At 38.2% G+C, this 136,954-nt stretch overlaps 6 protein-coding genes and 1 long non-coding RNA gene across 9 annotated transcripts; 4 read left to right on the top strand and 3 right to left on the bottom strand.

Annotated features, from left to right (window-relative positions):
- Positions 1-1,048: 1,048 nt before the first annotated feature.
- On the top strand, positions 1,049-11,408 carry LOC117296509 (akirin-2-like). The gene is made up of 4 exons (XM_033779476.1): positions 1,049-1,485; positions 3,318-3,668; positions 8,818-8,889; positions 10,665-11,408. The coding sequence occupies exons 1-4, from the start codon at positions 1,305-1,307 to the stop codon at positions 10,673-10,675; spliced, it is 615 nt and encodes a 204-aa protein (XP_033635367.1). The 5' UTR covers positions 1,049-1,304; the 3' UTR covers positions 10,676-11,408.
- Positions 11,409-16,490: 5,082 nt separating this feature from the next.
- LOC117296401 (calcium and integrin-binding family member 3-like) lies at positions 16,491-21,131 on the bottom strand. Its single transcript, XM_033779303.1, has 5 exons — positions 21,039-21,131; positions 20,330-20,390; positions 19,264-19,506; positions 17,643-17,827; positions 16,491-17,266 (listed from the first exon to the last, which is right to left on the bottom strand). Exons 1-5 carry the CDS (start codon positions 21,039-21,041, stop codon positions 17,207-17,209), a joined length of 552 nt encoding a protein of 183 aa, XP_033635194.1. The 5' UTR covers positions 21,042-21,131; the 3' UTR covers positions 16,491-17,206.
- Positions 21,132-21,337: 206 nt separating this feature from the next.
- On the top strand, positions 21,338-34,629 carry LOC117296399 (coiled-coil domain-containing protein 81-like). The gene is made up of 12 exons (XM_033779301.1): positions 21,338-21,562; positions 22,276-22,337; positions 22,734-22,890; positions 25,318-25,574; positions 25,914-25,993; positions 26,450-26,610; positions 27,289-27,743; positions 28,166-28,273; positions 28,961-29,130; positions 29,844-29,922; positions 31,687-31,913; positions 32,624-34,629. Exons 1-12 carry the CDS (start codon positions 21,484-21,486, stop codon positions 32,886-32,888), a joined length of 2,100 nt encoding a protein of 699 aa, XP_033635192.1. The 5' UTR covers positions 21,338-21,483; the 3' UTR covers positions 32,889-34,629.
- Positions 34,630-36,538: 1,909 nt separating this feature from the next.
- Positions 36,539-45,969, bottom strand: LOC117296400 (tRNA wybutosine-synthesizing protein 5-like). The gene is made up of 11 exons (XM_033779302.1): positions 45,867-45,969; positions 44,048-44,518; positions 43,456-43,519; positions 43,140-43,265; positions 41,529-41,671; positions 40,505-40,711; positions 39,859-39,937; positions 38,845-38,904; positions 38,345-38,419; positions 37,351-37,437; positions 36,539-36,681 (listed from the first exon to the last, which is right to left on the bottom strand). The coding sequence occupies exons 2-11, from the start codon at positions 44,473-44,475 to the stop codon at positions 36,550-36,552; spliced, it is 1,401 nt and encodes a 466-aa protein (XP_033635193.1). The 5' UTR covers positions 44,476-44,518; positions 45,867-45,969; the 3' UTR covers positions 36,539-36,549.
- A 475-nt stretch (positions 45,970-46,444) lies between these two features.
- On the top strand, positions 46,445-55,056 carry LOC117296336 (heterogeneous nuclear ribonucleoprotein Q-like). Its single transcript, XM_033779205.1, has 10 exons — positions 46,445-46,580; positions 47,988-48,199; positions 48,693-48,937; positions 49,420-49,527; positions 49,805-49,981; positions 50,431-50,566; positions 51,505-51,707; positions 52,630-52,779; positions 53,309-53,442; positions 53,556-55,056. Exons 2-10 carry the CDS (start codon positions 48,001-48,003, stop codon positions 54,157-54,159), a joined length of 1,956 nt encoding a protein of 651 aa, XP_033635096.1. The 5' UTR covers positions 46,445-46,580; positions 47,988-48,000; the 3' UTR covers positions 54,160-55,056.
- Positions 55,057-62,335: 7,279 nt separating this feature from the next.
- LOC117296335 (serine/arginine repetitive matrix protein 1-like) lies at positions 62,336-81,172 on the bottom strand. Of its 3 annotated transcripts, none has more exons than XM_033779201.1 (13): positions 81,141-81,172; positions 79,594-79,683; positions 78,646-78,768; positions 72,965-73,135; positions 72,305-72,516; positions 71,442-71,636; positions 71,098-71,271; positions 70,400-70,756; positions 69,699-69,984; positions 68,754-68,989; positions 67,087-68,326; positions 66,481-66,600; positions 62,336-64,646 (listed from the first exon to the last, which is right to left on the bottom strand). In XM_033779201.1, the coding sequence occupies exons 1-13, from the start codon at positions 81,162-81,164 to the stop codon at positions 64,554-64,556; spliced, it is 3,321 nt and encodes a 1,106-aa protein (XP_033635092.1). In that variant the 5' UTR covers positions 81,165-81,172; the 3' UTR covers positions 62,336-64,553. The 3 variants fall into 3 exon arrangements, with proteins under 3 accessions (XP_033635092.1, XP_033635094.1, XP_033635095.1); XM_033779203.1 differs by having other exon boundaries at positions 68,754-68,986; XM_033779204.1 differs by lacking the exons at positions 79,594-79,683; positions 81,141-81,172 and adding an exon at positions 74,339-74,457 and having other exon boundaries at positions 78,646-78,731.
- A 20,250-nt stretch (positions 81,173-101,422) lies between these two features.
- On the top strand, positions 101,423-112,763 carry LOC117296908. The gene is made up of 4 exons (XR_004519819.1): positions 101,423-101,722; positions 102,139-102,234; positions 103,431-103,503; positions 110,949-112,763. It is a non-coding gene; the product is annotated as an uncharacterized LOC117296908 (long non-coding RNA).
- Positions 112,764-136,954: the final 24,191 nt, after the last annotated feature.

Genomic DNA, 136,954 nt, shown 5'->3' with positions numbered 1-136,954 from the left:
TTGCTTAGAGTTGGTTGTTTAACAAAACTAAGACGTGGGATGGTGGGATGGTGTTTTGGGCTGGCAACCTTTTTCTGTAAAGTACAATAATATTTCGTTATGGCTGGATCCTCTTTATGCCCAATATACGCCTGCTTCTTCTATTACACAGATGATATAAACTGGCTTTTAGGGTTGTGGACTTTCTCCAACACACTAGCCTGTGTATTGAAAACTCATCTTATGACCTCCTTGTGAAATTATTTGAGCCATCTAATGCGTCAACATAGCAGGGTACACTGGTATAGGAATAATTCGGGGCTTCTTGGCGGCTTTGTGTGCTGAGCATCTAGCCTATTCTGCAATTTGGGTCCGTGATGAGCAAACAATAATAATTATGATGATTTTCACCACAATGAGATTGTCAAACGAGCTCATTAGATTTTGACTTGAAACGCTTTTGGTTTGATGAACGGGAATAATTTTATGTAGAAACTTGGTTATTAATTAATCATCTTGCCTGCCTCCCCATCGGCCAGATGGACGCTAGTTCAAGCATGCGCTTAGCTCGCAAATGAAATGAGTGGAGCATCACAACAATGTAAACCTAATGTAATTTTGGCTGGTAACCTGTTTCTGTTCAGCAATACTATACTCCGTGCTTAGCACGTTTTACTGACTTTGTGAAATTGGGCCCGTTCCATATACGCCTGTATAACGCCTCATAGTGGAACCAAACTCTGTCACTACTGGAGCTTCTTATCCGCATGCATCGTTCCGCTCCCCTAACCTGAAATGCACTCACTAGTGTCAACATTATCTCCATCAGAGAATCCCAATCTATGCTTGTCTTCTTTATTTTGATGTGAAATTAATAACCTACCGTGTATGTAAACCGTGAAAAGTTGGGACATTACAGAACTCTTTAAACAGCGCCCGCTCTTGATAAAAATCAGTAAGTTTTGTTTTCATTAGTGTTTTGAAATCGAGGCTCTATAATTAAAACGTACATAATCGAATCTGTGTACATTACTCCTGTACGTCGTACGATCGTCGTGTGTGTGCGCAGTATGTGTATGTAGTGTTCGTAGGTGATAGTTCGACGTCGCCCATTTTTGAGGACGAGATCAAAATTCTGGAGAAGAATTTCATCTGGAATCATCTACTTTCACAAACAGCATATCTGTTGAGCTTTTACATCACAGCAACAGAGGAAAACCACTAAAAAGGCTTTCCCGGCTTCCAGATAATTTCGTTTTTGAATAATCTGGTAAAAGCCGGCGAAAGTGACTACAATCGTTCAGATAAACGACCGGTTTTTAAAAATGGCTTGCGCAACATTGAAACGGACTCTAGATTTCGATCCACTTCACAGCCCCGGTGCTTCACCGAAAAGACGAAGATGTACACCCCTTTTGTCCCCATCCACACCGACATCATCGACAATGTCGTCGTCGTGTCGTCAACCGTCGGCGTTTTCTCCAGTAGCCCCGAGAATGTCTCCAGGTAAGTTTAAAAATTCTTCGTCGACAGCCATTTTCTTCGTCAGGCAGAGAAGTCGTTTGCCTTTGTGGACATAATCAGCTGTTCAGACCGTCCTTACTCTATGTTCAGACAGAAAAAGTAATCAGCTCTCATCATTCTTCACTATATTGTTTGGAATTGTGTATTACTATTATATTTTCTCACAGTCACACTTACATGTTTACTCCATTTCACATATCTGATTACAAAAAGGCAAGCATTTTGATCTTTTTACGGGAACGTAGGAGAAAGAAACCAACTGTCTCTGGTGGTTCACCCCCCCCCCCGGTTGAACAATGAATGCATTTTTGTTAAGATGATGAACTCAAAAAAATATTGAATGTGAATTTTTAATTGCACCCAACTTATTTTTTTAGTAATTTTGTTTCTTCTTAAAAGAAAGCAGATTCACACCTTTTTTCCTTTTGTGATAACCCAAAAAAGTAAGCAAGTTTTCCACATAAAAAATCCTTTCAATACTAATGTAATGTTGTTAATACAATGTTAGAGTTAGACATCACATATTTTGTATTTGATGCAATACATTTTAAATGTTGCTAGTACTAGCACTAGCAGGGGCATGAGTTTAGCCCTGGTGGTAGGACATCAGTGGTCCTTGCTCGATGGTCAGTGGACAGTGCCATTGTTTGTAAACAGCGGTTATGAACAATAATGATCATAATGAAATAAGGGAATAAAAGGGTAGCAACGAGTTCTTACACGGCCGTTAAAAGCGAGCAGGGTCGAATTGCCATGTGGTATAGGCCCGAGCCGACTAGCGCACGGCAACGACCCTGCAAGGTTTTAAACGTTTAAGAACGAGTCACTACTCTTTTATTCCCATTCATAAATGCCCTTTTGTTAAAATCGTTAACAAAATACAATTACAGACACTTTGAAAGTAGAAAATTCGAGGTTTGAAATATTTTTTTTTAAAACTTTGTGAAGAGTCTGTTGCGCGTGGGTTGTGTGCGATCGGTGGTGTGTACCCACGTGCGCTTAGAATTACGCGCGCGCTTAATAAGAAGAAGAAGAAATGCTTATATAGCGCATTTCAGTACTGCAAGTACTCACAATGCGCTTAGAAGTAGATTACGCGCTGTTACTAAAAGCTATGAATCTTGCGCGCCTGACATGCCAAAGCCAGCCGGTTATAAACACTGGTCATTATCAACCATTTAAACACCCCCACGTGACGCGCTCTCCACCAATAGGAGTAGAGAAACTGTCTGGGGTATTTATGAACAAAAATTTCTGCTGACATTGACAATGGCAGGGTGAAAAAAAAAGTTTGGCCCAAGTTCATTGGCACTATTCTTAAGCTTAGATAGATTTTTGCAATCGTGAAAATTTAAAGTGGAAGTTGTACTGTGCATTCTTTCCTGTCGTTAAATATACTTTGCTGAGTGATAGTGATATAATTTTGCAATGGTTGTTTTAAATTGTAATTAATCATATTGCTTCCTTCCAATACCTGGTTGTACATTTGTATTTTTTGTGTTTGTATAACTGTTTTTCTAACACAATTTATTGGTGATGCTTATATTATTTTCATGTGTTGCACTTTTTTGTAATTTAATGTTCAACTAGGCCTAAACTGTATTAAAATATTGTAAAATATATTTCTAAATATTGATTTGCAATTATAACACATGTTAACTTGTTTGTTTTATCAGGCAGTAGTGTAGAATATGTTTTTGAATTATCCCCCCTGAAAAAAATAACATACTAAAAATATAAATAGTTTAATTAACTGAATTCAAACTTAAAGTCAAAATTGATATAATTAAATGTTTTTATTGTTTAAATTTTAGGACAACTCGCAGCCAACATATGTTTAGAATGGAAAAGAATGAAGAGAAGACGGCATCTCGAGGACTCCTTCACAGAATCAGCCGGCGGTAGCGACATTAACGATTCGGACTCTCAAGTATCCGACATGATCCACCAAACCTCGTTCCCATCAGGTCAGCATTTCCAGGGCTGCGGGACACCCAGTACGTCAGCAGCAGCAGGGGGCAGCGCCATGGGCATGATCCACGGCAGCAGGGAGCAGCCCATGTTCACACTGAAACAGGTTATAATAATCTGTGAGAGGATGCTGAAGGAGCAGGAGGCTCGGATACGAGAAGAGTACGACAAAGTCTTGTCCAGTAAACTAGCAGGTAAGAACCAACCAGCAGTCCTCCATAGACCTTATCTCAAATGCTTGGCACGCCCGCGTTGGGTGTGGAGTGAGATGCATGCTGGTCTTAAGAGCTGGGCCCAATTTCATAGTGCTGCCTAGCGGGAAGCAAATTTCCGTACTTACTGTAGCAGAAAAATTTGCTACTGGTGCAAGCGTACTTCACAGATTAGCAGAAGAATTGGGCGGCCATATTGCGCATTTACCATACTACTTTGTCCTGCAGTGCTGGCCAGTCACTGAAAAAGTTGCAGACAAGCCCTGCCAGGTTTTTAAATTTATTTGCACATAAACATGAAAACATGCACATTTTATATTTAAATCAAGAAAGATTCTTGTGCAATTGATCTCTATGCCTCCGTTAAGGTTTACAATCTTTTGAGTCATATTTTGATAATTACAATCTTTTGAGTCATATTTTGATAAATGGACAAAATGTAAATGCATGTAGCCATCTTTATGTAGATAACTTGAGTCGTCTGTCGACCCCTGCTTGTTACCCCCTCTGTCGTGGGTAATCCACATAAGGATTGGAGGAACCACAAGATCAGGCAGCACCTCAGGTGCACTAATTTCCCGCTGAATACACCTGTTGGGGGGGGGGGGTGGGTGGGGTTATTAACAAGCTGGTTTCTGAGTACCCCATGAAGCTAAGCTGTAGTGCAAGGCTGAATCACAGTGTAATGTCCTAAGAGTCGTTTTCCTTTATCTCCGACTGCTAGACCATTACCTGGGCAGCCCTGATACTTCGGCTTTTAAGGGGCACGGCAGTTTTGCCTTGACTTTTTGTAAAAATTTAGGGCACCAAGGCAATTTTCAAAATTTTGGAAGGGCATCACGGCAATCATAAAAAGTTGCGAAGGGCACGACGGCAGTTTGAAAAAAAACCTCCGAGTTGCCTATAAAAAATAGTTCTTCAAATTTTTCCATTTTCTAACTGTTACCCAATGAAAAAAGAAAGCATTCATCTAATTCAACAAAATAAAGAACAACTACTTACAATACACAATTCCTAAATAATTTTTGTTCATATGTAATCCTACTATTGGTCATGCACGTTGTGTAGTTTTTCGTAGAGACGCTAAAATTCCCACGTAACTGCTCCATTTTGACACGATGTTGACAGAATAAATGCATGCGGTGCGCGACGGCTATGCTGTACATGATGGTACATCACATGTACCAAGCATGGGGAAAACCACTATCCCAGCATGCAAAGGCACGTCGAGTCTTTTTCTCAAGGCGTTTAGCGTTGGTTCGCGTAATTTTACCACTAGAGGGCGTTTACTCTCACGCTATCGCTCTGTTCCGAAACGCCCTCTAGCGTTCGATGTTTCGAGTATTTTTTTGTCGCACGCAAAGAACAACGACTAACGGGCCTGAAATCTGCTGTTGGGCCTTACGTGCGTAAAATTGGGGTATATTTCGTTGCGTGAAATTTACACAGACATCGGGACTTTTTGGCTTATTTTCGAACTTTGACAACGTTGAATATAATTTGTTTTTGGGAGGAAGGGCACAGCGGCAATGATGAGAAAAGGGCACGGCAATCATTGCCGTGAAAAATTGGTTTTTTGAAGGGCATTGCGGCAATCGGTAGGGGCAACGACGGCAACCGTCGTTGCCGTCGTGAAGTATCAGGGCTGCCTGGGCCCAATTTCATAAAGCGTGTAAGCAGAAAAACTTGCTTAGTACAATAAAGAATATTCAAAAGGGTAATGAATGTGGAGACAACAACTTGAGACTGCTGAACTCATTTGAATCATTGCACATGAAACTCTAGACTTGCCTCAGGAATACACGCAAGCCACAGAGGACTTGGCCTTTGTTGCCCCTGGTCTTGGCCTTGGTGCCCCTTCGAAAGTTCCTAGTAGACTTCTAACATTATGCAATGGAAGTGCCATTTGCATTTGTAATGAAAATGGCCTCACCCTTTCAAAAATTCCAGGCCTGCTGCCTTGAAAGATAAGTACAGTCTGTGACCAAGTTTTTGACAAATTCTTCCTCTCTTGGACCTTGTTTTAGTTTCGATTGTAAAACCTAACCTAACCTAATAACCCCACTGCTGTGTTGTACCCACCTCCAAGTTCAATCAATTGAGTTTTCCTTCCTCGAATTGATCTTGTCATTCCTTAGGATATCCACAGGATAATTTCCCTGGGTGCATTGTAATTGTTGGTTGTTAAACACCTGTTAGAGGGCTTCCGCGGTAAAACAAAAAAATCATAGTTTAAATGAATCCTTTTATTTTTTCATTTTTTTTTTATTATTTTTATTTTTGTAGAATAGAATAATGTTTTATTGTCACTTGTAAAAAAAAATAATATTTGTACAGTGAAATTCGTTTTGGCTGTGCGTGTCTAAAAATATGTTATATAAAAATAAAGATGTTACCATTTTACACTAAAAAGTTACCATTATACAAAAATACATCGAAATATAATATAACGTCTCTTAAAAGTATACAATAATATACAGGTGAAATGGTGTACTTCATTCTTGTAAGGTGTTTCTTCCTTTGTAAAGTTCTTTGTTAGTGGCATTTCGAGGTCAGTCTCTGGTGTTATTGATCAGCAGAGTGTGGGTCGAGTCCTTCTTGACACTACATGTAAATACACATAAAAGAACCCAGTACATTATCGTGTACCCTATTAGGAAATTGTTAATTTCTACTGGAGCATTTCTTGGGCACCGAGGCAATGACCAGGGGGCACGGAGGTCGACGGAGGTAATCGCCTTTATTTACTCTGTGAAGTACATAGTATTAGGCCTTGAAGTATTCATGTAACCTCATTGTACATGTATGTGAGCATCACCAGTCTTTTAGAAGTTGTTTGAACTGGTTCATCATAAATGGGTGCATCTTTAAACACGGCATGACTGGTCCCCATGTGTCATTGAGATCCTATTGAGTGAAATTTCCTTTGGATATTATTAACTAGCCATGGGTCAGCAAAAATAACTGACATTTCGTTCGAGTGTTTACACTCTGATGGATTGCAGGCTGTACTGTATTGCTTTGTACTAAAAGGTTTTTAACTTTGCCCAAATTTAACAAAGCTGCACAAAGGAACTCGACACTATTGGTATTTCCCAAAAACTATTGTTAGCAGAAAAACTTACTTGGTAACAAGCAATGGAGAGCTGTTGAAAGTATAAAACATTCTGAAGGGATATAGTTTTTGAAAAAGAGGTAATTTCTCACTCAAAATTGAGTCCAAATTTCACAGAATTGTTATTGTATGCATATTTAATAAATTTAATGGGATACACCATCAAAGAATACTGGTCTTTAACAAAAAATTACCATTTACTGGTAAGCATTTATGGCTAATGCAGGACTGTTCCTGTATGCTTCATTTTTGAAAGGGCAAGGGCACAAAGGCATTTTCTTCTTAGTAAAGAGCACCATGAGTAAATTGTAAATTTCTACTGGAGAGCATTTCAAGGGCACCAAGGCATCCGACCAGGGGCACTGGAGGCAATCGCCTTCGTTGCCTCCGTGAAGTATCTGGCCTGCTAATGCTATAAGGTTATAATCACCACCCCTCTCCCCCACTCTAGTCTGGCTTTTCAATCAGTGAAACTGCGTAGAAGGAAATCCTGTCATCTCTACAGCTAAGAGCACAGGATGGACTTGCAGACACGCAGGCCGAGAAGATTCATTCTAAATCAATACGGGATTGACGTGCCGGTTATGGTTACGTTGATTTGGATGGGGGGGGGGGGGGAGAGTTCCGTTTTTGGGGGTATTTTTTTTTTTTTTTTTTGCCAAACTATTGCCAGGCGGTGCAAGATCAACCTTTCTTTATACTACAATGTACATTTACAGTGTATTCTAGAGTCCATAGTCCACACCATGGTGCAAGATAGAGGGGATAGTCAAGGGCCAGTCACACTGCAGCAATAACAAATCGACAATGATAACGACGCAAAGAGAACTCAATATATTGGTTGAATTGCTCCGCACAGAATATGCGCACGCTTATTCCACCAACCGATGTCGTGCTTTGTTAACGTCTCGCTTTCATTCTCGTTATCGAGGCCTGGGTGACCGGGCCTTAGTGTCTTTGAACCACTTTTCATTTTATTTTATTGAGGCTCCCCCCCCCCAAAAAAAAAACGTTTTTTTTCTTTCTGTCACTTGCTGTGTTATGTTGAAATTGAGGCCATGTTATTATTTAATGGTCTCCACTTATGCAGGCAGTGGTTGTTACAGACTAACTTGCACACTGTGTAAGTGTTTAAACTAGCCAGCCCGACCACTTCTAAACCACTAAATTTCATGATGAGCCGTCATGACAGTGAGAAACACATACCATGAAATTGTATGCATGATTAATTTAATGGCCTCGGTCAAATCTATTGGTCAATAAATTTGACCACTTTCAATGCAGTGAAGAAGTTGCATACAGGCAGTGTTCTCCCCTTACATGTACATGTAAATGCACAAGCTAGCGTATCTGGTCGATACGTGTGAATTGAGCCTATGTATAGACGATGTGACCTCTGACGTCACACGAAAACCATAACATGATTCGCGCGCATACCGCCGGGCAAAACCTTTGTGTTTTGGCAGCCAGCTAGAAAGTGTACGCAATCTTACTATGACTACGCAACTCAGTGCCCGGCGAAACATGACGTATATAGTGTTTTGTCAACAGAGGGTGGTTTGAATGTAAAAATAGGTCACAACGTCTATTATGTACGTTGTAATATCACGCAAAAAACATCATGACAAAACCGTTTACAATGCTCCAGAGTACACATTTATGTAGGACATATAAAACCAGAATCAGAACACATTCTGAATACCTTGTTTCAATTCATAGTCCTTCGTGGCCAAACTTCAAAAACAGTTTTGAAAAATCCTCTGGAGAACCCAGTTAACATGCATCACAAGAATTCAGTCGCTCAACTCTGTGCAAAACTGTACACAGTCTGTAAATGACCCACTGTGTAAACCTTTGCAAGGTTTCAATACAAATTTACATTTCCCGCGTAGAAGTACCCCTTACCAGAGACAAATTGTTGTGCCCCTTTAAGAGCGATGTGCTAGGCCTGCAAAGCAGCAAAGTGAATGTAAAATGTATCTAACTTTTTGAATTTGTTTATCACTATCATTTCAGAACAATATGATGCCTTTGTTAAGTTCAACCAAGACCAGATTCATCGACGTTTCAGAGACTCGACGGCAAGCTGTAAGTTTATTAATTTATTATTATTGGGTTTTTTTTGGGGGGGGGGGGTCTTAAACTTAGCTGATTTTTTGCTCGCCAACCTCTCATAAAAATGGGATTAATGAATTTTGGGGTGGTTTAAGAAAATGACTAAGCATCCTCGACTACCTTCCTATGATCCCACGGCTCCCCATAACGAAAATTATACGATCCGTCCCACGCTCCCTGGAGGTGAACTACCACTCTCTATTCACAGCCTTCTAAATGTTCCAGGCTGTCTGCGCAACTTGCAGCATCCGCTCTTAAAGGAGTGGTTGAGCTGTGTTTGTTTCATGTCGCAAGGGATATTATACCGTTTGTCGTTATGACTAAAGCATCCCATTAAAGGTTCTTCACCTCAGTTGCTGAGCTTGTCTTGATGAAAACAACATAGTCCAAAGGTTGAGACATTTTTGTCAACCAGGACCGAGTTTCATAAAGCCTGTAAGCCCCGAAACTTGCTTAGCACAAATAAACTTTTGCTTAGCAAAAATAAGTTACCACCCAGGATAACATTTGAGGTTTGGTTAACATTGCTGCGACTAGTAACCCGGTCAATTTTATACGTATAGCAAAGAAATGTGTTAAGCGTAATTCTCTGCTTTTAAAACAGCTTTACAAAACTCAGCGCAGGACCTATGTTCATAGAACTGCTTGAGCCGAATATAATGTTCATATATGTACATTATGTATGTGGTGCTAAAGCAATGATGATGACATGCATGCTCTATCTGGTCACAGATGATGTAGTACATTGTGACACGGTACTTTATTATTCATGGTTTATTAAAACACTGCAATACAGCGGCTAAAAACCGAAATGAATAGTCCACAAAAATAGTCATTAAAAATATTACATATATTACCAAAACAAATATAAACACCCAGGCAACAAATTTGTGGTAGAAAAAAACATTAAAATAGATCACAAAAACAATTATGATTAAATTAAAATTCAACCATTGCTCATGATCCAAAGAGCCTCACCACACTGATAACGGTATTGAAGTGGGAAACAAAATAGCATCATTTAGTAAATCAAATATTGCTATTGACATTACAGCAATTACAATGTATGGCTAGTACTTTGGCTAGTAACCTGACTTGTTACAGTGTACCTGAAAAAAGAAGGCCTATAAAGTGTCAATTATCGGAGATATAAAGACAAAAGATGGTCATTGACACTACATGATGACACCTTTTGGGAAGTACAATGTACATGTACATCCTGTTGGTGGTCAGGAACATTCGCTGGACCACAGGCCCAAGGCCACTGATCAAAGCATCGGCCCAGTAGGCTCATGAACAAGTCAGGGCCAAAATTCATGGCTCTGCTTACTGTAAGCACAGAATCGGTGCGTACGGAAGCAGAGAATTCTGTGCTTACATCAAGCGTGTTTCACGGGCTTGCAGCGAATTTTGGCTTCTGCGCCTGCGTACTCCACTTAATATTAGGCATCCTACGCTTACAAGGCTAGCGCAGAAATCGGCGCTTGCACGTAAGCGGGGAATCGTGATCGTAAGCGCGAAATTCGGCGGTAAGCAGAGCCATGAAATTGGGCCCTGATGATCGAGTTGGTTTTTTGATACCTAGTTGTGTGATACAATATTAAAAACTCATTTGCTTTTATGCTAAGCAAAGTTTATGTAATTTGTGTTTATTCGGAGATACTATGTGTGTCCAGCGCTTTGTAAATATTATTTATTATTACTTATGATTATTATTGTCTAATCTCATGATTTGATTCCACCCACAGACGTTTCTTAAGCTCCTGAATTTGAAGCAGCGTGTAGCCTCCGCAAAAGGTATCAACACCTGCATCAGCTGTGGAGCCGAAGACTAAATGTACATCCATCGTACCCTTAGGTTACCGCATCCCTTCAAAATCAACCCAGCATTCTCTTCCTTATAAAAAAAATAATAAAAAAAATGGATAAAAACATTACAAGTCTGTTCTTATTACAGATGGAGGCAGTTGCGTTCATATAAATATATAATGAAAATAACAAAAACAATGATTACTTCTCTAAATTACTTAATAGCGTCAACCAAAACTTTGGTGGGTCAACTGGATGTAAACGTCGGCGGTTTAAGATCTAAAACTTGTTATTTATGTAAGATTTATATTTCCTTCTTATTTCCCTTGATTATCAAGGGATGAGCAACAAAACCAAAATTTCTAAATATATAAAAAAATCCTCTGCGTAGAGTTGCTGGTACTACAATGCACTAAAACATGCCATTACCTCAAGGAGTTTAAAAGCTAATAGATGTGTACCGACAAGCTTAATATAAAAATCCTCTACTCGTATATTGTAGGGTTATCTGCTGTATCATTTAGGGTGATGGTCATTTATGATGCAGGGGTCATTGATGGCAGGGGTCATTGATGGCAGGGGTCATTGGTGACAGGGGTCATTGGTGACCAGGGGTCATTGGTGACGGGGGTCATTGGTGACGGGGGTCATTGGTGACGGGGGTCATTGGTGACGGGGGTCATTGGTGACGGGGGTCATTGGTGACGGGGGTCATTGGTGACGGGGGTCATTGGTGACGGGGGTCATTGGTGACAGGGGTCATTGGTGACAGGGGTCATTGGTGAGGAGTCATTGGTGACAGGGGTCAAAGGACAAAGTCTTTAATTTGTGTACACATTGTTGATATTGTTGACAATGTGTACACATTGTTGATTGTTGATAATTGTTGCTTTAGAACCCTTTTGGAAACCACGGCTTGGTCTTTTGGGCTCCATGAAATGTTAAGAAAATGTGTGCTTTCTTTTTGAGGTGTCAAACGGAGCGTAATTTCATAGAGCTGCTTAGAACAGAATTATTCTTAGCAATATTCTGCTAAGCAAAACCACGCAGGGTACAACACACATTATTGTACATGCGCCATGGTATTTAAGCTGGTAACCTAATATTCTGGTAAGTGTACTTGTGTTGTCCTTAGCTACTTTGTGTGCTTTTAAGCAGCTCTAATAAGAAGTTGGGCCCAGGTTGACGAAGCTGGAGCCCAAGTAAATAACGGCGTAAAATGGCCTAAAGTTTTGCTAATATTTTTGAGATGCATTCTATTTCTACTGTCTGTGTTGACACACCAGGCGCTTTTTCCCCCCCCATCTTTTCCCCTTCGTCTTTGTTTGTTTTGGGGATGTTTTTTTTTTTTTTTTTTTTTTTTTTTCTTCTCTTCCAAGGAAGAACACTTAATGGATTATCTAATAATAACGTTTTGACATTATTGGAGCAAAGTTATTTTTGTTGTTGTTTGTATAATAGTAAATTCACGTTTAATTTGCTAAAAAAACCATGATATTTTAATCATCTATTAATCATATTTATTTGAACCTCACTTATGTTACACCAAAATGTTATAATTAATCTTCTTCTTTTTTATGTTAGAGAAAATGTTTGAATTGGGATTTTTATTCCATTAATGTCTGAGAAATTAAAAAACAACAACAACATCAAGAACAAAACCAAACAGAATCAAGAAGAAATGAAAACTATATGCCTGCTATTTTTGGCATATTTATCATTTGTTGTAATGATTAAATGTGACTGAATTGACATAGACCTTTATTTTCCAAAGGTTTATAAAATATGATTACAATTTTTAAGCTTTTAAAAGTTGGTTCAAATTTCAGGGGCCATTTTGAAATTTTCGCCTAATAGTAAAATTCAACCTCATTTGATTGACACGACCATGAAAATACAAAATCACATCTTAGCCGTTCTTGATAAATTTTCCCAAATAAAAATTTTGTTAAGGGAGGGTCGGGAGACAAATCAGTGGTTATTTGATATTATTCTCTTTCTTTCAGTTATCTTAAATCTAAGTTAACATGTTTAAAACATTGTAGATATTGTACAGCAATTTCTTTCTATTCTGTCGTTAATTTTAATTTTTAGTTTTCTGTCGTTTTACTTCAGATTATTATTTTACCTTTCTTTTGTTGTTTTTAAACGATTTCTCACTCCATGTGATTAGCTAGATTCGTGCCGTCCTAGGTAGAAGAACTGAACAGTGATTGATTGGTTACGTTTTAATTATGATTTTGAATGTTGTAGCACAAAGTCATTCCATGTTGGTGCAGGGAGCTCTTATGTTGGGAAGGTACAATGTAAAACAACTAATTCACATAACAATGTCAAAGTGTATTATGCAGTTAAATTACCGTGTACAAATTTACATTCATAATTGTGAATAAGTAAGTGCATGGCACAATGGCACCAGGGTTTGCCCATCTGCAGGTTTTTTTTCTTCAAAAGCTTGCCCGAAAACAGCAATTGTCTCTGAGGAGTTCAAACTGAAAGTGTTAACTTGTGACTAAGCAAGTCATTGTTCCAGACAGTATAAAAATCCGACTCGTGAATGGCTAATTTGAAGTGCTGCATCATGTTTTTTGAGGGCAGACGTTCTACCCTGTTTGATAGACACTTTCCTGACGTGGATCCGTCTATTATTAGTTTCCTCAAAATCAATTGTACTTACATGGGAGATGTTTATCAGGAGTACTGTTAAAGTCTAGTTACATTGTAACATTGTATTGACATTACTCTAGTAAACTTTGGCCAAGTCACGTCAGTGATGGTACAAATTTCAGATTCAATCAGCCTTTAATCAACTTGGATGTAGTAATCTTCTTATCTTGGCTCGTATAATGTGAATGAATAGGGCACCACAGGCCCTCAATTGAACTGTACACAACTTGGCATTATATCATACAGCTGCTGTAATCATAATATCATAAGTATGAAAATCATAAGTATGAAAATCTGCCTAGCAAGTTTTGCTGGACAGAAACAGGTCACCAAACAAAATGTAAAGCAAAGTGTATTTTGTTGTGACTGGTCTTCTGCCAGATCTGTTTAGACTCATATGCTGCTAAGTATGGAAGTGGGGTTTTGTGGTCTGGAAGCCCTCTTTGCAGTTTTGATGGTGGGCCATTTTGAAATGACTTTGTGTTTCCTTATTTTTGGTGCTATTAATACATGTAGGTAAATGTCGTGAGAGTAGAGTGTCTGGTAGTTTACTTTTGTCCCTGGTCACTTTGAAATCACTCCTTACTTTGTATATAATTCATGTATTACTAAAGACTGTTACAAATAAAGACAATTCAGAATGTTATACCAAGTAAAATGGGTTTTATTATTTTTATGGTACTGGTCTTTGAGCTAGACTTGCGGATAAGTCGTTAATAATGTCGCGGTGACATTGCCGAGTCGTGGTGGTGGCTTAATGATTCAGGTTTCTGTATGTGAATACTGCTTTTCGCGAGATCACTGCTCACGTGCGAAGCTGCTGGTTGCCGACTTTTGTAAAATGAGACTGCACAGGGCCAGAGCAGTAGTCTTGCGGGGGGCCAGCAGTCACAAGAGAATATCACCAGTGTCGCGGAGAGAGTCGGAACACTATCACAGCGACAGACATTTAACGACTTGTCCACAAGTCTGTCTTTGAGCAAGATACTTGATCATAATTGCTTCGTCCATCAGATGGGATATTATGCTGTATCACCTTTGAAGGTGCTACAATGTACCATACAAGGCACGATATTCTTTCCACTTTACATGTAATACAGGCCTAATTTCATGGTTCTGCTTTCCGTAAGCAAAGAATCAGCGCATACAGAAGCATGGAATTCTGCACTCACTTCGAGTGTATTTCATGTGTTTTGGCTCATATTATGCACAAGGCAACAGAAGTAAACAGAAAGAAGTACACTAGTACATTTTTCAGTAATTGTTTAATCAACCGTTGGCCACATCCTTTTTAAATCTTATTCTGGTTTTTGTGTTTCAATTGCAATCAAAAGGCCATTTTGAGATAGGGTGAACACATTCAGATCACAGCCAAAACCCAAGTCGGGTTGCCAAGATGGCATCAACCATGAACTATCTATGGAAAAAATAGACAAGTTGGTCTGCCAAAAATTGACATGGTTGCTCTTTGTGGCCAACTTATGATTCCCCAATATCCTCTGAAGTTTGTTTTACCCCAATATATTTAATGTACATGTACTTGAACCATCAACCCCACTAGCTTTCACATGCAACCCTCTATGCACCATACACGTACATGACTAAGCAAGCAAAGCTCAAACTCAAATTTCCTGCCCCAAATGACTACCACATTCCTTCCATCATTTCCTCTTGATACGTGGGCGGGATCCTAGCCCTGGAGGGCCATCTAGATAAAGAGGATGGGCTAATGTTTGAGGAAATTCCCCCTCCCCTATCCACTAAAGCAGGGGTTCTGACAGTCTTGGCCTTCGGAGGTTTTACTAATGCTGAGCACCAATTTGAGGTTAGGACAAAACGTCAACCAATGATGCAGTAGCTGTATGACTTCTTTGTGTAACTCAAGGTCCATATCAAAACAGATTGCAGTCATACGGTACATGGCTGTACATACTGTACAATTTTGCAAATTTAGGGCAGTTTATTAAAGACGGATGACAACATTGCTTTAAAACAGAATGACAATCCTATATAATCAAATATATTTACACAATCAAGGGTAGTCTACATGGTCTAAAGAAGATAAATATTATACAATAAACATTATTACATGTAATGTATAAAAAAGAAAATAAGTATATAATTTCACTAAAGAGGGGCTCCACAGTCAAATTCGGTTTTCTGATGCACTTATTTTTTCGAATAGATTAAGTCACTTGTAATTGTTTGTAATTTATGAGGGCTCTATCTATTGTAAAATTAGTACATCAAAAACTGAATTTGACAATTAAAGCCATTGGACCCTTTCGGTAAACAGTATGGTTCCAAAGCCCACACTTCGTGTATCACAACTTCTATATCAAATAACAAACCTGTGGAAATTTAGGCTCAATCGGTCATCGGTGTCGGGAGAAAATAACGGGTAAACCCACCCTTGTATCCGCCTGTTTCGCCGTGTCATGACATGTTTTTACAATAAATCTGTAATTCTCGATATCGAGAATTGATATTGTTTTACTGTTTTCTCAAAAAGTAAAGCATTTCATGGAATAATATTTCAAGAGAAGTCTTTCACCACTACCTTCTGTAAACCCTGTAAGTTATTTTTAAATCTGTGAATTTATTTTTGTTGTACCGAAAGGGTCCAATGGCTTTAAAGAGCCCTTAATAGCTTTTTTCTTTACATTTTTTGTTTTTCACTTCAGTACATAATATACATGTACACTTCCTCATTTTCAGAGCAAAATTATTGCACAAGAATACTCAGTAGTGGTAACTTTTAAGTTTATAGATTTGATTTAATTTTCTTCGAATAGCTAAAAGCACTTTAATTTAGTGTCTGTTTACAGCGCCCTCTCTTGGCATGATCTGTCAACAGCATCTAAAAAAACTTCTTTCATTTCCAAATTTTGTTTCTTATTTCACATTAGGACCGAGTTGTGTTAAAAAACACATATTGACTGGCATAATTCTGTAACTAGGGGTGTACGTCTATTCCCCATCGGGCCTGTGAGTGACCAGAAGGGGACCCATTTCCCCTCTGCCAAACGGGGGAATAGGCATACACTATTTACCTCATTGCCAGTCAATATGAAGATAATATCATTCTACAATGAACACAAGTTTTAAAAATTTAATCATTTAGTCATTCATGAATAATTCACCATTCTACAATGTACATGTACATATGTATGTACAAAAGTTCCCTTGAATCCTGGGGCTTTCTGAAACCTCGGCTTTGGCTTAGGCTTAGACTCTGCATGCTGCATACGCATTGGAAACACAGCTTGGCCTTTAACCTGCATTGTTGGAGCACTGATTGCACGCGGCATGGTGGTTCAAAACATCAGCAGATGGAGCCTGGAGCCTGGAGCCCAAGCCGAGGTTTGAGGAAGGCCCATCGAATCATGAATAATTCATGTCTTTATGAATCATTCATCTAATGTCACTCTACAATAAACCAAAGTTTCCAAAGTTTAATCATGAATAATCTATCAGTTGTAATAGTGTCAATAATTAACATGATAAAAATATGATGTCTGAATAAACACTCAGATGGAATGACTCCCTCAGAAGTCATCAGATTTCTGATATGCATAATTCATGGTCCTTCTTTTATGCATATAACTCATCTGACAATCATGCATAATTCATCAGATGGTCCCTTTAATTTTTTGGACTTGAAAAATTTAAAAGATGACATGCATAATTCATCAAATGATCTTTTTTTCATGCATAGTTCATCAGACGGTCCTTTTGTATGCATAATTCATCAGATGGTCCGTCCGACTTGCATGATTTATCAGATGGTCCTCCTCCTGACATGCATAATTCATCAGACATCAAGTTGCAGGTCAACAGTCATCTTCTCTTTTATCTCTTCCGATGAAATCAGCTGTTGGGGTGGAGGGGAGGGGGAAAGAAAGTCACAAGTCAATGTAGATCATGGGGTGTGTCATAGAAAATTCGGTATTTGAAGTTTCAGTATGAATATTCATTTTTCTTCTTTACATGTATTGCATAATTAATTTCCTTTTTATCTATTGTAAATGTACCCAACCTTGTTCTAGTGCCAAAACCCAGTGGCCACGATTGTATTGTGCGACACTAGAAGAGGACTAGGTTTGTACTGACAGGGTGAAACAAACCATAAGATAAATATATAGGACCGGTACGAGAAATCAACTAAAATGATTATGCAAATTTGATGCATATTTGATATACCAATAACTCATGAATATGTACGAGGTGACAATCATAGTCAAATGTACCTTCTGGAAATCTTGATATGATACCCTGTGCTGCTCCTGGAGTTCTGATCGTTGAAGAATGCGGACGACTAGATCGATGATGTAATCGTCATCAAACGTCGGGCTCAGGACAGATTTGTAAAATCGGAACAGCTCATCAAAGCCCAGGGTACCATCATGACTGCAGTCTAGGGAGTCAAAGAGAGCTGGTAACCGAGAGAAAAAAGCATACAGATGTTTATTTGTCATTGTTCCCATGCCAAGTCACAAGTTGCAATAGGAGACTTTTGAGACGCTGGCGGCAGCAGACATAACCATATTTCTTTGCAACGTTGGCTCTTAATTAAGAATATCCCAGACTTTGGCAGAAACAGTTGCTATGTCACATGATTAGGGGCAGGCTTTTGCATATTTGCAGAAGAGATGGTGAACACCCATACACAATTCTGAATGAATGTGTATGACACAATGGTACCAGGGTTTGCTCATCTGGAGGTTGCTATACAAAAGCTTGCCCGAACCATTTAGCATAGTGTTACAGATGGGCTTTCTCTCCCCCTTATCCTGTTCCTTTTGTTATGACATATTTGTTGGTCTTTAAGAACATCTGTGTTATTTGGCAAAACAGGTCAGTCTGTTTCACAATGTGTATTGTTAGATGATATGCAACGGTCATAATGTAACATTGTGTCCTTAATGTGTTGACACTCCAAACTTATTGTTAATGTGCAGTGGACACAATGTTTAGTATAATTGCCCACTGCATTGTGTGATGTTTCTAGCCTATAAAATACTGGGTATGCCTCTTGCTGGGTTACACTCATCACTCCGCCACCACTGAGTCAGCCAGGGGCTCTGCCCAACCCATACATTGATGGGTGTCACCACTCCAACCGTCGGCCACACCATTGTCCAGTGTTGGTGTTTCAGCCATATTCCAGTTATAGAGGCAGTCAGTCACAACTGTGCTCTTTCTCCTTCAAGTTGATGGTTGAACCAACCGGTTCTTGCACAGAGACAGTCAGTCAAAACTGTGCTCTTTCTCCTTCAAGTTGATGGCTTGAACCACCCGGTTCTTGCGCTCCGATGGCCTAAAACCCACGCCCGGTTTTGAGGCTCTTCCTAGATGGCCTAAAACCCACGCCCGGTTTTGAGGCTCTTCCTAGATGGCCTAAACCCATGCCAGGTTTGAGGCTCTCCCCAGATGTACGAATCTAGTGCCAGACGTCAATTTAGAAGAGACACCGTGTAACCAGCACATCAAACCCAGTCATCAAACTTCCGGTAGCTATAATCTTTTAGAGTCTCTCATTTGAATTGTATTAAATCTGCCATGTACATTATTAATTGTTCTATTGCTTTAAATATTGTTGTTTGAGTAAAATAAATTATCATCGTGAATATAATCGCTGGTTAGGTTTCACTCTTCCTTGTCAAATGTCTCTGTCGTGCTTTAGTTCCTTTTTGACATTGTAATGGACTAGGCGCACGTAACAATAGCAACTGTTTCTATAGTCTGAGGAATTCAAATGTAAGCGGAACGCGGAAGTGACTATAAGCAAGTGATTGTACCAGATATTATTCAAACCTAACTCGCAATGGCTTATTGCAAGCTCAGTGGGACTAGTTACTCAATACTCACCCTTGCTTTTCTCCTCCACCGACGCTCCAGAGCTGAGGAGAGAAAACATCTTGAGAAATGCTTCCGCCTTGAGCCTCATCGTTGGCCGATCTATGTAAGCGTATGCGATCCTCTCGTAGAACGCGCAGCCGCAAAGTTCTGGAATCTCAGAAAGTTTCTCCAGTGGAATCCCATCCTCACCATTTGTGGACTGGTCAAGCTGTGCGTAGTGCGATACGATGCGCTTGATCTCCTTGGCGTTATCTGACAAGTTTTGAATTTAATAGTGGATAAACAAAAAGATCATGTATTAATTTTGGTTTTACCCTTACACTGGTGTGTGTTAGCACCCAGTACTTTCCCAAGTTCTGTGAAAAAAAAAAATCACAGGCATATTACTGGGATTCGAACCCACATCTTTTGCAATTCTAGAGCAGTGTCTTAACAAAACTAGACCACTGATCAAAAAATCAATAACATCTATCAACAGATGTTGTTTGTCATTAATAAACAATAGCAGAATGAAAATTGAAAACATTTTATGTCAAGGTTGCAATATTGGATTAAAAAAATCGAAACCCCCCCCCGGAGTAGGCTCTCTAAATATTAGAGAAATATTAAATATTAGAACATTCAGGGCTTGAATTTTATCATTGACAGGGGAAGGCCATGTTTATTTTGCAAAGGGCACTTCCATTATTAGAAAACCTTAGTTTAAGTCCATGAAGATTTTTTGAAGGGGCACCAAGGCCAAGCAGGGGCAACATAGACCAAACCTCGGTGGACTCTGTGTAATTCCAAGCCTGTTTTAATACACATGGGATGTAAGTAGGCCCCTATCATCATCAGAAAAAGAAACAAAAGTTTCACAATTTTGATGAAGTCTTATTTCTTTTTATAACATCAGAGCTTAATTTAATCAATAGTGAAAATTGGTCAAGCACTCACTTTACGGATGTAACAACCTTTCACCATTGAAAATCACACTCACAGACATAAGAACTGCGGTGGAGTGTCACAAACCGAGTGACCATGATGATTTCAAAATGTCACGAAATATTTCATTTTTGTTTCTCTTATTACGTACAATGTGTGGATTTCTCAAGCTCTGCAATCTTCTCTGGTGAGAGAACGGAATCTGCATTTCCCTGGAGAAATAATAAATAAAGTTAACAGAAGTCAATTAGAAGTGCCATAACAAGCGTTTTCTGTGAGCATGACCAGTTATGTAGCCACGGTGGGGGTGCTGGGGGGCCCCTGTCTAGGACTCGCAATTTTTGTCCAGCCAGCACTCTGAGCTGAGCAAAATACATTGTGCTGCCCAGCAAATATTTAAAATATTGTCCACTCTGCATTGATCTATTAACTGAAATTACTTGTGTCTTCTTTCTTCTCGTTCAGCAGCTCTCATTTAATTCTATATAGTATAGTCTTAGATAGAGGAGAGCGTTAATTATTAAATTAAAATACTAAAAATAGGCCTCATCCAGATCAAGATTTATATTTTGCTATAATATTAATAACTAGCCTAGCGAGTAGCGGGGCCATCAAAAGCCCAAAGCAAAGCAAAATGGAGTGGATTGAACACTGAAGTGGACCCAAATGGGGCTAGGACTATCTGTACTCTACCACTATATGAATTAATAATAATATGCGCTCCTACACTACTCTAGAACTATGCAGTTTCGTTTCGCACTGTCTCCCGCCCGTGGAGACGATAGCGAAACGAAACCGCAGAGATAGTTCAAGGAGTAGGACTAGAGTAGACATGTCAAATTGACACGCAAAATACTTACCATTGTGATCCAGCGACCAGTTTTTATGGTAAAATTGCTTTCTTTTATTTTTAAATTACAGCAACATTTTTTACTAGAAAGAAGCACTTATTGTCTGTCACTGTGTCAGGCGAGTGCAAAATCAAAACAAGAAAGTATTTAGGGAAGTGCGCCCTCTCGCTAGGTCTGAGGCTGTTATGTTACGCTACGTTGTCGAAGTACAAAGGTCATAAACCATGGTAACCATTGTATACACGAGACAGTCGCGCGGTGTGTTTATGTATGTCATGTACATGTACATCATGTATGTGAAGCTTGATCACACTGGGCAAGGCAGGGAGAGAAGTTGAAACAGTAAAAACTTAAAAGAAGTTATTAAAAAAATCAAGAAAAACAGGACAACTTCCCTAAAGCTTGTTCGTCGACCGAGTTCCTGCTTGGCCAGGAATAACACCTTTACATCAAGATGACGGAAGTGATGCAAGAACTTGTTTCAGATGCGAGAAAACATCGGTTTTCGACGATCCCAAATGTTACAGACGATGGTAAGTCAATCAAAAGTGAAGCTTTCTCATTCAGTTCTTTGTAAAAGTAAAACTAAAGTTAACTTGTTTGCATCTTTCTTTTCTTGAACTTTATAAAATGGAAGCATAACTTGATATGACTTGAAGAAATAATTGTTTATACCCTACTGATCAGTCATAACAAAAATTACAATGTATGAATGTTTATTATTGTTCATATTAAATTTTCAAAAAGAGAAATATTGATTATTATCATTATTATGTGATGTCAAATATTTGTTTAGATTTAATTATTGTTTTTAAATTTTAGTCTGTAGTGGAAGTGTTATTTGATTTTTTTAATTTCATGTTTTTCTTATGTTGACTTGTTTTTTATTATCAATACAACGGGATCATGATTAGGTTCAAGGATTAATCATTTATGACTCAGATAAGATGTTTGTAGGCCTATTTGGAAAATAAACAATCAATGCCTCTATAAGTATAATCCTATTTTATTTATTATATAAAAAAAAATATTAATAAAATACAGAGAAATTTCACAAAATCTGGTAAGACTACAGAGATTCTTTATTAAGTTTTGATTTCTATAATTCCAGTGATTAATGACAAACAGTTTATGTTTTTTTTAGTGATTAAATTTTTCTTCTTAATAAGTTCATAATTTCAATCAATAATTCATGCAATTAAAAAATTGATTCATATAAAGTTAAACTAACTTGTTTTGTTTTCAGATGTTGTCAGTGTTTGGGAAAATGTTGCCGCATTTGTTGAACGCCACATGAGCTTACAAAAGGTAAAAAGTGTTTTCTTATGTATTTACCACAAGGATTTGTTGCTAAGCCTCAATCTAAAGATGGGAAGTTCTTGACATTCTATCAAACAAAGTCATAGTCCAGCTTTGTAAATTAATAATAATAGATAGAGGAATTCAGAGACTCTCCAATATCTTTTTGAAAAAAAAGCTGTTTTCATTTTAAGTCCTTTTTTGTTTTATCACCAGATTTGTTTTCTTTTTAAACTTAATTGAAAAGTTTCTGTATCCTGACACCACTTTTTCATTCGTTGTGAAACAAAATAGTATCTAATTTACCTAAATGAGATATTTCTTCTTGTAAAAAACCATAACCATAGTTATTAATTTTAAAAATTGAATAATACACAGTTTTATTATTATTTTTTATAATAAAAGGGAGTGAATATACCAGGTCTTGGCGTCTTCACCTTCACCCAGAAGAAACTTGATATTGGCAACAACAAATTCATCTTGATTCAGCGACCAGTCTTCGTCCTGTCTGAGAAGTTTGCGCAAACACACAGACTCAACTATGCAAAACACTTCACATCAGGTTGGTTCAAAATGTTGTACAATTTTCAAAGTTCAAAGTTCAAAGGATCGAAGCTTACCTAGATGGACAGACCTGGGGTTGATTTCACAAAGAGTTTGGGGACTAGTACTAGGAGATATTAAAAACTTAAGGCTAGTCTAAAGATAGGACTCGTCCTAGCTCAAGAAAAGACTAGTCTGAACTCTTTGTGAAATCCACCCCTGGGCTCATTTTCATAAAAAACATTGAAGCATAAAAACTTGCTAAGCACAGAGAAATCTTTACATTGTTGCAAGTGGTGCCCCACTCATTTCTTGCTTAGCAAAGACATTTACTAAGCAGTGTTTTCTGCTTAACAGCTTTATGAAACTGGGCCTAGCTGGGTCCGATTTCACAAATCGCTAAGATAAATCTTAAATGTGGAACAATCTTAATTGCTTAGCAAAGTGTGATGTCACAACTTATAAATCGATTTGGTACTACAGTCGACCCCCGTTATTACGAGCTCGCATGTTACGAGGTTCCGGTTATTACAAGGTTTTTTGCCGTTTTTTGCCCTGTGCGTGTTTCAATGCATTAAAATATGGATTATACGAGCACGGAAGTAGCGAGAACACGGTTATAACGAGGTATTTTGCGGTCCCTTGGAGACAAAATGTATTGTTTTCAGACGTTTGTAGCGAGGGCCTGGAATAAGTGTGTAAAAAAAGCTTACCTTCGTCAAGGTTGAGAAATTACATAAAGCCCTTAAACCCCATGATCAAATACAATATGGGTGATAATTGCATGGTGCTCGTAGAGTGGCACCAGTCTATTAAACGGACTGGTTTACCCAAGCAGACAATAGAGGGCTTAAATCACGCGCGTGGCTCAAAACCACCAACGGTTTAGTCACTGACAATCCTTCTCAATTTCAAAAACATGCCGCTTACTTAATAAATTCATGTCGGTGAACGCACTCGGCAGTATTTGGGGGTTCTAATGATTAATCCTTGCTCGTATCATCCATGCAAAACTTCAAAAACGTCACCGCTGTCCAAGTTTTTTTTTAGTAGAGCGGCCCTTTTCAGTTAAAAATATTATTATTAATTCAATAATAACAATTAAATGAATGAAGATTCCCCCGTTTCCAAGTAAGTTTTTTTTTTAGAAAAGAAAGTAAAAAACAAAGGTTGCCCGTCCGGAATATTTAATTCAATCACATGAAAAGATAGAGATGATAATAAAAGACACAGATACGCAAAGATTTTATTAAATCAATAATATCAATCAAAAAGAAAATTATTTTAAAAGACACAGATACACAAAGATTTAATGAATTAAATACTGTAATAAGAATTAAAAGGAGAAATTGAAAAATGAAACAATACAATAATTATTAAAAAAGGAAACGGCAAAGTAACTGAAACAAGCTCCTTTATACAATCATCACTCCCTTCAGTCCATGTGCAACGGAACTCCAGAAACATCTCGCTGGTGTCCCACGCTTGACATGCTGTTATCATGATACTCCATGTCGATCACCAACGAAAATGAACGTTCAGTGCATGCATCATGTTCAGTGCATGCATCATGTTCATACCATGCGCTACGCGGCAGAATCCACTCGCTCTGAACGGCAAGTTGACATCTCTTTGCTATATTGTTATCATAAATTGTACAAAATATTACATTTCCCTGATTAATCACTCAATAAAAGACATTTAGCAATGATATTCTTGTGTAAAAGATGCTCGTAATAGCTGTCCTGATAAGCAAACAGCTCCGTGCAGGCTAACACACGTGTATATGCACGTACACGTGTTGTGTACAAGTGTATATGCCCGTACACGTGTTGTGTGCATGCACAATGATGACGTGTGTATCTATATTTAGCGCGCTGCGTTTAAGACGAGGTTCGGATAATACGAGGAAATTGGGCCAGTCCGCTGGACCTCGTATTAACGGGAGTCGACTGTAATTACATGTAGTTTCAACCCATCTTAAGATGAATCTTAGCAAAGCCATTTTTTTTCATTTTTGAAAAGGCCAAGACCAGGGCAACAGAAGCCATACCCTCCACTGCTGCCTGTAATATCAGGCCTGAACATACCTGTCACTTCATAAAAACACATTATTTGTGTTTTGTGGCTGTGGGTTCGAATCCCACCTGAGTGATAATAATTTTATAAGACTTTCCTTTTTTTTCACAGGACTCTGGAAAGTACTGAGTATACAGTGCTTAGCAAACATCTGTATTATTAGCACTTAGTACTCGGTACTGGTAAAAACATAAATAATATTCCTATCCCCGATGCAAATTTAACAACTTTTAAATTAAAAATCACATTTTGATTGTAATTTTATTTTCTATTTTAATGGTGTCAACCTTTTGGTCGTTTTTTAATTCAAACGAATAAACCCCAATAACGATTATAATAATAATTTTCGTTATTAATTTTTTTCAAGGACAAATACCAATTATACAACTCAACTTCTCTGTGCTGTCGGCCGAGAGTCCCTTCGATCGCGACACCGTGGAAAGATGCGTCAAAGAAGTACTGTTGTCCCTGTCCCGCTCCGTCCAATCAAAACGCAATGTTGAATTCAGCTTCACCGGGATTGGACGACTAGCCATACGCGATAGCAAGGTCAAGATGAAATTCTACAAAGACTTCTTGAACATGATGGATGGGTCAGGGACCCTCGCTGAGGCTTTGAAAAATGTGAGTTTTTGGTTTTGTTTGTTTGGTTTAGTTTGGGGATTTGACCCTTTGGGAAACTTTGTTTAGCATAAGTTTGTTTTGATTAATAGCTTAAGTGCTTAAGCAGCTCTATGAAATTGAGCACAAGGCTTAACTTCACCATCCCCACTCATGTTTCTGATTACAGATCTTTTTATTTGTTGTTGTCTAAGAAAACTAATCCTGATTGGCCTTGTCGCAGATCGCAATCTTGTTTCTATTTTTTTTACAACTTTGCAAACAATAGATCTGTTGTAAAACAAGCAGCAAAACATAAACACACATGTAACTGGAGTTGTTTGTTGTTGTTTGTACCCATAGCGACCAGACACGGCAGATTCTGTGTTGTCAAGGGCGTCCACATACCGGCCATTGACGGGAAACACGCTTGTGTTGCCAAGGTAACTATCATGAAAATGCTTAGATTGCAAATTTGTTGCATTTAATTTGTTTATTTTTTTAACTTACTTTATTTGTAAAGATAGTTTGCAAGGCTGACAGAATCTTTATAAAGTTTAATTTTCATATTTTACAAAGAACTCAATACTAGGCCACATATTAAAACTGAATCTTTGGAAATGAAGAACTAATTTTTGAAAGATAATAAAGGAAGATGAGATTAACGGACCCCTGGTTTTTTTTTCAAATTTAAATGCTAAATTTAGGTAATGTTAATTACAAAATTTGAAATAAAAATATTGTCAGTTAAAAAAAAAATAAGTCAACTAAAAAAGTAAGAGTATCAATTTTAGATGTTTGTCATGAAGAATTTAGGAAACTTAAAATGTTTATCTGTAACGTTGTGTTTTTGATTTGAACAATAGTAACATTTTTATTTAAATTCTTCTACTTTGAAGAATTTCTCAAGGGTCTGGCAAAGATGGACTTCTCCTGGAGAATGAAGAGCCAGCATCTAAGAGAATGATGCCAACAATTGATGAAGATCGTGAGGCCGTACTTCAGGATTTAGAGGTGCAAGAGGAAGAGAAGTTGGATGCTGAGGACGATCAAGAAGAAGGTGCGTTTAAAAAATCTAAAGAACAATTTCGTGGCTCGTGCTTACCAAAAGCAAAGAATAGGTGCTTTCAGAAATAAATACCAAAATAAAAAGTTTTTATATATCGCAAAATTACAGTGAAGTCTCAAAACGCTTTTGGAAAATCAAGAGAAAATAAACAGGACTGTTGTATTCAGAAATTACAGAGAAAAAACAGAAGGAACTACAAATTGCATACAATGGAAAATAAAAGTTATTTCACAAAAGATGTCTTTAAAGTAGACTTTTCTGTTCTAAAAGAGGAGCTTTCTTTTAAACTATATTGGGGAGTGAATTCCAGAGTTGAGGAGATTGAGTGAGGAATTTCCTGGGTTAGCAAGGAATGTAGGTATCGATGGAAAAACAAAGGAATGTTTATGATTAAACTCTTATAAAAAAGTTGAACAAGTACAATCGTGGTCTATAACTTTGAGATTTTGTATCCTAAAAAGTTATTTTGTGTAGTATTTTGAAGTACAATGAATGCACTTGCCCGTAGTCTACATATTGTATTTTTTGTACTTTAATGCTAGTCTTTTTACTGTGTTTTATACCTTAGCCTACTGTATCTTTAGTTTTTTACCCATTTGCCAGTGGAAATTGATTTTCCATATTTTCCAATCTGTCTAATCTAATTTATATTTCCTTTTATTGTGACAGCACCTGAACCAATCGTCAAGAGACAAGCCCCGCCGTCACGTAGCTCGTCTCGCCAGGTAGCCCCAACTGCCAAAGCAACCGGTATCAGTCTGATGATAGACGACTTGGTACCGGCCAGCCCCCCTCGTGGGATCAAAGGCAGCGGTGTTACCCCGTCACCACCCAACAGCAAGACCCAGTCGCCCAGTGGGGCTCTCCCACCGCCCCGGTCGCCCAGATTTATCGAGAAACAGACCACCTTCGCTGCCGAGGCGCAGAGGAGGGAATACACGCCTCCGGGGACGGGATGCGGGCACAGCGCGGGTCAAGAGCTGTGTTATTTATGTCACCAGCGTACCGTTCGGAACGTCCCCGTCTCGTTTGAGGCGGAGAGGAAGAGGAAAGATCAAGAACAAGATCGACTTCTACAGCAGTATCAACACTTGAAAGATACAGAAGCTATCATCACCGAACAGGTGCGAGATTATCAAAGGAAATTGATACCTTTTATATAAGTGTTTTGGCTATGACATGCATCCCTACTCACCGTGAATGAAGATGTATGTAATATAATTAACCTTCAGGAGTTACAGCTTCATTCACTCATCAAGTTTTTGAGAGGAAAAAAAAGAAAATCACAGAGCTTTGTTTTCAGGAGAGTCACATAATACATTTTCTATGCTAAAATAATTTTTGTCTCCTGAAATGTAAACTATTTTACTAATATTACTCAAAAACTACATGCCAGCACCTCAGTAAATAATATTATAAGGGAAGCTTTCCACCATTATTACCTTCAAACAAATTAAGTTTAATGTAAATATAGTTATGTTTTAGTCTGATTTTTTTTCTTCATATTTCATATATGTAACTTTTAATTTCTCTTTCTTGTTGACAGGCCGAGAGTTTTTCAAATAGACACCACTCCCAAAAGATAGCCGCTTTTAATCTTGGCGTCAGCGAGGCAATCAAGAACAAAAAGAAAGAACGACCGACTGAATTCCATGTAAGTATACTATAGGCTCTCTGTGCAACTTCTAAGATTCATCTGAAAATGGGTTTAATATCAGCATAATTATTTGAACTTGACACAGACTCGCCAAGTGACAAGCTAAAATTCAACGTGTGCAAAACAGTGCTGCTTGCCTCGTTTCTTGCTTGCTTTTGTTCAAACCATATTACACCAGTACTATTGAAATTGCATTGGCTACCAGTTAAGCTTTGTACAATTTATAAACTTCTTTTGCTAACTTTCAAAGCTCAAACATGTCAATCTCCTGCTTATTAATCTGAACTTGTTCACCATTATTCCCCTACTTGGACTTAACGATCATCTTAATAGTCATCGCTTACCACAATTCTACAGAGCTTCTTCCATTTTATATGGTCAAAGATCACTTTCTTACACTTCTCCATTCTTTTGAAAAGTCTCTTCCTTTGCATCATAATCGCCAGGCTAGTTATTCACCATGTTTAAAGTCTCTGTTAAAAACTCATTTGTTTGAAGCTGCTTGTATGTAATTTGCTTACTTGAAATGTGTCTTTCACCCATTGTATATTTTGTGGGCCCAATATGTTAAGAGGCTTTTGCATAAGGCACTTTACAAATGTCTTAATTATTAGTATTGTTATTATATATCTGTTAATTACATCTGGTTAATCCTTTGTTTTATTATTTTTGTCCTCTTTGCAGAGATCCTATGTTTTCCAGCGACGCTGCCTCACCCCACCGCGCCACATCCAACAGGAGATGTACGCAGATGACTTGGCAGATCAAGTTGAGGCCAAGATGGCCACCAGAGTCAACAGGAAACATGACCAGGAATTCCTGGAGAGACTAGAACAAGTCCAGCTGGCTGAAGAGTGAGTGGATTTTCATTCTTTTGACTGGCACCACATCTTTTTTCCTGCAAATGCGAAGCAAATTTTGACGTCACATCTGTTTTCGCAGCTAATATTTTGCAGGAGTTACGCACAACTTGGCTGTTGCAAGCTGTTTGTTGCATTCGCAGGAAATAAGTATGAACCAGGCTTTAGGATTGTCAAACTGAACCAAGGTTTGAGGCGAGCGTCCAGGGTCCAATTTCATAAAGCTGTTTGGCAGAAAATTCTGCTCAGCAACTTCCTTTGCTAATCAAGAAAATAGTGGGATACCAATCACAGCAACTGTAAATGACCGGTATTTCATCTTCCATATATATATGGCTCAAAAATGTGGAAAAAGCCCGTACAAATAAGAAATGCCAGCTCACTAACATAATTTAAAACTTTTCCTCACCTGTTCCAGCAGGCTTAACTGTGCCTTAGCGCCTTGGAGCAAACTTTTGATTTTGGCGCTAAAATAAATGACTTTTGATTGATTGATTGATTGATTCACAAAATAGACCTTACAAGGGTTTTTCATTGTAAGTGATTTAGGAAAACATTATAAATTTCACAGAGCACGGCAAAGTACCGAGTTTACAGTTCTAACACACATTGGTGTATGGGTGAAACTGAAATTATTATTCTTTATCCCCGCTGCAAATTTCCATCTGTTTGTTATTAATTTCATTGCCTGTATTCTTTACCCTCAGACTTGCAGCACAGAGAGAGCAATACTTGAGGGATAAAGCAAATCAGACAGACATGTATCAACGAGCTCTATCGGCTCAGGTAAGCTAACCCCCCCCCCCCCCCCCCAAAAAAAAAAGAAAAAAAGAAATGCCTCAAAAATCCACAAACATTCTGAACATGATGAGTCATCTAGATACACTGTTGTTTCTTTGTTTCCTTATTCCATTTGTACTACTCAGTTTCCTTTCTTATATATGCAGTCCTGACTTGTTCCTTATCTGTGGAGTTATTTAATATTCATGTCTTCCCTCCCCAAAACTCTTTCTTGTCATTTTTGTTATTAATTCATATTCATTTCAGTTTGTTTGTATTCAACGTACTCCTCTTTGAGATTAATTGTTAATTTTGTTATTGTTTGTTGCTTTTGGTTTGCTTGTCAGTTGGCCTTTTTTGACCGTCTTTGACTTTAATTATTGTACTAAGTTTTTACTATTCTCCTTTTTTCACCAATATGAAAACAACCGATTTTTCGATTTCTTCACACTTAGTAAAAAATTAGACAAGTTGTGATTCAATAGCCTGAAATGTCTGTTAAATCCTACCATATGTGTACATGAAGGTCAGCCCTTCTACTCAACAAAGTGTTCCTAGTTGTTTTCCAAGAACCAAACATATCATACCTGCTAACCTTTGACCTCATCTGCTAACCTTTAACCTCATCCATCACCACCTCTTTCTCTATGCACTCTTCGTCTTCCATTTCCTCTTCCTAGATCCATATACGAGACAGGCTAGCTAAGGCTGCCGAGCTGGCCGCTCTAGATCAGCTTAGTTACATAGAAGGGTCCAGGGGTTCCCCTAGTCAGGGAGGCTTCATTAGTCCTCATCTCTTAGGTCCGCTGAGTCTCCCGGTACCCAAGATCATCCTTCCGTTCTCCAAGACGGAACCTCTTAGGCTAAAGCTACCGGATCAGAGAACGGTATAGAGTAGTTTCTAGTCTAGGCGCAGTAGGCTTTGCTTTAGTTTTAGGCTTTGTTTAGTTGTAGACTTCAGAATTATACTGCAGCGCTGCCAACTCTAGTACTGATTTCGCAGAAAGTTCCGTGAAAATAAACCAATCTTTCCGTGTTCAGATGAACAAGTTTGAAAATCTCTCTGATTATGAACACTTTTTTCCTATATGTTGAATATAATTCTATTTATCTCCCTGATTGTCATCCAAAATCTTGCAAGATAAACAGTAAAGGTCAGAAGCTCTGAAACTGAGAAGGTCGTAAGATGAATATTTATTTGTTTGGGATAACTAGTTAGGCTTCCAGTTTCTTTCAATGAAGGCATTTGGCCTCCAGTAACAACAGTGCACGGAACCATAGATAGCAACTTCTTCTAATAGCAACTCACGACGAATAGCAACAGGTGTTGGTAAAAACTATTTTGTTGAGGGATTTACAACTTTATAAAGTGCTTAATACAGGGTTTCTAGGCGCATAAAATAATTAAATACATTATAAAAGTGTAAAAAAAAAAAAAACAGATTTTAAGAGGGATGAAATAGCTTAGATGGATCTAAATAAGTGGGTCTTTAGAGCAGCCTAGTTGATCAAATCCTCTCATTATTCCAAACAATGGGGGACTTTTTGGACACTACATGTAGGTAGCACCAGACTAACCGGGTTTATCCATTGTTTTCAGTGATTTGCGCATGCTCAAAGTAAACAAAGGAAATTCACCTGGTGGTAAGTCTGCTGCCACCCTAGCGCTCCAAAGTCTCCCATTGGAAGTTCATACTTTTTCTTGATTTCAACCCTGCAAATTCTATTCTAACTTATTTATTTATCTATTTTTTTTTTTTACAAATAAAGGTTCGATTCAAGCCCCTCCCACTCCCAGCAGCCGTGCCCGATTCCAAAGAGCCGATTTTCGGTAAGAATGACGCAACCAACGAGCAGCTCGCTGACAAGCGTCGGCGCGCCATCGAAGTGTACAAGGAGCAGCTAGGAGCAGTCGAGCATTCACGAAGATCAAAACTTTTGAGTCATCTACGCACACAGAGAGAAGAGATGGACACTCTGGACAAAACACGCAGAGAGTGAGTTTAGAACATGAACTAATCATATAAGATCAGCGTCCAATTTCATAGAGCCGCTTAAGCACAAAATATTGCTTAACAATTCTCTGCTAAGTAGAAATGAGCAGCCGGATACCAACCAGAACTTGAAATGAAAGTTTGACTGGTAACATAATTCTGGTGAGCATAATTTTGTTACGCATAGCTACTTCTTGTGCTTAGCAGCTCTATGAAACTGAGCCCAGAATTTATCATACAAGACCAGGGCCCAATTTCATAGAGCTGCTAAGCACGGAAATTTGCTTAGCATGGAATTTCTATCTTGGTAAAAACCGGATTACCAACTGGTATTCAGCTGTTGTTTGCTTATCCTGAAAAACTTGTGGAAATTTGGTTGGTTATCCTGTTTTTATCAAGGCAAAAATTTCATGCTAAGCAAATTTTGGTGCTTAGCAGCTCTATGAAATTGGGGCCAGATATGCTTATTACATACATTTATCTTTAGTTTTAAAAGCCCTACTCTGCAATCTTAGGTGTTCTATATGGTTTTTATCTTCATGTTTTTATGAATTTGATTATTATTATTATTATTATTTTTTTTTTTTTTGCTGGGGATAAAAAAAAAACAGATTTCTGGATAAAAGCGGAGAAATCACATCCCCGATTGATATTTGGAAACAAACCAACTGAGCAAATTTATAACCCTTTCATTTTCCCCTCTCCCCCCTCAGGCTCATCGCTGACCGTGCGGCTCGCTACGACAACGCCGTTATAAATCGAAAATCCCTGGAGGAGACCTGGAGCAATGCAGCCAGCCTAAAACGCAGCCGGGAGGAGGAACTCAAGCTACGAGCGCAGAGCCCCGGCGTTCTCGTCCACGAACAGTGCGATAAATACCACCGGTGCGACCAATGCCAACGACGCCTCGGAAATTGCGGAGAGTCAAACATTTGGAGCGAGTCGAGATACATACCAGGGTCTCGGTTAATGGTATAACGTAGCAGAATTTAAATACTTCAGAGCATCAACCGGCCATCACAAAATAATTTTAAGGGAGACAATTTTAAGGGGAGATCTGTAGCATATTTTGTAGCATAGTATGAGGTGCATAGTATGAGGTGCATGCTGGTCTAGCTTGCGATCAAGTTTGACTGCTAGCTAGACCAGCATGCACCTCATTTAACAGTTGCACTTGCGCAATGGGTATTTGCGAAAAGGTCTATGGTGCTGCAAGTACAGAATTTTTCGAAAAGCAGTGCCGACGTCCACACACAATCTTATAGGGTCAATTAGCACTAAAGCTGATGATGTAATAGTACATGTATACATGTTACAGGTACGTTTTTATTTATGTTAATTTCATGAAAGTTTTTCATCGCACCAGTACAAAAACATTGTATCATGATTAAGCCCTGTACTTGTATTTTGTGTGTGCCTGGGCTAGTTCAAGCAAGATACCTTTATGACAATTGTATACTAGTTCGAGACACAACTGCCATTAAAAGATATACAAAGTTTTTTTCACTGATAACAATTTCATGTCGCTGGCTCTGATGAGATGGTTTGAACTTATTTTGTGGTGGCCGGTCGCATATCTTCCTCTCACACCAAGTTTATTTATTGCTATTTTTCTCTGATCTTATCTGGTCATAATTATGACGGTAAGAATAAGTTCACCACTAAGTATAAAATAATGACACGTTTTCCGTTAAATCTCTTTTTTTATCATCCCTTTTTACAATTTGTTTTTAATTCGCTCAAGAGTCCTTCACACAAGCACATACATAACAGTTTAACTGCAATTTTATACCAATTTTTTTTTAACTGTGCATAAGAAAATAATCACTTTAAGTATTTCATACTTATACAACTTTTTTTCAATTTTACACCAATTAGAAATTCTGATCTACAATTTATAATTATGATTTTTGTACCAATGTAAGTCCGTTTTCTATCTTGCATTTTAACAATATTTTTGTATGGTTGTATAAAAAAGGTTGCTGTAAATACTCATTGAAAATAATTGTATAAATTAATGTTAAGCATGATTGATACCTAGTAAGTGCTTGTTTTCAACAGTTTAAATCAACTTTACTTAGTAATTTTTTCATAGTATGTATTTCAGTTATGACTTTGAAATTACTTTTTAGGTTTTAAATCATGACAAAGTGGGGCATTTGTTTTAAGATGCCATTTGTGGCTAGTAATACAGAAAAGAATTCTCGTTCCAACTGCCACACCATTAGGGTGTATTAAACATCAGGTTACACCAACTGCAATTGTAACTACATCGCAGACAAATTCTTGCTACCCCTTATGAATTGTCAAATTTGAAACTAACGCTGAAAATGGGAGAAACATAGCTAAGTTAGTATCACAACTTGCTAACTGTCATACAATATTGGTTGCCTTGCTGGAAAGTTACTGAAACATATTACACTTTCAGTCAGGCCTAGTTCTTTTTTGATACCCCTTGTGAAATGGGTTTAATTGAAATGGACAAATTTTAAGGACAGAATTACGCATCCATTATCAACTCGAAAAGGGATAAATAAACCTTGGTCTTTGAAGTATTCCTACATTAAATTTCCGGATTTTATTTTGCTGATCTTCTTTCTTTCTTTGGTATGAAAACAGAAGGGTCAGTGAGTCAGTGTGAAATTTGAGTTCTTATGTTGTGCAAGTAAAAAACAACATGTAAATGGTAATTAAAAATGATACCACCGTGAAAATTGTATTTATTTATCTTCCTCTTGTCTTATTTCAGCAAGTTTGTTTTTTCAATTTGTTATGTGTTTGATAGGAACACATTGATTGTGTGACAACAAAGATCTTTGCTCGAGGTTAAAGTTAACAGTTCATGAAGTTTGAAGTTGTCACTATAAGTGGTGAAACCAGAAAGGTAGCCCCTCCCCCCCCCCCTGTTAAGTAAGACATTTACCATAATTGCTTGGTCTTTCAAATGGGACATAAAGCTGTTGGTCCCGTGTGTTGTGTATAACGTAGAACCCAATGCACTTGTCGGAAAAGAGGACAAAGTTAGGAGTAGTCCTAACTTAGGACTTTTCCTAGGAGATACTAAAAACGTACGGCTAGTCCCAAGTTAGGACGAGTAACTTGTCCTAATGCAAGATTATAGATAAGACTGGTCTGAACTCTGTGAAATCCACACTTGGTTTGATTGGCAGCATGTTGCGTCATAGCGACTTTTAAACCATGGTGCTATGTACAAAAATGTTACAACCTTGCTACAATTTAGCAAGGGCCCCTTGCTAAATTGCTCTCGTGTGAAAGGGGCTATAATTCAGAAGTAGCCCCACATACCTACAGGTAATAAACTGAACGTTGAAGCGCCTTGAGGGTCACTGAGTGATGTATGAGGGCTTTAAAAGAAGCCACTATTATTATTTAAAAACTTTAATAATAATAACAGCTTTGTATTGCACCGTTTCCATTATAATGATCAACTGCGCGTTCCATCATAAATACATGCATTTGAAAAATAATAACAAGCAACGCTGACACCTAACTGTATGAAAGACGGCATTTAAAAAAAATATATCTGCATTTCAATTCCAGACTTGTTTCATTGGTACTGGCAATGCAATTCCTAAAAGAAAAGTTAGTAAAATACTTATAAAAATAGACTAGTATTTCAATATGTGTTATATATATAATTCCATGTTAGCTACATGTACATGTACATACGTCTACAAAGTACCATTCTAAGTTACAGCTTGCTAGCTTGCATGAAACAGAGTTGCAATAATTAGTGTTTTGTTTTAGTGCATAGCCGACATCACTTTTCACACAAAGTACAATGCAAAAGCGGATATCACTGAATTTTTTTTAAATGTTACAAAGTTGACTTCATGTGAAGGTTCTGATGTTGGTCACCGTCCTACATCCCATGCTACATTATGATTTACAGCAGGCTTTTATTCACCTGGTTGATGGACCGATTGAGGTGGTAACATTTCAAAGTTTTGAATCATCCCAAAAACTTATTCAATCAAGCAAACTGATAAAAGATAATGAACATAATTTGTTTTTTACCCTAATACACCAATGGGTCAGATGTTGGTCGCCGGCATACATCCCATGCTAAATTATTACCTACGTCAGTTTTTTTAAAACCTGGTTGATGGACCGATTGAGGTGGTAACATCTCAAAGTTTTGATCGATCCAAAAACCTAATCATCAGTCAAGCAAACTGATAAGAAGAAAAAAAAATTGTTTTTACCCCTACACACCATTGTGTATTTACCTTTTCATGCACCCTTTATTTAAGTGATAAATTGATCATATTATGTAAATTTTGTAACTTACTCCAAAACTCCTCCAAACACAGAACAAAGTAATAGCACCTACAGAGTCCTGAAGCCGATACAGGAAACGGTTTTCATGTAACTCTTTAAAACTATTTTTCTGAAGGGATTTGATCCGAACGCTTGCGACTGGATGGTGGGGGAAAATTGTTCAGTACTTTGGTTGTGGTACTTGCTACTTCCACATGCAAAGTTTGTGGGTTCGAATCCCACCCAAGTGATTTGCCTGTGGATTTTTTTACAAATCTCGAAAAAGTACGGAGTATACAGTAAATATAATTCTTTTTGTTATTATTGTTGTTATATGCCTATATATTAAAAAATAATGTTACAACTCATCATTATGAATGGCGCCCTCTTGGTTGCTATCTGGTGAGGTTTCCTGCTCCTCCAATGATGGTGGTGATTTTGCCACACTCTTTCCAGTTTCTGAGGCTTCAAGAAGTCTCTGCTGAATGGTCTGTGTACAGAATAACAATTCAACGTTCAAATGGGGGTGTTGTGGCCGAGCGGATAAGAGGACCAAACTCAAGCTCTGGTGTGTCTGTTCAGACCCAGGGGTGAATGGGTACATGTGAGGGCAGAGTTGGTTAGCTTAGTGCGCTACATACAAGTAGTTGATGGCACAGGCTGTATACTCCCCAGGGAGCTGAGATGGTTTAAGGAATGATTAAAGGCACAGTGACCAGGGGTAATAATGTTGAAGCGCCATGAGCGTCACTGCGCGCAGACCTGAACACTGTATAAGAAGTCACTACATGTATTATTATTCATTATTTTTAGAAATTCAGCTCTGCAGTATTGAAGTTAACAACGATCCACTTCAAGCTTAAGTAGTAGTCCCGGCCGATTTCCTACCTTCCGCCTATATATTAATTATAAAGCAGGACAATTCTTTTCAGAACTGACTCGAATTCTGAAAAATCTATTCCGCGACGGTAGAATATGATGCAAGACAGTTCTCTAAACTGGCAAGTAGGTACACACATGGTGTTACCACAAAGCAATTATATGTACACTACTGAGCACAAAGAATATACATAACTACTTTTGAAATATTTTCTAAGCTTAGCGAATGTCTGTGCAATCGCCACAATATTAAATAAACATTTTAGTTTTTTAAACATACCGCTTTTCGTTTTGCTAGGACTTCATCTACAACATCAATCAGCATTATGAACCTATGTCCCATCTCGATATAAAAGCTACCATCTTCCTAAAAACCACAGACAATCGACAAAACATGTGTCATTTACAGAAGAATGTTGTTAACCATTCATATAGCACATTATAGTAGCTAAGGAAACACATTTTTGCTAAGGTTACCACTGATCACATTACTTGAATTTGACTGGTCCCCTGCTTAATTTTGCAAAAATCTGCTTATAAAGGTACTGGACGCACTTGGTAAATTGTCAAATGCCAGTATCCTCACTTGGTGTATCCCAACATATGCATAAAATAACAAATCTGTGAAAATTGGGGCTCAATAAATGGTCAATGATGCTCATTACAAAGTAAGTAAGTGTTCTAAAATTACACATTTTAAGTACTAACCAAACATATCCATGCCTTTAAAGACAGTGGACACTATTGGTAATTGTCAAAGACCAGTCTTCTCACTTGGTGTATCTCAACATATGCATAAAATAACAAACCTGTGAAAATTTGAGCTCGATTGGTCATTGGAGTTGCGAGATAACTATAAAAAAAAAAAAAAACACCCTTGTCACACGAAGTTGTGTGTGTTTAGATGCTTGATTTCGAGACCTCAAATTCTAAACTTGACTCGAAATCAAATTCGTGGAAAATTACTTTTCTCGAAAACTACGTCACTTGAGAGGGAGCTATTTCTCACAATGTTTTATATTATCAACCTCTCCCCATTACTCGTAATTTAGAAAGGTTTTATGATGATAATTGTTTTTAGTAGATACAAATAGTGTCCACTGCCTTTAAGTACTAACCAAACATATCCATGCCTTTAAAGCAATGCTATGAATTCGGCCCAGAACTACTGAAGCAGGTTTCAGATTTAAGAAAACCAACAAAAAAGATTGAAAAATTTGGTTAAATTCCATTGGAGTCATAAATAGGAGGATAGACCAGACTCAGACCCTTACCTGCTGTTGCATTAATATTTCTACATCTTCTTGTGTGAGGAGTCCATCATTATCATTGTCAACCAGTTCAAACATCTACATTAAAGGAACGTTACAGAATTGGTAAGAAGAAAAAAAATTGTGAAGATGACAGATTTACATAAAACCTACACGGTCTAATGATGATGATAAGAGAAAACATCCCTTGAAATATTTCTGTCTGAAATGTCAAAAGCAGCTTTACTTCTTACATGTCTTACCACGTAAGTTTTTATTGCCATTAATTTTCATTACCGTCGTTTTTCGCGACGTAAAAGGAAAACCGTGCAATTTTGAGACCTGTTTGTGTGGATCATTATATTCTACTTTTGAATTATCTGTCTAACCATTTGCATTTCATAACAAACGATTTCAAATGCTTTTCAATGACCAACTCGACCGATCCAAGGCAACCTGTTCCTTAAAACAGCGTGCAAATCTGTTAAAAAAAAAAAAAAAAATCATTTTGTTGTGATATTTACCTCATGGCCAATATCTAAAGCTTCTCTTGTCCAGGCTCCGCCTTTCAGTGTGAACATCTTCTGCTCATAACAAAATGAATATATGCATATATTAACAAAAACATTCATCATCCAATGAAACCAAAAAGGCCATGTCAGTTTACAGGAAAGAAAATTATGTAAAAATTGAACTGTGAATCTGTTTTGATTTTTTTTTTTTTTATGTTTGGGGGGGGGGGGTGGTGGCCCCACAGTAAGCCACACTTTATAAAAAAGTCTCTCTAGCTACCAAATTGTCCCTTTTTTATTTAGTGCAGTTGGTTGCCTATAAAAACTACTGTGACAAAGACACAATAATCCTGTAAGCACAGAAATGGCTTAGCACAAAAAGTTAGATCGTTCTGGCTGGTACCATTGGCTCAGGCTAAATACAGTAGGCTTGTGTGTTAAGTTTTGTATCAAAAACAAAAATTGCAGAATGGGAACAAAACTTTTTGTAGAGTTGAGGATACTTTGAGCAGTAAAATAAAAAAAGTGCATCAAATATATAATAACAATAATAGTGGCTTCTTATATAGTGCGCATATCCGTCACTCAGTGACGCTCAAGGCGCTTTAACAAACAGTATTTTCCTGCAAGGTATGTGGGACTCTGTCTGAATTATGAGACCTATACTCCTTATACATTGAACCAGTGCTGTGGGGCAATATGCAGCCAATCAAACCAGGAACACAGTATCGAACACATTCTCTTTTTGATATAAGTGCACTGGTTTCTTTTACGTGCGTTACACAACACAGGGGCCAAAGGATTTACATCCCATCTGAAGGAATGGTTTAAAGTGTCTTGCTTAATTAAAGACACATGTGTCACAACTGGGACTCAAGCCCACACTCTGCTGATCAGAACCACCAGAGGTTATAAGGCTGGTGCTCTAAACCGCTTGGCCATGTTACATGTACGCCACATATTCCCAAGTGAACACCAATAGGAGTGTTGGTGTTTTAAAAACGATAGTGAGCTATTTTTTTTTACCGTTGAAAGTAGTTCAAAGAACTGTTCTTCTGTGTAGGACTCTGCCTCCCCATTGGTGAAAAAAACTTTTAAACTTTCTCTGTAAGGTAACAAGATTGTACAAAGAAAACAAAGTGCTATTGCAAAGACAATAATAATCAATATATTTATTTGTAAATGGTGTTTGAAGCTTTGCATGGTGTGGAGAATAAGAGAAAGAATAAGAGCTCTGAAACTTAGGATTGGTTCAATGAGTCTCAACATCTATGGAGATATGACACTTAAGGACCCCAATGGAAATAAGTCTAAGTTTTTTGGGCTATCCTTAGATAATTTTCTGCAGTATTTCTATCTTGTTTTTTTTGTCTTTTCTCCTGTTGTTAAGTACATGTTTGTATTTTGAGTATGTTCTTGCTGTATTTTTATCCGAATAAATTCAATCAATCAATCAATCAACTGGCCTAAGATTAATCCTAAGTTTGGAAGACTGGTGAAATAGCAGCAATCCCTTTGCAAAGCCAAAAATCTTTGTCAGTTTGTGTAACTCACATCGGATGAAACCTATCTCGAGTAACTCGTCCTAACTTAGGATGGGTTCAATGCGTCCTAACGTCTATGGATATGACACTTAACTTAAGGCAAAAAACTTTGTGTAACATCAACTCACATAGGGTCCTCAAAAAATTGCAGCTCCTCTTTGAAATCTTTGTGGGCCTCGGTTTTGTCTTCCTGCTGAGCGGAGAAGCTGACGTCAGCGAGAGAGAGACTCGGGTTTGGGCTGCCGCAAGTCTCTGGTGTTGGGATGATGTTGGCTAAGTGATTCCACCAAACATTAACAGCGATATTGCTGTTGTGAGAATTCACCTGATGAAACCTAGAGCAGTTACAGGGAAAATCAATCAATCAGAAGACATTAAAGGGAAGGTACACGTTTGGTAATATCTCCAAACAAATATATTAACTTAAAAACTGACTTGGTAGTGAACATTGGAGAGCTGTTGATAATATTAAACATTGACAGAAACGGCTCCCTCTGAAGTAGCATAAGTTTTGAAATAGAGGTAATCTCTCACTAAAATAATAAAAGACTTCTAGCTAGAAGTCTTTTATTCCTATCTGAAAGCACACAAATTTGTCCAACAAGGGTGTTTTTTTCCCATCATTTTCTCCCAACTCCGATGACCAATTGAGCGCAAATTTTCACAGGGTTGTTATTTTATGCATATGTTGAGATGCACCAAGTGAGAACACTGGTCTTTGACAATTACCAATAGTGTACCTTCCCTTTAAAGGGTTTGGATATCTTTTTGTAGATCAAGTTTTTTTGGCCATGACATGAATCCCTACTCACTGTGAATGAAGATGTATGTTGTATATTTTAGCTGTAAAGTTTCATCTTCATTAGTCGTCAAGTTTTTGAGAAAAAAAAAGTGAAAATCAAAGAGCTATGTTTTCAAGGAGAGTCTCGAACAAAAAAATTGTCGTCTCCCTAGACGAACAATGTTTTACTCATTTCTCAAAACCTACAGCACCCAAGCAAGTAAATTTTAAGGGAAGCTTTCTACCATCATTATCTTCAAACTGTGTAAGGTTAATGTAAATCTGTGGACATTGTGTTTTTTTGTCCTTCAAAAAGTACCCAGACCCAGTACAATCCTCCTGACAAAGCAACATTTGAAATAAATACGCACCATTTGTATGGGATGTAAATACAATCACCGGCCTCCATTTTAGCTTCAAAGAATTCCACATCTTTGAACTCTGGGTATTTTTCGAAGTCAACCTTTTCGACGTCCACACCCGAATAACTGCCCTCTGGATGATCAAATACAATCTGCAAAATAAAATGTCAGACTTTAAATGATGATACGTTAATGAAGATACTTATAAATACACCAAGTTTAATAATAACCAGTTTTTATAGACACTTTTCAGACCAAAAGGGCGTCTCAGAAGAGCTTCCAACATTAAATTACCCCTGGTCAATGGGCCATTTAATTCATTCCTTAAATGGTCTATGTACTTTTTGTAGGACAAAACCCACAATGTCCACAGACTTACATTAAACTTTCACAGTTTGAAGATAATAATAGTAGAAAGCTTCCATGAAAATATTACTTGCTGAGGTGCTGTAGTTTTTGAGAAATGAGTAAAACAATGTCATGAAATCAATTTTCGTCTCAGTGACCATGAGTCGAAATTATTTTAGCATGTAAAAACGTATTTTCAAGACATTGTTTTGCTCGTTTCTCAAAAACTACTGCACCTCAGCAACTGATATTTTAAGTTTCGCTTTATACTATCATGCAAAGTTTAATATAAATCTGTGGACATTGTGTTTTGTGTTACAAAATGTACCCAAATCCTTTAAACCATCTCAGCTCCCTGGGGAGTATACAGCCTTGTGCAACAAATATATACACTACTAAGCTTATTCAATCACAAGAACCATCTCTGCTCTCACATGTACCCATTTACTCCTGGGTGGAGAGGAACAATTATAGTCAAGTGTCTTGCTCAGGGACACAAGTGTCTCGACCGGGACTCGAACCCACACTCAGCCAAACAGAAACACCGGAGCTTGAGTTCGGTGCTCTTCACGCTTGGCCTTGACACCCTGTTCTATCAGTGCTTCTAAAGTTCTACAGTGTTTATTCTGCAAGGTATGCAGAACTACGTTTTGAAGTATGAGACCTATTCCTTTACTTTTTCGCACCATGTAATGGTTTTACAAGGAGCTGTGGCGCCATATGCAGCCAATCAAAGCACGTAAAAGAACCCAGTGCACTTATCGAAAAGGGAAGGGGTTCGCCCTGGTTTTCCTTGTTTAATTGGCAGCATATTGCCCCAAAGCATCTTGTAAAACATTACAGGGTGTTATGTAAAAGGAGTAGGTTTCATAAATTAAACGTAGTCCCACATACCGTGTAGGAAAACACTGCATCTTGAAGTGCCTTTAGCTTCACTTAGTGACAGATATGAGGGCTATATTATAGGAAGCCACTACTTTATTATATTATTCTAAAGTTTATTGTTTCCACAGTAACGTTGTAAAACAGGCAATTAATGTATACACGTTCCAAATAATACAGTTAAGCCAGGAGGAAATAAATACACTTTAATGATACTGCAGGGGAGCTCACTAAGAAGCAAAGCTTTTAAAAGTGTAAGTCCTAAACAGGTACATGTACACCCGTTGAGCCCAAACCAAACACCCATGTATACATTAATAACATAGGTTGGGTTTAACAGTAGAAACAACACAAGAATGGCCTCAAGGGGTGTGCCTGTATTAAACTTACCTGGTGCCTGTATTTTGTGTAGTTGGCAAACAGCAACTCTTTCTGGCCTCTGAATAAACAGTTAATGTTGTCCACGTCATCATTGTGTAACACTGACTTTGTACCACCGCTGCTAAACCAAATGACCTGAGACGAAAGGAGGAAGGTACATTTCTTACTTCAAAATTTGAATCTGAAAAGCACTAGTGCGGTAAAAATTCTCATAATGTGTTGTCCTATTGGGGACTATTCTTCCTGCCTGGACATAACCAATATAAATTTTTAGCAATTTCGAATAAACGCTACCACCTTACTTTGTCTAGTGTATCTTACTTACAGCGTCAACCATAGTAGCTGTGATGTTATCACAATTTAACGGTGGCGGAATGAGAACATCATTTCTACAGAGTGGGAAACAAAATAAATATGAACTTAAGAATGAGTCAAATTAATAGTATCTCAGGCCTGATGTTTTGTTCTTGAAAGGCTAAGGGCACCAGAGCGTTTTCTCCTTTGTAAAGGGCACCTCCACTCTTGTGTACATAAACAATTGCCCAAAACAAAAGTATTAGGCCTACAATGGAAGGGTGGTAACACTGAAGAGATGCCCTTTACAAAGGAGAAATTGCATCAATGGTGCCCTTGCCCTTGTAGGAATCAAGCATCAGGCCTCCGTGCACCCTTGTTCGGGGCAATTGTTTACATACACAAACAGGTCTGTATGCTTCATTTGTGAAAGGGCAACAAGGCATTTTCTCCTTGGTAAAGGGCACCCTAAAAGGAAAGTGTACATTTCTACTGGAGCATTTCAAAGGCACCCAGCAAGGCAATGACCAGGGTGCACAGAGGCAATTGCCCTTGTTACCTCAGTGAAGTATCAGGCCTGCACAAAAATACAATGGAAGGGTGGCAACAGTCTCATGTCTTACTTTAAAAATTCTGGAACGCCCGTTACGAGGTACTCATCGTAAACTTCATATCTATCAAGGAATTCAGCAAACGTCATGCTTGTGGGTGGCATTGTTCTGTTCTCGACCTTCCGTATTTCTACGGTGATCTGCTCCTGAGCCTTGGGTAAGCTCTTAAGATATTCATCATTCCATTTCTCAAACGCCGCTGAAAGCTTGGCTCCATGTCTAAAGACGACCGGGACCGACGGATAAACGTAGTTTTTGAAGAATTCCATTGGGGAGGGGAAAGTCTCTAGAGTTCTGACGGGGAGCCGGGTGGACGCGGCACCAAGAGGCATCATGTGACCTCTCCACGACGAAGGTTGACTATCGTCAGCGAGGGCGCTCCATAGAATTGCAGAGACAAGGACGAGCAAGCTCCCCTGCAGCAACCACGAAGCTGCCATCCTACTTTATGCAGTCTCTTGAATGTATTCACTGGTTGCTCATCTAAAAAAATGAGTGTGAAAGAAACATTCAATTACAAAAAGGAATTATTTTCAAGTACTCAATTTGTACATGCCTCGAAAATAAACCCACAGCAATTGCCATGGTGCCCTGTGCTATATTGCTGTGGTGCCCTTTTACTAAGTTGGAGTTCCAATACAAATTTACATTTTCCCAAAGGAAAATTGCTGCCTGTGTCCTTTCAATCAAGAGCGAAGTTCAACAAGGCCTGTATGAATGACCAACGAACAAGATTCAGGCCTGGAATTTTTAAGTTCTAGCAAAATCCACCGAGCTTGAAAACAAAGGGGAAATTGTTATCACAATTTTGTATCTGAATAGTTAGATTAGGTGTTTTTTAAAATGCAAGATGACACATGGGTGTGTGTGATATAGATTTATTTTTGTTTAGTCATGACAGAAGAACAATCTCAGTTACTCGCGGAACGAACCTCATAGTTCTTTGAGTAAATCTCCATAACGGGAGACGATAGCAGAACAAACCTCATAGTTCATAGAACCTCATATCTGTACTGTAGTTCTAGGAGTAAATCTCCGTTATCATACAAATACATTATTTTCCCAACAACAACTACAACACTGTTGACAGGGATTTCCATGGTGCTTCCATTTGTGCTTGTGGTAACTGTATGCTATTAATTAACTTATTAATATTACCATACACTGCCCAACCTACATTCAAACTTTTGGGTAGTTTAATAACCATGTTTAATATTAAACCAAGCTGGCAAGAGATTGAGAATGATGAGAGCACTTGCACTCTCACTGTGCATGGATAAATTAAATGGAGGAGGAAGCAACTCCAGACCATCACCATACCATGCTGCATGCTAGTTAAAACTAAAGTGACGGCTACACACAAATTACAGTACAAAGTAAGTCCGAATTGAACTAGCAGTGCATTAAAGGAACACGTTGCCTTGGATCAGTCGAGTTGGTTTTTGAAAAGCGTTTTTGTAAGCGTTTGATATAAATTGCATAGGGGGCCTATGATGGGTAGAAAGGTGTTTTAAAAGTAGAATACAATGATCCACACAAACATGCCTCGAAAATGCACGGTTTTCCTTCTACCTCGTCGACTAAACACGGTCAGCCATTTATGGGAGTCAATCAAATTTTTGACTCCCATAAATGGCCGATCGTGTTAGTTCGCAGAGTAAAAGGAAAACCACGAAATTTCGAGGCAAATTTGTGTGGATCATTGTATGTATTCTACTTTTAAAACATCTTTCTAACCATATGCATTTTATATCAAACGGTTTCAAACGCTTTTTATAGACCAAATCGACCGATCCAAGGCATTGTGTTCCTTTAACCTCAATAAACTTACATTGTTTACCCACTTTACGTAAAGTTTTACTCAATCTGATGATCTGATGATCGCCTCTTTGTATGCACTTCAAACAATAACAAACAGCTACCACGATTTGCGATTTGTGGATGTGGATGATAAGCGCCCTCTCTTGGGAAAAATTGTGACAAATCAACAAGAGATTGAAGGCCTTCCACCAAGACTACACTGTGACGGACAGAACAGAGAAGTTTCACCAGTTCCCAAGACCTGAATTGAGCGCCCTCTGTTGGTGAAAAATTGAGCGAGACTGGGAAAACAAATTAAAATTAATTTCAAGTTGTACAAAATAGTTATAACTTTCTTTCAAGTTGAGAGGTTTGGGCTAAAACTGGCAACTTGCTTTATGCTGCATTCAGTACCCTCTCAGTACCCTCTCAACTACGTCGATGACTGACGTCTTGGGACCAAGACTAGAAACGCCTAAGCTCAATCAATTTGCCCCATACACATTCCCGGGAAACCCGTCACATGGGCTTTGTTATTACAATAAAAGCACTGGTATTATGCTTCACGTACCTTGATATCAGCGTTACAGCCTATCGGGTACCAGCGTCGTTTTGACGCCATCTATTTGATGCATTATGCATTTTCAATGAGCAAAGCATGCGCGTCGGTCTTTTTCTATCAAGGGGTTAAAAATCCATGTGACAATCCCAACAAACCACAGTATTTTATCCATTTTTACAGCTGGTAAGTTGAATGTACTAAATGTATGTTGTCTGTATATATCTATTTTTATTTAAGGTCTTGCTTTGATATATTTGAATGTGTAATGTGTTGTGGTTTTTGTGATATTTTGTGCATTTTAACGTTCAAATGTTCAATCATTTTTAAAACTGGAAAGCACCCGCGTAAGTCAATAGGTCATCAGTGGCCGTCACACATTTTCTTTTACTTGTTATTTCTTATCATGAATTTTCGTCATATCGTATTTCAAAATCAATTATTGTTCTCTGCTACGCAGGTACTAACAGTTCGTCGTACTTCAAACTACGTTTCTTGATTTTCTAACCATGAATATTAATTGTGTGGAAATGTACGGTTTATTTTTTAAATGCCGGAGCTTTCTTTTGTGAACAAAGAAACCTGAATGCTTGACACAGGACAGGAGCAGTCGTGTGTGTGGTGTGGTACACGGCAGGCAGGCTGTTGTGCTTTGTTTGTTGGCAATGAGTCAAATGTTGTTTATGTTATTGGGAAAAGTTTCCGTATGGCGCCACCACTTTTTCATTCGATATGAAATAATGTATCTTACTTACCTCAATTAGATAACCCTGAAAAAGTGGTGGCGCCATACGGAAAGTTATCCTGTTATTGTTATTGTTGTATCATTTATGACAATTGTCAGAACTGACTTTCCTTCCCTCATCGATCATGTCAGAAATTTTTTTTTTATTTTGAATCCTGCCACAACTTTTTCACTCAATTTTACGAAAAGGAAAACTAGTGCCTATCTTCTTTTTTATTTAGTTAAGATTAAGGTACTACATAAGCATGATAAGTTTTAATTGCAATTACCCCTGACTGATTTTGCTGAATGGCCCAACATGCCTTCCTTTCGGCAGTTCAGAAAAATCAGTCAGGCGGTAATTGCAATAAACCCTATTTATGAGATGACATGAGTATTCTATTTCAGAAGCATGATTTTAAATTTTACAAAATTACAATTACATGAACATGAAAGGTAATTGTATAATAATTAATAATTTGAATTATGAATAAATTACACAGCTTTGCTAAGCTTTATTAACCAACCTATTCAAATTTTTTATTTTCAGATGTACGTAAATTTGAATTTTCTTTCCCTTCTTTGTCAATATCTGTCAAGAATTGTATATTTTCTATAAAAAAAATAGGCCTATGCCTTATCTATTTCAGACTTAAATTCAAATCTTGTGCGAGTTTTATATTCATTAAGACCAGCATAATCTTGTTCATTAATTGACAATACAACAACTGCAGCTCTTGTTAATAAAACCACGTCCATCGGAGTGAAGCTATGTAATAATGTAGTATGGAAAAAGAATGTTCTCAAGAACAGAGCTGTGGTTTTGAATAAAGCCTTTGCATTTAAAATTCATACCTTTTCATTTTCAGCATTTGATTAACCATGGCGGAATCCAACGGAGACCAACTTCCTGAGGACCAGCAAATGGATGAGGAGGTGCAGGGAGAGACCCCTGCTGGGGACGAGCCCATGGAGACAGAAACATACATAAGGACAGACAACTTCGACAAATATCTCGGCATGGGCTTCACAGAAAAGGTTGCTGAGAAGCTTGACCAAATCATCACAGAGTTATCAGGGCGTAAGTAGCCAAAAAAAGGGGCTCTGTAAGCCCCCTTTCCCTTTCCACAGTACCTTTTGGCAAAATCAGTTGGGCGAGAATCGCGATAAAGTCTATGGAGCAGACAAGATATTGTAATGATGATGTCCTTGGGTTTTTACTGCACCTTTTCCTTTGATGCCTTTTGAAGTTTTTTTTAAATGTAACGTTTATATAGAATTGAATTTGAACGCGTGTGTTTTCATCTTTAATCTCTGTTTACAACTGACACATTATTTTAATTTTAATTTTTAGCGTATTTTTGTAAATAAAACCTTTTTAAATTGTTAAGTGCATGGACGGATCTGTGATCAACAATGCGCTATATGAATGCCCCCTTCAGTACAAATAAATACACCCATTTATAGGAAAAAGAGGGGGAAGGGATTAAGGGAAGGATCCAGAAAAAAAGCTGGGAAAACTTAATTGCAGCCAATCAAAGTTATCAATATTAATATTTTTATTGTCTTCACAGAGGGCTTACTGGAGGATGATAAGCTAGACGGCAGGGCGCTGGAAGCTCTGAAGGAGCTCGGGGATGATAGTTCTCTCGCTGTCCTCAAGAAGTTCAGCTCAAGCAACCTCACACATGTCAACAACAAGAGTGCATTCATCTGTGGCGTCATCAAAACATTCAGACAGAAGGGCAGGCGGACTGGCGGTGCTGGCGGCGCTGCAGCAGCTGCTGAAAACTCGGGGCCAGATGAGGCCAAAATAAAGGTATAATAAAAGAACAAGTCGCATTCCCTAAATTCTGGTTCAGGCCTGATTTTCTATCAATGTGAAATACAATACCATTCATTCCTTTTTTAATTTTAAAAATCGGTCATTGTTTTTCTGTTTATTGATTAATTTAAGTACTTTGAATAGCCAGGTTCAACCTTTTGCCTATTCCTATTATTGAATTACTCTATTATTTAAATTAATTCTTCTTTTTTTCAGTGTTTTTATTTGCATTGTCAACTCTTCTTATATTCCTCCTTGGAACTCCCATGAGTTTTTCAGAGGTTCATGAAGTTCATGTTTTGTTTATTAATCGGCATGTCTTATATCTGTAAAGTCTGAGCATCATTTTAGGGGGCTTTTGACCTAATGTAAATACTGTTATGATTGCAGATCAGCAAGTTTTATGATTGAACCTTGGAAGGTTTGCAGTCCTTGCTGTTGATTTAAATTAAGTTTGTGCTTTTTATTCTGAATAGGAAATGCTTGAGAAGACGGGCTACTCCCTTGATGTCACAACAGGACAGAGGAAGTATGGAGGACCACCCCCAGACTGGGAAGGAGAAACCCCAGGCACTGGATGTGAGGTAAGCTTGCGAGTAATTGTACCATTTCAAAGTTGATTCAATTAATCTATTGGACTTTTCTGTATCTTGTCGCCGCTTTTTCTTTGCCAAGATCCCCAAAGACACACTTGAGGATGTTTTTAATTTTTTTTAATTATTAAAAAAAAAATATACTTCTGGTTGTAGATTGCTTTCCTTTTTCGGTGCATTTGAGAAATCTTATTAAATTTATTAAATCATAAACTAGGATTACTAAATAATATTTGAAACAACTTTCTTCCAAATTCCTCTTCACCAGGTATTCATCGGCAAGATCCCCAAAGACACATTTGAGGATGTCTTGGTCCCCCTCATTGAGAAGTGCGGCAGGATCTACGACTTGAGGCTCATGATGGACCCCATGTCTGGTTTGAACAGAGGCTATGCCTTCACTACGTTCTGTGACAAGGAAGGCGCAAATGAATGCGTAAAACAGGTCAGTAAAATCTGTAGGAAATATCTGTTCTACTAGAGATTGCTTGACTGTTTTGGCTGTTAAATTTCATACTCAATTAGAAAGTTGCGTGTCTGTTTATAACAATAATGTTGTTATAATAGGCAGCAAATCAAAGAAACGCTGAGTACAAATGAGATTTGGGACTTCAGAATGTACTCTGCATAAGTAGAGCCTCTTCTTTACAGTGCTCTTTATAACGAGAGCCGACTGTACACGTTTCACTGATCATGCATGATTCTGACACTTATCCATGGATAAAGCTGTTGTATGTGTACATGTAAGGGCAAGTGAGAGGAATGAGTTTTTAAATGGTATGGAATATACAATCAATACTTCTGCATTTCGTTATCTTCTTAACTCAACATTGTAATTTTATTTGTAGATATTCGAAACAGTATTTAATTGTCTCAAAATGTTTTTCTTTATAGCTGAATGGTCACAAGATCAAAGAAGGCTGGCAGATCAACTGCAACATCTCAATCCCAAAGAGCCGCCTTTTTGTGGGATCAGTACCGAAGAACAAGTCCAAGAAGGAGATCCAAGAAGAGTTTGCCAATGCAACGCGTAAGTACTCAGTTAAAAAGCACAAACTACAATCCTGGCAAAAACTGCTTGGGCCACCCATTCGCAATGTTACAATTAACTTTCCTTGTCCATGTCCCCCGTGACAAAAGACAATCTCTACCCCGTCCCCCTGCTCAATGTTGATGGGAGCTCAGAAGACCACACAATTAGAGCCAACATTGAAAGGGGTCTGCGTAACGTCCGTCGATATATCAAAAATACTCAAAAACTCGATATTTTTTTGACATCGAAATTGCCGATGTCACTATTTTAATCATATCGAAAATTTCGATTAATAAACAATTTTCTCTAATATCGAAAATTTTGATGTCACAAAAACCTACCTCAATGCAAAATACAGGCATGCAATTATTCTTTTCAGCTTGAAAAAAAAACCACAGAAAATAATGCCCCTTGATCACGTAAACTGAAGATTGCCGTCGAGTATGTTGTCCCTTTTTCATCTGGTTCCAGCCCCGCACACCCTTATACAACTAGCAATAAAACACAACGGAGCCAGACTATATAGTTTAGAATGTATTCTGTACGAGAAGAATTTAGTAAAAACACAAAGAGACAGACTGTGCATTAACAGGTAGAACGTATGCTGTTCAAAGAGAATTGTGAAGTTGGTGTTCTTGCCGCATATTGATACCTTTGTGTAAACAAACTGCACCGGAAATTGAAACCAGAGCATGCCTCATGGTGTCAATCATGCGGTGTGAGCGGTTGTTCTCTGCTCTACTCTTCGCCTAGCGAGGAAGCGGCAACAAAATCACGTCTTTTCTTCGTTGTGGTAGAATGATATGGCCGAAATTGTAGGAGGCTATTAATATATGGATCTTTTGTTAATCAAGATCGTCAGTTGTTTTTGAGGATTTGTTTTTCTTCTTGACCAGAGACAATTTCTCAAGTTCCGTATTATTTGTTTTCCTCAGCTGGTCTTACCGATGTCATCATCTACCACGGAGAAGATAAGTCTAAGAATCGAGGCTTTGCTTTCCTGGAATACGACAGCCATCGATCGGCCAATGCTGCCCGTCGTTCTTTGATGAGCGGCAAGGTTAGGGTTTGGAGCGCCATGGTCACAGTAGACTGGGCTGATCCCATCTCAGAACCAGATGAGGAGACTATGGCAAAGGTATGTGCAAGAAACACTACATGGAGGTAATTGCCTCTGTTGCCCCCTGGTCCTGCCATGCCATCTCTTTGGAATAGCGTCCCACTTCAGCTCGACAAGCCATACTTGTTTCCCAATTAAAAAAAATCACCTCAAAATATATTCTTTTCGGAAACCATAGCCTTAGATTTGTTGGTTGTCTTGGGTATTGTTTTTCGTGCCAGTAGTGTCATTGACAGACATGACACGCTGGAAATGTTCAACATTATTATTTGTAACCTTGGTGCCCCTTGATATGTTCCACTTACAATTTCCTCATAGAGTTGGTGCCCTTTATGGTGCCCTTTATTACCAAGGAGAAGTTGCCTTGGTGCCCTTTACCAAGGAGAAAATGCCTTGGTGCCTTGCCCTTTCAAAAACGAAGCATAAGCCAGAAGATATCTTCTATTTCGTCCTGATCCAAACTAATTCAGGGTTGAATAGTTTTCCTTGCATTTTATTATTACAGTTGCAGAACTTTCATCACAACTGCTAATTGAAATGTGTCACGTTTTAATAGGTTCTTGACTTGTAAGGGTTTATATTTTGGTTCTCTCTAATGTATTAACCCAAGCAGAACCTGTTTATATGTATTGTGTTACCTAGCCTTTGAGAAAAGCTTGAAACATCAAGCTATTAACTATTGTTTGCAATGTTCAGGTTTTTTTAAAATTTATGTATTCACTTAATATTAAGTTATTTCTAAACATTTTTTTTTAGGCCTACTTATGTATCTGTTTGTTTAATATTGTATAGTTAATACTGTAAATATATGTATTTGTTTACTTCTTTATTACTCTTGTAGTACTAGCTCCTGTGTAATTTTGCTTTGTTTGTCTTAGTTAAACAAATAATCATAATGGTGTTCGTTAGACTGATCGCTTGGTGGGTTTGTTTATTTCAGGTGAAGGTTGTTTACATCCGTAACCTTTCCCCAGAGGCCACTGAGGAGAACATCAAGGAGCACTTTGAGGCGTACGGTGCAGTAGAGAAGGTGAAGAAGATGAAAGACTACTGCTTCATTCACTACACGGAGAGGGAAAGCGCTGTCAAGGTAAGAGAGAAATGCCTTGAAAACTTTTACTAATCTCGCTTGCGGGGAACGGAAGCCTGCATGGTAGAAACTGAAGCCTGCACGGAGGCGATTACCACCATCTCCCTGTTCATTGCCTTCATGCCATTGAAACACTCAAGTAGAAATTTTTAAATTTCCTTATATATAGGATGCCCTTTACCAAGGAGAAAATGCCCTGGTGCCCTTGCCCTTTAAAAAAAAACCATACAGGCGTGGGAACAGTTTAATTCAAGAATGATTACGCGGACATATTTTATTTCTTGAGATTGTTGCACCATTTGATATATTTGTCAGTGAGATAGTGAAGAAGATATGTTGAATTCTTGTGAAGAAGTTTGTGTTTAGCCTAACAATTCTTTGCTTGTACTACTTGGTGCATCTTGAATTACCTTTTGGCAAATGAGAAGTGTTCTTTGTTTAATTGGCTCCATATGTACAGACTCCAGATCATGTCAACTTGCAAAAAAATGGGCACAATTACATGGTTTATGTTTGATTTAACGTACAGGCTATCGAAGAAATGAATGGTAAATCATTCCAAGGAACGGACATTGAGGCTTCACTTGCCAAACCACCTCAGGAAAACAAGAAGAAGAAGGAGAGACAGATGAAGCAGAGCTACCAAGGAGGTGGAGGAGGAAGGTAAGGTTCAAGAGCTTTTTTGTGCATCGGTCTTGAGGATTCCAGAGTGAGGCCTCCCGTCTCTGTAAGAGATGTCAGTCCGTCAGTTCAAAACATATTTTGTTTGGTTCTAGGTACTATGATGATTACTATGGCGGACAAATGCGTGGAGGTCGTGGAGCAAGGGGACCTCGTGGTGGACGGGGATTTGACCGTGGAGATCGTGGCTACCGGGATTTCGGTTATGGTGGTGGTTATGATGATGGTTACTATGGCGGTTACCCTGGTGGCTATGACGACCCCTACGACTACGGCTACTTTGATCGTGGGTACGAGGGTGGCTTTGGGTATGGTGGCCGTGGACAGGGTGTAGGACCCCGTGGACGTGGCGGGCAACGAGGTGGACGTGGCGGCATGGGTAGTCCACGTGGTGGACCAGGAGGCCGAGGTGGACCCAGGGGGCGTGGTGGCAACCGTGGTGGTCAGCAGCAGCAACGTGGTGGACGTGGTGGTGGTCCCCGAGGGGGTCGTGGTGGAAACCGAGGCGGGAACGTCGGAGGCAAGAGGAAATTCGAGGGGCAGCAGTCTGCTGATACCAAGCGACGTAACACCCAGGGAGGCTGGGGTGTCCAACCCATTGCCCAGCAGCCTCTGGGTGACTTCTCATCAGGGTATGACTACAACCAGAGTTATGGAGAGCAATCGTGGTCACAGGATAACTACGGGTCAGGCTTCTAGACATCCTTGACCTGACCCGACCCGACCCGACCTGACCATCGATCTGTCTGTGGAAGGCGTTGCCATTCTAATACCTTTTCAACCAAGCCTATGCCAAGGTGAATAAAACAAAAATCACTTCAAAAACTGGCTTCCCCCCTGTACCATAAAGTCCAACGGCTGTTTCCAACCAAAATGAATATCAAAGAAAAAAACACTTGTAAATATCCGAACTGGTTTGACATCCTATCTGGCCGCCACCTGAGTCACCACTGTGAAAAAGAGAACTCAAACTAATGAATAAAAGTGAACTCATAAACATTTCTGTCGAATTGACATTATTATTAGCAGAAGAGAAACAAAAAAATGGGTCAAACAAATATTTTTACATGGTGAAAATGTCAAGAAGAGAAAAAAAAGTGTAGTTATCGTTTCTGTCAACAGTGATGTTCAATGTGAGTATATATCCAAATTATTAAAACGCACTTGTACCTTTAAAATCACAGTTATGAGTTATGGGGAAAATGCGCAAAAAGGTTTACAGCCAATGTATTGGAACTTCAAAGTCTGGAGCACGATTTAAAGATAGTTTTCCTCGACTTTGAACAATTTAATTGTGAAAGGATTTTAATCATAGTAAAAAAAAAAATGTTTTTTAGCTTAGATCTAAATTTCTCGTGCTCTTTTTATATCTTAAATTTTTGTCATGTGGCTCAGCTCAATTTTTTTCTAGAAATGTTAATGTGTTTTTCTTAGATGTCGTACCGGAACCATGTATGTTTATTTTTTATTATTATGAACATTATTCTTTTTTCATTTTTTGAAAAAGACTAAGCTTCAAGTGGAAAAACAAAATAAAAGGACTTGGCTAATTAGTTCAGAATTTCTTGTGCAGAAAATTAAAAAATTTCGAAATTGTCTCTGTTCATTTAATTACTTTTGAATTTGAACCACCAGCCAGTTGGTGAAGCTAAACACAATAAAGAAAATTCCGCAATGTACAAAAAAGGAAACAATTGCCACTAAGCCCCATTTACTATATTTCTTTTCTGAGTTTGTCTGTGGTAAGTATTTGAGAAGAAATGTGTTTGGTTTTATGGTGAGTGGTAAGTATTCTAGAATATCTAACGCAGCATTTTGTTTTCCCAGAAAGATCCCTTTTCCACCATTGTGGACCAAGCTTAACAATGTGGAATACCTTTCCTTCACATGATCAAATTTGACAAAGGACTTCAAGAAGTTTTCTTTGGAAAACTCTATACATGTACAAATTCTTTGCAATGAATTACTTTGCTTGTAAGAAACGTGAAGTTGTTGGCAAATACTTTGGGACATACATTCAGCTTGCCTTTCCAATAAAAATGAGACAAAAATCTTCTCTGGACATAATAACTCAAGCCTGATAACTCAAACTTGATTCAAGCAACGTTTTAAAAATAGATCTTAAGTTGTTTGTTCTTGCATGAGAAAGCAATTAACATTTTTTATTTAGCCATACCCCGTTCTTTTCCCAGACCCCTCGCATCTTCATTCTGACAATCATTTGTGTCGGACAAAGCCGCATATCACCTTATGTAACCTTGGTCTGTTTACACCCATTTGTACCATTGAGCCATTGGATATTTCTACCCGTTTCTTGTGGGAAACTATAACGTGTCTTACATTATTCATAGCCCAAAACTCATGCCACTTATTACTATCAAGTAGCAGCAAGTTAGAGGGTAATAACAAACGGCCTTAAACATGGGCCATTTCTTTTAAACTTTCATACCTGCGAACATACCTTCTTTAAAAAATACCTTGACCAAAATAAAGCCATGTTTGCTCAGGCCTGATACTTCACAGAGACATTTAAGGCAATTGCTTCCATGCCCCCCTGGTCATTGTCTTAATGCCCTTGAAATGCTCCAGTAAAAATTAAGAATTACCTCATAGCCTAAGGTGCCCTTTACCAAGGAGAAATTGCCTTGGTGCCCTTGTCTTTCAAAAACAAAGCAAACAGACTTGCATGCTACATATTATAGTGATTGTTTGTCTCCAGTTTGATGTGAATGCATTTTTAGTTGTACATAAATTTGCATGCCTCTAAAAGAGGGGGGGGGGGGTATACTTCTGGAATTCTTTTTTGAAACTCAATAGTAGAATTTTGGCAAGATACATGCCAAGTTTAACCTCCCTCGTGTGTACCTTTCTGTAAACGTTTAGTAGACTTGAAGACAAGTTGTTAAAATGTTTTGTCACAGCGATGGTGTAAGGTCTCTTTACCACTAAGCTGCTTCAGTGTAGCCACTGTTGTCAGCATTAGGGGTACTTAACGGGAGCCAGTGTTTTCGCAAGAGCAGTACATGGCTGAGAAGTTAAACGAGAATTCCCTAGATCCACTAAGCAAGTACTAGTCATGGCCGATTTCCTACCTTCACGGCCAGCTATTAGCAGGACAGTTCTTTTCAAAACTAAGTACATGTAGTCGTCAAAATTTGAAAAAAACTACTCCGCAGCAGTAGAATAAGCAGCAAGACTAGTTCTCAAAAATAACAAAAACAGACACAGTTAAACAGACATACTGTGGCATTACTGTGCCTTGAACCCCATTAAGTATACAGTGTAGATGCATGGCGGCTGTTGCGCCATCACCGCGACAAACATTTAACGACTTGTCCTCAAGTCTGAAGTTTAGAAGTGTGACAAGTTGTAGATGATCTTTGTACTAATGTGCTTTCTTTTTCTCTTTTCTCCCTTGTCCCACACCCTTTATTCAACCAAAGTTAACCAGATTAAAAACCTGAACTGCTATTTTCCTATGAAAAAAAGAGGAAAATCGTTTATCACTAAAACGTGCAGACTTTTTATATTATAATTGTTATGTTACAGTCATAAATTATGACTGGGTTTTAATTTTTATTTTGTATGTGAGAAGTGCAATAGTGCATTTATTTGTGTATGGTTTGTATTTGTGTTTTTTTTAACTTTTGGTGAAACATTGAAGAAACATCCGAAGGAATGTACTGGCATGCAAAATTATGCGCTATGCCGACGTACTTCTTCAAAATTTTAAAGACATTCGTCACCCACCGGACCTAAATAAGCTGTGACTTTCACGGCAAAAGTCACTGTACCTTTTTGTTTGGCCTTTGCCAATTTTTACCCATCGCAATAACTGATGGTACAGAATTTCTGTATGAGAAAACTTTCATGATGGCATCCACAAAAAGAAAGCCTTAGCCTCTAACAGGGTTACCGCTGACGAGAAGGACGATCAGATGTCGTTGGACCTGGAAGAGCTGTTCGACATCCATCGCTGACGATTTGCGATTTCTTCATCATGCCCTTGCAATGCATTGCTAGAACTACTGTTCAAATTAACAGTAGTTTATTGAAAAGAATGCTTTTGTCGAATGCTTTTGTCGAAATGAATTATGGAAAACTTAATTCCTAGACAATTTTATGTGGCTAAAGAGCTGAAGTCATTTGCCTTTGTTGCGTTCCATATTTATGCACAAGTGATGCGATGTTTCTATTTCTCCCTGGCAGTGTATTGCTAGACCTGTTCAAATTAATAGTAGTTTCTTGAAGAAAATTTTGATAGAAAGTCACAATGATTTATGGAAAACTTGATTCACTCCTAGACGTGGCTACCAGTCTGGTGGCCACAAAGCTGAAGTCATTCCCCTTTGTTGCGTTCCATATTTCTGCAAAAGTGTTGCGATTTCTCCCTTGCTTTGCATTGCTAGTACTACTGTTCAAATTAACAGTATTTTCTTAAAAAGAATGCTTTTGGTAGAATGAATTATGGAAAACTTGATTCACTCCTAGAGAATTTGACATGGCTAAAGAGCTGAAGTCGTTTGCCTTTGTTGCATTCCATATTTCTGTGCAAGTGAGTGGGTGACTGATAAATTACTATTGATATGAAGCTGGGCTTGGTCTTTGTGTGGAAGTGACACCAACAGTTACTGAAATTCATAATCGCTGATCAAGTGAAATCTGGGCCTATGAAACATGGCCCTAAAAAATGACGGCATGCTTATTCTGGTTCAAAACATTTCCACAGAGGTAGTGCTTTGTGCAGGGATCCAGACCTTTGTAAGTCTGCCTGGTAAAAAGAAACCTAAAATATTTTCTGTTTGTATACATGTACATTTACATGTAACTAAAAAATGCCCTGTTCACTTCTTAAGCACTGATTACTGTACATGTATACTGTTCCCAGTAGCTCCTTGCAGTTTATAACTCGGGGATGAGATTGTTCAGACTTTTGGCTGAGTTCAGACTTTTTATGTTGGCCTGGTGAAGAAAATCAGGCAATATTTGTTTCCATAAATAAAGAAATCCTGCTCACGGGTCTACTTTTCTAGTGCTTTGGGAACTGTTTTCAAAAGCTCCTTGGAATCTATAACCCCAGGGGTTACCAAACGGTAGAAATGGCACCGTTTCAACATACCTTTGAAGAATTGTGTCAAAGTTTTAGACTTTTTCGTTAGTAATGACTCTCACCCCTGATAACTCCTAATGTAACCAAAATGTTGAAATCCCAACTGCAGCTTAACTGTCTCATCATTTTTTGATTGGTTTTCAGTTAGCATCGCTACTTGGATATAAGTACTTGGGATACTTGGCACTCTCAAGTCTAACAAGATACGAGCATTTCCAAACAAGAGAAAAGCACATGGAGAATCTATGTTGCTTGCATTCAGATTTGAGACATTTTAGACTTTGAACTGAATTCAGACTTTTTAAAGTCATAGTCTGGTGAAGAAAATCATATTACATGTACGTGTGTTTTCTCCTTGAATGCCATGTCTGATTCTTTGCAGAGGCAGCGAAGGCGGTTGCCTTCATGCCCCCTGGTCATTACCTTGGTGCCCTTGAAATGGCCTAGTATAAATTTACAATTTTCTCACAGGGTGCCCTTTACCAAGGAGAAAATGCCTTGGTGTTCTTGCCCTTTCAAAAGCATACAAGCCTGAAATCCTACTCTTTGATCAGGCCTGATACTTCATGGAGCTGATTGCCTCCATGCCCCCTGGTCATTGCCTTGGTGCCCTTGGAATGCTCCTGTAGAAATATTATATATTTTTCTCATAATGTGCCCTTTACAAAGGAGAAAATGCCTTGGTGCCATTGCCTTTTCTAAAAACCAAACGTACATGCCTTAAAAAGGTGGAGATGCCATCATTTCAATATACCTTTCTAAAACTTTGCATCTCAGTTTCAGCAATGGCTCTCATAGATGACAGGACTGATACTTCATGGAGGAACTAAAGTGATTGCCTCCATGCCCCCTGGTCATTGTCTTGGTGCCCTTGAAATGCTCCAGTAGAAATTTACAATTTCCTAATGGGGCGTCATTAGCCAAGTAGAAATTGCTTTGGCACCCTTGCCCTGTCGGTGCCCTTCAAATGCTCTAGTAGATATTAACAATTTCCTGATGGGGTGCAATTAGCCAATGCGAAAATGCCTTGGTGCCCTTGCCCTTTCGGTGCCCTTCAAATGCTCTGCAGTAGAAATTTACAATTTCCTCATAGGGTGCCCTTTACCTTGGAGATAATGCCTTGGTGCCCTTGCCCTTTCAAAAACTAAGAACAAGGCATTCAAGCCTTGAACTCTATGTGCATTGTGTATATCCATACAAAGAGGAAATTGTCTTGTTTTCACATTTTTTTCATTTTCATACCATCCCTGTTTATAGTGTGAATACTTTGAAAAAGACTTGGGGGGGGGGGGGCATTACCATGCCAATTGTATTGTTATACATGTACATGTAATACTGAATCTGATAATTGTAAATCGTGAAAAGATTAATCGTCAGGAACAAATTTGGGATATTTGAAAGGAGAAATTAAAACATCCCTTTGAAACTCCATTAACCTTATTTTTTTGAAAAAAAAAAACATTTATCTGACAATTTGGTTAGTGATTTTAAAAACCTTTATTTTTTTTTTCCAAATGTATCAAACAGAAACGTGGGAAAATTGTACCAACTTTTCTTTTTACAAAAAGGGTGTGGGTTACACCCAAAAAACTGTATAAGATCATGAAAGAAAATTTACACTGCCATTTCTTGCCAATCAACACTGCAACAGTTTGACAATTTGAAAACATGTTGCTTTATTTGTGTTTTATTTAGGGCGCTTAACATACAAATCTGAAATGCATTTTAGGAAGCGAGTACTACAAGTCAATTGTTGCTGATGTCGTTTGCACTTGGATTTCACCCAGAATCCTTTGTGTGCTAATGGTCATACGCATTACAACAATAACATGAGCCATAGAGATAAACAAATAATTATAAGTTTTTTGCAGTTGGTGGAATTTATACACTAAATATGAGCCAGTTTAAATGATCAAACTGACAAAGCATCAAAACTATTGTTTGTGTATACCCAATCTTTTCTGAATACCTTTCTACTACTCGCAATGCCAACATGCACTAGAATTCACAGGCTAATAACTAGCAGCGAAGCCAAGTGGAGCCTAGGGAGTGTACCCACCCCCTCTCCCCCCAAAAACAACAGTTTTCTAGTGCCCAAGGTGTCCCCCTAAAAAAATACAGATGCATGTACGTGTACACTACATGTAGTACACTTAAAAAAAGGGGATGCCTCTACTGGAAGGCACTTACCCCATCCTGGTGAAAATACCTGCTGGCTACACTGCTGAGTGAGTACGCCTCCCCGGCCCCCTTCCTCAAATTTGCGCTTCCCCATTGAATATTCCCCCATCCACTTCTTCCCTCGGCAATTTCGAGCATAGTTTCGACTCGCTTTAGTTAAGCTGGGAATTAGTGTGAAATGTGGGGGGGGGGGGTACCCTCTGCCCCACAACGGGCATAAATGTGGCACCATTTGACAGAATAACACGTCTGCGCTGACTTATCTAAGCTTTCTAAAGGGTGTATACATGTATATATATTTTTTTTGGGGGGGGGGGTTGTCGCATTTATCGACAAGAAGTGACCCATTTTAACGTGATGCTCAAAATCATAGATTACTAAATTTGTGGAGATAATTTATGTACAATTTGATGATTTGGAAGTCAAGATGGAGTACATACAACAAAACTAAACAAGGAAGGACTTATGAAACAATTAATTTAATTAGGGAAATTTTAATACCAAGTCTCCAAGTTACATGTATAAGTTTAACAAACTGAAAGAAACTAATTTGTACACTACTTATCTATCAAAAAGAAACATAATTTTAAGCTGTGGTCAATGTGTGCTTGATTCTCCATGAACTGGCCATAACCATTATTATAAAGAGATTGTGCGATTTAATGTTGCTGTCCTCTTACACTGTTCCGGTTGTAAAAGGGTTATTTGGCCAGTCCCAGCGATCTTGTTAAAATAAGAGTCGACTGTAACAAAAATCACTTGTTACGGCAGTTCATCTAAAGTTAACCAAAATTTCATTGAAACTGAATCTGCCGATTGCCAAATTGAAATGTAAAATCCTTGATTATTTGATGATACTTGATTTGATAAACAAAATCCATAAGTTCTAAGTAGATTTACACACGCATATCATTTGAAGTCTGAAGATCCATTTTGAAAACTCAAACTATTGACGGCACACACGATTGCTGCAGTAAGATAACATTTCATCTATAGGTTACACTCCTATGTTCGGACAACCTATTAAGTGTATACATACATGTACTACTAAAAACCCTCAACCTAACCCCTATAATCTTTGCCAAAAAAAAATCACATTTGGTTTGGAACATACATGTAGGGCTGTCGGATTACAGAGTCGTCAATGTCATCACCCACTAAGTCGGATTCAAAGTGTGTTGCTGTTCTCGGGCACATGGTAGTTATGAGTGCAATATTACATGTATATGTCAATCGAAAAGACGATGGCAATACGAGTACTACAAAGATGTCCGAGAAAAAAACATGCCAAATACACGTACACAAGCTAAATGTTACCTACTAGTCTAGGAGCAATGTCATTGGTTTTCTGTTGCCCCATGGGCATTTGTATAAAAATTGGTTAACCTTTTTTCTATTAACGTTGTAACGCTATGCAAACTGCACATTACATTTGATTATGGTGCACATCTTATCACACCCAAAATAATTTTTAAGAAAGAGATAAAAGATTTTAAAATAAACACTGTAAGGACCGTCCGTACATTGTACATCAAGCAAAGCAATCGAGCAAAGCAATATTGTATAATCACATACATGTACATTTTTAGTTCCTTTTTCACATTACATTTTAGCAACAACCCAAACATCATGTTTTAGAAGCTTTTGCTGGTGAAATTAGGGTGGCCCAATATTATTGTAATTAAATCAATCATACAACATACTATAAAATGGAAGAGTTTTGTCTCGCCTCTCACTATTTACATTTGCGACCAATGAGGTTCGCACCCACAGTTCAACTTGTGCAAAACTGGAAAATAACCCTTTAAATGCAGGGTGTCATTTTGGTAATTGCTCTAAAAATTAACGACTAAACATTTACTTAGTAGGAGAGAGTACCGGAGAGATGTTGATGTGTTTACAACATTCTAAGAAACCACATCATTGAAGTTATGAAATTTAAAAGAAAGGAAATACCTTTACCCCAACAAAATTTGAAATGAGAAAGGCTTCAGGCTTTAGCCCATCTAATACACAATTCTATGCAACAAGGGGAATTTTCTTTCATTATTTCATTGCAAATTCAATGATCAATTGAGACAAAATTGCTGCACAAAATGTTTCAGTTGCTACTAGCACATAATAATATGCTACTCATCATTACCAGTTAGTGTGCACAACAAATGTTCAGTCGACATATTTTGCTATGCAAAAGTGCTTGACAAAATCGTTTCCTTTATGGCGTTTGTTATTTTATGCATATGTTGGGATCTGGTCGTTGACAATTACCAAAACTGTATCCTGCAGTTAAAAAAAGCAATTCTGTGTAGTTACCATGTTGTTTAATAGCTTCTACTGTTTTTTTTTGTTACTAGCGAGCGAAAAAAACCACAATTAACAATTAAAACCCTTAAAGATTGTGACTATCCCAATGCTTGTTACTTTATAGCAAAACAAGAAGAGAAAGCAACTTGACACGTTTGGTGGATCATGTTATTCAAAGAACAATTAATTCAATTACACTAACGACCTCTATTTTCAATAAGCTCCCGATACAACCAACAAAAAATCAACCCAATTAGGGTGGCCTTAACAGTTCACATTATTTTGGTAAAAATTGTTTTGGTTGCAGCAATCAAAATAAGCCGTGATGATTTTGAGGGCATTCCACGGTTAATTTTCAAAACTTTTGAAGAAAATATTTTTTATTTCTATAGGCCTATGTATGAACTGATTCAGTGAGCTTTGTAGATTGAAACTAATAATTTGTTCTTTCTGATAATGACCAATCATGTAATTAAGTCTATTAAATTGACACCCTAATTTCTACACCAAGATATTTACTTTATTAAAAGCCCGGTTCATACTTCCTGCAAATGTGATGCGAATTTTGAAGTCGCAAATTCACAGCAGACAATTCCTAATAGTTCAGCTGCTGAACTCAAGTGATACATTCGCAGCGAAAACAGAGTTGTGATGTCAAATTCGCTTCACACAAAGGATTCACAAGAAGTATATACCAGGCTCAATGGCGAGAATCATTCACACTATTACAAAAAAAGTATAAAACAAATGTCAAAACAAAATGAGGTTTTTAAAGCTTTAATATGGAATACTTCAGTGGTGACAACACTGAAAAGGAGGAGAAGTTATGGATGGGTACTGATAAACCTTTAAGACCTGGAATTTCACAGAGGCAAGGGTCTCTGTTGCCCAGGGCCCAAAATCATAAGGGCAGTAAGCACAAAATCTTGCTCAGGGCAGGAAAATATTTCTTGGTCAAAACAGGTTACCGACCAAAATATCATAAAGTTTACATTGCTGCCACTGGTTCTCAACTCGTGTTTTGCTCGGTAAAGAAATTTGCTAAGAATTATTTTCTGCTGAACAGCTTAATGAAATGAAGGGGCCCAAGTCGGTGCCCTTTTAAAAGTTCCCCATAGACTTTTGAGATGTTGTCATGGAAAAGCCCTTTGCAAAATTAAAATGGCCATGCCCTCTCTCAGTGATGATGAAATTCCAGACCTGAACAGTGTGTACTCTAATAACTTGTTATTCCAAATGGACAAGGTGCCACCAGCGCCCAAAGTCATAGAGCTGCGAAACACAAAACAGAAGCACAAAATAATTATGCTAAATAGAATAAGGTTATCAAGTACAATACCATCTCAAATGTACAATCTGTGGCAGGTATCCAGTTAATTTTTGATAAGCAGAATTTGTTTACACAGTATTTTCTGCTTTAGCAACTCAATGAAATTGGGCCCTGCCAGTCAAGCTATACAACGAGCATAATCGGTACTTGGTAATTACGTGGATCTACTTATGAGTCCTCGTGAGACTGGGTCCGTTTCAAAGATTGAAGAGCTTTCTCGCGGAGTTCTCGCTCCATTTTCTCGCCTTCACTCTCTGAATCCTGCAATAAAAACCAAAATAATTTCTCGGTCATTTGATGTTTCGCCAAACAAGGAATACCTAGACACCTGGGCAAAATTTGTGGGTACTTTTTATACAACACAAAACACAAACGTCCACCGATTTACATTAAGCTTACACGGTTTAAACGTAATGATGGTAGAAAGCTTCCCCTTAAAATATTGCTTATTGAGACACAAGTTAAACAATTTCCCAAAAACTTTAGCATGTACATTACATGTGTTTTACAAAGGTTTTACGCAATTCTCCTGAAAAATTGCTTTGTGATTTCCACGTTTTTCTCAAAAACTTGACAACTAATGAAGCTGAAACTTCTATAGGTAAATTATATTACATACATTTTCATTCACAGTGAGTAGGGATTTCAGGTTTATGTTGTGCTTACTGAACAATTGCTGTCAATCCCCCTTTGCCCAATATAAAAACATAAGACACGTGTAGTGCCCTCAAAAAGCAAGAAAACACATGAGACCCCCCCCCCCCTTGTAAAGTATTGCCCCTGAAAAAATAGAACCTTGATTTCTGAGCAAGAATAGTTTGCCAAAACCGGACATGTACATGTAGTTAGGTTTGAATATATGAGGTTTAAAGCCATTCGACCCTTTTGGTACAGAAAAAAAAAAAAAGTTCACAGATTTACAAATAACTTACAGGGTTTACAGAAGGTAATGGTGAAAGACTTCTCTTGAAATATTATTCCATGAAATACTTTACTTTTTGAGAAAACGGTAAAACAATCTGCAATTCTCAATATTGAGAATACAGATTTATTTTAAACACGAAACGTGCGGATACAAGGGTGGGTTTTACCGTTATTTTCTCCCGACTCCGATGACCGATTGAGCTTAAATTTTCACAGGTTTGTTATTTTATATAGAAGCTGTGATACACTAAGTGTGGGCCTTTGGACAATACTGTTTACCGAAAGGGTTCAATGGCTTAAAACACATAATTGTTTGCAAAATAGGGAGACCATTAACTATGTAACTTAAGGGCTACAATCCCGGCCATATCTCGTTGGGCCCCCCTGCCCCCTTTCAATGTTGGTTCCATTTGCCGACTGTCTTCCGAATTCAGTCAACATTGAGCGGGGGGGCGGGGGGCGGGCAAATGTTTTTAATGTGAATGTGAATGGGAAGTGCACAGGGAACTGTTGTTTCAGGAAAGGGTGGCCCAAGCATTTTGGCCGGGATTGTAGATACTTTGGTTAGTTGCGCCGGCTTGTTGATCTAGGGGGTCACAGGTTCAAGTGCTGCTCTAGTTAGTTTGTCTTTATTCGACCCAAAACTAATTTAAAATCGCCCGGCCAGTTTCACTTTAGTTGTAATACTTGCGTACAGCTTCATTGACGGTGAGTAGGGATTATGTCATGGCCAAAAACGTGATCTACAACAAGTACACAAACCCTTTAAAGACACTGGACACCTTTGGTAGTTGTCAAAGACCAGTCTTCTCACTTGGTGTATCTCAACATATGCACAAAATAACAAGCCTGTGAAAATTTGAACTCAACTGGTCGTCGAAGTTGCGAGATAATTGTGGAAGAAAAAACACTCTTGTCAAGCGAAGTTGTGTGCTTTCAGATGCTTGATTTCGGGATCTCAAAATCTAACTCTGATGTCTCAAAATCAAATTCGTGGATAATTACTTCTTTCTCAAAAACTACATTAATTCAGAGGGAGTAGTTTCTCACAATGTTTTATACTATCAACAGCTCTCCATTACTCGTTACCAAGTAAGGTTTTATGCTAATAACTATTCTGAGTAATTACCAATAGTGTCCACTGTTTTTAACTGGCGGGGTTGTACGTTACCTGATTGTCTTGGTCCTTCTTCTGCTTCTTGTGTTTCTTGTGTTTCTTATGTTTCTTGTGTTTCTTGTGCTTCTTCTTATCCTTCTTCTTGGCATCCTTGCCGCCATCAGAGTCAGAACCCTGTAGAATAAACAAGTCAGCGGAATAATAACCAAATTATGTCAACCGAGTCCTGTCAACAAACAATAAGCATCTACATGTATTAAGTTGTCGTAGTACCCGCTGCTAAAATTTAGGATTTAAACTGCCTATAGGTACCAGGCAATCTCGGTGTTCAGTTGGTGTAAAACTGCTCTAGAATTGTTCCACTATTCACAAAAACAGTTCAAGTGATTTAAATAGGCTAGGACTGATTAAAAAAAAAATATTGATTCAAAGCTGAATGTGCTTTAAAATTCAGTATCGACCCCACTTTTGAGGAAATGCAGAACTTGGATAATATGTTTTTTTTGCAAGGCAGTATAGTCATGTTTTTGTTATTATGCAGCAATGAGTGCTTTCTGCACAGGCTTAGGCACATAATTTCTGCACAGTCAGGCACATAATGGGTTTAATATTCGACAGATAAAAAAAAAAAATTAGAAACATAATGTTATATCAACATACCCTTGCTGAATCGCTAGCCTCCTTGGTCTTCTTAGATTTCACAGGGGTCGGCTCGGGACTCTCCGATGAAGATCTTGATCTCTTTACAACTTTCTGTGGTCTAGGACTAGCCGACTGTGTGCGAACTTTAGACACTGGCGATAGAGAGGGACTGCGTCTTGATTTCCGTTTGTCCGAAGATGATAACTTCCTCTCCGGGGATGGGGATCTGTTCTCGGGAGATAAATGGCTACGTCTACGATCTATCTTCTCAACATCAGGGCTGTTTTCCCATTTTCCGCCTGGGCGCTGTTGGGAGGCGATTTCTGGGGAGTGATCTCGCTTTCTGGTTTCAGAGAAGGATTTTTTGTGTTGCTTCTCTGGGGTAAAGCTTCTTCTACGCGGGCTACGACGACGCCTTTCTGGTGTAGGGCTTTTATGTTTGTCAGGAGTAGGGGGGCTTCTTCTGCGACGCTCTGGACTTCTTCGTCGTTTTTCAGGGGAAGGGCTTCTTCTTCGCTTTTCAGGTGTAGGGCTTCTTTTTCTTCGTTTTTCGGGGGAAGGGCTTCTTTGTTTGTCAGTGGTTAGGCTTCTCCGCTTCTCAGGAGTGGGACTTCGCTTCTCTGGGGAGGAACTTCTTTTGCGTCTTTCTGAGCTTGGACTTCGTCTTCTCTCGCGTTTACTATGAGCTGGACTCTGTTGACGTTTGTCTAGGGTTGCACTTCTGTTGCGCTTCTCTAGGCTTCTCTTGCTTATTTCTGGTGTGCGGCTTCTCTTTTGCCTGTCCACAACTGGGCTCTTATTCTTTTTGGTCGACTGTTCAGGGGATGGGCTATCCTCGTCAGATGAACTATCACTGGAATCTGATTGGACGCGACGTTTTTCTTTTGCCCTGCGTGGTGGGGACTCCACAACTTCCTTCTTCTTTTTCTTGGATTGAGTATCATCTTTCTCACGGGACTCTCTACCTCTATCACCAGATTGTCTACGTCTCTCAGCAGGGCTTGAGCTTTGGCGTCTTGATGATCTCTTCTTGGGGGTTGGGGTTCTTCTACTTCTTACAGGGCTACGTCTTCTCTCGGGGGTAAGACTTCGTCTTCGGTAAGCTGGCGAAGGAGACCTGCGTCGTCTTGGGGAGGGTGTCCTGCGACGTCTTGGAGGTGAGCGATAACGTCTCGGAGGTGTTGGGGATCTCCGACGCCTGTATGGACTGGGGGAGCGGAAACGTCGACGTGGTGGAGGTCTGTATGGTGAAGGTGATCTGAAACAGAATGGGAAAAGCACTGATGAGACAAACAAAGATAGGGTGTTGTGGCCGAGCTCAAGCTTTGTGGTTTCTATTCAGCAGAGTGTGGGTTCGAATCTCGGTCGTTACACTTGTGTCCCTGGGCAAGACACTTATATAAATGGTTCTCTCCACCCAGGGGTAAATAGGTACCTGTGAGGGCATAGGTGGTTCTTGTGATTGATTAATAGCGTAGTGCGCTACATATTTGTTGCACAGGCTGTATACTCCCCAGGGAGCTTAGATGGCTTAAGGAATGATTTAAATGGCCCATTGACCAGGGGTACTACGGTTTGAAGCGCTTCAAGACACCCGTCGGGTGTATAAAGTGCTATATAAAAACTGATTACCATTATTAGTGCTATAAATGAGTTTGCACTTTGGCTAGAAATGATATACAAACCTCCTTCTCCTTGGGGTGATACTGCGGCGACGTCTCTTTGGAGATCGAGAAATGGAACGAGCATTTCTCCTTCGTCCCGACATCTTAGTGGTCTCCTTTCCACTGTCAGAGTCCGATGAAGAGGATCCTGTTGATGAATGACGCCGGTAGTGGCGTTGGGGAAAGCGAGACTTCTTCACCACCACAGGTTTCGATTCCTCGGTCTTTTCAGGAGAACTGTCGTCAGAATCTTTCTGCTTGAAAAAAAAAAAAAAGGAACACGTTTCAATAATTAAGATATTGATGATTCTAGAAATAAAAATAAAATGAAAACCTTTCATATACATTTTACAAAAGAAGTTCACATCAGCAGATTAACCCTATAAAAACTATTAAATCTATAGAATTCTCACCATACAAGGCTAACATTGTTCAGTTTTTTCTGTGAAGTGTCTGAACAAATAATATGAAACAGAACAAATAGTATGGGAAACATTGGAAAATGTCAACTCAGGACCCAGGGCTGATAAAAAAACCAAAAAAACTGAACTATGAGCGCAAAGCTTGCGGGTGCAAAGAGTAAAAGCTTGCAAGCATGAAAGCTTCATAGTGCGAAGCCTGCTAACATACATTTATCTTTGGCAAACAAAAAAAATGATTTCTGGTTAAAATCTGATAAATCACATCCCTGAAGACCTGACCTTTTTGTTTTCGTTGAAGTAGGTCAAATCTTGCAGCCGTTTGCAGCAGCTGTTTTCATTTTGTTACAAACCTTTTCTGGCCGCTATGGTCTCTACATACCTCTTGCATGTGACGTCACATGTTCAAAAAGCACCTACTCTGGTGTCAAAGGAAGCAAATGATTTGACAATAGCTGTTCTATGTGCGTGAAAATGTGCGCGTCAGTGTAGCATTTCGCGTTATGCAAGGGGTCTATTGGGTTAATGACTTAAAGAAGGTTCTTACATCCTTAGTCTCCTCACTCTTCTCTTTCTTCTTCTCCTTGGATTTGAAGTGAGACGGAGGAGGGGACTCTGACCCAGCGCTGTCGTCGCTGCTTCCGCTTTTCTCCTCCTCACCAGAAGACTTCCCTGGAGACTTCTGCTTCTTTACAGGGGAAGGACTTTTAGATTTCTCCTTGGTCTTGGTTTTCTTCTTGGTTGGAGAAGGAGATGGGCCTCGTGAGGAACCAGAGGAGGCCGAGGAATCAGAGTTGGAGCTGCTGGAGTCTCTCCGTGGTCGAGTACGAGGTCTGACGATTTACGAGAAGAAAAGAAAAATTATAACATTTATTCGCTTGGATATTATATTCTTCCTTGTCCATGTTTGTAACAGAGATACTAACAATAGTAACGATGTACGCTTGTGAAGAAAAAAAAACTGAATTTTTTCCCGGTTCTAAAAAACAAAAAATATCAACTCTGCATTTTCAACATAAGTTCTCTCTTACAATATAAGTGGCTCATTATATAGTGCTCACATCTATCACTCAGTGATACTCAAAGTGCTTCAACTTTCAGTATTTTCCTGCAGGGTATGTGAGGCTGTGTTTGAAGTGTAAGACCTACTCCTTCTACAAAGCACCATGTAAAGCTTTACAAGATGCTGTTGCAAGATGCTACCATTGCCAATCAAATACATTTTTGTAACAAATATCTGTACAATACCTGCGTGGAGATGGGCTTCTCTTGGGCGAGCGCCTTCTCTCAATGCGCCTCCTCGGAGATGGGCTGCGTCTCCTTGGAGATCTACTCCTCCTTCTTGGAGAGGGACTACGCCTCCGTGGTGATGGCCGCCTTCTCCGCGGTGATGGAGAACGACGTCTCGGTGACCGTGATCTTCGTCTTGGGGATGATCTTGAACGATACCGTGGTGACGGACTCCTTCTGCGTCTCGGGTTAAAAGGAGACCTCGATCGACGGCGAGGAGAACGACGCCTTGGGGAGGGTCGTCGTCTTGGTGAGCGTGACCGTGACCTACGAGGAGTGCGCGAACGGCGCCTGGTCTTCTTTCTCTTAGCAGATCTATCAAGATGTTAAGAACACAAAAATTACTTTAAGACGATCGAGATTACACACAGACAAAACTCAAGCCTGAGCATAAAGGCCATTTGTTATGAAGCTGTAGTTTTAATTTTTTTTTTTTTAACCCTTACAGTATGGTAAGCTCTGCTATACAAGTTTAATTCAAGGACGTATTCTTGTAATATCCAACAGCACGGTTGCACATTGCACAGTAAAAAAAATACACCATGACAAAACCTAGCATGAGTTCACAGAAATGTTCATCAAAAAGTATCCCACTGGTTTGTTGATTGTAACTATTACCATTACATTGTATTCAAAGTTCTCAAAGGTATGCTTACTTGGAACGCGACCTGTTCCTTCGTCTATCCCTTTCCCTGGACCTAGAACGGCTACGACTCCTTGAGCTGTTGCTCGATGACGAGCTAGAGGAGTATCGGCGACGGCTCTTCTTCTTCTTTGCATCCTCGTCCTTCTTAACATCTTCAGCGTCGGAATCCTTGTCACTGGTTTTTCTGAAGGTGAACAATGATCATGATTTAGGACATGGTGTTGAAAATAAGCTAACTTTTGTATTTCTTTTATGACATAACAGGGAATTTGGCAAGTCCCAATTAATCCCAATTGACATAGCTAGTTGACTGTAAGAACCAAAGATAAGACAAACAATTGAGCAACAACTTACTCCGCCTTGTCCATGGTAGGTTTGTCATCATCCTTGCCCGATGGGGAGGCGTTCTCCTTGTCGTCCGTCTTAGGTTTGGTCTTTGGGGATTCAGATCCACTGCGAGAACTCGAACGCGATCTTGACCCACGACCTTCCTTCTTCTCTGGCGACTTGTGAGGCTCCCAGTCCCACTTCCCAGGACGAGCATGAATCCTGCGGAACCAAGAAAAGATGTCAGGATTATTATGGAAAGGATGTTTTTCCTTCTCACATTATTAAGATTTTACAATTAATAAGGAAGATCATTATTCTCACATTTTCTCACGTGTGTTAAGGTCAAGAGCTCCGGAATTAAGCTCTGGTGTTTCTGAGCAACAGAGTGTGGGTTTGAGTCCCAGTCGTGACACCTGTGTCCTAAAGCAAAATACTATAACGCACGTAAAAGAACCGTGTGCACCTATCGAAAAGACAAGAGGGTTTACCTCGGTGTTCCCGGTTTGATTGGCAGCATATTACGCCACAGCACCATGTGCATCATTTGCTATGTAAAAGGAGTAGGTCACATAATTCAAATGCTCAAAATTAATATAAAATATGGCAGGCCTGTATGTTTTTTTTTTTAAAGGGCAAGGGCACCAAGGCATTTTCTACTTGGTAAAGAGCACCCTATGAGGACATTGTAAAACTTTACTGGAGCATTTCAAGGGCACCAAGGCAATGAACAGGGGCATGGAGGCAATCGCCTTTGTTGCCTCCATGACGTATCAGGCCTTATATGGACTAGTGACAGACCTGACAAACTAATGAAGTGAAAAGCAAACTGGTCCTACCAACTAGTTACTTAAAAAAGTTAAGGATAAACCCTGATAGCATTCACTTACTTTTTATCAGGAGTCTTGGAACCAGATCTTTCCCTGTCTCCGCCTCCATTCATCCCATCGTCTTTCTTGTCTCTGCTCCTCCGGTCCTTCCGATCCCTGTCTCCGTTGTCGTCCTTATCGCTGTCATGGCGACTCCTTGACGACTCCTTCTTGTCTTTCTCCTCCTTTTCTTGCAGCTGCTTGAGTCCTGTTTGAATGCGTTCCTGCTCCAGCTGGTTTTTCGAGGGGTAAAGAAAAAGATTCTTGGTTTAGGATTCATGACCTTCGACATACATAAATTCATGAAAACTGGATTCTGGGCCTTGGTAACCTCTTATTCTACATCCTGAACTTCCAAGAAGTTAGGAGCTTCTAGATAAGACAGCCACTGAGAGCATTGTACATGCTTTTGTTTCTTCTCATCTGGACTACTGCCATGGGTTTTTGGCAGGTCTCCCAAACTCTCATATGGCTCCTCTACAAATAATACAAAATTTGTGCTTTTACGGTCATGTAGCCCCAACACTTTGGAACAAGCTACCCACCCACATTCAAGCAGAACCTTCATTGGACACTTTTAAATAATTTCTTAAACCCATCTGTTTTGTCAATCTGGTTATAGCGCTTAGAAACATACAAATTTAGCGCTTCATAAATGCTGTAATTATTATTATTGACTACCTGTCTCTTCTTGATCTCTTCTTTCTTCTGCTCCAAGAAGGCAGCTGGGATGCCAGCAATGTTGTCCTGTGCACTCGTCAGAAGGTCCCAAAGTTCCGACATGAATCTCATGGCATTCTTAGCATTCAGAAACCCGGTCAGGTTGATCTGCATTGTCTTTGGGTTGGGATTCTGTGAGAAGGAAAGCAAGGCGATCACACATGAGGAATTGTCGATGAACAAATGCATGTTTTTGGAGCAATACCTTTTTAGAAGGTACGCTCACGCTTAAGGAGAGTACTGACCTCGAGAAAATGCTTTCAATAAAAGAAAGCAGGCCTGATTCTTCACAGAGGCAACAAAGGCAATTGTCTCTGTGGCCCCTGGTCATTGCCTTCGTGCCATTGAAATGCTACAGTGGAAATTTACAATTTCCTCATAGGGTGCCCTTTGCCCTTTCAAAAACGAAGCATACACACCTGTTCATGTTAACTGCAAATCACTTTTTATTGCCAAGCAACGTGTGATATCACATTACAAATCAATATTGATTAGATAAATCTAATAATGCTTTGTGAATTCAGCCCCATGATACTTAGTTCTTGAAAGAGAAAGACAAATTTCCTTTTACAGGGGACCCCAACTATTGAAAATGTCCATTTATACTGGAACATTTCAAGTCAGGAGGCACCAAGGTAGTGGTCAGGGGCACGACGGCATACTCTGTTTTCTGTCAAGGCCTGCTGTGTAGCTATCTTGATTTCACCATAAACACAAATTATGGCTGTAATTCAAATTAACTTACTCATGGTAAGGTAATAGTTTGTCCACAATGACAGTAACAAGCATGGCTCTCACAAAACATTCACAAACAAATTATGCACTGTTCGGCAGGAGAGAACAGAGTTTGACAAATTATGTTACTTCTCACTTTGCTTCAAGTTAGTTGCAAAAGTATACACAAAGTCTCAAGATGGCCAAGATCGTTCTAAAATTTAAGACGCTCAAAGAGCAAGCTACACAAAGTTATGAGATTTGCAATACAAATTGAGCATGCCTTAGTCAGGTTTTATTGACTAAACTGTGGATGTTTTTACTTTAAATCCACTATTTCTATTCACTGTGCCATCGTAGTGAAATCCAGTTCAAAGTCATCCTCAAATGACTAACCACAAAATTGTGTACTCAAATGTTGAAGGAGGAATAAAACTTGATAGACACTAAAATGTTATGGGAAATTATTCAAAGTGGTAAAGTTTGACATTAATCATGATGAAAACACATCATTAAAACAAAACTTGACACTCAGTACTTGAATACAAACCAAAACCAAACCGTATCATTAATTTTATTTTATTCGATTCTCAAAAAATCTCTCAACAAAGTTGGTTGTACCGTCATTCTTGCAAAGGCCGTAAAGCCGGCATGACAAAACCTGTTGTTGTCGACCAGCCCTGCCGTAGCTACCAATCCGTGCCTGTTTCTTTATCAACGCCAGAATTTATTACAAACATCTATATATTGAGAGATGAGATGGGTAGATTAAGAAGCCGTTCTACACTCGTGGAAATAAACATGAATAAAACAAAGACAGTCTGACGCAAAACTCAGGAACATTTATACCATATTTTACAATTTTTTATTTAAAGAGGGGCTTCAAGGTCTGTTTTGTGATTGACTCTTTTTCCAATAGATTTAGCCCTTGTACGATTACAAGTCTCCAGTATCTCACATTAAACGGTGTAAAATACCACTACAATGATACCCCCATTACTATTTTCGTCTAGATAAAAAACATCAAAAAATTTGTTCACCGAGAATTATTAGTTCATTCCTGAATTTTGATGATATTCAAAATGGCACCATAGTCTCGTTTGGAATGTACAGATCTATTTGTTTAATTTTTAAACCATTTAACATGAAGTTAGAGATTACACCCGCTCCCCCTATTTGTACGGACTTTGTCTTTTTGGAAATGGGTGCATCACAAACTGTATTTAACCTTGAAACACCACTTTAAATATGTGATAAAATTGTGTCTGATCAGGCATAGTACTGCCAAAACCGGATAAAACAATCAAGTTTTAAAAAGCAGCTTTAAGTCTAAGTAATGTTCTTGCTTTTAGTTTGTTTGTTAAAATAAAACAAGGGTAGCAATCTGTAAAAAAAAAAAAAAAAACTGTACGCAATTTAAACTGCTGTAAAGTTGCCTTCAAAAGAAGTTTCACACTACAAATCACACGTTTTTCTCAAGATGTTCAAATAAACTGAACAGACTGAACTGACACATGAACAGACTCAAGTTTCTTGTGGCAGATCAGTTTAACCATGACAAAGTTATTGAACGCAGTTGTTGACATACCATAGATGCTTGTTTGAGATAGTCAGTTATATTTGTAACCACTTTGTAACATCATCTGAAAGCACACTTGTTGTAATATACCTATCAGCCCAATAAGAAAATATTGTTGTTTCCTGTAACCCGACCGGCAGCTTCCGTAAGATCTTTTTTTTCAATATTTATAAAAATTGAACATTTTTTATTTCATTACTGTTCCACCAGAATTCAAGACTTAACTAAAATATCTGTGTGTGGTCACATTAACTTCCCGATGTGCAGTCCACTTACAGGCATCCAGTTCTGAGCGTCAACATTTGTACTTTCCTTTCTAAAGCAACGTACTGCATGTACATGCAGATCAATTTCTTCTTGTTCAATGAACTTCATTTCTTAGTATCCACATGTAAAATGTTCCCCCTTTTTACTGTTTATCCCCAGTATGTTACAGGAAACCAAACTATCTTTTTGTTGGGCCTTAGAACACAAACGAAGCCTTCAACAAAAGGATTGAAGACATGTATGAATACTGTACTGCTCTACCACAAGAACTTGAACCCTGACTTTTTTGATCCGACATGATTATTTCATAGATAGTTTTACTGACACAATCTTTATCACGAGGAAGCAAACCATTTCCTTAGGAGGTTTCATCTAAAAGTCAACAAGAAAATTACAAACATACTTACAAAAGAGCGACGATGATTTCAAGTTAGGAGGTTTCATCTTGGTCAACAAGAAACTGACAAACATACTTACAAAAGAACGCCGACGATTTCAAGTTTGATGTTGGCGGTAGCAAAGTCAAAAATAAGATCAATTAAGGAAACTTACTTCAGGATCTTGTAAATTGGCTTAATGTTTTCACCTTGTACTCACCGTTTCAAAGCATCTACGGAGTAGTTAGAACTTCATCTTAAGTGTTCTATCTTCAAGGCTTTACAGTACAAAATTTGTAAGAAACATTTTAAAACAAACCTGTTATCGTCCGTCTCTGAATGGTCTGTACTCAACTGATTGTTTCCTTTGTTCTTAATACTATCTTACCTCTGAATCTCTCCCAACAATCTTCATTTGAACTTTAATCTCTGAGCAACAAGATCTGTTGTCAAGTGGAGAGCTTTTTGAAATTTCAACCCTGTACAAGACTTTAGCTTACCTTCTTTTCCAGATAGTTTCCAATAATTTCTGTAAATTTCTCTTGGCATCTCGTTTGTTTGATGGGAACTAGATGTAGGAGCCACACATACAAAAAACACTTAGTGTTTACTGTTTTATCAACTCTAGCTACCTAGGCCCACTTGCCTACAGCTGACCTTAGTCCTCCAATATCCTCAACTCCTAACCTGGGCCCAATTTCATAGAGCTGCTTAAGCAGCAAATATTGCTCAACAATTTTCTGCTAAGCAGAAATGAGCATGATTGTACAAGTGGCATGGCAGTTTGGCAGGTAACCTTAATCTGGTAAGCATACATTGTGTAGTTTTAGTATGTTTGCCCATTTTTTGTGCTAAAGTCAGCTCTATGAAATTGGGTCCATGTTTAGACTCGAATAAGTGTTTACAGCTGGCCTCAATCCTCCAATATTCTCAACTCCCAACCATGCGAATGCGAAGCGAGTTTGACATGAATTCGAATTCAAAACTCTCTTTACGCAGTGAGTTGAGTTGAGTTGTACTGCTGCAAATTATTCGTTGCGAATTTGTGACATCAAAATTTGCTTCGCATTCGCAGGAAGTATGAACCGGGCTCAAGTGTTTACTGTTTTGTAATAACTCTTGCTACCTAGGCCAACATGCCTACGGCTAACCTTAATCCTTCAATATCCTCGACTCCTAACCATGTTTGGACTTGCCTGGTGGATTGGCTGATCCGGTGATAAGCAATTGTTGTTTAAGACTACAGCCACCAGTCCTCCTAAATCCTTCATTCCGGCAAAGATGATATAGCAGGATTTGGGAGGGTAAGGATAAATGAGGCAAGATGCAGAAGTGCTCATTGTAAAATGCGGGGTGACTCTACACTTACCGGAGCAATCTTGAATCTTGAATTTTCATACTCTCTTAAAGGCATTGCTGCTTTCCTGGAGAGGGTGTGTTGCAAAATTAATTTAAGCGCTGTACTTGTGCTGTAAAGATTCTGCTAATAAAGATGTTGATATTGTCAATTTGTCCCGAGAGATATTGGAAGCTCCTTCCCTCTTATTGCTGGCAGTGCCTCTCTCTGGAACCCTTGCAGATTTGTTGCAGTGACTGCAATCTAACTCAATCCACAACAAGGCCTAATTCCATAGAGCTGCTTAAGCTTAAGCAGAAAATATTACTTAACAACTGTCTGCTAAGCAGAAATGAGAACGATACTAGTCACAAACTGTACATGTGACATCAGAGTTTGGCTGGTAACTTTACTCTGGTAAGCAAACTTTTGTTATGCTTGGCTACTTTTTGTGCTTAAGCATCTCTATGAAATTAGGCCCTGGGGGAAATTTTTAAGAGCTTCTAGGTACTAAGTGGAGTGGGAAGACCCTCTTTCCTTCACCTTTCTGGCACAGCCTTTGAGATTGGCACCTACCTGCCAAGGTGGGCCACAGCAGAGATTATCTGGTCCATATAGCTCGGTTCATACTTCCTGCGAATGGGAATCGAATGTTGACCTTACAAATTCCCAACAAATAATTTGCAGCAGTTGAACCCTGCTCAACTTTCTTGCGAATATCGCAATGAAAATATAGTTGTGACATCAATTCCATGCCAAATTCGCTCCCCATTCGCAGTAAGTATGAACCCGGCTTACTGCAGGCATGCCCTGTATGCAAGCATTTTCATGGTTCTGATGTCCTAGTCGAACTTGACGACGACACTCAAGTAAAAGAAGCAAAGTCCATTTGAGAACATATAAAAACTTGGTTCAGATGGTTTAATTTGGAGACAAGTGTTTTATCTCAATTAAATCTAATAATAAGTTGAGTTAAAATATTCAAGGAAACTGCTTACCCTTATATGTCATGAATATGCAGCAGGCAGTCTGGAATAATTAGGAGTTTTTGTATGAATATTCATAAATGGGCTCTCACTCCAGATCAGCAATGGTCATTGTTAGCTCCAAGGTTGTTAACATAATGAAGAAATTCCTGAGGGGGATTTTACAGAAATTTTACAGAGCTGGAGTCTGCCAAGACGACGATTTGAAAAAAAAAACTGGTTTAAGTTTCTAATCAGTAATGTTACCTGTGCGTCTTCTCAGCTTTGATGCTCCAACATAAGTTTCACCTGCTTACAACCTCCTAAGGACATGGTTTGCTTCCAAATAAATTTGACCTCAAATACAACACATGATCACTACATTAACATAGTACACTGTTTACCTCTTCCTCCAGCTGATTGAAGATGAACTCTATCAGTACATCGTCTTCGATTCCCAACATCTCTGTGACTTTCTTTGTGATCCATGGTTTGAGCGTGTCCATTTGGATCTTACTGGTGCTCACCTGTATTCAAAAACAAAAAACACACAAAATCAAAATCTGTCGGAGCTTTCCTTCCCTCTTGCTGGCTCATCTTGAATTGAACCAACTTGTTTTAATCACCTAAGCGCACAGTGGTTGATTTCACAAAGAACCAAGATTGATCTGCAAATCAAAAGCAGTTGCTAAGTAAAGTGTGATGTCACAAAACAAATCACTATGGTAATACTGACAGTTTGTATTGCTTTGTGGAATCGGCCGCTGGACCAATTGGTAATTACTAAAAAAATGTATTAACATAAAAGCTAACTGTAATGAGCAACGAAGAGCATATTAGGCTGATAACGTTTATTGTGTAATTGTAGTTCGCTATGCAATCATTGTGATGTATAAGATCATTTTCATTGTGGGTACATATTAGAGAGCCTGTGTGGCAGGAGATTCTGCCCCCCCCCCCCTCCTCCCCGGGGGCTATTCCTTCTGATAGCGCCCCCTTTTGAAACATCCTCCTTCTCCTTCAGCCCATGTTAATTTTCCAACGGGAGACAGCATCTCTGGCGGACTGATTTCCCTGGGACACCTGCCCCATTACAATAATATTTACCTTATTAATTTTGGTTTTTACCCATATACACCGATGTGTTAGTACTGTATACTCAGTAGTGAAAAATATCACAGGCATACTACTTGGGTGACATTCAACCCACGGCCTTTGCAATTCTAGAGCAGTGTCATACCAACTAGACCACCGAGATTGCCCGGTGGTCTAGAGGCAGTTTGTATATGGGTAAAAATCAAAATTAATATTCTTTATCCCTGATGCAAATTTAACATCTATTAAATAAATACCTTCTTTTCTAGCACAGCAGCAAACTTCATGTTCTTCATTAGTTTCTTCTGCTTGTTAGCAAACCGATTGTCCTGGTCGTAACTGGTACCCTGTACACATTGAACATAAACCAAAAATATTGTTATACATTTGCATGGAGTTAAAGTTTACAAGTTTTAAAGATAGGTTTTTATCTTTTATATAAAGACACTCACTGATGATAGAGACTAAATAAAGTAAGGCATCAACTGTTTCTGTTAATGTAGTTTTACATTTTGTTTGCTTTGTACATAAGCCTGCATGTAGGCCTTCATGTTTGATGTACATAGCGCTAGACTAGCATGGTCCAGCATGGTGGCGACCATGCATGTGATAAACTGTTGAGAAAAACCTGAACTATGACAGCAAAGCTTGAAAGCTTGTGAGTGCATAGCATGAAAGCTTGCGAGTACAAAAGCATCCCGTATGCGAAGTCTGCTTATATATTATAACTATTAATATCTTTGGTTTTGAAAGCCCCCCCCCCCCCCCATCTGCATTGCTGCAATCCGGGGTGTTCCATATCATAGGCCTATGGTTTTATTTTCATTTTCTTATGAGTTTTATTTTATCTTAGTTTATGGAAAAGTTTCTGCATGGTGCCACCACTTTTTCATTCAATATGAAATATTATTATAGTATCTAATTAACCTCAATGAGATATCCCTTTTTGTGGGCAACACAACATATCCTGCAAAAGTTTTTGTATGGCGCCACCCCTTTTTTCATTTGATATGAAACAATAGACAAACAGTATTTACTTAAATGAGATATCCCTTATTGTTAATATGAATGAAAAAGTGGTGGCGCCATACGTTTATCCTTCGTTATACAAAAATATAGTAAAAAGTGATTTTATTTTATTTTATTTTTTGGGGTTGTGGGGGGGGGGGGGGGGTTGAAAAACAACAGGATTTCTGGTGAGTTTGTATGTCAGAGAAAACACAATCGCATCCCTGGGCAACACAACATATCCCTTTATGGGATACAATTCACTCAGGTCAGGGCATCTTTTTATGTGCACGAAAAAAATTCTGTTGCCCGTGTCATGGTTGGAAGTTGTGTGTTATTTACTATTTGTTGAGCCACCAATGATCCATCATCATTTTTTTATTTACAAAAAAATGGTGCAACACCATAGCCTATGTGCGATAGACAGATAGATGCAGGGCCGGGGTAGAGGAGACTTCAAGGTTAATTACATGGAACAAAACTGCTATCATAATCAGTTGTAAAAAGGAGTTGCAAACATAATTTTTCTTTTACAATCCTCGATTTCGTTTGCGCCCTCTACTACAGCCAGTCTAGTGTTTTGTATCGGAACACACAGCTTGTAAAAACAGACCACATCCATATCTGAGATATACAGAAGTCGACCCCATTAATTACACACCAAACCTACACATATAATACACTGCTATGACGTCAAAGAAGTCTTTATCTAATAAGCATTATACTGAGTATATAACAATGGCGAATGCATTACGTAATTTAAGGAATTTGACGACAGAAAATGAAATGTTTTTACCCGAAAGAATCCGGCGTCCGCCATGCTTGCGATTTTGGGTAGCTCTGAACATCATTGCGCATGCGCGTGATCCTGTCCTCTTTTCAACGGCCGGCCGTACTGGAAATGTAACACCCAAACAATATTTTAGACTGTTTATTTCCTTTTAATGGGTATTTATTGATACATGTTACAATTATTATGCAAAATGTTGTTGTTTTTTGACGATGAGTTTAACCAAACACGAATTATTTTAAATACTGAGCTGAGTAAACCAAATAAAATTGCCTAGACCGCCATTACATTTCCAGAGATGCCAAGCAATCCGTAGTCTCGATCTATACGCTATTAAAGCTTTAAATCACGCTTTCCCACACTCTACGACGTGTAGTAGTTGGAAAGTACCGTTTATTAATTAACGGTAACTGATATCATTTCTAGCGTCTTGTGGCAAGAATACTCCCGTTGTCCCACGGGAAATCTGTCCACCAAGGGATCGAGGAAGCACTGAAGGAGGATTTTCAAAAGAGGGCGCTATCAGAAGAGGGACATCTCTGGGGCGGATGGACCCCCCCCCCCCCCCCCCAACGCCTCCAACCTGTGTCAATCCCCGCCCATAAAATAATTATTATACGGTCAAAAAATACATTATTATTAGTATTAATAATTTGTGTACCCTGTCCCAAGGAATTCTGACTTGAGGAGAATGATTCAAAAGGGGGCGCTATCAAAAAAAAAAGTTTGTACACAGTTTGCCATAGGGGGACAATTAATTTCCGGCGGGGGACAGAATCTCCTGCCACCGGCCACCCGCCGCCTACTAACAAACAACAACTTGAGTCCCTCTACACATCTGATGCGCGTTTCAAAATACCTGTTGTGTGCCCTGATATAGTTTTGTTGATCAGGTTGAAAAATTAAAGCAAGTCATCATTTTGTCGTGCAATGTGATGGCCGGCACGAATACATGTGGGTTGCTATTAATTAGCTATAAAAAAAAATTCTCCATGAGACGAGCATTGCAATGCGAGTCCAGTTTTAATTGCAAGATCAAAACATAATTCAAAACAAGTAAAATTGTTTTATGATTTACACACTGCTTCATGATTATTCCAATAAACTTAAAGTCACCTAGAAATAGAATTTTTCTTTCAAACACAAGAGTATTATGCTTACGAACAATAAAACAATTTTTTTAGTAATTGTTTGTCACGATTTATATGTTTAAAAAATATATAAAGTTGTTTGGGGGGCTGACTCCTCCTACCCCTTTTGTGACGTCAATCGAGGCAGACTTTGCTTACAATGCGTATAGTAAACACACGTGCAAAGTACATGTACGTCCAAGTCGTAAGTTGGTACATTTCAAAAAGTGTTTTTCTGCATTCAGCAGCAATACAACTGGTCGGCATCGCCGGAAAAAAACAAAAAAATTTTTTTTTTGAAACTTACAAACTCACGACTTGGTCCGTACATGTACTTTGCAATTGTGTCTCTACGCAATACAGGCAAAGTCTGCCTCGATTTGCGTCACGAACAGCGCCCTCTCGGGTCGGGGTCTACTCTTAAATTTGTAAATAACATAAGAACTGATTTTTTAAAACCTTAGTTAACTGTTTATTCACATTCCACTCATCAAAACACATATATTAATGACAAAAGCTTTATTTTGAAAAAAATAATACCACTTCCAGGTGACTTTAAAATCAAACTGCAATTTTGGTGTATCTGATTTGTAACCCAAGAAGATAATTCAAAAGAAAATGTCATGTTTTCTCATATTGTTTCTAAAAAGTAATTAGCCTTGTTAAAGGTACTAATGGGGACAAAACCACAAGAGTTTTGAGGTAAGTTAGTTATAACGCAATGACAAATAAATTAATGTTACTTTTTTGTAGGGTGGGCAAATCAGTTCCCCCCCCCCATCTTATTAATCAATGTCTACATTCTTTGATATAAATTATATTATGGAATTACGAAAAATGTAGGCCTATTTTACAATTCTAGATTTTAATAAAACACGACGACCTTATAATTTTTTTCTGCAACTATTTTAACTACCATTCAACAAAAAATTAATGTAAATGGTTGATAAAGTTGATTGATCACCACACCCAGCACCACAAAGTAGCAAGATAAAAAAACATCTATAGCGCCCTCCTGTGTCGAAGCAAACCTTCACAGCAAAAAGATAAAGTACTATTTTTGTATAGGCCATGTGTAAAAGAAAAATGAACGATGCGATCCATCTCAAGATGCCATTTTTCAGTCAAGATTGTGATTGAAGATAAGGATCCAAAGATAATGTACCGTCACCCAGCTTTCTTTTGATGAACACCATTATTGAGTGAGTAAACATTGATAATTGTACCGAAAAATAGTGTGTAGTGTGTAGTGTTGTAACGAAAATCATCAGCGCGGGGTCAGGTGTCATGTCACTGCTGTCACTCAGCAGTGTCAGCTGTCAGTATGATCATGGAGGAACCCTCCATGGTATGATCATGGATCTTTGATGGAGGAAGGAAAATCATGGTATGATCAGTGTCACTGCCTCCACCAGTGTGTTTCCTGGATAACTTTCCGTATGGCGCCACCACTTTCTCACTCATTTTTACAAAAAGGGATAGGGGGCCTATCTCATTGAGGTAAATAAGAAGATACTAAATTATTTCATATCAAATGAAAAAGTGGTGGCGCCATACAGAAACTTTTCCGTTGTAAAATGCATATGGTTGGAAGGATGTTTTAAAAGTAGAATACAATGATCCACACAAGTTTGCCTCGAAACTGCATGGTTTTCCTTTTACTGTGCGAACTAACACGGTCGGCCATTTATTGGAGTCAAAAATTTGACTCCCATAATGGCTGACCGTGGTAGTCGACAAGGTTAAAGCATGGAGGTAGCCTCCATGGTTAATTAAAGGAAGACCGTGCTATTTCGAGGCATGTTTGTGTGGATCATTGTAATCTACTTTTACAACATCTTACTACCCATATGCATTTAAAAAAAAAACTGTTTCAAATGCTTTTCAAAGACCAACTCGACCGATGCAAGGCAACATGTTCCTTTAACCCATGTACCCTCAGCACAGAGGTGAAAATGTAAAGAAAAAAGAAGAACAATTAAGAAAGAGAGCAGTCATTTTATTATTTTATTTTATGAAACACTTTGCCCAATCAAAGTATTTAAAGTAAAAAACATTTTGGGCGCCTAGCCCAGCTCTCAGGTTGGACTCCTCCGTCGCATTCATTGCTACCCGGGGCTATTGGGCATGGGTGCCATGATGTTTGTGGAATGTGCAAACGCGACGAACCAGTAGTCTTTCGGGTCAATGCTCACAGACAGTGCCACAACATGGGAACGTCCAGAGAATGATCAAATTAGCGCTTGTGATGGATGTCAGTGTCAGACAACTCGACTCAGGGTCAGACATCTCAACTCGACAGTCTGATTTAACTCAACAGGTCAGACAACTCGACTCGACAGTCTGATAGTGCAAAGGGTCAGACAACTCAACCTGACAGTCTGATAACCCAAAGGGTCAGACAACTCAACCTGACAATCTGTCCATAGAGAAAGGATGGTCTGACAACTCAACAGGTCAGACAACTCGACTCGACAGTCTGATAGTGCAAAGGGTCAGCCAACTCAACCTGACAGTCTGACAACCCAAAGGGTCAGATAACTCAACCTAACAGTCTGACAACCCAAAGGGTCCGACAACTCAACCTGACAATCTGTCCATAGAGAAAGGATGGTCTGACAACTCAATGGGTCAGACAACTCGACTCCCTCCGCTTCTTGGCCCCACGCCCATCTCTCTCTAGGAGGTGAAATCATTTTTTTAATACATGTACAAGTAGAAGAAACACATGTTTTTTATGCGAATATATTCCCCAGTTGTTGTCACTTTCTTGGAGTTTTTCCCCCCCCTTATATAAAATCACTCAATCTCCTAGCCTCCATCTAGTCATTGTTTTAGACAATGTGTTTATCGATTTTAATCTGTTTTTCACTTCCTATTATTGATCTCAGCCCTTGAGGAAATAATTAATTTTACAAAATTTACTTGTTGTCCTCAAATACTGATAATTTTGTTTCTTTCTTTCCATGTACAGTGCTCTTCAGGAACACATTTGCCTTGAGAGAAAGGGTCCGTCTTGTCTGCCACCATGCATCAGAAACACCAATATGAGATGGTTAGCTGAAGGGATAATTTTATACTGATGATATGCTGCTCAGTTAAACCAAAATGCAGAAACCCACAGTGACAAGGTGAGTCTACAAACATCCCTTCTGAAAATTTGATAGAATTCGGTAGATTGTTTTTATAAGTCACCTAGCCAGTAGCAAACATGTGTAAATCCCTGTTGAAAAGTGGGAGCAGAGGATGATTCTGAAATATAAATTCAATGTCATTCAGACACAGTTCTAAAGTCGGTTTAACTCATGGTTCAACCTGATAAAGTTCAACTCGGTGTGTCTGAACGGTTCTAAAGCTAGACCGTACCGGCTTTAACCTAGAAAAGTTAGAAGTCAAGCTGAGGGATTTATCTTTAGACCGCTTCAGGTTTATTATTTTATAATGTGGACAGATTAAAAAAGACCATGCATCCATTTTAACTCACAAAAGATGACCCCCATCTGCCTTGACCTCTTAAAACCAAAGGTAAACCATAATTATTGGGCTTAACTCGGTGCTGCCTGAACGCGAGGAGGAACAAATTTTTACTGCTGCTACCACAATATCTATATTTTGTCCTCCTCTTTGATCTGTTAGGATATTGAGACACTACTCTTCATTCGAGGAAAGTATAGAGATATTGGCTTTGATGAAGTTCATCCAAGCCAATATCTCTATACTTTCCTCCTCTTTGATCTGTGAGGATCTTTAGACACTACTCTTCATTCAACCTTCATCAAAGCCAATATCTCTATACTTTCCTCCTCTTTGATCTGTTAGGATGTTGAGACACTACTCTTCATTCAACCTTTATCAAAGCCAATATCTCTATACTTTCCTCCTCTTTGATCTGTTAGGATGTTGAGACACTACTCTTCATTCAACCTTCATCAAAACCAATATCTTTATACTTTCCCCCTCTTTCATCTGTTAGGATGTTGAGACACTACTCTTCATTCAACCTTCATCAAAGCCAATATCTGTATACTTTCCTCCTCTTTGATCTGTTAGGATGTTGAGACACTACTCTTCATTCAACCTTCATCAAAGCCAATATCTGTATACTTTCCTCCTCTTTGATCTGTTAGGATGTTGAGACACTACTCTTCATTCAACCTTCATCAAAGCCAATATCTGTATACTTTCCTCCTCTTTGATCTGTTAGGATGTATGAGACACTACTCTTCATTCAACCTTTATCAAAGCCAATATCTCTATACTTTCCTCCTCTTTGATCTGTTAGGATGTTGAGACACTACTCTTCATTCAACCTTCATCAAAACCAATATCTTTATACTTTCCCCCTCTTTCATCTGTTAGGATGTTGAGACACTACTCTTCATTCAACCTTCATCAAAGCCAATATCTGTATACTTTCCTCCTCTTTGATCTGTTAGGATGTTGAGACACTACTCTTCATTCAACCTTCATCAAAGCCAATATCTGTATACTTTCCTCCTCTTTGATCTGTTAGGATGTTGAGACACTACTCTTCATTCAACCTTCATCAAAGCCAATATCTGTATACTTTCCTCCTCTTTGATCTGTTAGGATGTATGAGACACTACTCTTCATTCAACCTTCATCAAAGCCAATATCTCTATACTTTCCTCCTCTTTGATCTGTTAGGATGTTGAAACAGTACTCTTCATTCAACCTTCATCAAAACCAATATCTTTATACTTTCCTCCTCTTTGATCTGTTAGGATGTTGTGACACTACTCTTCATTCAACCTTCATCAAAACCAATATCTCTATACTTTTCTCCTTTTTAAATCTGTTAGGATATTGAGACACTACTGTGCATTCAACCTCTACCACCATGCTACATGTACACATAGTACCACCAACTGTAAATCTCTCTGCCCAACCAAATTTGATTTATAGTCCAAATTAGTTTAGTTTTTGGCATGGTGTCCCTGAACTGTGGGACTGTCTCCATATAACTTGCTTGCATTTATAAAGCGATAAATGTGGGTCTGTCCTGCATTGCTGTCCATAGCTCTGCTGTCTCTAGTCCGGTGTCTTTCTTCAAAACATTGATCTACATGTAAAGTAGGTAAAGTTTGGTCTACCACGTTTCCTCCGTCCATGTTTTGGTTCCCAGTGAAGGATACAGACTCCTCACTCCTACAATGCCCGGCATTCCTCGTTCCCTGATCTTATCACTCAATCTCATACAGCTCTGCGTTTGTCATTTAAAGATTTGTGCTCCTCAATTAATGGTCGTGACTTTTGACACTAGTCGCGAAAAAAGGTTTAATTCCCAATTATACATTGCGACAAATGTTTGCCGCAGGCCCTTTATAGTAAAGTTCATGCTAAAAGGATTGCAGTGGTGTCTTATTGTGTTTCGTTAATGAACTATGTTGTGACACAATTGGTTCACCAACCAAGTAGTCATGACTATTTTTTAGTAGTCGTGGCGGCATGATGAACCGAGTAGTTGAAAACAGTAAGTTGTGACTCAACTAAGCAATCAATATTCATTGCGAATGTATGACGTGATTATTCACATGAAGTATGAACCAGGCTTAAGTATACATGTACACGTGTACCTATCAGTAGCCTTGGACGTTCAGAAAAAGTCAGCTGACAAAACTGTGTTTAATATTTTTCTATTTTCTAATTTAAGATAAATAATTGGGGGTTGAACTTTCCAACTTATGTTTACTATAGAGTGGAATTTGAAGCAACACCATCTGATTTAAAGTGACTCTACCTATTATTATTATGTTAATTAAAAATAAACTTACGTAAGCCTGGGCCTGGTATTTGCAACCAAGTGAAATAATCCAAAAGTTGAAGTTGACTTTGGAGCTGATGAAGTCAACTTCAATGTTTATGATTTATTTTTAAAAGCAGAATGGTGAACTTTATTCATGAATGCTAAGTTCATCAATCTTGATCTCAGTTGTTTTCTATTACGATTTGATGTAACATGTATAGGTAGAAGTATCAATTAGGATACAATATGCTCCTGTCAGTGCTTCTTTATTGACCTCATGGTCATAGATGTGGATATGTTCCAATATACACATCATATCATTGCAATCAAGTCAATTATTCTAAAAGTTGGAGTTGGAGTCAACTTCAATGTTTAGGATAATGGTGAACTTTCTCCATGGTTGCAGAGTATATCAATCTTGATCTCAGACATGTTTTATTACAATTTGAATTTTAGATAGTAGTATCAATTATATGCTCCTATCCGTCAGTGCTTTAAATCACCTCATGGTCAAAGACATGTTCAAATACGGTACATCAGATCATTATTCTGAAAGTTGCAGTTGGAGTCAACTTCAATGTTTAAGATTTATAAGCTGATCGTAAATTTTCATGATTGCCAATACATCAATCTTGGTCTCAGACGTGTTTTATAACAATTTGAAGTATTAGTAGTATTATGATTGTCAATTATCTGCTCCCATCTGTCAGTACTTTAAATGACCTAATGGTTAAAGACATGTTCAAATACATATACACATCATATCTTTATAATCAAGTGAGTTATTCTGAAAGTTGCAGTTGTAGTCAACTTCAATGTTTGGGATACACAGAATGTTCATAATTGCCAAATGCATCAATTATCTGTGATCATCTGTACATCATTGTACATGTACATCATTGTAGAAGTATCAATTATTATTAATATTGAGTGTTTATGAGTGCAGTGGTGCGAATATTCCATTCAACTTGGCTCCGCCTCGTGGAAAAGAACTTTCCATCTTTCATGAATAAAAATAGACTCACTATTGCTCAATGTACCTCACTGCTCATGGTTTTATATAACATCCAAGAAAATCTTTGTCACTTTAATTGGAGGATACAGCTTTCAAAACAAACAATATTAAAGGGAAGGTACACGTTTGGTAATTACTCAAACACATTTGGTAATTACTCAAAACAAACTTAAAAACTGACTTAGTAAGGAGCATTGGAGCGCTGTTGTTGATAGTATAAAACATTGTGAGAAACGGACCTCCCTCTGAAATGGCATAGATTTTGAAATAGAAGTAATTTCTCACTAAAATAATAAAAGACTTCTAGCTAGAAGTCTTTTATTCCTATCTGGAGCACACAAATTCGTCCAACAAGGGTGTTTTTTCTTTCATATTTTTCTCCCAACTCCGATGACCAATTGAGCTCAAAATTTCACAGGTTTATTATTTTATGCATACACCAAGTGAGAACACTGGTCTTTGACAATTAACAAGAGTGATACCTTCCCTTTAAACATCACACCCATTTCTTTTGGTATGTGCAATGGAATAAATCGGTTTTAATGAGTGCTACAAGTATCACGTGATGGACAATTCTCCAATCAAATGGCAAGGATCTGCTTGGTAGTAGCTCCTGTGTGCTCAATTGACCTAATGGTCGTAGACGTGTTTAAAAAGATTTATTTTAAAAGTTGGAGTTGGAGTCAACTTGAATGTTTAGGATAATGGTGAACTTTGTCCATGGTTGCAGAATACATCAATCTTGATCTCAGTCTTGTTCTATTACAATTTGATATAGATTGATTTCAATACGCGTCATCGACCGCCATCTTTGATGTATTTTACTTGGAAAAGTGCACGTGCATACACGCTACGCGTGACTGTCGGCACCTTTCACGTGTAAAATACATCAAAGATTGCATATTGCAACCCATCTATAGGTGGAAGATTCAGTTATCAAACGATATACTCCTGTCATCAGTGCTTCTTTATTGACATAATAACCATAGATCATATGTTCAAATGTACATGTATATTTGGTCATTGTAATCAAGTGAATTATTCTAAAAGTTGGAGTTGGTGTCAACTTTAATGTTTAGGATAGGTAGAATGGCAAACTTTATTCATGATTGCCAAATACATCAATCTTGGTCTTGGTCATTTTCTCTTACAATTTTATGTTATAGGTAAAAGTATCAATTATTATGGTATATTACAAAAAATGAATATTTATGAGTGCAATGGTGTGAATATTTTCATGAATTGAGAAATTGAATGTTCTTTTCAATGAGGCAGAGACAAGTTGAATGGAACACTCCATCTTTCACCTAATGAAAACATTCCCATTATTGCACCAACAAAAAACATTCATTATTTGTTTTGTATATATAAGTAATTATCGAAGACATGCGCACGCAATGATGTGGTAGTTACCGTGCCATAGAACAAATCAGATGGAACGAAAAATGCACGATGAATGTAACAGCAAAAAACACGTTGAATGACGTATAGCGTGCAGTGATATGTTTATTTGCTAGCATGTGATGGAAAACCCTCCAATCAAAGGGTAAGGATCTGCTTGGGTGATAAATAGTATGCACATATTGACTGGCAATGAGGTAACTAGTGTTCGTCTATTCCCCCAAGGGACTTTGAGTGACCAGAAGAGGGGCCTGCTTCACGACGCTAAAAGCCGAGGGAAATAGGTCCCTCTTCTGGTCACTCATACATGCGCGAGGGGGGATAGACGTACAGTACATGTAGTTACCGAGTTATGCCAGTCAATATGTGTTTTATTACACAACTCGGTCTTAAATGTGAAATAAAAAAAGAAACTTGGAAAAGAAAGGAAGTTTTGTCGTTGCTGTTCATGGTTTAAGTCAAGAGAGGGCGCTGTAACCAGGCACTATTTTCAATAACGAGTACCCGGTGAGCACTTCTCCCGCAAATCATTAGACGCGATCACAAGACTATAGTTCACCCCACTTGACTGTGTGTCAGACAACCAGAATACAGAACAAGCAAGAGGTGTGTTATAAAATTCAATATGCTCCTCTGTCAGTGCTTCATTATTGACCCAATGGTCATACAATTGTCAGATCATTGCAATCAAATGAATTATTCTAAAAGTTGGAGCTGAAGTCATCTTCAATGTTTAGGATTAGTAGAATTGTGAACTGTAATATTGATTGCCAAGAAGAACCAGTAGGCCTATTTATCTTGGGTAGTTTTCATTGCAATTTGACATTTTATTCAAAAGTGTAAGTTTTCTGCAAATATCTGTTTTGGCAATCAAATGAATTATTCTAAAAGTTGGAGCTGAAGTCATCTTCAATGTTTAGGATAAGTAGAATTGTGAACTGTATTATTGATTGCCAATAAGAGTCCGTATATTGATCTAGGTTAGTTATCATTGCATTTTGACATTTTATTCATAAGTGTAAGTTTTCTGCAAATAGTTTCTAATGTATGTAGTTGGATTTACAGCTAACTAGCGGTAGAATGCCAAAGTGTTTAAATTGCTTCGCATATTTGTATATTTTGGGTTTGTAATTATACAATTAATGGCCCAATTATGGGTATGATCAGAATAAGGTTACCAGCCATAGCACCATGAAACTTGTACAATTTGTTACTGGTATCCTGCTCAATTCTGCTTAGCAGTCAATTCTTAAACAGTATTTCCTGCCTAAACAGCTCTGTGAAATCAGCCGGCCCATGTGTGTTTTTGAGAGAACTGTCTTGCTTTAGATACTAATGCAGAGTAGTTTTTCGGAATTCAGGAGACTTCCACAGTAGTAGAATATAAAGCAAGACAGTTCTCTAAAGAACAAAATCTACCTGTTAAAGTATACACACATGGCGTTACCACAAACCAAATAATGTATTGATACCTCACCATGCAGTGCCTCAAATCCCATATAATTGTACTTAAGTTATCCAATTAACATTTATTCTTAGCACCATTATTAATTATGCTTCTTTACTGAGTATTCTTAAAACGAAAAAGCTGGCCTGAATCACAGGCATGTTTACTCAGGTGGGATGTGAACCCACAACCTTAGCAATTCAAGAGCAGTGTCTTACCAACTAGATTGCCCGGTAGTCCAATCATGTTAGAGTCAATCCAGAGAGCCAATAATATTATACTTCTATTGCTTCCAATAGATTTCTCTTTTTTTTGCATTGTGGATAAAGAATTTAATTTGTTTTTACCCTTACAATGAATAGGTGTGTATTAAAGGCACTGGACACAATTGGTAATTGTCAAAGACCAGTAATCTCACTCGGTGTATCACAACACTTCTCAAAAAACTAAGATACTTCAGTTACTACAACTATTTGCAGTAATTACCAATAGCGTCCAGGGCCTTCAGCACTGTACCTCACTCCTCACTACTTTTTTTTTTCATTTTTAACAGAACTCTGAAAGTACTGAGTTTATTCGTGTAAGGGTAAAAACAAATTATATTCTTTATCTCTGATGCAAAATAAAACCTATTAAGTCGTACTCCCTCCTAGCTCGGTGGAAATGTGTGGTGGTACAGCGTCTACTCTACAAATGCAAAGGTGGTGGGTTCGATTCCCAGTCCCAGCCGAGTGATTTGCCTGTGGATGTTGTTTTTACATAACTCAAGAAAGTGCTAGGGCAAAACATAATTATAACCATTATTTGTATAAACATTTTTTTATGTACCCAATATACACACCGATGTGTGTTAGTACTGTATACGTACTCAGTACTTCCCCAAAATCTGTGAAAAAAAATCACAGGCATATTTCTCAGGTGGGCTTCAAACCCAAGACCTTTGTAATTCTAGAGCAAAGTCATACCAACTAGACCACAGAGGTTGCCCAGTAGCTAGAGGCAGTTTAAAATCTTACATCTTTTAAACCAGATTATTCTCCCAAATTATTCAATATCAACACTGTGTTTTTGCACGATTTTTTAGGATCAAAATCTTTCAACTGTATAGACTAGGTTCGATTTTGGAAGATTAAAAGCTGAACAGAATTTAGTGTTTGAGAACCCCAGAAGATTCAGGTTAGCTGACCCAGTAAGATACTATGTAGTTGGAATACTTTGGGTGTCGTGACTGAGTGGTTTAAAGGCATCAAATTCAAGTTCTGGTGGTTAATTCATCAGAGTGTGGGTTCGAAACTTCAAATCCCGGTCGTGACACTTGTGTCCTTCAGCAAGATACATACTTCCCAGGGAGCTGAGAAATATTATTGGCCCAAAGACCAGGGCACTAATGTAAAGCGCAATGAGATGGTTAGTGTGAAATGCGGGCTTATAAATGGGTACCTACGAAGGTAGAGGTTGATATTGTGTATGAAAAAGCTTTTTGGGGGGCACTTGGTAGTTATTGACCCAATGACCAGGGCACTAATGTAAAGCGCATTGAGTCGGTTATTGTGAAATGCGCTATGTGTAGCCTATATAAGAATTCGTTATTATTAGTAGGGCCTATTATTATTAAACATGTGAGAAGGATTTAGGGCATCATAGGATGATTTCAACTTGTGTAGATCAAAGAATTAATTTGCATTTCTGACCCTTTATAAGAGTAATTTTCCCTCACCACTTTACAATTTGCAACTGGATGACGATTGGATAGGGTCATGAACCTAAATATCATCACAATCATTCTTGTAACTGCAATATTCCTTCTGGCAATGTTCTTGCACACCAGGTTGGGGAATGGCCTCCCTGCGCTGTGGTACTATGCCACCTGCGAACCCAGGGTTGGCTGGGCCCAGAACCCTTAAATTGCTGACTCGACGGTGGGGTATGCACAGTGATTTGGTCAGACCCTGATTTGATGTGTGAGTCAAATGATTTGTCTAAACTAGTAAAACAAATTTACATTATAACACAAAACAGGTAAAATAGCAAAACATATGCTTGTATGATGTATCTATAATTTATAGATCATTTTGTGTCGTGCTATAAAGCCAGAGTGTCATGCTAAAGTCTGAAACACACAAGTTCTATTGACAGCACACGTTGGATTGTAACACTATTAATGACTTTTAAACTCTAATCAAAAAGCGTTTCTGTACAATGTGTTGTAAATGTATGTTATCTGTGCATTAATTAGTAGAAGTTGGAACAATAATTGCTCCAATCTTTGTAAGACACTGGACACAATTGGTAATTGTTAAACACCAGTATTCTCACCTGGTGTATCCCAAGTAACAAACGTGTGAACATTTTGGCTCAATTGGTCATTGAAGTATGTATCTACCACTTTTAAGAAAGACAAATACATGGCTTTGATTTAATATATTATTGTAGGGTGTCATGGCCGAGTGGATTTTAGAGCATCGAATTCAAGTTCTGGTGGTGGTGAAGACATCAGAGTGTCGGTTCGTATCCTGGTCATGACACTTGTGTCATTGCTGGTCATGACACTTGTGTCATTGCTGGTCATGACACTTGTGTCATTGCTGGTCATGACACTTGTGTCATTGCTGGTCATGACACTTGTGTCATTGAGCAAGATAAATTGCATCTCTTCACCTAGGGGGTATTAAACGGGTAGAGGTTGATATTGTGTATGAAAAAGCCTTTAAAGGGCTATGGTTGCCCAGGTTGTACATACACATGTACTCCCCAGGGAGCTGAGAAAGATTGAGATTGAGAAGGGCATATGTAAATCGCACAGAGACTGTTTGTATGAAATGCACTACTGGTATAAGAACTTGCTATTATTATTACATGTAACATTGAAATAATGTACCTTCATAACATGGAATACACATTTATAAACAGTCTGACAACTGAAGTCAGGGGCTCGCAGACTGCAGGGCTTGTAGCTCACAAATTTTTACTGGACCAGAATTTATTTTACTAGACCAAACCAGTTGAACCAGATCTGTTTCAGTTGTGTTTATGTGTAATTGTACTTCGATACCCTTGAAAGAGAATTGGAAGATAATTATCCAGTCACCGTCACCAGAAAAAGATTTGACACGTGGTATTTCATTCATTGAAGACACTGGACACCTTAGGTAATTGTCAAAGACCAGTCTTCTCACTTGGTGTATCTCAACATATGCACAAAATAACAAACCGGTGAACACTTGAAGTCAATTGGTCGTCGAAATTGCGAGATAATAATGGAAGAAAAAACACCCTTGTCACACAAAGTTGTGTGCTTTCAGATGCTTGATTTCAAGACCTCAAAATCTAATTGTGAGTTCTTGAAGTCAAAAGCGTGGAAAATTACTTCTTTCTCAAAAACTTTGTTACATCAGAGGGAGCCGTTTCTCACAATGTTTTATACTATCAACCTCTCCCCAATGCTCGTTACCAAGTAAGGTATTATGCTGATAATTATTTTGAGTATTTACCAATAGTGTCCACTGCCTTTAATACAAGACCACTGGGCTTGTCCCATTGTAAGTTTACTGGCCTGACTTAAATCACAGGCCTCGTCTGGCATGTGGTTTCTAGCCCTGTGAAGTGAATTGACTAGAGTGTCAAAGCCAAGCTGTTTAGGGCATTGAATTCAAGTTCTGGTGGTTAAGTCATCGGAGTGTGGGTTCGATTCCCGTTAATGGCACTTGTGTCCATCAGCTGCAATGTAGATACATGTACATGTACTTTACTATAATTGCTTTTCTTCACCAAGGGGCCTGTGAGGTTAGAGGTTGATATTGTGTTTGTTGTTTGTTGTTTTGTAAAGCGCATAGAGATGTTAATTCATATTATGCGCTATATAAATGTAATTTATTATTATATATTATTATTATTTGAAAAAGCCTAATGGAGCCTGGGGCTGTAACACTCCCTAGGGAGAAAGATTAAAGATGCTATGTCAGATTTTTGGCCCAAACATTAAAAAATAGATTATTTTGAGTGAATGGTATTTCAAAGAGTATCACCCGCTCTAACGAAAGTTTTTTAACTTTTACTTTTAACGGTCAGGAACCATGACAAAAATTAGAAACGTTTCTAATAAAACACATAAGAATTGGTCACGTGATATATTGTCGGGATCCCGACAAAAACTAATTTTGAGCACTGTATTTCACTGCTCCGAATAATTGGCGGACTTTTTCGAGCAAGGGCTCAAATGAAAGCTTGTAACTTTCTCGACCCCCAACAAAATACCTATTGAATTTTAATTCAAAATTTTTGGGTCAATTATCGGCCAAAAAATCTGACACAGCATCTTTAAAGGAATGTTATTTTCCTATAGTTACAGGGGGGCACTAATTTAAAGCTCATTGATCATGTGGTACATATTTGTAAACTGCGTTGTAGATGATGTGACCTGTGACATCACATGTTTACAAAAGAGCCACCAAGGACTTGCCGCAGGCACAATTTGTACACACAGCTCATGGGAAGAAAATAACAAATCTTATAATGGTTATTATGGAGATTGCACTGTCTAATTTTTATCAGCTTTTGACAAAGTGGAAACATCACAAAACTTGTTCAGCTGTCACTTTTATAACTCTTGGATTTATGTGGGAATTATTACACAAAAAGTAAATTTCCTCATATGAAAAGTGCAGTATCTTGCCGTACAAAGGCCCAAGAATGTACCATGTCTCCTTGTATGAGGAAATTGTAAACCTTTTACTTGGCACCAAGCCTAGATTTGAATATGTGATGGCAGTTCCTTGATTCAGGTTTTTTGGGGATTGAAGAGTGATGACCGGGGCCCAATTTCATAAAGCTGTTTAAAAGCAGAAAATACTACTTGACAAATTTCAGTTGCTAAGCAAATGTAATGTAATTTTGGCTAGTAGCCTCTCTCTGTTAAAAGCAACACTTTTCTGTGCTGAGCAAGTTTTTGTGCTTATACAGGCTTAATGAAGTCGGCCCTGCTCACAGAAAATAGAAAGTAAAAATTATTATGAGATGAGTGTTTAAAATGTTTTCATGAGTTGCAATATGGAATGTTTCATTCAACGTTACAAAGCGGAGTTGAATGGGAAATTCCATCTTTTAAAAAGTAACTCTGTTTTAGAAAATTAACGCAAAACAATATTTGATAGCAACATGTGGAGTGTCGTGGCTGCGCGGTCTTGGTCACTGGACCTAAGCTCTGGTGTTGACAGCAGCAGAGTGTGGGTTCACTGATTGATATACCTGTGCCCAATGGGAGACTTTCTGGGACGATAGAGGGCAGCAGACTTACCGGGTAAATCCATTGTTCTCAGAATTATGCGCATGTTCAGAACTACATAAACAATGGAAATTTACCCGGTATGTCTGCTGCCACCTAGCGTTGGAAAGTCTCCTATTATATGGTACTACTTACCGCTACATTCTGCGCTTACCATCACCATTCTTTGCTTGATTTCTGTGCTAGTTGTCTTTTGTGTAACCGAAGAATGCCTAGTAAGGTGGAGTATGCACGCGCACAAGCCAAAAACTCCTGCTGACCTGTAATAAACGCTTGGTGTAAGCACGGAATTCCCAGATTCTTTGCTTACAGTAAGCAGAGACATGAAATCGGGCCTTGGTCATGACATGTGTGCCCTTGAGCAAGACACTTAACCATAAACGCTTCTTAAAAGTTGGGAATGTAGTGCATCCTGTTCTACCAGCCAGTTAGCTTGGGCGAAATTGTTTTCTTTAACCCACAAAGTCAAAAAAATATAGCGATATTCAATAGTATCGCAATTTATTTTTGAAGTCGGTTTTTAAATTGGTTTATTCATTCGAATAAGCCCTTTGGGCTTGGTAAATACATTTTATGCAGTATTTACAGAAACTATGAACAAAATAAAATTTAAACACAGAGGAGGGCCCCTAGTGAGGGCTCTACGTACATGTGTACAGTAATTGTAAAGGTCTACAAAAACAACTCAATTCAACTAATCAATAATCAAAAATCAAAACCCTTCACCAATAAGTTCATTGTTCATCAATTCACAACATTACGGTATACAAAACCACTCCCTTCACCATTGTTCATGAGTCCACAATTCGACAATCGAATCCCATCACCTTTCATTGTTCCTGAGTTCACATCAAACAAAATCAAACAATCGGATCCCTTCACCAATAGTTCATTCATAGAGTTACACAGCCCTTTTTAAGATAAAAGAGGTAGTCATCCCATACTTATAGCCTGCTTAATCGTCGTTTTAGCTCTGTATTACTCTTTGTGTACAGTCCTCGGTAGGGCTGTAGTGGGCAGTATCTTTTTCAGTCGCTTCCGCTGTTCTGTGTCGTCCATTTCTCTCCACCGTCGCGACTGTATGTGTCAGAATTCACTAGTTCGCGGGTAGTTTCTTCGTGTGTGCTGCCCATTGGTTGCGTTTGTTCTTATTCTTCTGATTTTTCAGGCTGTGGTTGTTGCGGTTTCACTGGCTGTGTGGTTGTAGCAGTTCCTTTGTACCAGAGGGTGCATCAGGTCTCAGTCTGGTCTCCCTTTTGTTGGAGTGTCGCTTCCTTCTTTTGGGCTGTGGTGGTTTTTGGCGGTTCGGGTTGTTTTTGTTCTTCTTCTGCAGGCTCTTCCCCTGACGATGGTTCAGAAAGTGCTTGTGGCTTTTTGACACGGTTGGCATAGGAGTGCGGGCACCGTTGTGTCGGGTGTTAGGTTGACTGGCAGTTCTTGCATTCCGATGGCTGCAGACAGTTCTTACTCATATGTCCCTATTGTTTGCAGGAATTGCACCTGAGGTTTGGGCAGGTGGCGCTTTGTGCCCCATCTTTTGAGCACTTTCTGCATGTTTCTGTCTGTCCAGTATAATGGACAACAAGTTGAAACCTTGATGTACGACAGCCTCTTTTTGAAGTCTAAAATTCCAACATTTCACAAAGCTAGAAAGTATTTTAAATGCCTCTAAAATTCAATCGAGTAACACATTTTTTGGGTGTACTGTCTACCCAGGGCGTTGCCTGCTTGTCCATGCCCAGCAACAAGCTTCTGGTAGCCCGCTACTACCAGAGTAGTTACAAAGGCCCGCAACTCACGCTGCTGACCTCACCGACCATCTTCTACAGTACAAATTTGTGACCCTTACCAAATACAGCAGTTTAGACTTAAGTCGGTCCACCCCATCTCATCAAAGGCTCAAGCTTAGCTTGGACTGATCACCCCAGTCCAAACCAGCTAAAAAAAACAAAACAAGATGTGTGACCGGCACAAGTCTACTCGAATACTTGAATACTTAATAAATAATAATAACGAGGTCTTATAGAGCGCACAAATCCACAAAAGTGCTCAGGGCGCTATTACGGAGAAAATCCAAACAAAAATAACAAAAAACAGATTAAGTACAAAAGAACGGATCTATAGACATGAGGTGTGTTTTGAGAGATGTTTTGAAAGAGTGAATGGAAGTGGATGTTTTGATTTGAAGAGGTAGTTGATTCCAGAGACGTGGTGCCGCAATAGAAAAAGATCTGTCCCCCCAGGTGCGATTAGACTAGATTTCTTGAAGAAGATATCTGTTACTTGTCCAGGCACTTGGTTTCTCTTCACTTAAACTTTGGCCGGGCTGATTTTATTGGTCTCTCTCAACTCCCTTCCCTTAATATGAGGAAATCTCAATCTGAGAGGTTCCCTCTAGATCTACTATGTTCTCTTCTTGCATTTCACCCTGGCACAACTCTTCATCAACCCATTGATTATCTTCTATGCACTCCTTGTTCCACTTTCAACCTCCCATTCTGCCGCTGCTGTATTCGGACAGTTACATCCTAGCTTCTTTATTATAAGCCACGTTCCCTCCCATCTCAGTTGGAGCTTTGGGGACGTCTCTTCCTAGATGTACCTGCTGTTGCATCTGGCAACGGAAAAGCTTCCACCCATTTTGTACCGTAATATCTCCTATTACCAGGATCCACTGGTTTCCATTCTCTGTCTTGAGCAGTGGCCCAAGCAAATCTATTGCCACTCACTCCATGGGAACTCCTACCCGATACTGCTTCAAATTTACTCACCCCCTTTAGAAGCTGCACTCCATGGGAACTCCTACCCGATACTGCTTCAAATTTACTCACCCCCTTTAGAAGCTGCCTCCTAGGATGCTTGATGTGTGGACTGAGCCAGGACATCTTCTCCCAGAGACGTTTTTCATTGGTGGTCCCATTGGTGACAGGATTCCAATTTTAGCCACACTTCTTATGTTAACATTTGCTGACGACTGTTGTTCTACAGCTTTTGAACCAAAGCATGAGTTTTGAACCATCCAAGTCTGGGTCCTCCATCCTGTGTTGGCAATTCTTGTAGTCCTAGTGACTTGTACCGTAGATGGCTGGTGGCTGATCCAGCCACTCAAACATCTGGTCCTGCTGGTCATCCGTGGGACGGGCACCCAATTCTCCTGTCAACCTTCTTAGCAGGGGGAGGTGTGGCAGACCCTGGTGCATCATCCCCAGTTCCCCCAGGCTCACCTGCTGAAAGACTTGTCAATACTACTTGTTATGGGGGTGGTGTGGCTGGTGTGGGTGGTCTGGTTGCTGCTGCTGGTGTGGGTGGCCTAGCTGATGGTGGTAGCTCCCAGGTGTCGGAATCTGTCTCAGGGGGCCTTGATCCCTGGCCACAGTCATGGCCTCCTCCTCTCACACAATTGGGTATTCCCAATGTAGGCATAATAGTGAAATAATGAAAGTCTTAAAGTTCTTGATGAAGTGTGGTGTTGCTGGGTTTTTTTCAAAGTCAAACGAACAATGAGCCAGAGGCAGATTCGCTCTGCTATTTATAGCAATCGCGACCGCGTCTGACAAAACCCAACACCCTTATGGGAACTCAACACCCTAATTGTTGGCCAAACCAAGATCTGTTTAAGCTGAAAGTTATTTTCTGCTAACCAGGGCCCAATTTCATAGCGCTGCTTAGCAGCCGATTTTGTGCTTACTGTGCAATTTCTATTTCATAGCGCTGCTAACCAAAAGCACACGAAAAGGCATGCTTACCTTCCGGTGCTTACCGCACGAAAATAAATGACGTCACAATGCAAATCCACGGTAAACAGGCAATATGGTCGCCCAATTTTTCTGCTAACCTGTGAAATACGCTAAGGCTTAAGCAAATTGTTCTGCTACAGTAAGCACGCAAGTTTGCTTACCGTTAAGCAGCGCTATGAAATTGGGCCCAGAACCTTACGATTTCTTGGTGGTTTAGGTGGTAAGACGCTGCTCTAGAATGGCAGGGGTCATGGGTTCGAATCCCACACGAGTAATATGCCTTTGATTTTTTTCCTCAGGAAAGTACTGAGTATATACAGTGCTTACACACATTAGAGTAAGGGTAAAACCAACATTATTAGTCTTATGATTCTGGTCAGCAAAACTGCTGTCATCATTTGTGCTTAACCAGTTCAATGAATAATAATGTTGTTCTTTTACCCATACACCGAGCACTGTATACTCAGTACTTTCCCGAGTCCTGTGAACAAATTATCACAGGCAGGTTGCTCGGGTGGGATTCGAACCCACGACCCTTGCAATTCTAGAGCAGTGCCAACTTCAATGAAGTTATGACCAGATATAAATTTGTACCTTTTCTTTTACTTAACATTAGTTGGACTTTTTCCTAATCAAGTTTACAGTGTCATCTATACCCCTGAGTTTATCTATATCAAATGCGTTGGTAAAGAATTGGAAAATAACCCTTTTTTTCATCCATTCAGTTGTAGATACAGAGGTGGCTGATCAGCTGTGGGGAGTGTACAACTTGGCTTTGGTATTCTGTTGATTCTTCAACCTCCTTTAACAGTGAGCAAAACAAAACAGGAACGCCAAACACTGCGCTTTCATCCTTTAAGAACTCAGTTCCACCAAGCAATCAGATTCCTTCATGCAATTGACTTATTCCTTGCCAGGCCACGAATTTGTGTGTGTTTGTTTGTGTGTGATAATAAATACATTCCTCGAAATGGAAAGCACCATTTGGGAAATTTCTTTCTGGCTTTATCATGCAACCTGCATTTGGAATATGTGTTAACAAAATGTATAAGGAGTTGTTGAATTGTATTTGTTTCATTTTTAATGTGTCTTTGGTGATATTACATTCCTTGAATTTAAAAGCACCTTTTTGAAAATAACTCTTACCTCAACCATGCAACCTGCATTTCAAACATATAAACACATGTATATTAAAATTTATTTAAATGTGTTTGTTTCATTTTTAGCCTGGAGTAAATTGGTCTGGAAGTGACTGCAAGCTGAAGGGACAGGTCAACCTGATAACTGGCGTTTCAGCTCACACCAAGGAAGCAAAATGCAAGGTATTGGTCAACTCATACAGCTCTGTCCCTCATTCAACTCAGTGCAACACAACAGAGACTGGAACAGCAAATATTAGTCTGATTCTATTTGGGTATAAAGAAATGCACTGTCAGTTATTGCTAATGCACACTGGGAATTTGACAAAGAATATAGCAGTACCCATAGTCAGAAGAGGTTATGGGGCAAGCAAACATTTTCATTTAAAGGCACTGGACACTATCGGTAATCACTCAAAATAATTGTTAGCATGAAAACTTACTTGTCAACAATCAATGGAGAGCTGTTGATGGCATAAAGCATTGTGAGAAACTGCTCCCTCAGAAGTAACATAGTTTTTTAGAAAGAACTAATATCTCACTAAAATATTTGAATTTGATTTTGAGACCTCAGAATTAGATTTTGAGGTCTCGAAATCAAGCATCTGAAAGCATACAACTTGTGTGACAGGGGCGTTTTTTCTTCCACTATCCCTCGCAACTTCAACGACCAACTGAGCTCAAACTTTCACAGTTTTTTTTTTAATGCTTATGTTGAGATACACCAAGCGAGAAGACTGGTCTTTGACATTTACCAATAGTTTCCAGTGTCTTTAAACTCACTGAACACGTTTGGTAATTGTGAAAGACCAATACTCTCACTGACTTGTTTTATCCCAACATGTGCATTAAACAACAAACTTGTGAAAATTTTGGCTTAATTGGTCATCGAATTTGCAAATTAATGAATACTTTGTGTGCTTTCAGATGCCCCATAAAAGGCCTCAGCTAAAGTATTTATTATTTGAGTGACAAAATACCTCTTTCTGAAAAACTTTGTTACTTTAGAAAGCTGTTTCTCACAATGTTTTATACAGCTCTCCATTGCTCATCACCGAGTAAGTTGTTTTGCTAACATATTATTTTAAGTATTTACCAATAGTGACCAGTGTCTTTAAACTCATACATCTTGTTAAAAAAGGTGGGGAAAAACAAATTATCTTCATTTAGTGCAAATAAAGTGATTACTTCTTACATCAAGTTGGACCCACCACATCGTCCCATGTGCAGCCCTAGTTTATAGTATGGTGCTCTACCTATAGCACGCTAGGCCATCCTTCTAATATCAGCTAAAAGAGTTTGGCACCCCATGTTTTCCCAGTGTTGGGATCTGTTCCAAAGTTTGGCAATAATACTTTTTCTGACTTGTTACATTTCAGGTCAAAAACTGACATCTTTGGAGTTACAAGTTAAAATAGTTGAAATGCCACTGAAATTGGATCATTATCAGAGGTAAGCCACTTTAATTTTTCTGATATTCAAGTCTATTAGAATTACATCAAGTCTCCAATAGACTGGTGCCTTTCTCAATATGTGATTATTGTCATGGTGATTATTAACAAAATACTTTTGGTATTTTTAAGCAGTGCATTGACATGCAGGATAGGATCAAACCCATATTTGATGTTTGTTCTTCTTTTGATTTTTTTTTATCCTGCTTTAAAACAGTGAAATAGATTTCAGAATTGCCTGCAGGGCAGTTCTGTTTTTGTTTTTGTTGCATTTTCCAAACTTTTGTATCAACAGGTTTTTTTCTGTTGCAAGGAATTGGTTTGCTTCATAAAAGATAGTGAAGAGTATCCAGTTGGATTTTAAGACTCCTTTTTGAACATCATTTGGACATTTCTTTTCACAGAACCTAGATTTCTCTCTTCAGTAAGAGGTCATTTGAGTTTGATGCAAATGTTTTTACATCAGTTCAGATGTTACTCATTTTTATTGAGTATTGTTTTGCCTCTAGGATTTGTTTTTTAACAAACTGCGATTCGGCAGATGGTACATTTTTTGATAGTCTACTTTTTTTTTTAAGAAGTAGCATTCTTTGGCGCTATTGGTGAAATGGCAACCTTTTCAATTCTTATTCTTGTTTGTTTAAACTTCCAGTTTTGTTATTTTGTGGTCCTTCGTTAAAGATTTTGGCTGGGGAGACTTTGTGATTTTTGTTACCAAGCAAAATTTCTGAAAAAGGTTCATTCATTCCACTTCATTTACCTATATCTTATTCATTTGCTAGAGTAAATTAGGTTGGTTTTTATTCTGTGGAGATTTTAACTTACACTTGTAAAGATTGTTATTTAACGGTTTGGTTAAAAACTTTTTTTTCTTCATTGATTGAAAAAGTCGTTGTTCACTGTTTGTGCTAATGAATTTGTTTTTCTAATTCGACTGACATAGAATGGATTTATTTGCTTCCAAAAAGATTGACTACTGTTCTTTTTGTACATTATTTCCTTGAAACTACATAACTTGATATTTCTTATAATGCAAGGCAGAGAGTGGTTTAGATTGTGATCGTTCAACAAATGATTGGCTGGCTTAAACATTGTGACCAAAATCCCTATATATGGCAAACATCTCAGAAATACTTGCAAAAGTGTACATTTGTAGATATTCCATTCTCATGGATCAAAATACCATGATGCAAATCATGAAATGTAGAGTTCAGAGTAGACTTGAAGGCATTTCTTCCATGTGCAATGCCCGGAGTTGAAGATGGACACATCCTCCTCTGTGGAAAGAAAATTAGTCATCATAGTTCAAAGGATCCTTGCCATGTTGTAGCCAACTGTGGGTCTCTGATTCATCCAGACCGCCAAGTATTGGGAAGGTTGACACATCACAAACAGCCAAACACCTTCAAGTGCATTCAGAGGGCAACTCACCAACCAGCCTGCCGACACCTGCAGGCGGGGAACACTCGTGCAAGCACCAGGATGGCTTGCATGCACCGGGGTGCCAAAAGGGGAGGGGTACATTCATGAGCTGTTGGTAAATTACAAAATAACTTTTCGTTAGTAACAGAATTGTTCACTAAAAAAGATGGCAAAAATAAAATTGTCATTTTTGAGTTTGAAATGTAAAAGAAAGATCCAGAATTTAGATTTCAGCTTTTGGAGACAATTTGTCTGAATGCTGCTATAATTTCAAAATGTGGTGTACAAGATTGGCCATATATTTCAGAAAGGTTTTCATTTTGAAAAAGTACCTGAAATGCAATGCAAGGTTTAAATTGAGATTTTGTCTCATTAGAGAAGTGTAAATTTTGGTTCTGTTTTGAATGCTTTTGGTAAACCATAAATACTTGAATTGTTTTCACTAGCAACATAATTTTTACTTAAAAAGACTGGCGAAATCATACCGTTGTGCTGATTTTGAAAAATTAAAAGGAAGATCCAGAATATAGATGGACGACAGTTCGTCAATGTTGCATTGTTTGGTGCAAAAAAGCCTTTTTGAGAGTATTGGTAAAAGTTAAAAACTAAAAACTAAAAACAGTTGAGGTTGTAGGGACAACAATTCCATCAACTGTGCCAGCCAATGTGTTGTACCATCAAAAGATTTGAGTAAGTGCTTTGAGTTCAGAAGTTCATTTAAGACCAATCTTGTACCCATCTACCAACATACCTTATAGACTCACCCTCCACTCCAATCTCTTACTTAATTATTAAATTAATTTACAATGTTTAAGACAGACCAGCCTCTCACAAAAAAACTAGGAATGTTTTGGATTTCTTGAGAACTTTGAACAAGTTTATCATATAAACTTGTTTACACTACATTGTAACTGAAAAGCTGAATGCAATGGATGTCTAATAATATTGCTTATAAGTTTTGGGCAGGGAATCTGAATATTCTGTAACCACACAGTATACTTCATAAAGCATCACCAGAACAATATTTTTTCTTCCAGTAGTACATTTTTTCTTGACATTGCCCTTTTGGTTTTCAGTAACTTAGTGTGCTACATTTGGCGGCACAGGCTGTATACTCCCATGGGAGCTGAGATGGTTTAAGGAATTGAATGGCCCAGTGATCAGGGTAATAATATTGGAAGTGCTTTTGAGACATGGTGTATGAAGCACTGTATAAAGCGCTATATAAAAAGATATATTATTGTTATTATTATTTCTAAGTGTTTGGGTTTTTGTGAGAGGCTGTTCATTGCATTACTTAGAACTTCAAGTATACAATTTTACATCTCTGTTCATGCATGAATTCCTATGTGCTACATTGGCTTAGATATAGGCCTACTAAATTAACTTGTCTTTAAAATCAAATCCAACAAGATTAATAATAATAATATCGAAGTCTTATGAAGCGCACGTATCTACCAAACAAGGTACTCAAGGCGCTGAGTAGATACAATGGTTATTGAAAAGTAACTCCTGCACTATCCCATTGTAGTTCTTTCAAGTCATAACACTCTATAGCATTGGTTGAATTCTTAAGAAATACTACACTGAGCTTAAAATACTTCATTTTAACGTTAATTGTTTTCCCATAGTAAGATTAAAGTCTTTGCATGGATGGTGCATGAATTTATGATATGGAAAATTGCATTGGGTATAAAGAAAATTAGTTTTGTTTTATCCTTAAACACCGGTGTTTGTTAGCACTGTATACTCAGTACTTTCACGTGCTCTGTGAACAAATCTATACAGAAATATCTTCTGTTTTTGGTGGTTTAAGGAGAAAAGGTTGACGTTCACTTTAGAAATTCTTTTTGTTTTATCAATATCCAATTTAGCATTCTCGCTTTTTAGAAATACCTTTTCTGTTCTAGTCCTATCCCATTTATATTATTATTGATGATTGTAGTACAATTGATGGTTTATGGGAAAAGCTGTCGTCATCCTTGTAAGAAATACCTAAGTTTGAGTCCTATCTTGTTTAGCACTCTTGGTGGTTTATAAGGAGAAGCTGTTGATAACCTATTTAGAATGACCTTCGGTTTGAGTCCTAGTCTCATTTAGCACTTTTTCTTTTACCTATTCGGTTGAAGTTCTACATGTGGTCCATTTAGAACCCCTATTGGGTTTAAAGGGCAATGCTACCTGTTACAAATTTAGAATTAATGCTTGTTTGAATCCTATCTCTTTTTTTACTTTATTTGTTTTTAGGAATAGAATATTTGAAAGTGAATAATACTCCAATTTCTCCTAGTTCAATCCCTTTTACTACACTAACCCTGTATTATGTTCATGCATGAACAGATGACTATACCTTAATGCTACATTTGAATTTTACCTGATATTTTGCAAAGATATCGTCACCAATTTCAAAAAGAGTATTTTAGCGAAGTATTCCTGTTCCGAGAAACCCTAATATTGATGTTTTAGAAACCACTAGATTGGAGATTGATCTTTAATTATTAATTTTGACGAAACATGAAAGTGTAGGGTTTTTTCATTTTTGCAAAAAAAATTGTAGCATTTTTTTTAGTTTATCTGATAATCTGAGAAAAGAGTTTCTCTTCAAGATTTTTTTTATTAATCTGCCATGTTTGTTAAATAAACATGGCCGATTTAGAAAACTTATAACTTGTTACACAGATTACTTGTTTTTGAAAATCTCAAAAATTAAAGTGCTCGGTTTTCGACATAGTGCAAGCACTTAGTAGAATGCATGTTGAAGATTATTTTGTGCACTTTTCTGTTTGCTACATTGTGATAAAAACTATGTCACCAAAACTTCAAAAATCTGTAGATAGAAAATCAGTAATTTTTGTTGTTTTTAAATTGTCTGTTCTTGAAAACGGTGACGGTATTCAAACTGCCTATTCAAACTGCCATTGGAAGCGCTGTAATGTCACTCTATAAGAATCTTTACTTTCCGACATTGACATTGCTTCAATGGTTTCTAGATACTATACAAACGATCTGCTCCTTGTATGTTGATCTCATTGAGGTTCCAAAGAGTGCACTGTCAAAGTTGGTTCACAAATGTCTCTTGCCTTGCATCAGAACTGAGGAATCCTTCTCATCTCATTTGCATCTCAAGAGTTCAAAGAGTTTGCAGGAATTCTGTCTCAAATCCAGGCTTGTATGTTGGTACATTGAGATTTCCAAAGAGTACACGGTAAAAATGGGTTCACAAAATTGTCTCTAGCTGTGCATACACATAGTGTCTTGTCTCCTTCTCATCTCATTTGCATTTTAAGAGTTCAAAGAGTTTGCAGGAATTCTGTCTCAAATCCAGGCTTGTATGTTGGTACATTGAGATTTCCAAAGAGTACACGGTAAAAATGGGTTCACAAATGTCTCTAGCTGTACATACACATAGTGTCTTGTCTCCTTCTCATCTCATTTGCATTTTAAGAGTTCAAAGAGTTTGCAGGAATTCTGTCTCAAATCCAGGCTTTGAGATGTAGCATTAGAGCTGCATCTCAAAGCCAACAGTGAGTTTGGGTTTAATTCAAGTCCAAATTGTTCACAGAGTCATTGCTGCAATGTTGGTCTCCTCCAGCTTGGCGTAGAATCTTGCACCATGGGTTGATGATGTTTCAATGTTCAGAGATGTAGCATTAGAGCTGCATCTCAAAGCCAACAGTGAGTTTGGGTTCACAGAGTTATTGTTAATCTCCTCAAGCAGTGCATCATGGAAATCTTGATTACTTGATTCTGCAATTAATACACAAGAAACAAAACACAGTAAGTGGCAATTTTACAAGTGGTGTATACTAGAAATAATAATGCAAGTATGTGTAATTTAACTGTATCATCAATAGAACAAGTGCATTTAAGTGTAAAGGTATTTTTGAAGAGTCATTTATTTCTATGTGGAAGAGGACAGTTTCATTTTGGAAAGTCAAAACTTATTTCAAAGGGCAACAAGAGCTATAACCAATTGTCTTTTGTGGTTTAACATGTTATTTCAGGCATGACTGTACTGTTATTGTGAAAAGGTAACAATGTATTTGTTAAATTTGTCCATAGTGTATTTTGTGTATCAATGGTCCCTGGTAGGGTGCAGGGATGAAGCCCCTAGCAGGGGGGGGGGGGGGGGGCAGCCGCCCTTGCATGTTTGTCTGATCTTTGGCTGTTCTGTCAGTGTGGGGTAAGGAAATATTACAACGGGTCTTGCTTCATACCAGTCATACAATAAATCCCTTTTCACACGGCCAAAATGTACCCAGGGTCCCTTGCTACAAAATTATGAGCGTGGATTGTTTATTTGTTATCACCATGCGTGACTATTTTTGTGAGCTTTCACACTGCAAAGTTAAAAAACAAACAACCCTTGTGGGACATGAGAGTGATATGACGAATTGGTAATCCTGATCAACTTGATTGGACAAGATAGCACCCACAAAAGCATGAGCTGTATGGGCATTTTCACCTAGGATGTTGTTCAATAAACAAGGATTCATTTCACACGATGATGTAGCTCACGTCCTTGGTCAAAACTTCCGCTAGTGTAAGATTTTGTCGTAGGTACAGACCTCCGACAAAATGTAGCAATGTTGGTCAAGATTTGACAAGGGTTTGGACACTCCAAAAATTATTGTCCTTTCACACGAGGTACATTTTGTAAAATCTTACATCCATGCTACAATTAAGCAAAGGGACCCTTGCTAAATTGATCTCGCGTGAAAGGGGCTTAACTCACCAGTGAAACTATCCTCACATCAGGATTCCTTGAAGACAAAACAAGTCGTTGCATCCAAAAGTTGAGATCATCCGTTGTATTGAGACAGCTTGATCAGGTTGCTGGCTGTCAGTCGGTAGTTTAGCAGATGGATTGTATACCTCCTAAACATTACGAAAGCGTAGTAATATTAGCTGCTTTCTTAGAAAATTTACTTTCATTTTTGTTGATATTTAGTAATAGCTTGAAACAGCAAATTTTACCTAAAACTTAAGTGAACTCACATGAACTCAAATTTTTCCATAAACGGAGGATTTGGTCGGAAGCATTTCCAGTAACATGTTATTTTATGGGGGGAAATGAGTTTAAATGAGACCCCTTTGGTAGTTACAAACGTCATAAATGTATGAACATAAACTGCATCCTGCCTTTAATGGTTGAATAGAAACACTAGTAACAATGTGTTTGATTTGTGTATTCTACCCCTAATATGCAGCTCAAGATTTGTAGGAATGATAATTTATGGTAAATTTACAAACCAGAAATCTGTAGTTTTATGACAACCCAATGGCAAGGCGTTTTACTTACTGCCCTGCACTTGGCCTTGATGCACTTTAAACAAAATGATTCTTTTGACTTTAAAGTTGTCTTTTAAAAGACACTGGACACTATTGGTAATTGTCAAAGACCAGCCTTCTCACTTATGTATCTCAACATATTGCATGAAATAACAAACCTGTGAAAATTTGAGCTCAATTGGTCGTCGAAGTTGCGTGATAATAATGAAAGAAAAAACACCCTTGTCACACAAGTTGTGTGCTTTCAGATGTTTGATTTTGAGACCTCAAATTCTAAATCTGAGGTTTCAAAATCAAATTCGCAGAAAATGACTTCTTTCTCGAAAACTACGTTTTATACTTCAGAGGGAGCCGTTTCTCACAATGTTTTAGAATATCAACAGCTACCCATTGCTCAATACCAAGTAAGCTTTTATGTTAATAATTTTGTTGAGTAATAACCAATAGTGTCCACTGCCTTTAATAAGTAGGTACAATACGTGTATATAGGCCCACTGCAAAATTAGGTGCCTGTCATGTTGATTGGGGGTGCTTCCAAATTGGACAAAATGCAATAATAGCCGACAAATCAGCATTGTGCACTTCACCTACTTGTGTTAATATTCCACAAATCTTTGCAAACTGCAGCTACATGTACAAGTGTTACAGAATACAGAAAATAAATGAAACTCTTTGCAAGCAGACACATTTTAAATTAATATACTGTAAAACGCATACCTTATTTCATTTCAGCTAAAGTACATCCTGGTTGTTGAGCGACTGCAAGTATTCAGTCCATCTGGATGCTCTAACATGGTGGAGGGGAAACTGTAGTGTGGAGTACATGCTCCTTGAAGGCCGAGTAGAGAGTCATAGTACAGTTTTAAGGCAAACCTGACCAGAGAAACATTCAGAGATGGTCACGAGAGGGCAACATATTGTACCTAGCATAAGTGGTGGATCACGCTGTAACATTGCTGGACACTTTGAGAGCTGAAGATAGTCCCTTGAGAAAGTTTTGGGGCAATCCTGACTGGAGGAACATTCATTGGATGCCATCAGATAGGGCCATGGTACTCAGCATAGGAAGTGGATCACCGCTGATTAAGAACATGGCTGGACACTTTGAGAGCTGAAGAGAGTCCCTTGAGAAAGTTTTGGGGCAATCGTGACTGGAGGAACATTCATTGGATGCCATCAGATAGGGCCATTGTACTCAGCATAGGCTGATTCAGAATATTGCTGGGCACTTGCAGAGCTTTTAAAGAATCCCTTGAGAAAGTTTTCAAGCAAAGGTCAGATGGAAGCAACCCATTAAGGAGGAACATGGTACGCAGCTGCTGATGGAACATTGTCGACTGTGCTGATACCACAACAAGTGGGACTCTCAAGTTAACTTCAGGGTTCTAGAAATGGACATGGGAGATAGAGGACGTAGAGCACACAAATATGTAGATGTAGTCCTTGATGGCATGTACAGGTAGGGCTTAACAATTTAGAACAAAAGTTTCAGAGTTTGTTGAAAGATGTTGAAAAACTATTCATACAAAAGAAACTTCAGATTCTCGATCATACATGTTGTATAGATTCAGCCTACCTTGCTACAAGCTGAACTAAGATGTGGCTTTTGTTGATGTAATGTCTACTCATGCCAGCACGGTGATTTAAAAGTTGCGCATAAAATAGTAAAACTTCTTAAGGGTCTTGTAATGCGAGTGCAGGGCAGTGATTGGAGCTCTCTTGTTTTAGCATAGTGAAGTGTGACTCCAGGTATTTAAACACTAGTTGTTGCAGTACTGTACAGGTTTATGTGGTATAAGCACCGATCCAATTTCAATGGGTTTCTGAATTGACTGTTTAGAGCATTAGAGAGTGTCGGATATTCACAAGGAGTTTGCAGCTCATCATACAACCATCAACGTCGATGCCTCAACCTTTTTGTACAGTTTGTAATTAGTTGTAGATTACAGGTATAGATTTTACGTTGTTAATTGTGTGGTGAATTGTTCACACTTTCCCTTTTTGAGAATTGATCACACTTGCCCCTGTGAAATTCTGCACTTCCCCTGTGTTGTGAATTTCTTGCACATCCAATTTGTGTTGTGAGTTTCTCCCACTTCCACTATGAGTGGCTCATACTTTTACTTTGTGTCGTGAATTATCAAGTTTATAAACTGAAACGTTGTATAGGGCTGAGTTGGAAGAATGTTTCGCTATTGTAGCACATTCGTTAAGCTAACTAAATTTAGATGTATGCTGATGTATGGAGTTGACAAACTTGGTTGCCATATAGTGGAGCCGGTATGGGAACTTTTCCCCACGGGGGTTTTTGCCCATCTCATATATCAGCAATTAGCAGGCATGCAATATCTTATTCATATGGTTTTGGTTTTCACAGCCATAACATTTTTTCAAAACACAGCACAAAGTCTTGCTGTGCCTGGTCTTCTGGAAATGTTGATTCTTTTATACAAAATACAGTACGGACAAATTTCCCCTGTGTTTCTCTGAGTTGCTCACACTTCCTTTGTGTGTTGAGTATACAGACACTTTCCCCAGTGTTTCTCTGAGTTGCTCACAATTCCTTTGTGTTGAGTACAGACAAATTTCCCCTGTGTTTCTCTGAGTTGCTCACACTTCCTTTGTGTGTTGAGTACAGACAAATTTCCCCTGTGTTTCTCTGAGTTGCTCACACTTCCTTTGTGTGTTGAGTACATACACTTTCCCCAGTGTTTCTCTGAGTTGCTCACAATTCCTTTGTGTTGAGTACAGACAAATTTCCCCTGTGTTTCTCTGAGTTGCTCACACTTCCTTTGTGTGTTGAATACAGACACTTTCCCTTCTATGCTTTAGCCCCTTTACCTTCTCTGAGTTGTGTTTAGAGTTACCCACACTACCCCTGTGTGGTATACTAATGAAACATCCCCTTTAGTTTATAAAGATCCGTCCCTTTCACACTCAAAGATATACAAATTATGATTCACATTCGTAAATGCCAAACTCACAAAACAAAATATTTGAAAATCAAATGTACGAGCTGCTCCTACTAACAGCGAGACCATTTAAAAGAGTGAAACTTAAACAAATTAATTACTTTTTTCGCAACTGAAGCCATTAATGTGTTTCAATGACCAAATGTTAAAATAAAACTGTGGAAATCTCAGTCAAATTTTAAAAAAGTAATGACTTTTCTTGCAAGCGAAGCCATTAATTTTGTTTCAAAGACCAAACATGACATAAAAACTGTGGAGATGTCAGTATCTTGCACAGATGAGGACATTTCTAACAAAATGAATTGCAATATTTGTTTTTTCGTTAGTATGTTCGGGAAAACATCATTTTGTTTTTGCGTTTCTTCAATTTTGTATGTTTTTTAATAACATTTTTAAGATTTACAACATAGACTCATTGTGTAGGAGCACCTCATTTTGATGAATGTATGTTAGGGCCTCATCCAAACTCACAGAGTTGTGCAAACACCTGTGTCTGTTGGTGGACCCCCTCGGCTGCCTGGAACAAGTGGTGATCCTTCGGGCCCAGGTGCAATGGATGGTATGTTCTTTGTTCAGTGAAATTCTTTTAGATGCGCAACTAGTGTTCTCCTTCACCGGTGTAATGCCTTACACAATTTGACGAGCTAGAGCGAGCATTTTTGGAAGCATGCATTCATACTAGGGCCTGAGCTGGAAGGTAGTTGTTGGTCCCTAAAACGTTCTGGTCGATCTCTCAAGACGTCAGGATGAGGGCCCCTTATTATTTAGCCTTTTATTGGTCACGTCAATCTTTTGTTTTTGAGTAAACAGGTTTGTACTGGGGATCTTTCATGATCATCAAAGGTGCCAAGAGATGTCTTCGCTTGAGCCAATGGAATCTGGACTCTGTGGATGATGAGGACTTCTATCCAGTTGATGATATGAGGGCTGGAGAAACATGTTCTGCTTGGTCATGGCAATTCACATCCAAAATATCATAGTAAGAACATCAATTTTATTGCCTTTTGATACCAAAGATGACATTGGGTAACTATAGTTTGTAGTTTCTTTAGAATTGGTTGTTTTTAGAAGAGGTCAAAGGTCAGGTCTATGTCAAGGTTCTTAGGGTCTGGTCATTGTCGAGGGCAAATTACTGCAGGAGATCACAGATTTAGTTTGCAAAGCAATGCCAAACAGAAAGTATCATAAAAGTTCTCTAAAACTTATAGAGACATTGGCAACTTATCTAAGACCATGGTTTTTAAAATAACACTTTGTACAACTAATTTATTTTTAACGCAGCGTACATAGGAAAATTCTAATGAAAGTTAAGTCCAAACTAAATCTTATTCTAGGATAAGAATTTTACCACAGAACCCTGAGTCGCTCACAATTTCTTAGTGTATTGAGTACAGACATCTTCCCCCGTGTTACTCTGAGTTGCTCACACTTCCTTTGTGTGTTGAGTGCAGACACTTTCCCCTGAGTAACTCTGATGTGTTGCTCACACTTCATGTGTGTTGAGTGCAAAGTTTCCCGTGTTTTACTCTGGGTTGCTCACACTTCGTGTGTGTTGATTACAGACACTTTCCCCTGTGTTTACCGAGTTGCTCACACTTCCTTTGTGTGTTGAGTGCAGACACTTTCCCCTGAGTAACTCTGGGTAACTCTGGGTTGCTCACACTTCGTGTGTGTTGATTACAGACACTTTCCCCTGTGTTTTCCGAGTTGCTCACACTTCCTTTGTGTGTTGAGTGCAGACACTTTCCCCTGAGTAACTCTGGGTAACTCTGGGTTGCTCACACTTCCTGTTTGTTGAATATAGACACTTTCCCCTGTGTTTTCTGAGTTGCTCACACTTTGTGTGTTGATGAGTACATACACTTTTCCTTGTGTAACTCTGCATGAGTTTTCACATTTTTTGTGTGTTTAGTACAGACACTTTCCCTTGTGTTACTCTGAGTTGCTCACACTTCCTTTGTGTGTTGAGTACAGACACTTTCCCTTGTGTTACTCCGAGTTGCTCACACTTCCTTTGTGTGTTGAGTACAGACACTTTCCCTTGTGTTTCTCTGAGTTGCTCACACTTCCTTTGTATGTTGAGTTTAGACACTTTCCCTTGTGTTACTCAGAGTTGCTCACACTTCCATTGTGTGTTGAGTGTTCCTTTTAAAAACCTTCAATTTAGGAAACAGTTGTGCCCAAAGTTGGCAAGAGTTTTATTTTAGTCCTTCGCCTTATTAGATAGTAATTTGAGGGGAAATCAGTTGTACACAAGTTTTGTCGTACTGTAAGGTCACTATAAAGTGCAAACCAAGTGGAAGTATTCCTTTCAAAAACTTCAGTTTACAATTTAGGAAACAGTTGTTTCTAAGTTGCAAAGAAATTTGTTCCTAATTGTATTTAGTCCCTTTTTCCTATTTGCAAGGTCAACAATGTGTAAATGTAACCAAAGTCAAAGTATTCATAACAAGACAGCAATTTAGGAAACAGTTGTGCCCTAAATTGTATCATAGTCCCTCATTTTATTACATTATAACTTGAGGGGGAATTAAACGTCACAAGTTAATTTATTTTTTCCTCTTTCTGCCAGGCCAAAAATGGTAAATGCAAGCCTAGTAAAAGCATCCCTTTTAAAACGTCAATTTTGGAAACAGTTGTATCCTAAAATGATTTTTTTCCCCCTATTCGTTTGTGAAGATGCGTCTCAGCTGACTTTGTTATAACATTCCGATTTTCTACTTCGTCATTAGTTACAGTGGTCTGCAACAAAGTAAATCAAATACATTATGGTCATAGTTGGTTCTTTTTTAGGATGGTAGAAGTTATATTAATCCAATGTCATCTTTGTTATCATTTATTGGCAAGCATGTTGTGAGAAAACATCACTATTCACCGTACTTTAACTGTTAAAAAAATGTGACGTTTTTGTGAATATGTCAAGTGTTTTTCTCTGACCGTTTGGTTGATACATATCTAGTGTTTTAAACACTCATAAACTTTGTTATTAATCAAAGTTGGTCAAAAAACAAGTTCACTTGTAGCCATTTTGTCAGTGTACTACAGCTGAACGTCCAAATTGCAGCCCCATGGAAAGCAAGGGGGAAATTAGTGGCCATTATTAGAACTTGTTTCTCGGACCAGCACATCATCGTCTGGACAGAAGTCGTCATCATCTGTTGAGTTCGAATCCCATTTGAACAAGCCTCGACATCTCTGGGCACCACCAGTGCAGCTTGGTTGCGAGACAACAATCGGTGAAATCTTTGGCCCTTGAGGGCATCGGTTCATTTAAGCAAGCAGCGACTACCTTCTGCTCAACACTTGCGTCTAAAAAACAAAGCGCAGAATTGCGTCTAGCTCGTTTATATTTTGTGAGACATTACAACATTGAAGTGGACACTATGAGTACATTTAATGAACTTCACTAAACAGAAAACATATCTACCATTGCACTTGGGCCTTTAAATCATCACAAGTTCCAGGTGGCCAAGGGGGTCCACCGACAGGCACAGGTGTTTGCACGACTCTGCTTGTTTTTGGCAAACTTTTTCAATAAAAGAATTGGACATGACTCTCCTTGTAACTTGTCTTTTATTTGCCTTAACCTTACCAACCCCCCACCCCAACTTAAATATCGAGGGCCCACCTTACCCGGTGTGACCCTCGGGCTGTCATTTTTGCCCACAGTAATTGGTGCGTATATTAGTCGCTTTTAGCAATTCATTTTGGGCAAGAAAACTCTCATTAAATTGATACACGCCCAATTTATTGCTTGTGGCAAAACATGGCGGCCAAGTAGATAATGAGACAACAGTTTCGAGTTCAGACGAATCAACTAATAGTTGACTTATCCGTAAATAGCATCAGCCTTTATTCGTGAACATATAGAATAACACTCACAATTTGATACAGACACATGGCAACATTTTAGGCAACATTGGAAAAATACGCAGTGGAATTTTTGGGAAAAATTTGAGCGAAATTTGATAAAAACTGAAGGATACAGTCTTGTGGAATTTTTGGGCGAAATTTGAGAAAAATTTGATAAATACGCAAGGCTATTGTCTTAGAGAATTTTTGGGCACAATTTGAGCAAAGTTGGATAAATACGCAAGGCTATAGTTTTGGAGAATTTTTGGGCACAATTTGAGCAAAGTTGAATAAAAACGCAAGGCTTGTGGAATGTTTTGGCACAATTTGAGCAAAGTTGGATAAAAACGCAAGGCTATAGTCTTGGAGAATTTTGGGGCACAATTTGAGCAAAGTTGGATAAAAACGCCAGGCTATATAGTCTTGAGGAATTTTTGGGCAAAATTTGAGCAAAGTTGGATAAAAACGCCAGGCTATATATAGTCTTGGAGAATTTTTGGGCACAATTTGAGCAAAGTTGAATAAAAACGCAAGGCTTGTGGAATGTTTTGGCACAATTTGAGCAAAGTTGGATAAAAACGCAAGTCTATAGTCTTGAGGAATATTTGGGCAAAATTTGAGCACAGTTGGATAAAAACGCAAGTCTATAGTCATGGAGAATTTTTTGGCACAATTTGAGCAAAGTTGGATAAAAACGCTAGGCTATAGTTTTGTGGAACTTTTGGGCACAATTTGAGCAAAAATGGACAAACATTCAAGGCTTGTGGAATGTTTTGGCACAATTTGAGCAAAGTTTGATAAAAACGCCAGGCTATAGTCTTGAGGATTTTTTGGGCACAATTTGAGCAAAGTTGGATAAAAACGCAAGGCTATAGTTTTGGAGAATTTTTGGGCACAATTTGAGCAAAGTTGGATAAAAACGCAAGGCTATATAGTTTTGGAGAATTTTTGGGCACAATTTGAGCAAAGTTAGATAAAAACGCAAGGCTATAGTCTTGTGGAGTTTTTGGGCATATTTTGAGCAAAGTTGGATAAAAACGCAAGTCTATAGTCTTGGAGAATTTTTGGGCACAATTTGAGCAAAGTTGAATAAAAACGCAAGGCTATAGTTTTGGAGAATTTTTGGGCACAATTTGAGCAAAGTTGGATAAAAACGCAATGCTATAGTCTTGTGGAATTTTTGGGCATATTTTGAGCAAAGTTGGATGAAAACGCAAGGATATAGTCTTGTGGAATTTTTGGGCAAAATTTGATAACAACGCAAGTCTTGTGGAAATTTTTGGTACAATCTGAGCAAAATTTAATAAAAACGCAAGGCTATGAATAGTCTTGTGGAATGTTTGGGCTCATTGAGCCAATTTGGATAAAATCGCCAAGATATAGTCTTGTGGAATTTGTGGGCAAAATTTGAGAAAAAAAAAAGTCAAATTTTGCCTGAACATGTTCACACGGCTATAGCCCAATGAACTTGTCAAATTTTGAGTGTTCACTTCAAATTTGGCTGAACATGTTCACAAGGCTATATATAGCCTTGTGAACTTGTCAAATTTTTTGAACATGTCAAATTTTGCCTGAAAATTTTCACAAGGCCTTGTGAACGTCAATTTTTGAATGTGTTAACAAGGCTATCCTCTGTAACTTTTCGCTCTACAAGAAATCACAAGGCTATATATAGCCTTGTGAACTTTTTGCTCGAAAAAAAAAAACCGTGTGAATTTTTCCCTCGAAAAAAATCATAAGGCTATATTTGATAAAAATGCGGGACTTTACCCCTTTAAGTTTTTCAAGTTTCGCCCCAACTTTCAAGTAAAAAAAAAAAAAAAAAAAATTACTTCCTAATTATTGCTTCAAATATTATTATTGGTTTCTGTTTAATAAAAAAGGCTTCAGAAAAGCCCACTTCATCATAAAGAACACAACATTGCACCGAAAAAATAGGCAAAAGTTGATAAAAGTGCTGGCCTCACCCTTTCAAATTTAGGCCATTAAATGTTCGAACTACGTCAAGCGCATGCACGTCGAGCAAGGCATGCTGGGAAATATGGTGCGGCGAGATCGATCACCCCTGGGAACGAGGTTGATGAACCCCTTTACTCCCCGCGGCCATTTTCTTTCTGAGCGCGGGCATCGTGTGTTCCACATGTGTGTGGTGAAAAAGCAGATTTTTTGAAACTATTTACATCGAAAACCGACATCAAAATTCAACAACTTCAACGATGAGAACTGCACGGATGTTCATAGAATCATAGAATCTTCCTAATCAGGTAAATAATTCATGTGTTGATGCAAAAGAGTAAATTTGAGGGGGTTTCTATGGCAAGATTGTCTTGGCAATATGTAACAGTCAAATCGTTGTCAGCTAATGATACCCAAGACAAATCGAAGAAACCTAGATTGTGTTAAAATATTTATTAAACCACTGAATTCTCGCTTAATACAAGTGAGGAAAATATTGTTAGGGACGGATAGACCCACATCGATTTTGCTGATGAATTATAACACTTTGCACTACACGGTTTTTGTTTCACCAATTCCTTCAATGCAAATTAAATTTACAGTTAAATCGCCGGGCGCACATATTTGTCTTTGAATTGTTTTCTTGTGTGTTGGGAATTAGGTTTGACGACATGAAGTACTGTACATGTCATGTATATGTGGAGACAATTTAAAGGTCCCCTTAATTAACACGCTGTCCTGAAATAAAATTTCCCAATGCCCGGTACTTTATATATCCCCTCATTATGTATGAACACTAGTTTACATCCATGCTTTAAACATAATTTCTTCTTCTTTTTCAGAGTTCGTGAAATCTGAATGTTTCCCTTTCATCAGAAGTGTGTGCTGCCTCTCCCTGCATCTTAGTAGTCTTTCCAGCCACATCAGCAGTCACTGAGGTACAAAGCCTCCACCGTTCTGTAAGGCAACCAAAATGTATATTTCTATGGAAAAGTTTACGTATGGCGCCACCACTTTTTCATTCGAAATAAAATAATATAGTATCTAATTTACCTGATTGATATATCCCTTTTTGTAAAACTTAGTGAAAAAGTGGTGGCGCCATCGGAAAGTTATCCCTCCTAAGACCCACATAAGTTCATGACTTTTTTTGGTGGGGGGGCCTCCGAAGAATCAGTTAAATTTCTATTGAAAACTTTCATTTAGGTCAGCCCTTCTTCTCGATGAAATGTTCACTTTTCCCTCAAGAGCCAAACATCATGCCTGTTACAGGCTAAGCATTGTCAATTCGGTACTAAACCACCTTGAGGTCATTACCTACATAATACTGTTAATTAGCATTTTAAGAGTTTTGCAACTGATTCTAGTTCACCAAAAGGAACGATTACACTGTGTTTCTGTACTTGCAAACATGGAATTACTGTTCATGAATAATAATGTAACTCTACCCCCCCCCCCCCCCAAAAAGGATTTTGAAACAAAAATAGCTTTAAAATTTTGAATGCATCCTACTATTATTAAATAGCAGTACAGTTTATCTGATCGTTCTGATTATCAATTTTGAGTAGTCCAAGGCAGGGTATACTTGGTAGTTACTCCAAAAATTAATTACCATTAAAAGTTAGAGCACTGGTCATGTTGATGTAAAACAATGTTGTTGGAAAAAACACCCTTTAAAGTGAAATGTAGTTTTAGGGAAAGTGTTTGAAAAAAAAATTCACCCCCAAATATTTGAATCTGAGAAAGGCTTCAGGCATGAAGCCTTTCTCATGCATCTGAACGCACACAATTGTATGTATGGAATATTGGGTTTTCTTTCATATTTTGTTTTCCACTTTGATGACCATTCGAGCCAAAACTTTCACTGGTTTGTTATTTATGCATTTATTGAGGCACACCAAGCGAGGAGACTGGTGTTGAATAATTACCAATAGTATCTCCAACCTTTATTATTTTCTAAAAGTTACTTTTAATTAGTTCATCAACACCAAGAAGGGAATCATCAAAGTTATAAGCTGTTTATAGAACCAATTGTCCGAATTAGGATTCATCAGAAAATAATCAGCAAACCAGACTAGATTGTTTATTTGAATTTTCAAGACTTTATTTGAACAAACTTTGTTTTCCAAAGAAAGAAAACAATAACATCACTTAGTGCATCCACACTGTTAGACATGTCCCCCACCCACCCAACCTCAAGAACTTAATTATGACTTTGTAGTATGTTTATGTTTCCTGAATGTTTTAATTAAAACTATTTTTGTTTTTGGGGTGCTTAGGCACTCCTATTGCTTCCTTACTATTCATTTTGATAGTTGCTTAAATTGATGGTTCGAAATATGCCAGTTGATGTACAAATGTATATAGTTTCAAAATTGAACTTAACCCCCCCCCCCCACCCCAAACCAGTTAAGAATTTAAGCGAGAATACATCAGCTGGCAAATGACAACCATAGCTAAGAAATATAAATGATCAACCAAGGAAGAAATGTAACCTGTTTTTTCCAAAAGGAGTCCACATGGCTAACAAAAAACTTGTCTCATGAAAACACGAAATTAACTATTTGGTTTCTGCAAACTTGTCAAATAACCGTTGTGCTTTTTTTCATCTTACAAGAACTCAGAATATTTACCGAATCAAAGCGTTTTTTTTGTTTCTTTTCAAACAAATCTAATTAAATTTGACTCCTTTATGGTTTACAGGTTGCATTTCTTACTTATAAAGAAGGTACAACATTGGTATTCATATACTGCATATAGAGTGCACAAATTTGGACACAAAAAACATTATCTCATACTTGCAGCGTTTCAAAACAAATTTCTTTATTTATTGTTTAACTCAATACAGTTTTTACATCAAGTGGACATTTAGATGAATGTTTCCTTGCATGCTTACCAAAATTTAAGGTTATGCATGTTCACTAAATTCCCGCATTAAACTTATAAGTTCAATTCACAATAGCGTAACTACCAATGTTGTATCTTCTGTGAAGGCCGCATCTTATAGCTTGTTCTGTGACTTTATAATCTCAATCTTGGAAAGTTTTTGAAGTACAAAATGGCTAAGTCCACAAAGGGACACAGTGAGTCAAAAATTACTAAGTACAAACATTGACTATAAGTTTCTGCTAAAAAAATTACTAAGTACAAACAATGGCTAGTGTTTTGGTCAAAAAATGACTAAGTCCAAAATAGACTAAGTACAAACATTGACTATGAGTTTCTGCTCAAAAAATTACTAAGTACAAACAATGGCTAGTGTTTTGGTCAAAATATGACTAAGTCCACAATAGGACACAGAAAGCCTATAATTACTAAGTGTTTTTGTCAAAAAATGACTAAGTACAAACATTGACTATGAGTTTCAGCTCAAAAAATGACTAAGTACAAACAATGGCTAGTGATTTGGTCAAAAAATGACTAAGTCCACAATGGGACTCCATTTTATTGTTATTTAAAGTCACAACAAGCTATAAGACGATACCTTTAATAAGGGGCTGCATTCCATTTTGATGTACCTAGCTATATAATCTAATGGTAATTTGAATTTGACGCCTTGTATAAGTGTCATGTGCAAATTTCTAGTTGATTACATTGTTGGTGTACATTGCTATGGAATACAGTCTCTTCTGCACCCCTATAGGGGGTGCACTTGGTTGATCATGATTTTAATAATAGGGGGGGTAGGGCCAAACTTTTTACGCAGTTAATTTCGAACCGTACAACGGCACGAGAAATATTTTTGGCTGACTTAGTCTATATAAAAAAGGCAATTTTTAAGGGATTTTTTTTATTTTTTTAAGCACCACTGAACTGTAGAAGCAGCAGAGTTGCGCAAACGTGTGTGCCAGTCGATGTGGCCAACTACTATCTAGAAAGTGAAGCGACTTAATGATCTAAGTATTAATGGAAGGAAAGCATTTTATTAAGTTAAATCAAGTTAATGTTTCATTGATAGTCTGTTTTACCAAAGTCCTGCCTTACATGATTGACAAACTAAAAAGATTGGTTTTTAAAAGTCCGAAGCCAAAAACAAACTAAAGATTTTTTTTCAAAGTCCAAAACAAAGGTCGGAAAGGATTCTGTTGCCCGTTAAAATGTTTGATGAATCTGTATCAAGTGTACCATCGGACGTCTCCCCCTGTTCGGGCAAACACGTCGCTAAGTTCTTGTAGTAAAGTTTGAATTTTGGTTGGAAGTGTAAAAGGATGCTTCCACTCCGTCACCGATTGAGTCCTGTGCCATCAGAATAACGAAGACTTCAACCCAGATGATGATGCGCTGATCAGAGAAACAAGATTCCAACATGGCGGCTGAACTTGAACAATTTTGTGGATTTTTGTGACAAGCACAAAAAACAGAACTAAAATACGCATGTTCTTTTCAATATTAACAGCATACTCAGGAATGTATTGGTTTCACTTGCATTAGAAGTACTACACTTCTTCATAAATTTTGTTTCAAATCAATCATAAATTTTGGATTTGTTAAAACATCGCAACATTTTAACAGTGTATGTGATTACACGTTCAAACGAAGTCACATTTCAAAGTCAAAAGTGAGGTTGTACACAAACATCAGATTTACATCTTCATTGCATTGAGTATCATTACAGGAGATATTGTAGATGACATTGGGTTTATGGAGGATAACTAGACTGAGAAAAAAAACTCTTAAAAAAAAAACCTAACCTATCTCTAAACAAATTCTAAACTCCTAAGTACAACAAAGTTTCAAATCCTACGGAACTACAAATTGCTAATAAACTCCCAATAAAGTATTGAACATCTAGGATCAACAACTACTCCTACTGATTAACTTCATGTAAACCTGCAAACCAACAACTGCATACTAATGATTTCGTACCAATTATAAACTACAATGTTTTTGCATAAAAATAAGTCCGACGTCGATGTCGGAAAATTAAGGTTTTATCAGTGACGATAAGATCCTAAGTACAACAAAGTTTCAAATCCTACTGAACTACAAATTGCTGATGAAGTCCCAATAAAGTATTGAACATCTAGGATCAACAACTACTCCTACTGATTAACTTCATGTAAGCCTGCAAACCAACAACTGCATGCTAATGATTTCGTACCAATTATAAACTACAATGTTTTTGCATAAAAATAATTCTGACGTCGATGTCGGAAAATTAAGGTTTTATCAGTGATGATAAGATCACTGATAACTTGGTGTATTTTCCATCTAGAAAGACACCTGTGATTCTGCAAACAGTGCCTGACTAAAGTAACAAAGTGACGTCTTATTTAGAATACCTATTCCTGCTGTGTCTTTTTGGCATAATATTCATAACAAAATCAATCTAACAAGCGAATTGAGAAATAACTAATTTAGCTATTTATTTAATAATTCTACACTAATACTGGACTAGTGTGTATGCTTCCTATAACTACCTAGCCATGTGAAAAATTACTGTTTGTTCTGAGGTTATTTAACTGAATAAGTCTACACTAATACTGCTAATAAACACTTAGTTTGATCCATTGTACACTTCGCTGTTGTACATGTTGAGACATTCTCATGTTTACCATAAAAGAATTAAATAATTGATGGACATCGCACAAAATTTGTTTTGTTTCAAAGAGATCTTAACCCCCCAATAATACAATGGTTATACTGACAAAAACACTAGTAGGTTGCATTTGTTCCCAACAGCTCTACGGGTTTAATATCTTAAACTTGCCTACTCTTTTTAGAACCTGTCAAAATATTAATGACCAAGTGTCTTTGTCACTTTAACAGCCTAACTAACTAAGACTTCAACCTAAAGGATGATGTGCTGATCAGAGAAACAAGATTCCAACATTGCGGCTGAACAAATTTTGTAAGTTTTTGTAAACCGCCTGAGTGTCGTCACCATGTTCAGCCGGAAAAGGGTTAACCAGTTGTAAAAACTGTTCACAATTATCAATAATTAATACCCTGAAGGATTGAAAACACCTACTGCAGCTAAATTACTACATTTATGAAAAATGTATACAAATCATGCACACCACAGTGGCAGTATTTGTTACAAAAGCAATGTCTATTGGTCAACATAATTTGTAAATCATTTCCTCAACTGATTGTCGTTAACAAACCTACTGTAGAATCTGTCATAAAGCTGACCACTCAAAACCTACAATGAACAACCTAGTTAATTGGTCACTGAAATAGACCAATAGTTAACATCATAGACTGAATATTATCAACCAGTTCAACAGGGGTTTCAACTTAATCTGAAATCTCAACACTATTCTAACTTACGAAGGAGTGTACATACAACCTACTGTGGCTGAGAATTAAACCAGTCACAACTACCTAATGCACAACAGCATCTTTCTAAGCGATGATGTTTTTTCTATAAAGGACCCTGTTAACTTCCTACACAATCCCAATGTCATCTTTGATATCTCCTTTTGATACAGTCAAAACTTCTTAACACAAGTGAAACCAATGTAAAAGCCTGAGTACCTGATTGAAATGTGAATAGCCATGTTCAGAATCTTGTTTCTCCAATCCTCGCACCAACATCTGGGTAGAAGTCTCCGTCATTCGTCAAGTTCAGAGGCTCCCTCAGATCAGAAGAGGATGTTCAGTGTAGAGAAGTTGCTCAAAAAGTAGACCCGTTTACACAGGAACAGTATAGAGAGACGGGTACCAACTTAGGATAACAAAATGATCAGGTAAAAAATGTGCAAAAAAGTGCAATGGTCCTCAGTCCTTGACACTTTTGATACAGGCCCTCAAAGACTTCAACAGGCAACCAAATCCTTTCTTTCTTAGGTTTCGTTTTTTTGTCGGAGATCGAGAAAGTTGAAATAGTTTGTCAATCATGTAAGGTAGGACACCGGTAAGACAGACTACCAGCGCCACATTAACAAGATTTCACTTAATAAAATGCTTACCCAACCATTAACTCTAGGATCATTAGGTCGTCACACTTTCCAGATAGTAGTTGACCACACCGACAGGCACACACGTTTGCACAACTCTGCTGCTTCTACAGTTCAGTGGTGCTTTCTATAGCATTTAATGAATGGTAACCAATTAGTTTAAGACATAATTTTTTTAAATTATAAAAACAGCCAAGTACAACATTTACTATCCTTGAGTTGAAATAAAAGTTATCTTTGAAATTAGATTTTTTTTTGTATCAGCTGATGCAAAAAAAAAACTCAATAAAATTTAGAATTGTTACTGTCGCAGTATTCAAATGAAGTTTGTGACTTTTTCGTAAAAAATATTGTACTTTTAAATCAATTTTATTTTGAGTTTGGACAGGTGTGCATCACACTTATCCAAACATGTCGTGCCAAAGAGATAAATTTAGTTAAAATGATGACGTACTTGTATGTCATGAAGATTGGTCCCAAGTATACAACTTTAGGATGTGTTCCGCTTGCATTAATTGTATTGAGTGCAAGTTGTACTTGGCTTCACAATCATCAAAGTATCAATATATAGAACCAGAAACACTCCCACAATTTGAGTCACAAGCAAATTTTACAGATTGTTTTTTTTGCCTACTTCGATTCAAGATATTCCAACTCTGGGAAAATCTAGAAAAGAAGAGTTTTTTTAAAGCGAGCAAAGTGTTAAAAGCAGAAGGGAAAAAAAAACATTTGCCAAGAGAGTTTTGGTTAAAAAAAATGTAAAATTACGTATTTTGGAAAGGAAAGACAAACGTTCTAAAAACGTTGAAAAATGTATGCATTTTGTCAAAATAACGTGAACTCGTATCGTGGGAATGCCTCGATAAAATGTATTAAGAAAATTTATGTAAAATACACAATTATTATGCAGTTGTGACCCAAACTACCAAAAAGGACAAATCTTTTCGCATTGTCGTATTTCCTGTCCCAAAATTAAGTTTTAAGCCAAAATTAAGAATAGCTTTGATTGACAACAATTTATTTTGCGTGTGTGGCCAACACACAGAACGATGAGCGAAATGTTTCACGTAATGATTTGTCTTCTTCTTTTTGTCAAGTTGGATCACAGATGCAGTGAAATGCACAATCATGAATAAATCCAGGCCTGATACTTCATGGAGGCAACGAAGGCGATAGCCTCGATGCCCCTGGTCATTGCCTTGGTGCCCTGGAAATGATCCAGTACAGATTTACAATTTCCTCATAGGGTGCCTTTTACCAAGGAGGAAATGCTCTGGTGCCTTTGCCTTTTCAAAATCGAGGCATACAGGCCTGTAAGTCTATAGAAACAATTCAGAACACATGATTCAAGGTTTATCATTCTGTTTTTGCGACAAACACCCCAGGTGGGAAGGGGGCAGAGGTAAAATGACCGCCATTTCTGGGGTTGCAAAGGTTTACAGTAACCTTACCCCACAGAGGAAGGGTCAGAGGTCACATGGCAGGTGGATTAATATAAAGTACCAGTCATTTCCCCCAGGTAGGAAGGGGCAAAGGTCATGTGTGTACATATGAACCTCAACATTTAGTTTGCTGCGACACAGTCCCTAGCAGAAAGGGATGAAAGTCATGTGTGATGGTAGTGGTACAACAGTAATCCACTAAACTAAAACATTTGGTTTGCTGCGACACAATCCCAAGCAGAAAGGGATGAAAGTCATGTGTGATGGTAGTGGTACAACAGTAAGCCACTAATGTAAAATGTTACTAAGTTTGATGTGACCCAATCCCTAGCAGAAAGGGATGAAAGTCATGTGTGACGGTAGTGGTACAACAGTAATCCACTAAACTAAAACTTTACTAAGTTTGCTGTGACCCAATCCTCTAGCAAAAAGGGGATAGAAGTCATGCACCATGGTAGTGGTACAACAGTAAGCCACTGCTAGGGAAACCTTTGATAGGTCCCTAGTTTGCTGTGACACACACCCCTAGCAGAAAAGGGCAGCTCGGTCATTTAAAGTGGCAGGGCAAGTGCACCAAGGCGGTTTCTCCTTGGTAAAGGGCACCTCTTTGGAATAATTGCAAGAATATTTCAAGAGGCACCCAGGCAATGACCAGTGGCAACATTGCCTCCGTAATGTATCAGGCGTGTCGTAGTAACAGTATCGAGGATGACATTTGCGCAATGACCAACTCTCAGGGAAAAAGAGAATTTAAGTCTTGTCGTGACCAATAACTTACAAAGTATGCAATGATCCTAACCAGAGCTTGTCCCAATTTCATGGCTCTGCTAACCCTAAGCACAGAATCTGCGCTTACGGAAGCAGAGAATTATGTGCTTACGGCAAGCGTATTTCACGGGTTAGCAGCAAATTTTTGCTTCTGCGCATGTGTACTCCACGTTACTAGCATTCCACGCTTCAAATGCTAGCACAGAAATTAGGCGATTGCAAGTAAGCGGGGAATCGTGATCGTAAGCGCAGAATTCAGCGGTAAGCAGAGCCATGAAAATGGGCCCTGGAAGGCTTTCATCATAGAAGGTGTGCACTCAAGTTTCTTGTTCGTTCTTTCAATCGATCAACCCACCCCAGGGGTAAGGGGAGTATCGATCAATAACAACAATTCATGAAGGTAAACAATTCAATTTTAGATCATCGTTTTTTGAAACTAGCTATACAGCATGAGTTATCACAAATTAATGTAAGCAACACCGACAGTTTAAAAACACCTTTACCACAGTTCGGCCATTTTGTCTGGTTCCCTAAACCGATCGAAACCCGCTCGAAACTCGCAAAGTATAAAAAAAAAGGAACCAGACTAAATTTGGATGTCGAGCCTCATTTTGTTTCTTGAGACAATCCTGATGGCACTGTCAGTGATAAAGGATCCTGATCTTATTTAAGTACCCATACTGGGATGGATGCTAGGCCTCCTCATCAGTAAGACATCTCTGTGGCATCAGGGTCGTCATCGTTGTCGTCGTCGTCGTCGTCGTCGGTGGTGATTTCAACTCCTTGTTCCAGTGAGCTCTTGCCTTGAGTTCCTCTCAGTGTAGACCGATCCAAAGATGTTGATTCTCTTCAGGAGTACTCAATCTCTTGACGCCTGTAAAACAAAAAAATAAATAAAAAATGCCTTTTACATAAAAAATGAACCTTTGACCCTAACTATCCTGGGGTCGATTTCACAAAGAGTTAGAAAGATAACATTAAACAGTGAAAGTTTCAGCAAAATGGGTCTACTGGTTCTACTTGCTGAGAACACAGAAAGAAGCAAAACCATGTCACAGTAGCGATGAACAGATCCGAGGTAAAGATTTTGATAAAAGTAAGGTTTGTTTTTTCCCAAACATTTCAAAAAAATTTACCAGGGGTTTCCTTACGGGTGGCGAACCCTTTGACACTGAATTTTTGCTCTTCTGTTTTCAGAGGTAAAATATAAAACCTCTGAAATAAAACGAACCTATTTGTATGTCCAAATATTTGGAGGGGTTAACGTTTCGATTTGAAGTGGCGCAATTTTCAATCAAACACAATTAAAAAAATGGCCAGGGGTTTCCTTACGGGTGGCGAACCCTTTGTCACTGAAGTTTTGCTCTTCTGTTTTCAGAGTTAAAAATATGAAACCAAATATTTGGGGGCTTATTCTTCAAGACTTGCCAAATGATAAATCACCTTATATGAAGTGGCGTATTTTTCAAGTAAAAAAATCAGCCACCTCATCAGTAAGATATCTCTATGGCATCAGGTGGTCGTCGTCGTCGTGGTGATTTCATCTCCTTGTTCCAATGAGCTCTTGTCTTGAGTTCCTCTCAGTGTAGACTGCTACGAAGATGTTGATTCTCTTCAAGAGTACTCAATCTCTTGATGCCTGTAAATAAAATAAATAAAAAATCTAAAATTGCATTTGGATAAAAAATGAACCCTTGATAAGTGCATGCACTGGGTTCTTTTACATGCGTTACACAACACATGGGACCAACAGCTTTACGTCCCATCTGAAGGACGAAGCAATGGTTCATTGTCTTGCTTTAAAAGGACACAAGTGTCAGTGGCTGGGGATTTGAACCCACACTCTGCTGATCAGAAACACCAGAGTTTGAATTCGGTGCTCGGCCACGACACTTCCGACGACGATTTACACACATGTCATGTGAACAGTGAATTTCTGCTTGTACTAATCCTCATATAGCACTGAAATCCGTCATTGAGTGACGCTTGTGGCTCTTCAACAATATTACCCCTGATCACTAGGACATTTATTTCATTCATCAAACCAACTCAGCTCCCTTGGGAATAAACTGCCTCTGCAGCCAGATATGTAGTGACCAAGCTAAATACATCACAAGAACCATCTCAACCCTCACAGGTACCTACTAACCCCTGTGCAATCTATGGAAACTGTATGACAAACCTAAAAGGGTCTACAAGCCTAAAGCCTGGATCATACTTCCTGCGAATGTGAAGCAAATTTGGTTGTCACGAACTTGCAATGAATAACTCGCAACAGTTGAACTGTGTTCAACCCCTTTGGATCATTCGCTAAGAAAACAGTGCTATGTCGCCAAAATTCACTTTGCATTTGCAGAAAGTATGAACCAGGCTTAAGTAGTGATTAACTTACTTGCATGATGGGCATAAAGAGAAGACAGTTTGTCCTTCATCAGCTGATTGTGTTTGCCTGTTGTGGAAATGAAGTCCGTCGTGACCGCACTTGGCACATGCCCTGTCAATCTGAAACCAGACCAGATACAAATATGAAATTAAGAAGTGATGAAAAATAACCAAGCATTGAAAAACAAATTTGTGATAATACGCCTAAAAGGTAGGGCCATAAGTTTTTTTTTCAATGATAAATGGAAAAAATTTAGAAAGATGAAATAAAACTGTGAAAGTTTCAGCAAAATAGGTCTACTGGTTCGACTTGCTAAGAAAACAGAAAGAAGCAAAACCCTGTCACAGAAGTGATGAATCCATCTGAGGTAAAGATTACGATACATCAACAAATAAGGTTTGATTTTCCCAAACATTTCAAAAACTATTGGCCAGGGGTTTCCTTACGGGTGGCGAACCCTTTGTCACTGATTTTTTGCTCTTCTGTTTCTAGAGTTAAAAATATAAAAACCAAATATTTGGGGCCTGTTTTTCAAGACTTGCCAAATGATAAATCACCTTATATGAAGTGGCGCATTTTTCAACTAAACAAAATCGACCTCCACATCAGTAAGACATCTCTCTGGCATCAGGTGGTCTTCATCGTCGTAGGTGGTGATTTCATCTTCTTGTTCCAGTGAGCTCTTGCCTAGAGTTCCTCTCAGTGTAGACCAATCCGAAGATGTTGGTTCTCTTCAGGAGTACTCAATCTCTTGACGCCTGTAAAACTTAAAAATAAATAAAAAAATACTTTTACATAAACAATGAACCTTTGACCCTAACCATTCTGGGGTCGATTTCACAAAGAGATAAGACTGGTCCTAATTTAGGACTAGTCCCAGGCAGGAGTATTTAAAACTCAAGGCTAGTCCTAAGTTAGACGAGTAACTTGTCCTAACTTGAGATAAGACTAGTCTTAAAGGCAGTGGACACTATTGGTAGTTACTCAAAATAATTATTAGCATAAAACGTTTCTTCGTAACAAGGAATGGGTAGAGGTTGATAGTACAAAACATTGTGAGAAACAGCTCCCTCTGAAGTGCAGTACTTTTTGAGAAAGAAGTAACTTTTCACGAATTTGATTTCGAGACCTCAGATTTAGAATTTGCGATCTCGAAATCAACCATCTGAAAACCGAAACTTCGTGTGACATGGGTGTTTTTTTCTTTCATTATTATCTCGCAACTTTGACGACTGATTGAGCTCAAACTTTCACAGGTTTGTTATTTTATGCATGTAATGTTGAGATAAACTAAGTGAGAAGACTGGTCGTTGACAATTACCAATAGTGTCCAGGGTCTTTAACTCTTTGTGAAGTCAACCCCAGATCCTTCAAGATCCATTGCATGTTTTGTTTGTTTCTGTTTTGCTGATTGCTGCACTTTTAACCATTGTGCTTTATACACATACACATGTCATGTAAACAGTGAATTTCTGCTTTTAGTAATCCTCAAATAGCACTAAATCCATCATTCAGTGACGCTCATGGCTCTTCAACAATGTTACCCCTGATCACTAGGACATTTATTTCATTCATCAAACCAACTCAGCTCCCTTGGGAATAAACTGCCTCTGCAGCCAAATATGTAGTGACCAAGCTAAATAAATTACAAGAACCATCTCTGCCCTCACAGGTACCTACTAACCCCTGTGCAATCTATGGAAACTGTATGATAAACCTAAGGGTCTACAAGCCTAAAGCCTGGTTCATACTTCCTGCAGTATGAACCAGGCTTAAGTAGTGATTAACTTACTTGCATGATGGGCAGTAATAGAAGACGGTTTGTCCTTCATTAGCTGATCGTGTTTGCCTGGTGTGGAAATAAAAGTTCATAGTGACCGCACTTGGCACATGCCCTGTCAATCTGAAACCAGACCAGATACAAATATGAAATTAAGAAGTGATGAAAAATAACCAAGCATTGAAAAAACTAATTTGTGATAATACGCCTAAAAGGTAGGGCCATAAGTTTGGATTTTTTTTGGTCAACGATTAATGGACAAAATATAGAAAGATGAAATCAAACTGTGAAAATTTCAGCAAAATAGGTCTACTGGTTTGACTTGCGAAGAAAACAGAAAGAAGCAAAACCCTGTCACAGTAGCGATGAATCAATCCGAAGTAAAGATTTCGATACATCAACAAATAAGGTTTGCTTTTTTCCCAAACGTTTCAAAAAAATTGGCATGGGGTTTCCTTACGGGTGGCGAACCCATAGTCACCAATTTTTGCTCCTCTGTTTTCACAGGTAAAATATATAACCTCTGAAATAAAACGAACCTATTTGTATATCCAAATATTTGGGGGCTTACGCTAGTTTAAAAATTTTACCCAATGTCAACTTTTAATTTGAAGTGGCACAATTTTCAATCAAACAGTTAAAAAATTTTCCAGGGGTTTCCTTACGGGTGGCGAACCCATTGTCACAGATTTTTGCTCCTCTGTTTTCACAATTTAAATATAAAACCTCTGAAATAAAACAAACCTATTTGTATATCAAAATATTTGGGGGGTTTACGTTATTTTTCAAAATTTACCAAACGTAAACTTTTAATATGAAGTAGCAAAATTTTCAATCAAACACAGATACAAAATTTGCCAGGGGTTTCCTTATGGGTGGCAAACCCTTTGTCACTGAATTTTTGCTCTTCTGTTTTCAGAGTTAAAAATATGAAACCAAATATTTGGGGGCTTGTATTTCAAAACTTACCAAACGATAAATCACGTAATGATATGAAGTGGCGCATTTTTCAATTAATAAACGCAGTTAAAGAATTGGCCAGAGGTTTCCCTACGGGTGGCGAACCCATATCACTGAAGTTTGCTCTTCTTAACAGTTAAATATAAAACCTCTGAAATAAAACAAAACTATTTATAACCAAATATTTGGGGGGGGGGAAGGGTAATTTTCAAATCTTACCAAATTATAAAAAAATCGCCTTTTAAAATGAAGTGGTACATTTTTCAACTAAACACAGTTAGAAAATTGGCCAGAGGTTTCCCTACGGTTGGCGAACCTTAATCACTGATTTTTGCTGTTTTCAGAGGGTCAAAACCTCTAAAATAAAATAAACAAGTACAAGCAAAGAACTTTGGGGGTTGCTTTTTTTCAAAATTTACCAAATGATAAACAACCTTTTATTCAAAACAAAGTTTTGCATTTTTCTTTCAAACCATTTCATAATTGACCAGAGGTTCTCCTACAGGTGGCAAATCCTTTACACTGATTCGTTTTTGTTTCTTTCCTGAAATAAAATAAAATGGTGAACCTAAATATTTTGGGGTTTATATTCTTCAAAAGAAACCATATGAAATAAATCACCTAATAAATTTCATCTATTGTGCATCTTTTTTTCATAAACTAGTTTTACAAAATGGCTGGAGGTTTCCCTGTGGGTGGTGAACCCTTTTCTGTACATCTTTTTTTTATTCATTCAGAGTTAAATATAAATAATGAAACCTCTGAAAGCAAAAAAAAGGAAAAAAATGTTTTGGTGGTTATAGTATAGACAAATTTAACAACAATAAAGTACAAACATTTCTGTATGTAAACATCAAGATATAAACCTAAACAATTTGGGCATTTCCTTAGATAAAACTCCAGTGTTTCACTCACCAGTGGTCCTAGGTCTTTCTGGCCGACGACCTCGTGACGACCTTCAACATCCTTGGGAGAGTTGAGACGCAGGTATAAATGATAAGACCACACCATGTATAATGCAGCTGTAACGAGAAGGAAGACAAAAAGTGACTTTTCATTCATTCAAAAACATGCCGTCTGTGCTAATGGTAGTGATAGGCCTATATGCGGTCATCGCTGAGTGATACAAAGAACAAAATATTCACTGATAATATTAACAATAATAAACACAACTTTACACAAGTGTTACACTTTGTTGAAAATCTGTGAAAGGAATGTAATTTTAACTTAAAAAGGACAAAAACATACCAGATCCTGGAGCGATTCCCAGGTTTATACTATGAACCTCTCGCATCGCATTGCAAACGCTTTATTTTTCAGTTGGACGAAACCATTCTGTGAAAGGGGTGTTGCAAGGCAGTGCACTAGCTGTCAAAATTATACGTGTTGGACCAGATTGTCATTTGCCGCTCGAAAGAATCTCGTAACCCTCTGGCCTGGCGGCCGTCGGGAGGAGGGTTACGTAATCGCAACTACAGAATTCCCTGCTTCCGTAAGCGCCGATTCTGTGCTTACGGTAAGCAGAGCCATGAAATTGGGCCCATGCCTCATCATAAGATTTGAAAATCTGAAACATTCATTTTCAAAAAAAGACAAGTCAGACAGTCAATGGGGATAACTTTCCGAAAGGCGCCATCACTTTTTTACTCATTTTTACGACAAAGGGATATCTCATTGAGGTAAATTAGATACTATATTATGGATAATCAAATCAAAAAGTGGTTGTGCCTTGAAGTGTATTTATTTCAGTTTATTTTACCACAACTAAAAAAAGATTTTGATTTTATTTATACACGTACATATTTTTGTTTTAATTTATATATTATACATGACAAACAACAGCGGATGAACCACCAGTGCAATCATTACAAAGGATGATATAAAAGGCAATTATTAATCCTACAGACAGGCCTCGTAGATATAATGTAAATTACAAAATTATTAATTGAAAACTTTTTTTGTTATACTAAAAAAATATTCAACATGTTTTGTTAACTACAAATTATCAGTCACAGGTCATTTACATTATCAGAATCAAAGTCATTGAGCTGAGTTTGCAGTAATGTATTTAATATAATTAATATTCAAAGTCTGTTGCGATCATGCATCAGCCTTCCTCCCCCACCGCCTCCTTGGCCACGTCCGGACGCCGCCTACCCCTTTTATAAATAACGCACAAGTCAAGGGGGCTATCACAAACAACTTTACAAGCTCCGGTTTCCACAATAAGTATATATATTCCAAACTTACTTTGCATTTACTTTGTCAGGACATGTCTTGCACTTCATAACTACCGTTCTTTTGTCAGAAAACGGTAAAATGGAGCCACATAGCGGGTAAAATTCTCTCGAAGAAGCAAATCGCTCCTCTCCGTCCATGTTTTAGAGAAATTCTGATCCCGCCCGCATGCGTTTCTGAATGGGACGCACGTGATTTATCAAGCTTGACTTCATCCATACATTCAGCGTTGAATTTGGTTTAGGGTATCTAACTAGGTATTTAAATAGAAATCGCGCCCTCTGTCGGCGATTGTAGGGTCTCCCGCGCAAAGTTAATGAGTTGTACTTGCTGGATGATCATGATTAATTCTGGTTAAAAACACCAAGCGCAACAGGATAAACAATGAAATTAAATAAACATTATCGCCAAATACAAACCACACCACATCACTATCTAAGAGAGAAATCCCTTCCAAATACTACTAATAAAAACCGCTTTAAATTTGTTTAAAATAATCCCTAGTACGTTACAAAAGTTGTCACTCACAAAGATGAAAAAACAAAGAAATAATATTATTATATGATTTTGTTTAACCATGATTGCTGGAAAATAGTTTTTGCCCCTCGCTATATTTATGCTTTGTCTTTTCATGTGTGTCCTCAATGCATTTTGTTATTTTTAACCACAGGGGTAAGTTTACGTTATAATAAAAAACAGGAGGGGGTGTACAAAGTTATATTTTTAGTTGCTGCTGGGGGATTAGCGAATTGTTTTTGGTTTGAAGTTTCTTATTTTAGATTCGCTTGCAACTCACGGTTATCCTGGCGTTTGGCGATAGCAAGTGAATGAGACCGTTGCAACTAACGCCTAAAATCAAGCAATAACGTTTTGTCACAAACTTTCATCCTGCCGCCGCTGCGCCTCTTGAATTTCACCGACTTGTGTAGCAAATTTTCACTAATTTTTAAAGGCAGTGACACTATTGATAATTACTCACAATAATTGTGAGAAACTGCTCCCTCTGAAGTAACGTAGTTTTCGAGAAAGAAGTAATTTTCCATGAACTTGTTTTCGAGACCTCGGATTTAGAACTTGAGGTCTCGAAATGAAGCATCTGAAAGCACACAACTTCATGTGACAAGGGGCATTTTTTCTGTCATTATTATCTCGCCACTTAGATGACCGATTGAGCTCAAATTTTCACAGGTTTGTTATTTTATGCATAATGTTGAGATACACCAAGTGTAAAGACTGGTCTTTGACAATTACCAATAGTGTCCAAGTGTCTTTAAATAACAGGTTGGTAGCTTTAATACTTCTTTTGTGCCTTGATGGGTTCCAAAGGTCATGGCTGACTCAACAATGCATCCCGTTGTTATTACCTGGTGTGTAATAAATCCAAAGATCCCTTTAATTTGAGCTTAATTGCAAGAATTCGAAAACCGGTGAACAAAGGCAGTGCATGTGAATCCTTTAGTCTTGATTCGAGGCGTTAATATTTTT

Source organism: Asterias rubens, chromosome 11 (genome assembly GCF_902459465.1).
Source record: "Asterias rubens chromosome 11, eAstRub1.3, whole genome shotgun sequence".
Classification (NCBI taxonomy): domain Eukaryota; kingdom Metazoa; phylum Echinodermata; class Asteroidea; order Forcipulatida; family Asteriidae; genus Asterias; species Asterias rubens.
Note: the sequence above shows the minus strand (reverse complement) of the source record. Positions and strands in the feature narration are given on the sequence as shown.

Bases quoted from the DNA above. Each gene is read 5' to 3' on its own strand.
- LOC117296509 (XM_033779476.1), top strand. From the start codon at position 1,305: ATGGCTTGCGCAACATTGAAACGGACTCTAGATTTCGATCCACTTCAC. The intron at 1,486-3,317 runs GTAAGTTTAAAA...TTTAAATTTTAG, and splicing joins AGCCCCGAGAATGTCTCCAG to GACAACTCGCAGCCAACATA. The intron at 3,669-8,817 runs GTAAGAACCAAC...CTATCATTTCAG, and splicing joins CTTGTCCAGTAAACTAGCAG to AACAATATGATGCCTTTGTT.
- LOC117296401 (XM_033779303.1), bottom strand. The intron at 19,507-20,329 runs GTACGTAATAAG...AAAACTTGTCAG, and splicing joins GCTTGAGAAATCCACACATT to ATAACGCCAAGGAGATCAAG. The intron at 17,828-19,263 runs GTGAGTATTGAG...CTCGGTTACCAG, and splicing joins GGTGGAGGAGAAAAGCAAGG to CTCTCTTTGACTCCCTAGAC.
- LOC117296399 (XM_033779301.1), top strand. From the start codon at position 21,484: ATGACGGAAGTGATGCAAGAACTTGTTTCAGATGCGAGAAAACATCGG. The intron at 21,563-22,275 runs GTAAGTCAATCA...TTTTGTTTTCAG, and splicing joins CCCAAATGTTACAGACGATG to ATGTTGTCAGTGTTTGGGAA. The intron at 28,274-28,960 runs GTAAGTATACTA...TCCTCTTTGCAG, and splicing joins AACGACCGACTGAATTCCAT to AGATCCTATGTTTTCCAGCG.
- LOC117296400 (XM_033779302.1), bottom strand. From the start codon at position 44,475: ATGGCAGCTTCGTGGTTGCTGCAGGGGAGCTTGCTCGTCCTTGTCTCT. The intron at 41,672-43,139 runs GTAAGTTTAATA...TTTATTTTGCAG, and splicing joins ACACAAAATACAGGCACCAG to ATTGTATTTGATCATCCAGA. The intron at 37,438-38,344 runs GTAAGGGTCTGA...TGTGGTTTTTAG, and splicing joins AAATATTAATGCAACAGCAG to GAAGATGGTAGCTTTTATAT.
- LOC117296336 (XM_033779205.1), top strand. From the start codon at position 48,001: ATGGCGGAATCCAACGGAGACCAACTTCCTGAGGACCAGCAAATGGAT. The intron at 48,200-48,692 runs GTAAGTAGCCAA...TTGTCTTCACAG, and splicing joins CATCACAGAGTTATCAGGGC to AGGGCTTACTGGAGGATGAT. The intron at 48,938-49,419 runs GTATAATAAAAG...TATTCTGAATAG, and splicing joins CAGATGAGGCCAAAATAAAG to GAAATGCTTGAGAAGACGGG.
- LOC117296335 (XM_033779201.1), bottom strand. From the start codon at position 81,164: ATGGCGGACGCCGGATTCTTTCGG. The intron at 68,990-69,698 runs GTAAGAACCTTC...TTTTTTTTCAAG, and splicing joins AGAGTGAGGAGACTAAGGAT to CAGAAAGATTCTGACGACAG. The intron at 64,647-66,480 runs GTAACGTACAAC...TTTTTATTGCAG, and splicing joins AGAAGGACCAAGACAATCAG to GATTCAGAGAGTGAAGGCGA.